Raw genomic sequence first — 141,520 nt, forward strand, 5'->3', positions numbered from 1 at the left:
TGGTCCTCCTATTTTAAAATTCGGAATTTTAGTCCATTTATTTTAGTTTTTTGAGGATTTTGGTCCCCTTGCAAATCTGAAGGCAATTTTTAATAAAATGAAACTCAAATTGATGACATGTTCAACATAAATCTTAAATAAAGTTAGTTTTTTTGAACAGTTCCTTGTTGAAATGACACTAACACATCATCAATGTGAGCGTTATTTCATTTAAAATTGCTTTCGAATTTGCAGGGGGACCAAAATCCTCAAAAAACTAAAATATAGGGACTAAAATTCCGGATTTTAAAATAGAGGGACCAAAACACAAAAAAACGGATAATAGGGGGACCAAAATTGCAATTAAGCCAAATTTTAATTAAATACATTAATATTTTACATATAATTTTTACTATATTATGGTAGATTTTTGGTGCTTTAATTTGACTTACTTTAAATTAATAGGACAAAATTTAGATACAATTCTTTAGGTGTTGTTCTTACTATTTTCTAACAAAAATATGACAAATATAAATTTTCTCTTCCACATAATTTTTTCATATTTTGCTTCTTAAAGAATTATATCTAAGTTTTATTTAAATTAATATTATTAACTTTTTTTTGTATAAAAGATAATAAAGAAAGAAAAAAAAAACAAAACTAAAGTAATTGAATGAAACTAAAAAAAAATCCAAAAAAAAGTATATTATTTTAGTTCAATTAATTTAGATAGGATTTTGAACCATGCTTACTTAACTTTTTTTTTTGAGAAAATCTGAGAACTCATGTATTACCTTTTGACCAAATATTTATTGCGTTACCAAATTTATAATAGGAAAATTAAATATTAAACAAATAAATAGAAGAATGTGGCAGTGACACTAACAAAGACAGCAATAACATAAAGAGTTGAAAACCCAAAGAAAAATCAAATCAATTACATTCATTCACACACCATTTTCATTTTTCAAAAACTCAAATTTCTTCTCTTATTTTTATTTTTTTTTAATATTTAGAAATTAGGAATTGAAAAATGGATCCTCCAACAAAGAGTTGGAGCATCCATACCCGACCCGAAATAACATCCCAATACGAAATCCTCGAACACATCGGATCCGGATCCTACGCCGACGTCTACCGTGGCCGGCGAATCTCCGACGGGAGAATCGTAGCCCTTAAAGAAGTTCACGATCATCAATCAGCATCGAGAGAAATCGACGCTTTGCGGATTCTTCGGGGCTCCGAAAACGTTGTGTTCATGCATGAATTCTTCTGGCGAGAAGATGAAGATGCTGTGATCGTTCTCGAGTTTCTGAAGACCGATCTCGCTACTGTGATTAAGGAGGCTGGTAGTGAAGGTCTTGCTGTTGGAGAGGTTAAAGGGTGGATGGTGCAGATTCTTAGTGGGGTTCATGCTTGTCATCGGAATATGATCGTGCATAGAGACTTGAAGCCGGAGAATTTTTTGATTTCGGATGATGGGGTTCTCAAGTTGGCAGATTTTGGACAGGTTTTGTGGATAAAGTTTTGATTTTTTTGAATTTTACTTCATTTTTGGTTTTGGATTTTTATGAGTGTGTTTGTTTGCTTGATTGTTACTTTGAATCACTGTATTGATATTTTTTTTGTTTGCAATTTGATTGTGTAATGTGATATGGATTGATCATGGATTATTGCAAGTTTGTAGAATTAGCTTAAAGTTGCAATTTTATGGAGGATGTGTGTGAACACTTTGGTCCTGAGAGTGCGCTCTTCTAAGTCTCGGCTTCGAATTCTGTTAGGTGCTAACAATTCTTCTGTTAGGTCCTGCGAGTCCATACATAGTTGTTTTGCCCTGGCTTTAAATAGGACCCCAGCAAATAGACAGTGGAATTGGTCCCTGTGAATTAGTTGGCGGATATCAAGTTTTCAAAAAAATCGTGAATGAATTTTTGAATTAGTTTAATGTTGCAATTTTAATGAATCATTGGATTGGCTATGTTTTAATTTGAATACTTTTTCAGGCAAGGATACTTTTGGAGTCTGGATTTGATGCATCAAATAGTGAAAGTTCATCCCAATATGCTCGTGATGCTATTCCCTTATCAGAAAATTCAAACCGGACTGGATTTGAAAATCAAGAGGAGGAGGAAAGAATCAGTCATGAGGAATATTTTAGAGTATTAGATGAGCTGAAAATTAAGAGTCATACATATGATACTGATGATAAGGACACAAACACGTACGACGGTAACAACTCGTGCCTGGCAACATGCACGATTAGCAATGAGGACGATGATGATGTTTGGAAGAATTCTTTGCCATATGAAGCAGATGAAGAAGGAGGATATGAAGAGCTTGGTTTTCTCACATCATGTGTTGGAACAAGATGGTTTAAGGCTCCGGAACTACTTTATGGATCGACTAGTTATGGTTTAGAGGTTGATCTTTGGTCATTAGGATGTGTTTTTGCTGAGTTGTTTACATTGAAGCCTTTGTTTCCTGGAACAGGTGATATAGATCAGATTAGTAGAATCATTAGTGTTTTGGGTAATCTCAATGAGGAAGCTTGGAATGGTTGTTCTAAACTTCCTGATTATGGAAGAATTTCTTTTACTAAGGTGGAAAACCCTATTGGTCTTGAAGCATGCATGCCGAATCGTTTGCATGATGAAGTTTCCTTGGTGAAAAAGTTGGTTTGTTATGATCCAGCTAGGAGAGCCACTGCGGCGGAGTTACTTCATGACAAGTACTTCTCTCAGTTGTGATTCCTTTATCAGAAATGGAAAAGACTGAGATGATTTAATTTTGGCTTCAGAGAAGTTTTATTTGTTTATTGTTCTTAAAGAGAAATTTTATTTGTTTCTTGTTCTTAAAAATTCAAAAGGTTGTGTTTTTTCGGTCTATAAGATGAGGACTAAAAGATACTTAGATTAAAACCAAATTATGTCAATTTTATAGGGATGTAAAATTTTGTTATTAATATCTGTACCATAAATATGAATTTAAGGGGGCATCATTCATGGAATCAAATTTGCTAGTATTTGTGTTATTCGAATGGCTTTTTAAATTTTGAGAGTTGTTCAAGTGGTGATTTATTTGATTGACTTGTGAAATCTTTGGTTGAATTTTTTTATTTATTTTATGATGTTACAATAGACGTAGAACGTAGAACTTTGAAGTGTTGTCTATTGCAAACGTGATGCAACTCAACTTTATTGGAATGATAAGAGATTCTCACGACCAATGCAATGTTCCCCAAACATACTTATAGATAAAGGTTTAGATGAGATGAACCGAGTTGGGGACAATGCTCAAAACACTCTTATAAAGATCTTCATATATTACCTGTCAATAAGATTCTCACCCCAACAGGATTCAAACTCAATTTTTTGTAGAATATGAGCTGAATTCTTATTTCAACCGACCTTCATTGGCTGACGTTTTTCTATTTATGTTCCGAACAGTTGGAATGGAAAAAGAGACCAAGCAATTGCATTACTAACTGATATATAAATAGTTAGTTAGAATTAGGGGTGATCGTATCCGAACCAATCCAAAAGAAAAACCGCAAATCGAACCAATCCAAACCGAAAACCGCAAAAACCGCGTTTGGTTTGGATGGTTTTGGATGATTTTTGGGCCAAACCGCACAGTTTGGTTTGGTTTGCGGTTTTCATTTCACAAAACCGAACCAAACCGAACCAAACCGCATATTTAACTAAACTTTTGAATTTCTATAATTAATTTATTATATTTTCAATCCAATTGCAATATTGTACACTCACGTCACGTGACTCACTATTCCTTCATCCTTCCTTCCTATTCAACATTTCAACTTCATTCTCTGATTTCTCTCTCACTCATTATAGAGAATGATTTGGTGTATATGTAGTACTGATAATATTTAGTCCTGAAGTTGTAATGTTGTATTAATATTTAGAACTGAAGTTATTTGATATTTGTATATGTAGTATGTAGTTTATTAGTTAGTATGTAGTTTATTAGTATATATGAAAATCTGTATATAGTATGTAGTATGAATAACTGAAGTTATATTAGTAATTTAGTATGTAGTATATGTAAAGTACATAGTATGGTACTGTAAAATACATGATACACTTATATGGTAGTAATTTTGGTGTAATTAGTTTGAAAAACTTTTTTTTAATGGTACTATAATATATGTAATTTATGTATGGAATAATGAATTATTTTCCTTTTTTTATTTCAGTACATTTTTATTTTATGGTGTAAACCGCAACCCACCGAACCGAACCTAACCGCATTAGTTTGGTTTGGTTTGGTTTGGATGACTTCTTAAAAATTAACCAAACCAAACCGAACCGCATGCATTTTTATCTCGCGGTTAGGATGACTTTTATGCTCAAAACCGAACCAAACCGCACCGCGAACACCTCTAGTTAGAATAACCAAAAATTCAAGCAGGTCTTTCTCATTTGTAATCTTGAGGGACCACCAGTTCACTAAATAATGTGGTTAATAGAAAACAGTATATTGGATACTCAACCAAATTCATACAAAAACTTGTTTTATTGAGATTTTGAAAACAAAATGCAAGCAATTATAGTACTAGACAAAATCTATATTACATATTAGATACAGATACAGCATGTTGACAAATATTATGGGAAGTAGATTTCCCCAATTAATTTTCTCGTTGTACAGATTTCTCTATCCATGGACGTGCACATGGAATCACTGAACCTAAACATGAGATGCTGGTATCAAAATACTAAGCCTATTTGTATTAATGTTACACTAAAACAATACATGGTTACACCCTTGAGTTTCTCCTTGCACTATTAAGGTAGACAAGATGGATGAAACACAATATGCTCATAGCCGAAACTATGTGATAGCCCCCAAATTATGCAAAATTACTGCAGTGAATGGATATTTGTAAGATTTAGTTTTGGGGAAGAAGTGCTATCTCAATTTCTTGAAGTGATTTCCCTTTGGTTTCTACCACATTTCCTTTTACAAAAATTACTGCCATGATGCAGAAGGTAGCAAACATTGAGTAAAGCAGTTGTGGACCAAGTGTCTCCAGTAAACGCAAAAACAGTAACCCGACAAAGAAATTAACGACCTGTACAAGATTGCAATGAATTTTAGAAGTCTTCATTTTCTTAATTCAGCCATAGTAAAGTTCAGGAACAATATAACAATTTATCAAACTCGGGTAAACTAAATGGTGTGCAGACGATGTAACTTTAATTAATTTGTAATAGAACATGACATAAATTATAAACAAGCAGAAGAAAAATACCCAATTTACAGACATACAGAATGCCATGGCTTTGGCTCTGATTCGACTGGGAAATATTTCTGTTAGGAGTAGACCTGGAACTGGGCCAGCTCCAAGAGCAAATGTAAAGACAAACCTGCATGAAAGAAGAAGAAATGTCAGTGTTCATTTTCTGGCAGTGTCGGCCCAAAATAACTGCATACAACCCTAGCCAAAAGGTGACTGGTTCAAGTTTTTTTTAACAGTGTGGCTGTTCCAAGTGACATCAATGATTATTATTGTTTTCTTATCAAAGACATTCTCAATAATTCTCTTTACAAAAGATCATACACTAGTGACCTTATATCGATAATAAAAGCAACTTATCTCCAGCTAAGAAAATGTCATGTCACTATTTCTAGAAATATTTATTTAGTTATACTAATAATTTTCACCACAGATGTATCTATCAAGAATCAAGATCAGTATTCATACTTACATTAACATGCCACCAACAGATAGGTAGAGAGCTCCAGTGTTTGGTAAAAATGAACTTGCTCCTGTGACTTGAAAGATCATTGATATCGCCTATTCGGTATATATATAAATATATTAAAATTCTGATTAAAGACCACCGGGCTAATCTTTTTTATATATAATAACAAGATAAGATAATTAAAACATCATAATGCAACAAAGGAAATTTTCCACAGTTTTGCAATGTTGTGTGCTTGCATTGGTTCACAGACCAAACGATATTTCTCCTCTTCGTTACTTTTGATTGTAATTATAATTATAATTTACTTTTTTCCTTCATTATTATTTAGATATAATTTTTTACGATAGTTTAATTGTTACTCTTTTGTTCCTAATCTTGAGGAATTCCCATTAGGGGTCAGAGTTTAGTCAGGGCTTAAAATAGGATAACATGTCCCAGAGTCCCATATTGTGATGTGTGTGATAATCACCCTTAATATGATGATATGCTACAAGAAAAAAAATATAATATAACATTATGCATAATTTACCATGCCAAAGAAACTCCAAAAGAGTAGAACCTTCCTTCCAAGTTTATCCATCAAAATCGTCGAAATGATAGATCCTGAGATAAACAGGAAAAAAATTAGCATTTGAGAATACAACTTAATTCTATTAGAATGAAAATGAAACTGTACCTATCAAATTAGCAATTCCTATGGACACATTTGCAATATCCGATGGCACTCCAGCACTTTTAAAAACAGTTGAAGAGAAATAAAACACAGCATTTATACCAGATAGCTGTTGTAAAGCAAATAGGGTTGATCCAATAAAAACAACTGCAAAACGAACTCGTGAATAAAAAATGACTTTTGGATACCTAAAGAAACCAGTGACATGCTAACAACAATGACACAACTATTCTAGAGATAGGCATAAAAAATTATATACCTTTAGAATGATGACCATGAAGCAATTCAGAGAACTTCACCGTATCAGTATCGTCTGCTCTATCTACCTTGGATAACTGGGACATTGCAAATTTTGCTTCGGATACACCCAGAAGCCTTTCAAATTCAGCTTCTGCTTCAGCAGTTCTTCCTTGCTATATGAAAAAAGAGAGAAATGATCGAGGACAGTCAAAGGGATGATAGATCGAAGCGATGCAGGGTGAACATTTGTCTTACTAATTAATAAAAACCAAGAACTATTGCAAATCATGCCAGAGATGGTGGTAGAAAGAGACTTGGAGAATATGTTAACAGTTATAACTATTCCTCGAGTCTCCTATTAATAAGGGAAATGAGGATATGATAGAAGCCTTCAAGAACTATAAACACAATCTGAATATTCCTCATTAGTCATTACTTTTGATGACTGATCATAGGACTAAATATGGTGAGATTAAAAGAAGTGGGTGGGACTGGGGAGAGGGGAAATAATAAAATAAGCAAATAAAGAGTGTAGGATAACTATTTGCATTTGACTTCACTTCCTTTTGATTTATAACCTCATCTTCAAAAAATCAGCATGGGTTAGTTAAATATGCAACATAAAAACCCATACTTGTCCTTTAGGCTTTTTTATCTTCTAGATTATTTGATCATTACACTAGATTACTAGATAACGAAGCTTGCACTTAATTGTAAATGTAAAAAAAAGAAACATAGAGCACTTCAACAAAGTAACAGCTTGATTTAACATAGAGATTTCAACTTTCAAGTGATTCAAACAAATATAGGAGCAAGAAGTTATAAATATAATAATAAAAAGAGATGATGTCTAATATGAAATAGTATTAGGTGTCAACCTTGTATAACCAATGTGGACTTTCTGCACAGAAGACCATAGCCAGAGCAAGTATAGCTGCAGGTATGGTAGATACCCAAAAACAAACCCGCCACCTGAATTAACAAATTCAGGACATGTTTTAGAAAAGATGAAATATAAATATCAGATAATATGAATTTAAGGTTTATATCATACCATCCAGAAATTTCTTTAACGGGGACTCCAATAAATAACGAGCCCAATATACCAATGCATGTGGCAATCTGGATGAGGGCCCCGTAGGTACCACGCACAAAAGCAGGAGAAACCTGTCACTCAATATAGCAATCACATGAATAACCACTATATTTTTATCCTTGCCAATAAAACAGAAGCAACCATTTACATACCTCTGTTATATACAGAGCAGCAACAGCAGGGCCCAAGCCCAAGCCAGTCCCAACAATTAGCCTTCCTACAAGCATGCCAAACAAGTTGTTTGTTGCTGCACTGAATGTTCAGAATATCGAATAAGAAAGTTAGACCTGAGAACTTATACTTGAAATCAGAGGTAAAAACTGCCACTGACCAAGCTGAAATACATACAGGGGATCAGATGTTTCGGTAAAGCGATTTGAAAAACATACTAACTCTATTATACTATACATATACTAACTTTTGTAAGGATATCTATGATTTTGAAACTCATAAAACAGGTGATTTTCTCTGTTGTTAATCTATTATATATTTAAAATATATGAAAGATGAAAACATATGTTCTTTTCAAAAGCTAGCAAGGTAACAAACAAATATCATAATAGGAGAAGAGTCCCTAGGGAAACCATAAGATGGCAAATTGGCAATGAGGTGCAAGAGGGATGGGAGAAAGAAGTAAAAAGATTTTATCCATTATAGAACACATGAATAACATATTTTGTGCTTCCACAGTAGCCAAGAGATCAACAGTAAAACTTGAAAATTGACGAATAAAAAATGAGTACAAGCACATATTAACCTTACCAGTTCTGTTGATCACAAGGATAATAGATATATATACACATATTAGCTATACTATTAACTATTGTAGCATGAAATTGACAAGGACATACTTGTTTTATCAATAAAAAGAACCTCAAAGACTAATACTTCCTTGCAAAGGTACAGAAATCAATCCCAAATGCAAGGGGGGCAAGAAAAATTGGAATGAAAATTCTCATTTATTCCTCACAAAAATAGAATGAATCAAAAAACATATATTGAATATAAAAAGTATAACCTCATTGAAGCACCAATTATCATTGGCAAAGCACACAACTGGAAAGCCCTGCGTCGCCCCACCCCATCAGCAATCCAGCCACTCAATAAACATCCAAACAGGGCACCACCAAGACATATGCTCACCACCAGGCCTTCATTTGAAATCAACCCCAAAAAAATCTAATTATAAAAAAATCATTTATAACATGACATCAAATTAAGCATAGGTTTTGGAATCTTCTTTTTCACCTTCTGCCAAGGTATTTCCATGGAATCCAAGATCCAAAGAAATGCTCTCAAGTGGTTCATTAACTACGCTGTAGAACACAAAAATTCAAAGGATTAAAAGTGAACTCTTTGATGGATTCCCAATTAAAGCAAGAAAACCAAGAGAGGGGAATAGAGAAATAGAAACTAAGGAAGCACAAACCTGAGATGGTATCCAAATAGTAATGAAGAAATGGTTGCCACAAGTACATGTGGTAAAGAACGCTTCCAGGAAGGATTTGATGTTTCCTTACCCATACAGTTGTCTAAAAGATCTATCAGGCATATAAAACAGCATGGTTAGTAGTTACCATGATAGAAGAACTTATAAAAAATATGCATTACGTCACTAAAATAACATGTTTTCAATTATCCTTTTCAGCACTGCAGTGCAGTTGATTGCAAACAATCAATAATAAGGACAGCTGGACAAGAGCAATAACATATAAATGAGAATAGGAAAACCAGATCACTTTCAAGATTTAGATGATTTACTTTTCTTCTGAGTAATAAAATGTTGAAAGGATTATGCTGGAAAGGTAGCAATTATTTCACAGATAGGGTACTTCCTTGAGGAGGTATTCAGGTTAGATGCAATATTTCACAACAGATAGGAACTAGTTAATAGTGTCACATAACCTGAATTATATTTGTAAATGTTCATCGAAGAGATACCTGAGCTTGCTTCCACGTCTTCTTCCATATTTGAATTATCTTTTGAAGGAGTGCGTTTGTACATAAAGGAATTTTCACGGTAATGCCCCCACATGTCAAAATTTCACCTGACAGCTTCCCAAAACACCTTGACTGAAAAGATTCAGTTTCTCTGTGTGTGTAAATAAAAAAAACATATAACTAATAGGTTCATGAAAGCACAGCAAAGTGAAAAAAATCAAAGTTTAATACATCAAAGTCTTGCAAGACACCAAAAATGTTGTGTGTATCCTCTAGGAAGTCAAGTTAAAAAAACAACTTGAGCTCCAAAATATATATCTATCTTTAAGAACCAAGATACATTTTGAGATCGTTATCGTAATCAAATACAGTTATCCCTAGGGGTGGGAGGGTAGCTCAACTGGCTTGAAACAGTTGAGTTAAGGGTTAAAAGGAGTTGGAGGTCCAGGGTTCATATCCTGGCAAGGGTGTAAAATATATACCAACAATTAACCAGTAACAATTTGCCATTAAAAAAAAAATACAGTTATCCCTCAGCATTTCAAGAAATCGTCTCCCAATTCTGGAGGCAAGTCTGTTTATATAGTATATATCGTAAAATGAAGAAAACTTGGCATGCTTACTTTCTAAAAACATTTTCAGTTTTTATTTTCGAAAATCCGTGTTCATGTTAATTTACCAACAAAGAGATGGAAGACTCGTATAATAAACAATTGTGACAGAGATTACAGAATGCAAGCCAAAAGGAATGTATTTTTAGAAACGATGTTGTCACTTGTCAATTTCAATATTTTTAAAATGTTAGATCTATTTTCAGAAATCGTAAAACAAATTATGCGGGCAATACTTGATCTACATTCTCTTGTGCTAATTAGTCAAAGTGAAAATGAAAATAGGAAACATGGAAGGAAGTGGGGCATTAAAATCTTAAAGAACCATGTTCTATCCAAACTCGAAGCTCAATATCACTCAAGCAAGTACTACACACACAAAATAATCATCTAATAACAGCTACTCTTCCCGCTAAAATCACGATACCTCGAGTGTTTTATTATTTCTTCGTTTCTTTTGTTTATACAGCTATTCGGTGCAGTAACAGCTAGGCATCAGAGCCAAAGGAGCTCTAAAAATACTCTCATCCTAATCCTACATACATACACATAAATTCCTTCTACCAAAGCAAAACTAGCTACAGATGTTTCAAGCACTCCAAAAACCGAAATGCCAGCACCAACAACCTATAAACTATAGTACTACTACTTCACAATTTCAATATCATCAGAATCAGATTCCAACAAAGTTCACAACTCATAGAATTTTCAAATCACTGTATCATAAGCTCAATCCTACTAATCTACACAAAATCACCAAAAACGAGTCACAGATTCACAGTAACGCTAGAAACACTTCTATTCTACAAATCAATCGATTCAAGCATCACAAACAATATCAAAATATATATAAAACAACAATTCAGATTTCTACTACTCTACAGAACAAACTGCAGAAATTTCTCTATTGATAATCGATACTACAAAACTACAAGTACATACAAGTTCCTCTGTTTTCCAATGAAAAACGTAAATTAAACTGAATCTATGAAAACTTGTTCAACAAAGCAGAAAAAAGAAAACGAAGTGAATCGAAATCAAATAAACATAGAAATGAAAAAGAAACGGCAAAACAGTATATACGATTACGCACCAATGAACAGAGAGCTCCGATCTATCGCAGAGCTCTCTTTTTTCTCAGATGAGAGAGAGAGAGAGAGAGAGAGAGAGAGAGAGAAATCTCAGAGTTAGTTTGGGTTTTGTTTTGAAAAACGGTGGGGAAATGGAAACGGTAACCGCTAAACGGCGGAGAAACAGAAGAGAAAGTGCTATCGTGCGCGGGGTGTTGCTGGAATTTGAAGGAAACAGAAAAAAAGAAGAATCTGGTACGATAAATCAGTGATGGTTGTTGATTTGACGAGAAAAGGAAAGAACGTAAGCTATAATTGCATTCGTGCTTAAGTAACAGTATTAGTTACGTGATTTTTATTTTTTAATTAAATAAAATACGTAAACGATAAATAACCAAATTTAAATAAATTAAGGAATTATACTCTTAACAAATTACTTAAATATATAGTATTTCCATTAAATCTAACTATAGTCTATATTATAAAGAGTATTATATTTGATAAAAATGGAGGGTGGTACACGGTTTTTTAATAGAGGCTAAGATTATGACACATGTATGTTTTCTTCTGGCATGTGTTCTGGGGATGGTAAGGTCTTAAAATGTGTTAGTTTTCTATTGGTGAAGGTGGGACCACTGCTTGATCAATGGTCTCCATTTCGAATCTAGATTTGAATGTTGTTTTATTGTGTTTTTTTTACTACTTATTATTAATTTTATTTATTAAAATATATAGTAGATATGTAATAAGTTTGTGAATTGATATATTTCTAAGAATCATAAGATGTAAGATGGTAAGAGTACATATACTATCATATTTTTAATATAAAAGAAATAGATACATGTATGTAATTAAAAAAAAATGTGCTTTTATTCAAACAGACAGGATATTTAGAGAATATTTAAAAAATAAGTTTAGTGAGGTTAAAAATGCTGAAAAATAAAAACTAAAAACATAAAAAGATTTTGATGAATTGGAAAAACTTTGATTTTTTATTGTCAAAAGCATTCAAACTTTTCATTTTAGATAATGCATATCTTTAATAATTAGATGACTTGAAAGTATTTATGAATCTCTTTACTAAAAGAATAGATTTTGTTTGAAGAGCATGAGCATTAATGTCATTTGATTGGACATAGAGAATCCACAAATACAACTATAAATTTAATAAAATAAACTCACTCTAGAAATAGATATCTAGGGCTCTATTTATTTTTTTTTCGCATCTACTTATACACCTCTCAAGAATGAAAGTATTATTCCATATTTTGTAAAACCATAACCAGAAATAGAAAGAATTGTGAATATAGTGGTGGAGCGTGGTTTCCTGAACACTACAGTAATGAGGCACTGAGGATTGAAGGTTGTGATTATGATAGCATGGTTAGCATTCTAACGCCTAAGTCAATTTAGGGCTCAAGATAATAATAGTGAAAATGAAGATTAGAGATTGTGTACCTAAAAATCCCGTGTGAAAGTATTTATACCTTAGGCATGATAGAGCAGATTGGATAAATGAGACTCGTGTTATTGGGAATTTGGTTGACGTTGAACGGTGGGCCTTGGGCCCTTAGCCAGCACGGAACAGTTGCCCCTAAGACTCATCGAACACTCGGGAGAGGTTTTTTAGTAGTCGTGGACGACCCTTGAGAATGGTTGTTCAGGTGTCAGCGGACATGCGATGCCTTAGTTTTGCCAAAGAGTAAGTGGAACATGGGCATTAAATGCAGTCCCATGATTGAAACGTTTCACCATTTTTCTCTTGACTTGTGAGTATGTATTGAATAGTTAAAGCTTAAAAATGAAAAAGTAAATATCAACACAAAAATAATTCATTCTTCCGAGAGAAGAAATTTATCAAGCATTGCATATAATCTACTTCTCACAAACTTAAACTTATCGACCAGTTATACTCAACCTACAATACTCGTCAATGTGTATCAACCAAAATACCCAATGTATTATCCTAGCGGCGATCTCTTAACCAACCTCAACAACACAGAAGATAGCAGTGTCATTCGCATCAACAATTTCTCAACCGATACAAACAACACATAGGCATTAAGCACAGAGACCCCAAATGAATGTCAACTCTAAATTTATCTATAGATTCTAGAAACTAACAGATAATCTTCCTAGGTAAGGATTCGAGCAATATATGTCTATAGCAAACCAAACCTCAAGCACATAGCAAAAATCTAAGATAACAATCGACAAGATTTGTAAAGAAAATTCAATATAACGCCATGGGCGAAAAATATACATCAGTTTAAAGTAAATACATACACAAAACCCAACTAAGAGAGAATACACAAAGAGAAAGAGAAATGAACCAAAAATCTTCCGGTTTGTCAACGCCGATTGATGATCAATCCATTCCAGATCTTTTGTATGCAAGCTTCGAAGTTGTTTTCTAAGCTCTCTCTACCCAAAAAAATGAAGGTTTGATGGATTAGGATAAAAAAATCCAAAACATAACCTAGAAAAATGTGTTTTGACCCTTTTAACGTATTTTTGGTATGTCAGATTTGTCGGGCAAGTATGGATTCGCCGGGCGAACTACACCAGTAGCAACAGCAAAAAATTCTACATTGTTTCAGCCATACTTGAGAACCGTAACTCCAATTTGCACCCGTTTCGAAACATTGGAAAGTTTATTCAATGCTCTATCTAACAATGAATAAATATCAACCAAATTTATGATTTTTTATTCTTTGATTTTGAGCTTTATTTGTTGATGAGTTGCTCAAAATCGCGCGTTTGAAGCCGTGTCTTCGACATTTAATTGCTCATGCTCCAAATACTCATCAATACCTATAAATTGAATGGAAAACTATCAAATGGTACACAAATACATAAAAACTCGATGAAATACAATAGTATACGTATTTATGTAATATACACTAAAATGCGTACAAGTTGAGGAAAATTAGTAGATAAGTGCACCAAAACTATAAACCAAAATAACTACAAAAATGCACTTATCAGCGGCGCACATTTATGCTATGATGTCGGGATCACTGCCACCTCTGATATCCTCTAATGTGGGGGATTGTACCTTTTTGGCAACCATGATTAAAGACTATTGAGGCTAGAGATGGAGGTTTTAGTGAGCATAAGTACGATGATGATAATGGATGATGTGTAACCTAGGTTAGTTTTACCGATGCCCCGCGGTGGGCGCCACTATACTTGTTAAAAAGTATAAAATGCGTAGCACCCTTATGTTGGTAAGGGTGGCCAGAGGCCTTAGTGATTTTTTGTGAGTTATGTATTGCTCACGTTAATGAGGAACCCTATTTGATGGTGTTTTATTTATGGAGAGAGCAAACTCACCTGAGGTGATAAGCTTTGTATTCTCAGTGTATTTGGTGTACGTAATGAGTTGTCCTTCCTCATTCCGTAAGCGAGGTATTTATAGAGGCTTATGAGTCTAGGTTTAAAGGACTTCTAAGAAGTGATAACCACTCCACCTTAACTATGGGAGTTGTTGACTTCCTACTTCTTAAAGAAACATGAGCATGACTTTGTGCATACATTTATGGACTATGTAAGCGTCATTATCCACATTTCCCCTTAGGGAAAACCCCTTGCCACGTAAGGGTTATACTTCATGCAATGCGTTAGGGGAGAACTTATAGTAAGGGCAAGTCATATCACTATAACAATCTTGATCACCACAAGCTGATCAACATAATTTGATAATCAATCATATCCATTTGATCATTGTATCATATGATATTCAGACTTTATCTTATTCATTTTTTTATTTAGATTAATTAAATAATCAACATATTTGGCCACATATAAATTAGATATATTAATTGTTTGATAAATTACAAAATTAAAATTCTCTTATTCTCTTATAAATAGGATTTATTTATTTGATAGGGAAAATACCCTCTTTGTCTCGTAACTTTACCTCGGGGTCCATTCTGGTCCCTTAACTTTTAAAAATTTCAAATCATTCCCTTAAGTCTTAAATATGAAGTACGTTTATCCTTTCGTCTTTCTCCGTCAGTGAGGATTCAAAATGAGTGTATATGTGGCATGGATGTCTTACGTGGCATTTACATGTTATATCCTTAACATTTGTGAACAAAGCCCTCATTCAGAAGTGAATTTCTTAACTTTTGTGAAGAAATACCTCGTGCAATGAGAGAACCTTGAAGAAAACAACATCGTGCAGTGAAGAACATTGAAGGCGGACATTTGAAAGCATCATTGCAAATAGGTTAAAAACTTGATGATATGTACCGGTTTTGATTAGGATGTCTGGTGAACACATATTTGAGGTTCATCATGTAGAAAATCCTATAGATAAATTTGTTATGTATTTAAAGGAAGGTGTGTGCTCTTGTAGAATTAGGAACAGACTGAACTGCCCTGTGTTCATACATTGTCTAGCATTAAAAGTAAGAACTTCAAGGTTGAGGATTACATCCCTGTTTATTATAGGAAGTCAATGTAAATTAAGGTATATTCATCTGTCATTTATCTTGTGAATGAATCCAAGAAGTCAACTTCACGTGCTAAGAGGCCAAGTAAGTTGGGTGTTAGGAGGCCATCAACTCTTTTTGTTCCCCCTGGACCAACTACAAGACTAAGTTCTGCCAAGAATGTGATTGGTCCAACTACAAGGAGGACAACACCAACAAAGAGGACAACACCCGAGAAAAAACTTAGAACTATTTAGGATGTCATTTTGAATTAGTTATCATTCTGTGTAATGGTCTTAACTAATATTTGGAACCATCTATTGTCTGCTTGTATTATGCTTATGCATGTCATTTTGAATTGATGTCATTTTGGGCCCGTTTGTTTTAGCTTTTTTTTAAAAATGATTTTTATAGTGTTATCAAATTTTGTGAAAATTTTTTTTACAAAGAAACTTTTTATAAAAGCTTCAAATGAAAAATTTGTTTGAATAATTATTCTTAAAATGTGATTTTAGGTACTTCATCTATTTATGGGGAAAAAATTTGGATATTAAAATTTCAAAAAATCACTTAATTTTGAAGCTATTTAAAATAGATTTTCTTAAAAATCATTTTTGAAATACAACTTTTTGAAAAAATTATGATTTTGACTAAGTTTTGGTCTTCAATTATGTATGTTTATGTTATAGGATGTCAAATTAAGTGTTTTATTTTAGAAAAAATGAATATAAAAAAACTTATAAAATTTTGAAAAACGATTTTAGAAAATCTATTTTCAAAAATACAAAGAAAAAATCTATTTTTTTAAAGCTGAAACAAACTGGCCCTTTGTGTACCAGATATGAAAGTCATTTTGAACAAGTTTATGCTAATGGTAATTATGTGTTATGTTGAAACTCTCTTAATTAGAAGTTTATGTGTAATGTATGACAATGTTTGTGTTGCAATTATATGTTGCAATGAACAATTGAACTAATAAAATTAAACCCGTTTAATTGAACAATTGAACAATGTTACAACAATCAACTGAAATTAACAAAAGTTCTCATTTCAATACAACTTAAACATTCAACATGAACAAAATCAGAACTTCAACTTTACAATATAACTTAAACATTTCAATTCATCATGAACAAAATCACAATTGTTGCACCTAAAATAACAAACATATCCAATATTTTTCCAACTTCAGAATCTTGTTTATCTCCTTCCTTAATTCTTCATTTTCAATTTAACTTTTTCAATCTGCATTGTTACATCATCCAATTTCTTTGATAACTTTTTTAATCTAGACATTATAATTTGCCCATTGTCAACTTGAACTTCCCCATAAAACCATTCAAAAAACCCACACCCAGGTTACCTTGTTTCCTGCATTTTACGATAGAGTACTCAAACTGTAACAATAAAGATAAAAAGCTTCAAATTGTAACAATGGAGATAAAAAGCTTGTACATATCACAAACTTATCTTAAAATGAGAAAAACCCCAAAAATGTTTTTCATAGCTCTTTGTCGTTGAAGACCTACAAAGAATAGTTGTATCTCCACTCTGACAACTCGATTTCCATGGAAGATTGGAGCTCGTGAACACACTAGAGTTCATACTTTCTTGGCTTATTTGTTTCATGGGGGACGAAGCATAACCTGATTTCATGGAGGATGAGCCCTAGTCTTCAATTTTTGGAAATTAAATCACCTTTTTGGAAGCATAATCTGATTTCATGGAGGATGAGCCCTAGTTCTCAAACGATTTGGAAGACATTTTGGTGAAATACACAAAGGAAGAAGAAAGAGACAAGCCACGCCATCTATCACGTCTGCAAATTCAAACATCTGTTTGCAGTAAATGGACGGAGGGAAAATGCTAATTGTTAAGAAAACATAAAAACAAGAAAGGCAAGAATAAATCTCAACCATTCATTATCACCACCGCCCCATGATTCCTATTAAAAAAGAAATTAAATTAAAAATAAATTAAAAATTTCCCTATAATATAGTGACATGTGTTCATTCTTGCATTTCTTCTCCAATTTCCTTCGTACTAAATAACATTACTCATGGACGGAAAGGACCTACGTATTCCGTTTTTAAGACTTAAGGGATCAGAATGAAACCCGAGATAAAGTTACGGAAGAAAAAGAATATTTTTCCTATTTTATATAATATTAATAATATTATTTGTAAATTATAAAAATAACAATTAATATTTGAGTACACGGGTGTGTAGGGTTTATAAACATCCTCGCCGGGATCGAAAAAACCAACCTGGTGGATCACAATTCAGAAATCAATCACCGATATTCCAGATTCTTCTTCTCCTTCTCCAGCCATGGGTTCTTCCAGGGACAGCGACCAGTCTCCACCTCACCACCACCAACCTCTTTTGAGCAGCCTCGTCGTCCGTCCCTCCCTCGCCGAGAATTCCCCCGGCGGTGCTCATTCCAACGATTACGAGCCCGGTGAACTCCGCCGTGATCCTCCTCCACCTCCTTACTCCCGCTCTGATCGATATTCTGATGATCCTGGTTTGTAATTCGTTCCCTCTCTCTGTTTATTCTCGCAGTTATCGGATTAGGTTTTTCAATTTTGAATTTAGGAATTTCGGATTTTTGAATTATAAACTGGATTTGTTTGTTTTCTGCAATGAAATTGCACATTGATATTGATTTGGATATTAGAGAGTACAGATTGGGAACTGTTGCATGTTATTTAGTTTATAGATTTATTGTTTTGAGTTTTGGGGTATGAAGTATTAGATTTTTTTTTTTTGCTTGTGGCATTTAAAACATGTGAGCAATGTTTATTATTTTCTTTTTGTTGGATATAATTAACATTGGATTTGATTGAACTTTCAACTTGACTAATTGCTAACACTCATAGTTCAGGAAGATATGTTATTGGGTATTTTAATGTTTTTTTTTTGTTTGTGTGTGTGTGTAAACTAGTATTGAATTTGGTTGAAATATCAACTTGACTACTGCTAACACGAATAGTTCTTGGTCATACATTGATGACAACAAATTGTTGTTGTGAAAATTTAAGTGAATTTTCTATCCGTTGTTGTTGTGAAAATTGAAATATAGTCCATGACATGGTTTTTAATATTTAAATAGGTGAAAGCATGATTTTAGGTTGAATTGGGTGGTTGAATTTGTTGTATTCGGTTTATTAGGGATTAGGTTAAAATTCACATTTATTTTTTATGATAATGCTAATGGGTGGAGTTGCTTTCAAATTGTATCCCTCTATGATGGGAGCTTAATGACGCCATGGTGCCTTTTTTTAAAGACTTTTTTTAGTACATTGTGTGTATTTTGTCCGCCATGTTGTCTATTCATTACACGCCTAGCGCACATATGGATGCTCTAATGAATAACAGTCATGATGTCTTATTTTGAAATTTTTTTTGAAACACACTGTGTGTATGAATGTCCGTTTTATTTGGCCTGTTGTCTATTCATTACATGCCTGCCAGGCATATGGATGCTCTAATGATTAACCGTCACAGGGCCTTTTTTTAAAAAACTTTCTTGACTGACATTGTGCGTATGGATGTCGGTTTTGTAAGGCCTGCTGTCTAATCATTACCTGCATACCACAGATATGGATGCTCTAACGATTATGGAGTGTCAACAGTGAGTAAAATTTGCATTTGTGTGTTACAGCTCTGATGTTGCCTCAGGTTTTGGGCTTTGAGGAAGGCATGTTGCTTTGAACTCAGCATTGGATCATGATGTTGGAATGTTTTTTCATTTTAAAGGGTCAATAAGTGTGTTGGATGATGGAAGTTTTCCATTCTGCATGAACTCGTGGGTGGGTTTTGCGGCACAATATCTGCTGCATGGGTTCACATTTTGCAGAGCCCTGAGTATATGTTTGGTTTTTGGGTGTTTGTGAAGGTAAAGACAGAGTCAACTTTAATGGAATATGGGATACAATTTGAAGTTTTCCATACATGGTATTGCATGGGCAACGTGGTAGAACATCAACGTGGTTACTGGATTTGTAGAGGACAGACAATGACAGTTACCAATCGTTTTTGGTGAATAACCTTAAGTTAGAACTAATTTTTGGTTGGTATATCTAGGTTCTGCTGCAGGAAGTGTGTGGGTGGGTGTGTTCGTAGTTTACTACCTTGCAGAAGCTGACCTGACATTTTGGAAAGATAATATTTACCGAGGAAAAAAGTTCATTGTGTCGTTCGTTGGTTATATATGGTTTTTTTTGTTATTCAACTTCTGGTTATTTCAATTCCTGCTACATGTATGTGGTTTACTTTTGGAATATTCCTTGTAATGATTGTTTTGGCTGGTGATTGTCATTTTACTTTCTGTGGATTTTTCTTTGGTTGGTTAGTTATAGTGATGATCAGATGGTTGTTTATTTACAACATGGAAGACCGCTTTATGAGCATTTTATGAGTAGAATGCGAGTTTAGGAGATTTCTTTATCACGTGGCTGTGTATCATCTGTCGAATCCTTAAAGTTTTTACATATTGATGATGCATTAACCGGGAGCATTGATAATTTGATGTGGTACAGAAAAGAGATGCATATCTTCTAAAAATGAACTGATGCACGTCTTCTCCATTTCTGAATTCTTTCTCGTGTTGTTTTGAAGTTATTTGTGGATATAGTTTATTCCAGGAGATATGAGAGTTGGTTGCTGGGATCATATCATGGCTTCATTGGTTTTTTTTGCCTGGGCCGTTCTAATTCATGAATTATGTCACTTAAATTGACTCTTGGCTACCATGGCAGACTAACAACAGTGGTCCCAGAAGGATTCCAACAACTTTTTGATGGGGGTATTTTATTAAACTTCAGGATTCTGTTGCACTTTGGGGATGGTTGTTGCTGGTTTCCCTGTGGTGTACATTCTGGTTCTGGGATCTGGAGTTAGATTGGGTGAAATGAAATGACATTGGTCTATTGTTTATCTCGTTCAAATTATCTTTTTGTAGAAGTTAGCTCTTACTCTTGACTCCGAAACATGAATATGGATATGATATATCAGATGCTTATGTTAAGTGGTTTGTGTAATTAACTATATCAGAGTCTGGTATATCATTCGGACATAGAAAGAATTGCGGTCAAGGCTATACTGGTGGTAATTTTTTTGTTTGTGGAAAACCGTACTCATAAAGCCTATTTTTATTATGGTAATATTCCCTGTGCGGTGGTAACATTTCTTTGAAATTTCAAACTGATTATATGGAAGTTGCATGATCAGAATGTTTTGGGCATTTTGTAGATTGAAAATGATAAATTTACCCTCACAATGTCTTTGTTTTCCAGGATATAGATTTCGTGCAGGTTCTTCATCTCCTGTTCACCGTAGAGATGCTGATCATCGCTTCACTTCTGACTATAATCACTTGTCACGAAACCGTGGATATGGTGGTGGGAGAGATCCTGGCAGATTTCGAGACCCTCCACACCCGTATGCTCGAGGTAGAGTAGGAGGCAGGCCATTTGGTAGAGCTTTTGATGGACCTCGCTTTGGCCATGGCCACGGCCATGGTCATGGTCATGGTCATGCAAGAGGGGAAGGCCATGGTAGAAACAATCCCAATGTGCGTCCTAGGGAGGGAGATTGGATGTGTCCCGACTCATTGTAAGCGCTACTTTCCAGATTTTCCTTTTCATTGGATGGCCTATTACAGATACCAATCTTCTAATTTGCTCTGTAGTTTTGAAATATAGGATTCTAGTTGTTATGCATCTAAAGTCTAAAACGCAGTGGCATCATTATATCTTACCAATTTTGCTTTACTTTCTTGCAGATGTGGTAATCTTAATTTTGCAAGGCGAGACTTTTGTAACAACTGTAAGAGGCCTCGACCTGCTGTTGCTGGAAGTCCTCCTAGGAGGGGTTCTCCACCACTTCACGCACCTCCTAGACGCTATCCTGGGCCTCCAATTGATCGTTCCCCGGAAAGGCCTATGAATGGCTACAGATCTCCTCCTCGTCTGATGGGAAGGGATGGCCCTAGAGAGTATGGATCGGCTGCTCCTCTGCCACCCCTCCGACATGAAGGTAGGTTTCCAGAACCCAATGTGCATAGAGAGCGTATGGATTACATGGATGACGCCTACAGCAGGGGGAGAAATAAGTTTGATAGGCCTCCTCCATTGGACTGGGATAATAGAGATCGTGGTAGAGACGGTTTCTCCAATGAAAGGAAAGGATTCGAGAGAAGGCCACTGTCCCCGAGAAGGCCACTGTCACCAAGAAGGCCACTGTCACCTCATGCACCTCTTTTGCCGTCAATTCCTCCCCATCGCGGCGGCGGCGATCGGTGGACTCGGGATGTGAGAGAAAGAAGCCGTTCTCCCATGAGAGGTGGCCCACCAGCAAAAGACTATCGCAGGGATAATGTCATGAACCGTGTTGGAGGAAGAGATGATAGGCGTGGTGGTCCGGGACGTGACAGACTTGGAGGAATGTATTAGCTGCAGATTATTGAATGGATGTATTTTGTGATGTAATTTTTAGATTCATTATAGATATTGAGGTTTGTCTAGAGTTTGAGAGGTTAGTTTCTGAATCTCCATATTATGGAGCTAACCCATCGGAAAACATTTTGATAGTATTGAAATGCATGGTACATCGGTTTGTTTCACATCTCTTCTAAAGTGTTTTTTACTCCAAAACCTCTTTAAAGCGATTTTTGGATTGAAAAGTAACCAATAAATGGAGTGAAGTTTATTAAGATAAATGATGTTTTGTTATTTGGATGATTTATCTTTGACATTTGAGTTGGGTAGCTTAATTTGAAATTCCTACTACAAAACTGGCTTAAAACGTAATTTCGGTTGCTTATAAGTAAATGTTCACACACTCTGTAACATCAAGAATTATTTTGTGCGTGGATATATTAGTCAAGACTTGTTTATTTTTATTTATTGAATCATTAATGTAAATAGTTTAGATATATTGGTTACTTAAAATTGAATTATCTTTAAAAATAATATAAGGAGTATTATTTTAAAAATTTTATTTGGATTTAATTTAATTTTATAAAATTGATTTGTAAGGTGAAAATAATATTTTATAAAAACATTGTAGGAATATCATTTTAAAAATTTAAGTTGAATCAAATTCAACTTTACAATTTTAAGGTAAAAATCGTTACTACTTAAAAACATATATTTATCATATAATAATTAAAAAGTAATGCAATGAAATATATTTTTTCTTATTTCATTGAACATTTTTTATTTTAAAATGGGTGTAGAGTAAATTTTTTAATTTTTTTTTAATTTCGTAATTAGACTTTAACGACAGCGTAATTTTAAATGGTTGAATTTGGTTGAGTTGAGATAGACAACATATATGTTAAAATGAAAATTTTGGGAGATAGAAGCATAGTGACTCATCAAATTTTTTAACAAAATTATGAAGTCAAAATAAGTATCAGATGAATAGAGAAGAAACACTTTGTTTTTAATTTACAAGAATTATGTGGATATATAAAATTGTGCAAATAATAAGAGAATTAAACTTATGGGTCCTATCAAGAAGTTATAACAAAAAATGATTGAACAAAGACTAATAAAAAAAACTTAAATGATTGAGAATCAATTTGATTCTATGTCTAGGATGTTGACCATGAAAATGATTTATCTACTATGATTTTTGATGAAATAGTATTTGATGGAATAAGAAGACTTGCACTTAATTTTTATTAATTTGGAAAAGAGTGTGTAGAGAGCTTTTGTTGAAAATCCTAGAGAAAAAATAGTTAGAATTACATATGCTCGAAATACGACATTGACTAGTATGCAGACACATGAGAGAGATTGACGATTTTCCTAATAAAATAGGATTGCACCAAGGTTCAACCTTAAGTCTCTATCTTTGTACTTTAATTTTAGATGTACTCACGAAACATATCCAAGTACTCACGACATATCAAAGTACTCACGAAACACATCCAAGAAAGCACTGAGATATATAATATTTGCAGAAAATAATCATATTTAGAGAGTCGATTTAAATGAGAGGCTGAAGACAAGTCTTAGAAACACATGATTTTCGCTTAAGTAGAAGCAAGACAGAGTAAAGGAAATGTAAGTTCAGCAAAAAGGAGAAGTGTTTCTAACCTAGATGTGAAAGTTTGAGATCATATAAGCCACATTTTTTTAAATATCTTGAGTTTGTAATACAAAACAATGGAGAAATAGAATGAGTTGTAAATTATCAAATTTAAGTTGGGTGTCTGAAATGGAAGAGTGTCTCCGAATTGTATGTGACACAAAAATACTGCTCAAGGCAAAGGTAAAATTTTATCGGACATTGGTAACATTTGTGATGTTGTATGGGATACAATGTTGTGCAATTAATAATCAAAACGGGAATAAAATAAATGTAACAAACATGAGGATGTTGTGTTGAATGTGTGGTAAAATTAGACATAATAAAATTATAAATGACAATATTAAAGAGAATGTTTTGAAAACACGTTTAATAGAAAAGATGATAGAAAATAAACTTAAATGATTTGAACAAGAGAATACATGTAGATTTTATTATAAAGACAATATATCATATTGAAATGAGTTAAACAACTAAGATAGAGATAGAAGTTGAATTAGAAAAGTTATAAGAAAAAAATATTATGAAATTTTTTGAGATTAACAAATTAGATAAAAATAATCTTAAATAGAATATTATGATAAAATTTGATCAATAACTCCACTTAATATGGTAAAGTTTGGTTATTGTATTATTCAATTTCACTCCTTCAATGACTTGAAATATATTGGACAAAGTTTGAATGATTTTACCATTTGATAACTTTGATGACTTTGTTTCCATCTCTTTCTAAATAAAAAATTATCTCTCATTAAAATAATTTATTTTAATCACTCGTAGACCTATCAATTATACAAAATCATTAAATAATATTATAACTTTAGAGTGAAAAAAATATAGGACTAAATATGTTTAAAGTTCCTCTAAAGTTAAGTATTTTTATTTTTTGTCCCTCTAAAAAATTTTGTTAAAGAATCGTTCCTCTAATATTAGGAATTTTAACTTTTAATTCCTTTTGCAACTTAACGACGATTTTAACAACTTAGCGACTGAATTAACGATGATTTGCTACTTAATAATTGAATTAACGGCGATTTTAGCAAGAAGAACAAAAAATTAAAATTTCTAACTTTAGAGATACGATTCTTTAACAATTTTTTTTAAAAGAACAAAAAATAAAAATATACAATTTTAGAAGAGCTTTAAACATATTTAACCCAAAAAATATATTTTTGCTGGTTTTTCTTCTAGTCAATGGAATTTATTTATAGAAATAATAAAAATTAATTTAGCTTTTTTTTTTTAAATTTATTTTCATTTTAGATTCATTACTAATATAATGCACTTAATAGAGGTGAAATTTATTTGAATTCTACTCAAATATGAAAGAAAAATAATATAGCAATTAAATTGGTTTAGATCGTTTTTTTTTCTTTTTGGTAATTGTTTACCGAAATTTCGTGAATCAACAAATTGTAGCTTCAAGAATGAGAATTCCAATTTAGATATATGATAGTTTGCATATTTTAGAAGTATAACAATTATTTTAAAAATGTAAAAAAATATTTAATAATAATAATAATACGGATCATGCAAAAAAAACACATTTGAATTAGATAATTCAAACATAATAGTCAATATTTTTATGTAATCTATAAATTGTTTCCATAAGCTATTTTCATAACCTCTTTCACACCCTCACAATAAACTTTTATCAATAGCACACAATAAACTGGTTGAGGACCTAATGTTAGGCCAAAACCTCTTAGGTGTATTTACATTCATTCTCTTTAACTTTGATGGATTTGTTGTTGCTTGGGTCAATAGCTACTGAGCAAGACACATGTTGAATGTGTTTAGTCCTCACCAACTTCCCAACAACATTTCCGCGCGACTTAACTTCAAAGACAAGCGTCGTCGTAACGTTACCCGTGTCCATCAAGCTAGCTAAGCTTGCGCCAGCGCCGTACAGTGGAACCTTGCTTCCTTGTATATCGACAGACACTGTCCTGCGACTGTTTCGCTGTTGATGATATTTCTTCAACTGCAGCAACATGGAATTTAACAATAATAAGAATGAATGGCGTCATTGTCAGATATCAGAAGCAAAAAATTTATAATATTTCGTTTTCCAAAAGTGCTTATTGAGAAATTTATTCGAACTTGCTCTATATCAATGAGTAGTGGATGGCGTTAGAATACTTACTTCACCAGTTGCAACTGTGACCTCAGAATACATAAGATTCACTGACTTGGAGCTGACGTGAATGCCGAAAAAAGATGCAGGGTTATGCACTGTCATTCTCATTGAACAATTCACTGTCAACATCTTAGTTGGAACTCCAGTAACGTCCGAACCTTCTCCGAAATAGAAGTTATGTACTGTCAAACTCTGTAAGAAGTAATTTTAAGTTACTAGGTAAGTTTACCAATAACATATAACACGGAGATGAATATGAAATCACAACGCCCTCGTGAAGTAACTTATGCAAGTTTTGCTCAAACTCCATATATTACCGTGTTACTAGTCTACTAACAATATCAGTCTACACTACTAAGTACATGTTTGGATTGACGGTGAATTTGTCAAAATCACAATGACAACGTGATCTTGTTGAAGCTACAAGGAGTTACTTACACGGTGTTTCAGCCAAACTCACCACCAATCCAAGCATAAACTAAAAACAGAATGATGACACGAAATCTATACTTAATAGGCAACATCAGTAAATCCATTTTGATGAATCATAACGTCTTATAGTATGAACTTAACTATTAAGTTCAGTCACACAAATCATTGAAATCACATAGCATATGATCATATATTTTTCTAACTCAAACATCATCCTCGATCCAAGAGAAACTATCAACCAATCATAATTATAATTTGATTGTGAAGCAAGTAACTATATTCGACTATGAAACACAGACACCAGAAACACGACACAGCACCAGTAAAAATTTGAAAAAATGAATAATTTAAACATAAGCACATTCGACACTGACGTTGACACACATTTTTTAGAGGTGTCAGTATTACGGAGATATCCGTTATACGTAAGGAAGATCATTATACCTTGACACTGAGTTGAGGTTTATAATGCAAGCTAGCAGCCCAAATGATGAAACAAAAGACACCAAAAACCAACAGAACCCCAACAATAGCAATGAAGAATTGAAACCTCCTTGAAACTCCATTCCTCTCATGATAAAAATCACCATCTTCTTCTTCTATAACCTTAGATTGAATCCACCCTTTATCATCATTACCTTTCCTATTCCCTTTCTTACCGAAAGAAGAGTTATACCCACCAGAGATTCTACTCGAAGAAGAAGCTCTTGAATGGTTAACATAGGATTGATGTGAAGGTGAATCCATGGGACTTGGTTGCATAGTTGAAGATTTGTCACCGTCATGAGAGTCTCTAGAAGGACTCTGAACATAATAAACGGCTCGTTTTGTTGATGTAGGTGATGATGGGTCGAAACTTGCGACATCAGAATCAGTTTTTGCGTGCATATTGAAAATGAATCAGATGAAAAAACAAACTTTGCAGGATGGAGGGTTTAGTGGTACCCAGATGAGAAAGGTTTGAGCTTTTGGTTTGAATTTTTGTGGGTGGGGGTGGAAATTGGGTATCTGAGAGAGAAAATGATGAATTTGAAGAAAAGGTTTAAAACCCCTTATGAGGGTTTGGGATTAGGGTTTTGAAGGATGGAGAATTTAGGGTTGGGATGAGAAAAGATTGTGAATTTTGGGGGAAATGTGATGAATGAATGTATAGGTTGGGAAAGAAGGAAGAGTTATGAATTGGGACGGTGTGAAGCTTTGAAGTGAGAGTTAAGTGTTAGAGACAACAATCCACTATTATAGCTTTTGTCCTAATAGTCATTTTTAAATTGTAAAAAAAAAAGAGGTGTTTTTATCCAAAGTATATCATTTTATAGGCAAAATTAAATGATATGCTATCAATTATATTTTCTATAATTAATGGTTAATAAAAATAGTTTTATAGTTTTTATTTATTTTAAGAAAAAAGATAAAATAAAAATCAAATTCTAAATTTATATATTTTAATAAATTTAATTTAATTTATAATTTATCGTTGAATAGAAGAAGTAAAAATATATTATACGTTAAATACTTTTTTTTTTGTCTCTTATCAATTATCATTACCTCGAGATCCACTTTGGTTTTTTATTTTTAAAAAATACTAATTTGATCATTTATCTATTGAAAGAGTGTCATATCAATCTTTTTCGTCCTATTCTAAAAAACAATGTTTATTATTGCATGTGTGGCATTTGAGGTGACATTTGTTCATCACCATCTTCGTCTTTACTGCGTCTTCATTGCGTTTTTACTCAGAACTGAACCCTAAATCAAATTATGGCTCAAATTACATTGATTATCATCGCCATTGCAGATTGAAGTGAGTTCTACAAACTATGAGTTATTTGCATTGTTTTTCCTTAGGGAAAACGAAGAGTTTTGGAAGTTTTGATTCGATTCGAAGGTTTACACAAGTTCGAATATGCGATGGAAACCTTATTGTCGTTGTTGAGACACTGTTGTTATTCACAGGGCAAAAACAGTTTGCAATTATGGAAAACCATTTTTAGATTGTCCATATTTTAAGGAAAACTTTCATGGTAAATCTTCTTTATAGAAAAATTATGGGCTCTAATTAGTCTGGGTGTGGCTTCTTTGATTGGTTCTATGAAGAAGTTGAAGATGAGAAAGACAAACTTATGATGAAGCAAAAACATAGGTTTGAAAAGTTAACAAAAAAAATGATGAAGTATGGGGGTTGAAGAACTATGGCTCGTAAATCAGGAACAAGAGCAAGAGTTGTTTGAACTAGAAATGACTATGAAAAACTCGATGAAATGATTTTTTTTTAAAAGATTATGTTTTTTCTTGTTTTATGTGTATAATATTCATGATGTTGTAATTTTGAAAGATTTGTTGGAACTTGAGAATGCTTGTATCAATTTCACTATTTATACCTAGGGGTGGCAATGAAATCCATTAGAGTAAAATCCATCCAATCCATCCACTAAATTATCCATCCAATCCATCCATTATAAAAAAGAATAGTTAATGGATTGAATCCAATCCATCCATTTAAAGTTATGGATGAATCCAATCCATCCAACAAAGTTTAAAAATCCATTGGATTATCTAATGTTTTATTTTAAAACTAATTGATACTTTTTATAGTTAAATAAAAGATATGTATTTTTGTCAAAAAAAGTTAATTAATTTTTTTTTAAATTCATAAATCTCTCTCTAATATATATAACCTCTCAGTTAAAATTAAAATAGTAGGAAACATGTTCACTACTTTTTGTTTTGTTGGATTCCTTATAAGAAGATGAATGAGCAACAAAACCAAATCTTATTTTAAAGAGAAATGAGTTATATTATATGGTGCTGGTTCAGTATTTTAACATAATAACATCACAATTCATTTTTAAGAAACCATCATAATTTATATATATATATATATATATATATATATATATATATATATATATATATATATATATATATATATATATATATATATATATTTATATATATATATATATATATATATATATATATATATATATGTTGAATTTTGTTACTTCTACAAAATATCTTTGATCTTAGCCACCTTATCATGTGTTTTGCAAAATATAAAATCTGAAGATATCAAATATGTCTTTTTTATTTTATTTTTTATAATTTCATGCAATAGAATTTTAAGTTTAAAATATTTAAATCAATACCAAAACACAAATCAGTGTAATTACTTAAAACATGGACCCCGATAAACTCAACTAGCAAATATTTTTAAGTTTCTTATAACAAATCTCTTTTTATTTGCAAACGAAATAAAAATATATTTAATACTCCCTTATTCAAGATTTTCAAGATATTTTAATTTAATCAATACAGTACAATTTAAAGTTTAAGTATTAAATGTGTGAGACCTTGATTCAATTTAAACTGTGAGCAGTGGCCAGTGGGGCAGAAAAAAAGATTTTATCAATCCATGTTTTAGAAATTAAAGAAGGTGCATTGTAAAATTAATAAAAAGTGTATTGAAAGATTAATTTAAAAAAATATGCAGTTAAGAAAAAACTATTTTAAAGAAATTTAAAAAAAACAGATTTTCTAAAATTTATAAAATAATTAAAATATTTTAATTAGTTTAGTGGATGGATGGATATCCATCCATTAAAAAGATGTTAATGGATGAATTGGACTGGATTTTATACTAATGGATGAATTGGATTGGATTTTTTAAAGGTTATGTTAGTGGATTGTTAATGGATTATTGGATTGTTTTGGTCCATCCATTAACAATCCAATCCATATCCATCCAATCCATCCATTTTGCCACCCCTATTTATACCTAGTTGAATTACCATACAAGTTTTACTTAAATATACCAGTTTTACAATAGGTGATTTACTTGAATGTATCCGTTTTAGTTTAATGTATCAATGACATTATGTACATATTAAATTATATTAGTAAAGGTCATTTTGTACTAGTTTTCAAAAATGTATCAGTTGAATTATACCAATGTATCATTATGAAATATTACGCCAGAATTTTGAATGTACCAATTTTCATCATCTTGAATTGTTACAATTGTAAGTGTTAACTTGAATGTATCAATTTTAAGATGTTTATCCGTATGCAGACATTACACCAAAACTTGAATTTGTTAGCATATAACAGATATTATCCCAAAACTTTGAATATACACCATGTTAATAATCAACAGACATAAAACTTTCTTCATATTACATTATAGGCTCTAACAGGCTTTATACCAAAATACCTTGTTCATATAGGCATACAAAAGAACAAAATAAAATTTTATTCAGAACACAACATAAAACATTCAACAGACAAAATATAAATAAACCTTGTTCAGAATACAACATAAAATATTCAATAGACAATACATAACTAAATTAAATGATCTTTCTTGTGTGGAGTGGTTCTCTTTATTGGAATAGACCTCACTCCTCAGGTAACACTAGATGATGATGCCTTAACACATAGTAACTTCTTTGGCCTTCCATGATTTGATTGAGATTTCTAACAAACTTGACTTGCTTGAGTTGTGGTATTAAGAATGGGCTTCGAAAATGGGCTAAGAGACTGATTTTAGATCCAAAATATAAAAGCCTTAGTTTTGGATTAGTCATGGAAGATTAGTTGCAAGACTCGGTCATTCTTGTGGAGTGATATCAGAATATCAGAATTGCTATGGACAATGATAATAGAGGTATAGGCTAGTTTGGAAACGGTTTCTCTTGTAAGCTGTGTAGAGGGATTTGTGCGACTATTCTTAATTGTCACCAAGTTAGCACTCATTTAGATATGAACAAGGCAAAAAAGCAACATCATTTTCTTTGGCCGGAGGCTTATTCTTGGCAGATTGCAAACGATGGACGGAACGGCAAGATGGCAGATTCAGTTTGCTTTGTCATATGTCAGATTCAGTTTGCCAAACCATCTCGTATTGGCTGCATTTAAATTCAATAGAGCTTATTGATTCTATAGAAGTCATATGTTCAATTCAATTGTTCCTCCCTAAGTAGTTCTCTAAGTCGCTCTCTCTTCAAATTGGTTAGGTGCTATAACAAAGGTCCTCGTGCCCATTATCTACTATAACAAATGTTCCTCCCTAACTTACACTGTATTTTTTTATATCAAAATTTATTGTAGATTTAAAAGTTAAACTATATAGAATATATATCTATAAATGTTAATATTCATTAAAAAAGTCATTTGATTTGATATGTTACAAAGAAGAACTAAACCAACATTTTATTAGATTTTAGGTTTAATTGCAACATTGGTCGACCAAAGTTGCAATGAAGTCTAGATTTTATTAAAATTTTGTAAAACGTTAATAATTTTTATATCCTAATGATATATCAAATAATCAAGATAATTGGAAAAACAATATATATCCATAGAATTGGGGGCATCAGTTCTCCAAGGTGATATTAACATCAATGAAATTCAGATGCAAATTACCCATTTACACAATTTCAGATTCATCATATGCCCAATTCTTCTGATAACAATTAAAAAAACCATAAAAATTGATTAAGGAAATGGCTCAGAAAAAGAATGGGTATGAGAAAATTATCAGCACTAAGAAATCAGAGTGGTGCATGACTATCTCTATAATTCATCATAGCCAACAAAACATATAAGATTTGCAACCATAATGTTAGAATTAAAAACATGAATGAATATTGTCTCAGACATCCAAGGAAGGATAAAAACAGCATTAGCTCTCAAGCCTGGCGAAGGCGAAAGCTCTTGGTCGGCCACTGCGAATGTATTGAGAAACAAGCCTTCTATTTTATCATCATAGACAATATACAGAAACATCAACAACACTAACAAACAACATACAGAAGCATAAAATGAACAAAAAGGACTCAGAAAACAGTATTGTCGGCAAGATCAAAAAATGACCAAATTACGACGAACGAGACCTATAAAAGGAATCATCACCGTCCTTTTTTTTGTTACAGATATCATGTATAGAACAACAAAACAAATACTACAAAATCATTAAACGAATAATACAGAAGCTAAAATCTAAATGAGAGAGTAAAAATGCAAACTTTGAAGAGGGATTGGAAAACCCTAGAATCCAATTGAAGAACAAATTAGTTTACGATGAGGATTAGTTTTGCGGCTATGAGATGTGTGATTGAGAAGGTGAGAGTTAGGGTTATAAAGAAGTTTGTTTTGGTGATCGGGTTGAGATTGGGCCAGAAGTTAAGGGTTTTTTATATTGGGCTTAATAAACATTTTAATACTAACTTTATTTGACTGTATAAGAAATAAATGTTTGATTTTTATAAATAAAAAATTTAGTTTTATTTGATTAATATATTTTTTAATTTAATAGTTTAATTAGTAAAATTTTAGGAGATTTACTTTTAAATTAAGTAGACCCCTATTAAATATATTATATGCATAAAAAGTTTATAATTAATTTTTTTATTTTTTATAAATTTAAATTTGAAATTGTAATTAAACTTGAAAACTAGGTTGCTCACAAAGTCTACATGAAAACCTCAATAACAAATATTACACGTAAAGATGTGCAAATAAGTGAGTCCATTCGAGGAAATGTGATTCCGGACTCTACCATATTTTTCACTGTTAAATCTGATCGATAAAAAGTCGGCATGAGGCGCCGTATTTCACAGAGACGATTTTAACTGCTGAAATTATATAAAGCACAATTTGTGTCTTTTCATGTATTCTCTCTTTCACACACTCAAAATATTTTCTCACTCGTTCACTAACTTAAGTGTTGAAATGTTAATCTTGTAGATTTATCCCGCTTTACCGTACCGTAAGTTCACTTCATTGCATCAATATTTTATTTTATTTAGTCTCCACCTATCTGTGGTTCCAAAAAAACACCATGTCTTTACTACGAATGCAAATCACATGTCTTATCTCTTTCAAAGCACTAATATTTTTCTCATACATATCTCTCTCAAAGCACTAATCTTTTTCTCATACATATCGCTGATCCAATTCTCACAATCATGGCACCATCAACAGTCATTCACACGGCCGCCACACGCAATGCCACCACCATGACCGTTACTTGTCGACATTGCTTAACCACATAAGGTTTCCCCTAGATTAGTAGGTTGGAATCTACATTGAGTGTAGTTTCTAAAAGTAAAGTGCTCCCTCGTTGATCCCCTCCATGTTGCCTCTAACATTGAGGACACCAAACTCCGCCTCATGGTTTTGGAGGAAGAAGCGGGAGCCACGCGTCACCAGATGACCATCATCATCATCATCATCATTCGCCATCACAGCAATCTCGTATGAAGGATCAACACGGCGCCGAAGCACAAGTTTGTAATTGAAAGAGCAACTCGTTCTTAAGACGAATCCTCGATAGCATGATCCCTAGATCTCTTAAAAAAATCTATGAAGGTGGAGATTTATGACAGAACTAAGGATCCAAATGAACACATTGAGCATATAGATATCGTGCTTGGCTATTATCACACTCAGGGAGCTGTAAAATGCATGTTGTTCATGTAAACCCTTAAGGGAGTCGCCGTGATGTGGTTCAAGCCCCCCAAGATGAAAACATAAGGTTCTAGAATGGGTTATGCGACTCTTTCACTGTCTAATTCACAACATGAAAATCGAAACCCACCACCATAGTTATGCTCAACAAAATCCAACTGAAAAGGAAAGAAACCCAACTGAAATACTGTGATCCAACTAAAAAGGAAAGAAACCCAAAAGAAATACACTGATCGATTCATAAAAAGAGGAATATGAATTCTATTAATAAGATGCACATCATGTTGCATATTAAAATGCCAAAAATTTAAAGTCATTTTAGCTTGAAAGGAAAGTGGTCTAGAGCATTGAGATTATAAGTAAAGAAACGGTTAAGAGATACAATCAGTTCGGTGGCAGAAATTAGTTTGACCTTGAATGAGTAATATGAAGAAACAAGTTATTTGTTAACAATATTCATAACTTAATTATTGAGGTTCAACAGAAAGTTACAACAAATCAACAAACATTACACAAGATTCTCTCTTTAGCAAATTTTCAAAATTCTTGAAATTTGATTGCAAAAGGTTAAAAGAATACACAATAGGTAAGTCAAATATACTGTATGACTAATGAGGATTCTATTAAAATAAATTTTTCATAGCAAAATCATGCAACTTCTGCAGCTAACTTGTTCAACTCTTCTATCCTGTAGTCAATTCCATTAGTCCTTATTATATACAAGGTGAAGATGCTGATATCAAAGAAATATAAATTAGCGCACGCAATCAGCCACGTCTGTAGAAGGTCCGAATTTCAATGAAGATTTTGATTTTTTGAAAATCTAAATACCGGATTTGAAATCCGGACCTTCTGTGTCTGGTTGCATGCAGGCATGGGTGTATATTCAAAATGTCTTAGAATATGTAATCATAAATTTACAATAATCTCCTCAATTAATCCATCTAAAACCATGTTTTCTACTTCATTAACAACTTGTTCAACTTCATCACAAGAAAATCCATGCTTCCAACCATAGTTCCATATTCCATTTATCATTCTACTGTTGCACTTCATATCTCTCTCCAACATTGCACAGATATTATCCAAAAGAAGTTTAGTCTCAGAATCTTCACTATAAGATGTCAGATTCTCAATTGCATTGTAAACTTCTTCAACCAAGCTTCCGAAAGAGATTTGCAATCTTGAATTCCCTACACAAGTTAGCAATAAGGGGTGAACTACTTGTGATGATGACTCTTGAAGGCTTTTTCTCTCGGCGAGTTCGTTTGCGCAGTCCAAATAGAGTCTGCTATTGGTTATTCCTTTACTTTCGATTTTCGTTAGGATCTTAGGATAACCAAGTCCAACATCAAGATTGAAAAGCCCCTTTGCATGGTCAATGAATGATTTACTTGTGAGAAGAAAATATTTCAGCTCAGAAGTGTTTTTGTCTAGCATAAAATCGGTTTCACCGATACTGGTGGTGTCATGAGGCTCCTCGGCATGGATGGCATCATTTTCATCTTCGCAACTTGGCATCAAAACGTTGTCACCTAAAGAATTCTGGCCCTCAGAAATATCTGTAAAAGGATGAAATAAGTCACATAATCCAAACCATCTTATTCTTCATCGGTTTGGTTTGGTTTTCAAAAAGAAAATGTTGCAAAAGCTGAACCAAACCGGCAAATATTTTCCTCCAAAAGTTAAACCAAACCAACCCGTCACACTCCCATGTGCGCCACTAATCGTCTAAAAAGTAGAACTAGTGATAGTTTGAGAAACTTACCTTTAGTCTTATTCGAAAAGGTGTCTACTTCATGCTCCATGACGAGATCTTCTGTTATTGTAGTAATTATTTTAATCTCAGCACAATCTTCTTTACAAGAAACATTGATATTCATTCCGTCTTCTTGCCTTAATTGTTCATCCTGTGCACAAGAATAATGAATTGAAACTCATCTAATAAGGATTACTAAGCTAAACTCTTCAATACACGATAGTTCAAATTTCCAAACTTACTACATACCATAGAGACAGAAAAAATGACAGTGGTAAAACTTACGAGTGGTTTAGCTGCTTCGGGCAAGTCGATAGATCTTTGCTTCTTCATCGGACTCTTTTTCAAATCCTTTGAACTATTAACCTTTTGTGTCTTTGGTTTAGCGATGGTGGTATTTGAATTTGAAGAAGTGCTCTTTCTAGACGGAGTCTCGTTCTTGTCAATTCTCGACACACTTCGCGGCTTCCTCAACTTTTCACTACTAGACCTGATTTCTCCTTGATCTTGAGCTTTTGTTACAGCTTTAGCTTTTGAAACTTCCTTCTCTAGTGGCTTTCTGCTACTTGTAATGTTCTTTACCTTAGTTTTTTCGTCGACTGTTTCACTTGCCTGTAATCTTTGACTAGCTTTTTGAACCTTCTTGTTTTCGACCGGTTTGATTTCTTTCACATCAATTTCGAAAACCTCTTTGACGCGCTTCGGTCTTTCCTCTCTGATAACCCTTTTGGAAAGATTTTCTTCCATGTCTTTTCTCATGTTGGTAGTTGAACCTTCCATTGGATTGAAGGTTTTTGAAGGAGCTCCTTTGGCTTTTAGATTTCTAAAAGACAACTCTTCTTGAGGAACCGGCTCATAAGTTTCTACGAATTCTTCATACGAAGCACGTCGAGGTTTCATGAGTACAATCGGTGGTAACTCACCAAACTCATTGTATTGAAGATCATTCGAATGATTGACATGATTGTGAAGCTTGTGCTCTCTAATAGGACTATTCTTCAACAATCCATTGAAATGAGTGGTTTCAAGAATTTCCCTCAGTGTTTTTTGTCTTTCTGGATTAATCTTCTCGACTACCGAACTATGCTTTCTTATCTTCGGTGTGTCAATCTCGAAAACCGGTCTCTTTTGATTCACAATCTTTTGATTCTCCGTTTGTTTTTGCATAACCGATGGAAATGTTCTTGAAGGGACTTGTTCTAATCCCATCAACTTTGCAACGAGATTGGTACTTTTCTCCCGTTTGGGAAAATTTGGCGACGACGAAGAATCAGAAAGTTTGTCATACCAAACAACAGAAGATTGACTCGAGCTTGTAGAAGGAAACGCCGCTGAAGCAGAATCCAATCCTTCAGAAGCGCTTGTGCTTTGGAATAGATTTTGTCTAACCAAACTCTCCTTAATAACTTTCTTAAGCTCCTCTCTACAACTACTCGAAGAACCATAAGCCGAATTGTACTCAACAAATTGATTAGAATGCGTCATCCTAATTCTATCATTCACCTTTGCATCAATCCTACTCCTTTCACGTTCCTCCTCTTGTTTTTTCTTCGAACGAGCAATACTACTCGACGCATCTTGAACCTTCCGAAGCATCTCTAAAGACTCTTGCAAATCAAGAGCGCCTTTTAACAAATCCTTCGCAATATCTTCCGATTTTGCATCGTACCTTAGACCACTAGACCACGACTTAATCATTTTGTTCAATTTCTCCGCGCCTCTAGACACCTCCACAAGCTGCAAAGAAGATGAATCAAATTCTCTTCCGCTCGAACCTCTCGACAACACCTTCTCTACTTTAACTTCTTTGTTCGTCTCCAAATTTTCGACCGTCTTCCGGCTCTTTGTCTTGTCCTTCATTTTGTGAGAACTTGACCTATATCTTCTTATAGTTCCACACTCAACAACTCCTTTTGGATCATCACATGTCACAAATGGCTTATACATGACTAAGTCTCCTTAAGGATATTTTCTGTCACAGAAATTTCATCAAATTACTCAGATGCTAAAATTATTATAAACAACAAAAACAAAAACAAAAATTGTTATTAAAAAAATTTTAAAATCACATTAGAGAAAATAGAATACTTACATGAACTTGTCCTTTTGGATCTTAGAGTTTGTCTACATTAGATAAAAAAACAATACATGTCTGTCCCACTGAAACACAACCATTAAACTAATCAGTTTCTAACAAAAACAACACAATAATCCTATCTAGAAACAAACAAACAAAAAGTCTAAATCATTACCTCTAAAAAAATTTATTTTTTTAACATTTTGTTTATGTTTCCAATTAGATTCTTGAAGCATGAATAGAAAGAGTAGAAGATCTAACTCTAAACTCATAATTTTGTTACTCTTCCTTAAAATTAATGAAACAAAACACAAAATCACATAAAAATAATTAAAATACAAAATCATATAAAAATAAGCCATAATTCATGGTTGCAAAAAACAAGACTTACCATGAATGACCAACATGAGAAATTCATGACAAAAATCATAAAAATTTAGTCTTTATGATGAATAAGTGAAAACCCATGAAGGTTTTGAGGAGTTTCATCAATGGGGGTGAGATAGAAGAGATTCAGATCCAAATGGGGGTGTAGAAAAAAAGGGGGTGCATTGACTTTTGTGATAAAAATTGCAACTTGAAGAAGAAGAAAAGCTTGAAAAAAAAAACAACAAGAGATGGTGTTGAATGATTGTTTATGATGAGACAATGAAATCTTTGAAGGATTATGGGTATGGAAAACAGAAAAAAAATTGGGTTTGGTCGTACAAATGTTGTTGATTTGCAGAGTGATAAAGGAACAAAAGGTGTTTCAAAAAACACAAGAGTGAGGAAGGAAGGAACAGTGTCACAAAGTGGAAAATGGCTCCACGCAACTTCACATGATGATGAAAGCAAAAATAATAAATTTGGAACTTTCTTTCTTCTTTCATCCAAGTTATCATGACATTATTTTTTAAAATTAATTAGCTTAAAAAGGGTGGGTTTTTTATGAGTCACTTTTGTTGAAATAAATAATATTAACATTAATTGGTGAGAGTGGAATTAATGGCAAATAATTTAATCAAGATTTCAGGTTAGAGATGGAATAATTTAGCGGTGGTTAGGAATAACAAGCGGACATGTTGATTCCGTTTAGACTCTTTTTCTAAACATATAACAAAGCTTTTATCAAGTTTAACTTAATGCCTATAAGTCTTTACAAGTAAACCTTTGAGTCTGTAAGTCGCTTTCATTATCAGACCTACTTGGTTAGATCTGAACCGGTTGTAAAGGCCAAACCAGTCAATAAAATTATTATGGATACTAGAAATCCCTGTCTTTCTGCTTAGCCAATGTCAAAGAGCTTTAGCAAAATTGCACTGAGAAAACAGGTGGGAAACTGTCTTCGTAGCAGAGTTGCATAAGTAGTAAACTGGCGTTAAAGAGATACCTCTAGACACGATCATTGTGTCAGTCGAAATCTTGTCATGCATCACAATGTTTTATGTCATTAATGCACACATGACTATGTGTAATAACTGCATGCATATAACTTAATGATATTAATCCATACACATAAATCTATGTCATTTGATCCACATTGAGTTGGAAATGATTACACATACCTCAATCTCAAAAACATTAGTTCTCTGAGATTTTTGAATTATCATTGATTTGTGTTAATTATATGGTTTCACTTCAGGTTGATCGTAATCTCCTTGATCTTCCCCATAAGAGAATTTAAATATTTTTAAGTAATCAATTAAGGAATACTTCTTTGCTTTATTCTCTTATCTTACTTGATTCACTACTAATTGAGAATGATTGTTGACTTGAAAATATGGAACTCTTATTGCCTAAGCTATGTGTATACTTGATGTTGGAGCGATATGCTTTGTCTGACTCTTGTTCCTCTTGGACCTCGGGAGTGAATTTTTCTAAATTCAACATCATATCATATTTTAGGACTTGATTGAATGTGATTAACAAGTCCTTAAAGTGAAATTCCTCACCTTGAATTTTGATCAATATGCCATCCACATAGGTGAAGAAACTTACAAAAGGTCTTTATGAATTAAAGAAAGAAACTTACCAATAAGCGAAGAAGCACGCAAGAGAAAAATGGAGTAGGAAATTATTCTAAAATGGAATTATGAAGAAACAAAAACTATATCATGTATTAACAATCTCTCTCTCTCTCTCTCTCTCTCTCTCTCTCTCTCTCTCCCACTCTCTCTCTCTCACACACACTCTCTCTCTAAGAAGCAAACTAGAAACTAAAGACGTAGGGAATAGAAAATGAAAAAAAAAATAACATGGTGCGATTACACCTTTTTATATGAACTTCTAACTAATCATGGAAGCCTAAATGTTTTATGATCCAACAGTTCACAACCAAAGATCTAAGAGGATGAAACAGATAATATGCAGGCAAACACATCAATAAAGAGAATCTCATTCCCTAATAAAACCAACATTGCATTTATTGTTTCCATAAAGTAATCAACCAGATCTCAACCTATGTTACCTAATATGAATACTAAGGTTTGAGTTTTTGACAAATTTCAAAGTAAAATGACTCTTCGCAAGAATGAATACAAACTCTTTCCGTCAAATCTCACTGAGAAAAATAGTTATGAGTGTGGTTTAGAGAAGAATGACTCCACAAGAATTATATAGAACCTCAAAACAAAGTTATCACCCGACTCTATCGACAAAACTTAAGGGGCAATTATTTTGTACTAGGCCAATGCCTTATTTGCTTGGGCAACCCAAATCCTATAAGAAGGAGTCTAGAGAATTGACACTCCTTAAAGGCGTATATTAGGACCATAGTTATGCGACCCTCTACCAATTACATGATTCAATGACACTTGTCTTACGTGACAATGACAATAAAGAATATTTTAAGGCTTATAGACCGAGGAACTATAACTACCAAGCACAACAAATTAAATAAACTCAAGTACATATTATTCTAAGCCATAAATCTCACATTTACGATTATCCATCATTTGATTGTTGTAATATTTACAAAACTGACATCATAAGGATTATTATCATCTTTACTACCACTTAAAGATAATGATTGTTTCAAGCTAAGTCACGTGTTATAAATCATTACTATTTAACCTTTAGGTTACCCTATCGCAAAAAAAAAAACTTTAAGTTATCTTTATTAAAAAAAAATATTTTTGTATAAAAGAAGAATTAATAGTTAAGGAGAAGTAAGAGAGACAAATTCAAAAATTCAGTTATTTACCGTACATGCTTAACTAGTTTTAAATATATAAATTGTTCTACTTAGGATCAGTAATTATGACTTAATAATTAGTTAATTATTGACATACATAAAGATTTGGCTTCATTACATGACACCTAATAGCATACTACGTAATTTGAATAAAATATCTATATAATATAGTTGTTGATATGATTATTAAATGAAAGGATGTAATGATGCATGGCCCAGAAATATTTGCCTTTATTTTATGTCATTCAAAGGATTTAGTAGTATTATTTTTTGTCATAGCTTGCAAGAAAAAGAAACAGGCTTGTGACATATGGCTCCCCACCTAATGGATTTTTATTAGTGCATTGTGTAATTTAAATTTTGTATTTAAATCATGGAAATGGTTGAATGCATATTAGAAAAATAAAATAGTAGAAAATGTTTTTTTAACAGAATAAAATAAAAATATTTGGTATAATAAAAATAACCACGAATGGACCATTTAAATGAGTACCTAAAAATGTAAATGAAGGGGTAATTACTTATAGTAAATGTTTATGTATTAAATAAGAGTTGAAAGTGTTTATATTGAATTAATGATGTAGTATTAAATTTGAATGAAACATAAATCCACCGACAGATTTTTGTTGAAAAATATGAGACCTTATGCTTTTTGGGAAAAATATAGATTATTTGTTATATTTCAAATTATTTTTATATTATATTTAATGTCAAATTAGTATACTGAGTATCTTAATTACTTATCAACATTTTCAATCATTCTCCTAAAATATTATTATTGAAGTTGCAACGAATAATTACTACTACAAAAAACACATTTAACGTTGGACACGAAATGTATTTGACATCAATTACGAAAACGATGTAACGTATGTCGGTATGAAAAGCTATCATTTATTACTTTGGTTATTAAACGCTAAAGGGTAAAGTTAACTGCGCGTGGGTTTAATTCCCAACATCAGCATTTTTATTATTTTTAGAACAGGATGAAGAACTACAACAACACGAACAACATTAATGGAGAACAACAACAAGAACAAAATCAATAAGAACAAGAATAACATCAAATTATGCGTAAGAAGGAGCTGAAGAAATATCTAAGAAGGAAAAAAAAAATTTGAAAACAAAGATGTAATCGTTCAACAACTCAAAGTAGCTAGTATACTAGAAGATCTTTCCAACTTCTAAGATAAGAAACGTGGAGAATTAAAGAAGCAATAATTAGAAGGAAACTTGACATGCGTGAAATCTTTTGACTTATAGACTTTCAAAGATTAGAGAAGAGGAAGAATCAAAGGAATCAATATAAAAGCGAAATAACTTCATCCAGAGAAATCAAAGAAGAGGAAGAAAGAGAAATCAAAGAAGAGGAAGAATCAAAATGAGTACTTCTGTTGAAACTTTATCCAAAAAAATCAAAGAAGAAGTCTAAGTCATGAAAGAAACAAAACAGAAATTGAGTACTTCATCCAATGTTGAGAGAACAGAGGCTCATGTGGATGTAGAGGTCCAATTTGTTGAAAGAGCCCATGCTACTGAACCTTTGAGACCAAGGAGAGTTCTCAAGAAGAGGAGATCAAGAAGAGGAAAGGTGAAAAAGCCAGTCATCATCGATTCTGATGATGATGAAGCAGATTATATTTGGTCAAACTTTCTGTCATTCAGATGATTTAGATATAATTAATAAAAAAATGACCTTTTTATAATTTTACTTAATGAAAGTTTTATTCTATGGTTTCTTATCTATCAGCTTAAGGTTACAACTAATTTAGGGCTTTATTATATGGTTTCAAGGAATTCAAGAAATCCTTTCTCATACACACTAATTTATCAACTTTCATCCTATACTAAATATGAATAAAACCAAAACAAAAATAAAAGAAATGCTTCATACATGAAAATTATAATTTACAGTAAATTATCTTGGAGAGGTCCAAGTCTTTCCCATATTCATTAATTTTTGAGGCAGTTTGTACGTTAACCATTCAAAACACCAAAATCTAAATCTAAAACAACCTCAAAGTAATGTTTCTCAACAACAACATACAAGAACAACAACATGGAGAACAACAACAAGAACAATAAAAACAACAATAATGGAGAACAACAACAAGAACAACAATAATGAAGAACAACAATAATGGAGAACAAGAACAACAAGGAAAACAATACTGATATAACAAAAATTGTTACAGACACGAGTTATTATAATATCTTTAATGATTATTTTTTAAATTTATTATTAATAAGCATTTTATAAAGTTATTTCATGTTTATGCCATTCATATATAATCTGTTCCAATAGTAAAATATTAATATGCATTATATTAATTATTATTTGATACTTTATTGTAATCAAATATTAGTGGGTGATATGGTATCTCTTTTAAACTTTTTTAAAATGTTACCTACTTTGCCATGTAAATTTTCTAAAAGTAATCCTCATTCAATAACATTCTCTTAAAACAAGAGAATACTAGGAATAGCAGGTAGAATAGATAATAATATTCAATGTAGTACCTCAGATATAAATTCTCTCACTTAATATATTATTCATTTGGCATAGACTTTTCTCAAGTGTTTAAATCTCAACAAAAACTATTCGAGATAACACTTTACAATTATAATAAGAATGTATTTAGATATTTTTAAAATTCATAAACTATTTGGTTAATCTTTAATTAAAATTCTTGTTGTTTGGTTGCTCAATGGCTTGACGAGACATTATGCTTCTGATTCACCCAAGAGAAATCAAACAACCAATTCATTATTCACTCACACAATTTGGGGTAGAAATAGGCCAGACAAATAAAAAAGGTCTACAAGTTAATCTACTCCATATAAGTTCGGGTCAGATCACACATTTTTAAAATAGAAAAGGTTTAGGTTTTTTATAAGTCTATTTAGTTAAAAAGACTAGACATCAAGACCTAAAATTAAAGGCAAAATTAGTAAACACACTTTGTGATTTTTTGAATAAAATAAAGGACAAAATTTTTAGAAAAAATTATGGACAAAATTAGTAGAAACATGATCTAAAATTAGTAAAAATAGCGTGTAAAATTTTTGTTCAGGCCTTAAAATTTCTAGCTCCGCCACTAATAATAATTATAAATAATAATAATAAAATAAACTATTTTTAAGTATTAAATTTAATTTGAAACTTTAACTATTTTTAATCAAACACATTTAAAAATATACAATTAATTTGATGCGACATGTTGGAAAATAATATTTTCCCTTTTGCTTTATATACCTCAAAGGTGTAACAAAAAATAACACCTCTAAAACATTATTTTCCTTTTGCTTTATATGTCTGAAAAGCCAAAAATTAAAAATAAAAGTTTATAGCACCAAAATTTGTTTCCCTAAAGTCACAATCAAGAATGAATTCCAAGTTTCATTATTTTAACCATTTATTTGTATTATACATCTGTCAGTTAGTACTCAAAATAGGTTAAATTTTTTAATGCAAGTCACAGGAGTCATGTTGCAGAACACTGAGATTGGTGTCTGTAATAAATAATGTAACAGAATCCTCACCAGTTTTTTTTCCTTGTTTGGTTCTTAATTTTGAATCTACGTCGGTGTTGATATTTCAAATTTGAAAATGTGGTTCAATTCTGACTTCAAATTTACTCCTAAGAAATACCAACTTGGATATGATGGATATAGCACATAGTAGAAATTGATATTTATAATCTTATTAATCAAATAATTGTATAGAGATATTGATCCCAACCCACAACATTCATTTATCATCCATTTTTTATTCTTTAAAAATGAAATTATGTTTATTATTTTATATTATTTTATTAGACAAAAAAATATATTATTAAATTAATTTTCTGTTATACTTGAGTTAAATATAAATTGATCAATTTGTAGTTATGGTCACACAAATGCAATAAGTATCATTTTCAAATTAATTGTTTTTGCCAATATATAAACTCAATCACAGTCTACCATATATAAATCAATATGTGTGAGTTAAAAATATGATTCTCACCATAATTCACTCCATCTTCTTTTTTGTTCACTTGTTGACTTGAGTGTTAGAATGTTAACATTTTAGGTTAATTCTCACTAGTTACATAAGAGATCTGCACCACCGCATCAATAATCTACCTCATCAATTCATCGACAATTATGGTTCCGTAACAGAATAGCAACACCATATATAGAAATTGACTTTTGATTACTACAAATTTCTACAATTAGATCTCTTTTAATTTAAACCGTGATTGTTGTAATAATCACATTAAGATGGAAATACCAACTTCTGACTTCGTTTCTAAAAGTACCTTGGTATCTTCTAATTCAAGATCACCTATGACCTTCTTGGTGGATGCGATCAGTGGAGATCATCTTAAGAAGAAAGAATATCCACCACAAAGTTCTCTCAAATCAATGTCGCAAATTGAGAGGCGAAAAAGCGACAAATCTATATCTTAGGGTTCCAAAACCATAAGAAGGTGTATGTAATTTCTAACACAAAACTTCCGCTTATCATCGACACTACCATAGTTAATCATTATGTCTCATGGATCCTCATTGATGACAAACGTTCGTACGATTTGATATACCTCAGAATCTTCACGAAACTAGGCTTAAGCAAACAAAATCTGAGGCCATGCAAAGGCTAGAGTCTCCTAACATTCAAGGATTCCTCTACTCACCCATGTTGACGTATAGATCTATGGGTTTCCTTGGGAGAAGAGAGAAATAAGAGAACCATGAAATTTTGCTTTTTTATGATTCCTTGTGGAAGAATTTACAACGACATTCTCATAACTTGAAAATGAAGTATCATAATGATTCGAGCAAACCAATTGTACTCACATTCGACTTACGCGGGGCATGACTGATACATGAAACGACATTGAAGAATCTACTATCAACAGTCATCGTCAATGAGAAGAGAAGGAAAGAGGCTGGTGAAACAACCAACTTAGTCAATTTCAATGTACACGAAGACGGAAACATGCAGAATGACAAACTTTACCCCTTTACCGAAATTAAGATGAAGGCCTTATTTCAAAATAATATTAAAATATATATATATATATATTAACATTTCAAAATAACAAAGTCCTAATATGATATTAATCAAATTTGTTACTATAAAGAATAATATAAATTATCTTATGTCACAACAATAATCTAAGAAATCTTTTGAATGTCCCGCCTGATGAACAAATATTGCTTCATAAAGTCAAAATTTGCAATTAAAGTCACAAGTTTCATTTAATTGCAAGTGAGTAGATTACACAATAAAACAAAAATGACATGGTAATTACTATTGGTTAGGCCTATTAACATTAAATGGTGATTAAATTAAATACGTTTTTTTATTGCTCTACACTGTTAACTTCTCCTCATGAACTCGCTATAATCTAATTCAAAAGTTCAAGTTCCATCTTACTCTCTAGTGATCAACTAAATTCAGTGAAAACATAAAATAGGAAAAGAAAAATCTTAAATATCTTATAATAAATAGCATAACAACCAAAATGATTTCTTGAATTTTATCCTATAGTACAGACAGGTCACAATATATTTCCAATTCTAGATATCAACCCTTTTCTTTTGTCACATTCTTCTTCTACTAAATAACAACATGACAAAGCCAATTTCTTTAAAAAATCACTATCATCAAGTCACTATCTCCAGAATTTGAATTTGAATTGAATTTAGAGAAATAAATATTTAAATAAATTTGCATGTGGCATGCAGTTTTGACAAATGTCATATGGACATAGCACATTAAATGTACTCATAAATTATAACATTTATTTTTAATCAATTTCCAAATAATAATAATAATATATGAATCCGGCAAATGTAATATAATGTATATATCAAAATCAGAATATTTTTAAAACTCTTGGATTTGAAGGATTCAACAGAGATACTCCAACATATATAGTCCCAGACACTTTGTGACAATAATAATAAAAATTGAAACAGCAAACAGTTGATGATTATTGTATTTTTGTGATCATTGGTTTGGCTGTAGAATGACATATTTTGTTATTTTGTGTCCAATTGGTCATAATATATATAGTCAAAATTATAGTACTTGTGCAGATTTTTGTTTTTTTGCACTATTTATGTGTGAAAATGTTTTACCACAACTTCTAATATGGACAATTTGATCTATAGTATTCAATATAGTGTTGATGTTTGTTTTCTTTACACTATTTATACATAGACATGTTTTATCCCAATTTCTAATATCATATGGACCACTTTTACGATTATTACTTGGGTTGGAGTGTCCTAAATTTGAAAAAAAAAAAATCATTTTTGAATAAATTGTTTTTTTTTAATGAAATCAGATTGGTTCTAAGAAAATTGGTTTATAATTTATGAACCCTTTTAAATAGATAAAAAATAATCACATGAATTGTTATCGTGTTTGATACAGACACATGTGGATATCAGACAAATATTTATTTAAAGGTGTCAATGTTATAGAAGAAAAAGTTTTTGTTATTTTGAGAGAAAACTTTATTGTTTATTGTAGTCCTCTTAAGTTTAAAAGATTAATTTCTGTAGTTGTGTATAAAAAAAATTATTTTTATAGTCCGTACGGTAAAAATTAGTAGTGGTTATGGTAACTCGTTAATTTTGAAAATAAATTGTTAAAATTTAAAAGTGGTATTTTTGGGATATTGTAGAGATATAAACATTGCTCCTTTTTTTGGGGGTGTATGGGGGGGGGGGGGGTTTGGTTAATAATTTGCTAAAATACTGGAAAAATTGGCCCAAGTTCAATAAATTAAAGCCAAATATTAAAAGCTTGAAGCCTTTTTGACAGCCAAAAAAGCCAAACAATAATACTAGTAGTTTAATACTCAATTTTTTGGGTGGTGCTAATAGTTAGGCCACAATAAAATATTAGAATAAGATTGTTTGTTTAATTAGATTCTTATGAAACCATCATTTTAATAATTGGAGAAAAAAATTGATCAAAATTCTTTTTGAAAAAATTAAAAACAATAGGATCAAGATAATTATAAACAAATCCTTCTAATTATAGTGAGCTATTTTTGTGGCTATCCGAAAATTAATCCAAATTTCATTTGAAACTTACAAAAGAAACAATAACCATTAAAAAAATAGTTAAGCATATTCCCCTTTTTTTTCACCTTTCAACTAACTAATTGTTCTTCTTTTTCTTCCAAAATCAGTTTCAAAATTTTGTACAAAGGAATGGTAGAAAAATAAGAGATAATAACAACTACTATAGTTAGAAAAAATGTAACAATTTTTTCCTATCATCCACTCATTCATAAAACAAACCTAACAAATTTTTTCCTATCATCAAAACCATCCCAAAAATTCATTTTACATTATGATTTTTTTGTGTCACATTCATTAAGATTACATTAGATTGAGTTAACTTCAACAACAAGAAACAACATAACACACAATTTGCTATTAAGTCATAAGATCAAAATTTGTTTAATATTCAAATTTTTTTCTTAACCCTTTGTTTTTTTTATATAAAAAAAACAAAGGTGGAAATTAAAACAAGGTTGTTTTTAATTAACAATGGTTAGGGCTTTTTATCATCAAAGCAGCATGCAGAAATCAAAGTCTTTTCATTTTAGAAAAATGTTTGAAATTCCTGGAAAACATATTCAAGGTTTCTTTGATAGGGATCATGATGAAGGAGATCATCAACATCATCATGATCATAAAGTTTATTCAAAAAGCTTTGAATCAAGATATACAACTGATAATTCATGTGAAGTTCATCCTATTGGATTTTCTTTCAACAATGATCATGTTCATTCAGATGCGCCAAAAATGCCTCCTAAGCCACCAACCGGTATATAACAATATTTTTCTCCTAAATTTTTTTTATGTGTATCAGGGTTTGTTTGACGTCCAACCTAGCAATATCGGTTTCTGCCAGTTGAACTAGAATTTGCGGACTTTTTGATGAGTTTTTCGTTTTTAGTCCTTGTAAAGATATTTTACATTTTGGCCTTTTTTTTTCTTCTTTTTTTTTTAGAAGCTGAGTTGATGAAGGAAAGATTTGCTAAGTTGCTTCTAGGAGAAGACATGTCTGGTGCTGGAAATGGTGTTTCATCAGCATTGGCTTTGTCGAATGCCATAACGAATCTCGCTGGTATATTTAAATTTTTTACCTTTGAGATTGTTTCGGTTAGGATTCGAACTAATGTTCTTATGAACGACTCGTTTGTTTTCTTCGTGATGTTATGTAGCATCGGTTTTTGGAGAACAGTCGAAGTTGGAACCGATGTCGCATGATAGGAAAGTTAGGTGGAGAAAAGAAATTGAATGGCTTTTATCTGTGACTGATCACATTGTTGAATTTGCTCCATCACAACAGTTGGCTAAGGATGGATCAACAATGGAGGTAAAATTTTAGAGACTAGAAAATTTTATGTATGTTTGTTGTATGGATCCGGCTCCCGTGCTATCGGAGATTCCTAGCATTCACGTAATTGGGATATCGGTGGTCGTTTGATTTAAGATCGGTATTTTTGAACTATAAAATATAAGTTCAAATATGTATATTTTGCACGGTCAAATCTTGATAGAACGATCATTGATACCTTGACTGCGTGAATGCGTGAATGTTGGATCCTCTGTTCATAGAAAATGCGAATTTGAATATCATCGTGAATCAGACTCGTAGAATACAATTATGATGTACGTCTTTATATTTTAAAAAAGGAGTTATACTATGGATCCGTCGCTAAAGATAGTTAACATATGACATTATGTAGATTATGACGACTCGACAAAGAAGCGATCTACTCATGAACATTCCCGCTTTGCGCAAGCTCGACGCAATGCTCATTGTAAGTAATTATATTTTGGCAAACAACTTAATTTAGATAAGTGCTAATGCCTGAAGAAAATCTTAAATAAGCCGATCCAAACATGCTCTTTTCTGAATCACTATTAATTGACAATGTGATTATAGGACATTTTGGACAACTTTAGAGATCAAAATGAGTTCTGGTATGTCTCTAAAAACGACGAAGACGCTGAAGGTAACGCTGTCACGCAAAGAAAGAGCGACAAATGGTGGCTACCGATTGTTAAAGTTCCGCCGACAGGTTTATCAGACGTAGCTGTGAAATGGATACAATTCCAGAAAGACAATGTTAACCAAGTCCTCAAAGCAGCCATGGCGATAAATGCTCAAGTTCTATCCGAAATGGAAATACCCGATAACTACATCGAATCTCTCCCTAAGGTAATATAATCAAGCTCCTGTCTAGATTCGGCTTATTTGAACTTATATACTGACGCAAACAATTGCGAGCAGTGACAATATTTGAATTTTTTCTTCGTGTTTTTGTCAGAACGGTAGAGAAAGTCTCGGCGAATCAATCTACAAGAGCATAACTGTCGAATACTTTGATCCGGGACAATTCTTATCGACAATGGACATGTCCACTGAACACAAAGTTCTAGACCTCAAGAATAGGATTGAAGCTTCCATAGTTATATGGAAAAGGAAGATGAACAAAGACGGAAAATCTTCATGGAGTTCGGGGATAAGCATGGAGAAGAGAGAACTCTTCGAGGAGAGAGCAGAAACAATATTGCTCATGATCAAACAACAGTTTCCGGGACTTCCACAATCTTCACTTGATATCAGTAAAATCCAATACAACAAGGTGATATAACAAATCGCTTTTCGTTAAACTCACTTCTTACGAAAATTAACTATATAAAATCAAATTTCGTCAACGCAGAACCAAACACAGACTAATAGATATAGGAATGATTCATAGGGCAGGTCGCTTGATTTGGCAACAACGTCTCGTCTGCCCTATGGATCATAGTATATTTAAACATAAGTTATATTCTAGAACGTTAAGTTTGAATAATAGAAAGTTACTTAAGTCGCTCTCCGGTCAGAGACGTAAGCACAATTAGCCGAACTTCGTGATCAAATTTTGTTTCTTCTTTTTTTCGTATATGTTTTCGTTTGAACAAGAGTAATTGTTTTAACATTTTACTAATGAAATTTGAATTCTTCTGAAATGATCACAGGATGTGGGACAAGCCATTCTAGAGAGCTATTCAAGAGTAATAGAAAGCTTGGCTTATACGGTTTTATCAAGGATCGATGATGTCTTATACGTAGATTCAATGACAAAGAATCCGTCATTGGCGTCATCCGGACGAACATTCTCATTGGATTCTTTGCCCGTGTCTGAACAAACATCTCCAAACTCCGAGGATGGACCGAGAAGCTTGAATTCTTCAGACACGCCGCCATCAATGACTCTCTCAGACTTCATGGGATGGAATTCAAACAAAATCGGAAGTGATGTGAAAAGGACTAACTCTACGGGCGACTTAGAAGACTTGAAAGAAAAAGACGAAAAGGCTTTGACTAAATCTCCGAGAGTCGGAACACCAAAGAAAAACTACTACCTGGATAAGCTCGAGTATTTGAATGCTATAAGAAGTCCTATCGCGCGACATTAATATCGGTTAACGGAAAAAAAGAGAAGGGTCGAATTTTAACACGGATTATAAAAGTTCAATGTAAATGCAAACATAAAGATTGAGGGTTTGGTTATGAAGTTAGTAGAAACTCTTGTGTACATTTCTTCTTAGCTTGTACATTATGTAAATCATACTTTAATTAGGTTATTGTAATTTCTGTACTTGTTGTAAATTCTTTTATTTCTTCAAAATAGTGGAAGATTCATATAGTACTTATGCTAAACATCAATGTTATAAATTTAAAATTTCGCCGCGAGATTTGTAACGTCTGGTAAAAAATTGTTGCATTCAGAGTTCGAACTTTCAAAGTGCTTTAACATACTGATATTTTATTAATCGTATTTGATTCACAAATCATACAATTAACACTAGACTTCAACATGAAAATGATAAGCAATTAAACTCAAATTTCTCAATGCGTATGTTTCGTGCGCCTAATGAGCCATAAAATATCGCTTCCGTGCAACGATCTTCTATGACGCGGCCCGACCTTTGGAGTAGCCTACAGAAATAGTTAAGCCATTAAATTTACAAATCCAAGACTAGGAAAGTGAGACAATTCAGAAGAAAAACTCACTTGGAAATGAAATGTAGGATTTGATACTTTCGCTAACACTTTCAAACCGTCGCGAACAGGCATCACTAGTATAGTTTTTAAAATGGAAAAAGTTAGAAGAACATAACATTAATGTCATTTTGATAAGAACATGAAATGTTATGTATGTTACCAAAAGCCAAATTGTTGTGCTTGTTATTTGTAGCAGTGGCTGGCTTCAAATTCTCTTGTGATTTTTCAAGGATAGGAGCTGATCATGAAAAGCAATTAAATTATAATTGATTTTTCATAAATAAAAAAGTTGTATTTATATCAAAAGATTATATGAAAAATATTACATGATGATAAATATCTTGTATGGAATCTTGGCAATTTCTCCCTCCATTGCATATTTGAGATTGAAAGTTTATCAGCATATTGCTCACATGAGAAAAGTCTCTGCCAAAAAACTTCATCAGTACGAACACCGAACACTGACACATGTCAAACATCTATTAGACTGAACACTGACATATGTCGAACACTGACTACACGTTTAATCTGAAATAAGTTGATATTAAGTGATTAATAATATACTAACTTGTTTGAGGCATTGAATTTTTATCTCAGCATCAGAGAATGAATTTGTGTGAGAAATAAGTCCTTCTAGATTAGAAGAAACATTTCCAAGATGATCAACCACAGTCACCATAGCTCTACATATGTATTCTTTTGTGTTTTCCATAACACTGCAATTCAATGTACACATTCCAATATGTCACGGATCAAAATATCCAAATACTAACAAACAAAAACAAATTTACTTTTACACTAAAGTTACAAAGTGCAATATATAAATAAAGATGGTAAAAATAAGTGAGTTTTTCCGCTAAGCTATTTCACAAAATAACTTAAATAAATTTAAATACAAGGTATGTAATTAAGTTTAAAATTAATATTTATAAAACTAAAATATCTGAATTAAATTAAAACGATTATTATTAATATTATTTTTCCTATTATACGTTTAAATATTTATTATTCTGTCTCCTTTTAATTATATAAATTTATCTTTCTCATAATATTAATGAAAGACAATTTTGTAAAAATTTTCATAATTTTTTATTTTCATATAACAATCATTATTTTTTTTTAATACGTGTGAAAAGTTCAAAACGACTTATAATAAAATGAAATGAAGCCGGTAAGTTTAAATTACTCACTCTTTTTTCTTTTCACTTTCTAAGAATGTTGTTTCACAGTAATCAGCAGCATAATGAAGCTGAGACCTCAATTCTCTTAGCTCCTAAAATTAACCAAATTATAAAAACTTCATTCAAAATGAAAAAAAAAAAAAACTTTATAATATCATAAGCACAACAAAATAGATTTATACAAACCTGAAGAGATTTCAGAAAGTGCATGTTTTCTTCTTCTTCATGTTCACCTTCAGAAAGAGACTTCAACTTCACATCCATGTCACTAATTCAGATGAAAACTATCAACAAAGTTTCAAGTTATGAAGAATAAAAGTAAGGATAAGATAACAAGATTCTTCAAGACTTGTGAATTTATGTCATGGTTTTGTGTGTAGCTTATAAAGTGAATAATGAAAGAAACAAAAACTCAATTAAGTGACAATTCATAACAAAACATGTTGGAAAAATGACAAAATACAAGTTTATAGTCCGTGACATTTTGTTCTTCTTTTATTTGTTTTTTTATATTAAAAAAGTATGGTAATGAGTGACAGAAATAACAGGTCAGAAAGTATAGTACTAGCATTACATGTTATGAAAGTGATAGTAATAATTAAAATTGTGATTTGGAACTATTGATTGAGATTAACATCTGAAATTCTATTGATAATGACAAGATTGTGTTGTGTTTAATCTAAATACTATTTTAATATATGTTGTAAAAACAGAATTATTAATTAAGTTACTTCATTTTTTGAATGGTCCTGGTTAGTTAGGTGTGAATGGATTGGAATTTAGAAGATTTTGTTTATAATTTATGCAAGTTTGATTTATAATACTTAACTATTTGATTATAGTAGAAACGGGGCGCAATAACACAGTTGAGGGTGCAGACCTAAAACTTTGGCGTGTTTCGCAAAAAATAAAAACGGTGCGGGCTCGCATACATTATATCTTTTAAGTTTAAAAATACAAAAAATTATGTTAATATTTGCGTATCTAAGAGCCCGAAAAAAATAGGACGGGGCGGACACGTTAGACCGTGCGGACCAAAAATGTATATAATAGTTTATAAATTATTTGAAACTAATTAAAATAAAATGTTGAAAGTAAATTATAGATAAACACTTGATTAAGATTGTTGGAATAATTTATTAAATTTACTTTTAATTAGGTTCTATGATCAAACATGTAGCTGCACATGCAAATGTTTTGTTTCAAGTGATATGCAAGCACATTTGTAAAGGATGATGCCTCACATAGAAGAAATGAAAATGTGCATGTAGTGTTTCATCTAAGTAAATGTTGATTTTGAAGGGTATGATAATTAATCAAGAATATTAAGTATATGAAAAAAATTTGGCTGGTGAGGATGAAAGAAAGAAATGGAAAGTTATAGACGTGCTTGTTTCTCACTACATTGACCAGTATTCACAAAATTAGCAATGCATGTGCAATGCTTGGAATTGCTATACTTAAAATCAACTCAAAGGCTATACGATCACTTTTTCTTTTATTTAGATCTAATGATTTATACATTTAATATTTAACATGGCTTGAATATGGTAATGTTATATATATATATATATATATATATATATATATATATATATATATATATATATATATATATATATATATATATATATATATATATATATATATATATATATATATATATATATATATATATATATATGATGAAATGATAAGCACAGTTTAGATGTGGTGAACTGAATATTCGATACGAAGATATATAAAGTGGACTTATAAGATTAGCACTCAAACTTTTAAGATAGTAAAAAAATTAAGACTAGAGTGAGTTATGAAAAAGCAAAGAGAGGAATGGAACACAAAGAATGGAGAAAAATCATAGAATACCACAAAAATCATACAAGTCACGAGCACTTATAATTTAAAGTGACATGATTCATGTAGCACCCCGATATCCGCTACACGCATCAATCGTGTCGGCCAATCGAGCATGTCACCAGCTTAATCAATACTCCCCCTAGGTCCGTTTACCGGCTGCCCAGAAAATATTATTTTTGCCTCCCGCAGGAATCGAACCACGTACCTAGGGGATAACCACGTACCACCGTTAGATTAATCTAAAGAATAAGAACTGCACATCCTCATGTAACACTCTGGATCGGCCCTCGAATGATTTTTTCAAAACGGTAATTTTTACAATTTTACCGTAGAAGCTCCATATTTATTAATTTGTTATATTTATATGTATAAAATTCACACGTTTAAATAATATTATATTAAATTAATTTATTTGAATATATTTCCATGATTTTATGTGTGTGAATTTAATAATTAAATCTAAATACATTTTAATACTAATTTATTAACAATATTTCAAAAAAATAAGTTAGTCTAATAAATATATATTTAATATATGTAAATCATAAAATTATAAGGCATAATAGTCAGGTGGTTATCTATTTTGCCAAACAATTTGGAGACAGTGGTTCAAAACCTAAGATTAAAGATTAAAATTATAGAAACATAAAATGAAATAATTAAAATTTAAAATTATTTGAAATTAAAATATGCAAAGCCACTATGATATTTAAAAAATAATTTTTTTAAAAAAATTAATTAAAATTATGTAATTTTTGTGAGTGGCTAAAATCTGCTTTCACTCTTATAAAAATAATCAAAAATTTTGGTAAATACTAAACACTAATTTCTATTTGATAAATTTTTTTTCAAGAGGCAAAATTTATTAAAAAATCAGCATAAGGTATGCTGTAGAAAACATTACAGTGTCTGAAATCCAAGGGGAAAAGAGAACCAAATTATACATATCCACACCGAATATAATTCAATGTCAGTCCACTATATCACCCTTAAGGCAGAAACCCCCTAAACAATACAATGATAAAAAATCGAACTGAGGTTCCATGATATGGCAAGGTAAATGGCCTCAAACCATAGATTAATTTTTTGTGGGGGCAGAGAAACAACACCAACACCCCAGAATCTACCAAAAGATATCGCTGCGGAAAGTATCCTCAACCGGAAAACAACTTGACGACGGAACAATCAAATTGCACATAAACGCGCGAGAAGTCACTAACTGCAACCAAGAAATTCTATCCTAGCTTGGGGATTGACATAAGCAGAGATAGAAAGAATGCTTGAACATCAACGCCGCCGAGAATGAGAAGAACGATGCAGCTGAAGCGCCTCAGCAGCAAATATGCACCTGGAAAAAAAACCAAAAGGCTAGTGGCCTATCCAAGTATGATTCTTGGGTTCAAGAACCATTAGGATTGATTGCAAATTGTTGCTTTGTGTTTGATACTCAACCAGTTCCAGAATAGTCTTTGAATATCTTCAAATAATTGCTCAGCAGATGTGGCCTTGTTCTTGAAGATTATATTGTTGCGAGCTTTCCAGATACTCTAAATGCAAGCGAACCATATTACTCTAACTCTTGTAACAACTTTACTGCCTCCATCCAGAATAGCTCCAAATTGCTCAAAGTGATCCCAACAGCCTTTAGGGAGCACCGCCAGCAGCCTAAACCACCTCATGACATAGTCCCATACACATGCAAAATAAGGATACTCAAAGAACAAATGTGAGGCCGATTCATCCTGACCGCAACCACCTACACACTGGTGGTTATCCTGATTTATAATGCCTCTTCTTAGTAGGTTGTCTCTAGTTGGGAGTCTATTATGAAATAGCCTCCACACTAGGCATGATACTTTTGAGGGTATTGATTTATGCCGCACGACGGACCAGGACCTAGACGATACTATCGTATCTTCCGCTCTCAGCAACTTATACATTTCCTTCACTGAATATACTTATGACTATTCACGGTCTCCTATATCTATGAGACAAATATCCCTCCACCATAACGAGTTATTGACATCGCTCATTCTATTGACTCCACAATTTCCACCGTATCTATCATTCAAAATTTTATACCATAACCCCGTTCTTTCCTTCCTAATTTTCCACACCCACTTGCCTAGTAAAGCTAAGTTGAAAACTCTCAAATTTTTTATGCCCACCACACCCTCCTCTAATGGTCTACAAACTTTATCCCATTTGACCCAACTAACTTTTCTCACCTCTTCACTGCCCCCCAAAGAAAGTGTTTAAATAAAGATTCGAGTTCAGCGAGGATACCTGAAGAAGCTTTGAAGATGGATAAGAAATAAATTGGGATGGATGATGTTAAGTGCCAAATTGTAGTTATTTTGTGTATGTAAATAGTGGCACTTATCAATGCTTTTTGTTAATACCGTTTGAATAATTCCCCGTTTTTGTGTAATTACGTTTACTTTACAAATACTTGTATTTTCATACACTTTTATACCGTTTGATAGTTTTGTTGTATTTTTGTAGGTATTCTTGCGTTTTCGGAGCCTTGAGGAATAAAGTGTCGAAGACACGGCTGCGAGAGCCTTGAGGAAATAATTCTGCTGTTCTGGTGCAGGGCGCTTCGCGCGCTGTAGGGCGCGTCGCGCCCTCTTTGAGTTTGAAGAGCTTAGTCTGGCAGAAGTTAGGGCGCGTCGCGCGCTAGGGCGGTTTGGTAAATTTATATAGGGCGCGTCGCACCGAAGTAGGGCGCGTCGCGCCCACTGCGAAACTCAGTTTTGTATAAATAGTTAATAACAGATTTTTTAGGTTTTTTATCACCTCTTCTTGACAAGTTGAGCTCTGATCCTTTTTTGGTAGTTTAGAGGCTTAGGAAACACCATTGGGTGCGACGTCATGTGGATTGATCATGGATCTGACTCGATTTCATTGTACCGGTGAGATCTTTCCGGTTCATCTTCTCTCTTCCCTTTGTTTCATTCCAATGGTGGGTGTTGTATGTATGTTTCTACTCTTATTGTATGTATATTTGTGGATCTTGGGATCGTTTATATATTCGCTTTACAAATCATCATTGTTGTTGTTCTTGATCTTTTTGCTTAAATGCTCTGGATTTGTGTTGTTGCAGACATGGACACCATAGATCTTGATTAGGAATGATAACTGTTAGTTTCTGGGTTGCAGACATGGATTCAGGACTAACAATCATAGTGGGTATCGAGTCTAATGCCTCCGTGTTGTTTGTGTCGGTGGAGAAATCGCTGATGTGAATAGTACGATTGAGCTTTCGTCGGTGTTGCAGACATGGGCACCGATGTGGCATCTCGAGTGATGCCCGGTGATGTTGATGCGTATTGTGAGTGTAGAGCGATAGATCTTCAGATTTAAGTATTCGACGGGTAGAACGAAATGCAATTCCATAACTATTTCTCTTAGACTATTGAGATTGTTTATCTGCTTTTATTTACTTTTCCCGCATTTACTTTCCGCACCCAATTCATGAAACTTAGAACACGAGATAGTCGAACGGCAGTTCTTCTCACCGATCTCTGTGGACACGATAATTCCCGGATAAATACTTCCAAATCTTTTGTTGCTTGCCGCTTTACCGCTCCAACAGATGACAAGACATATTTTAACATTACCACTCTACCTCCAATCAAAAGGTGTTTGTGCTTCCAGCTGGACAGTCTTGATTTCACAACCTCCAACACTGGTTGCCCAGTCTTCTTCGATCTTGGATTGGCTCCAATGGTAATCCCCAAGTATACAAATGGTAACGAGCCCACCTTACAGTTTAAGGATTTCGCTGCTTCTCGGAGCCAGTACGGGCAGACGTTAACACCAAAAATACAGTTTTTCTGAAAGTTGACTTTCAGCCCCGGCATCAATTCAAATAGTAACAGGTTTGCCTTTATGCTTCTAATATTTCCCCACTTCTTTCCTCCAACAATTAGTGGGTCGTCAGCATACTGGAGGTGTGTAATATTTTCCTTTCCTTTTTCAAATTTGAAACCTGAATAATTTCCATGCTCGACTGCTCTATTCATGAGAAGGTTAAAGCCTTCTGCAACCAATAGGAATAAGAACGAAGACAAATGGTTTACTTGCCTCAATCCTCTCCCTGCCTTGAATTCTTTTGTCGGGCTTCCGTTTACCAACACTGAAATCATTGAGGTTTTCAGGCATTCTAAAATCCACCTCCTCCATCTCTCGTGGAAGCCCATTCTAACCATCATGACTTCTAAAAAATTCCAATCAACAGACTCGTATGCCTTTTCAAAATCCACCTTAAATAGAATCGCTTCTTTTTTCTTTCGTCTTGCTTCGTCCACAACTTCATTTGCGATTAATATACCATCCAGAATTTGTCTCCTTGTTATGAAGGCAATTTAAGTATCTGATATGATTGATCCCATCACTTTTCTCAATTTGTTTGCTAGCACCTTAGCAATTACCTTGTACATACACCCGATCAGAGAAATAGGCCTAAAGTCGTCCAATTTTGAAGGGTTCCGCTTCTTCGGGATTAACACGTTGAAAGACGAGTTTGCCCCTCTAACCATCCTCCCATGTCTATGGAAATTTTCCAAAACTCTAATAAAGTCTCCTTTGATCTCGATCCAAAATTCCTTAACAAAGCCTAAGCTCACACAATCGGGACCTGGGCTTTTTGAACTGTCGCAATCCCACACAGCTCATTGTATTTCTTCTTTTGTTAATTCTTTGACAAGTTCCTCCTTCTCTGTCTCGGTAATTTGTTTGAAGTTTAAATTTACATCTATACTTCCAATATTCCTTGCCGAATATTTTTATAATTAATACATTTTTATTCCTATTAAATGATAAATAATATTGGTAACTAAATACAAATAACTTTTTGATAAAACAAGTAGTTGGATACCTAGTATCTTTGCAAATTAATTAAAAAATTTGATTTATTTTAAAATAAAATAATTTAAAAAATGACATTAATAATCTTATTTGATTGGATGAAGATCTTGATACTCAATTAAATTCAACGATACCAGAGTATTCACCTAATTTTTTTTCTATTTATGATTATGTATGAATATGGATAAAATTAAACATTAATTAGTTATGAAATAAATGTGATTATTAAATTTTGATTTGCTTATAAAAACATAAATGTGATTATTAAATTTTGATTTGCTTATAAATTTTGATGAGAATAGTTTGGAGACACAAAAGAATTTATATGTAATAGATAAAAATACAACAAAAACTATTTAACCATTATCAATTGAAAAAACTTGAATTATTCTTTTACAAGGACTATATTTAAGATAAGTACTACGAGAAAAGGGGATATGAACTGACCTTTATTTTACACTGTCAACCAATGACAACTATATATCTTATTAAATCAGTCTATAAATTTTTAACTACTGATATAATTTAGTACTTCAAAATAATCTGATTGGATGTCTACGCTATCATTAAACTCTGTCTTATATCAAACCAATGATTTTCATGTGTATCATTTTTCGAGCGTCGTTTTTCACACATTAATGTGTATGTGGTCGGTAAGTCAAACATTCATTTTCACACACCCCAAGTCACTTGGGAAACCCCCCACGAAACCATCTCTAAAACGGGTCTTCTTGTTTATCTCCACTTTCTTCCTCTGATTCATTCCCCATGCATCTATAAACTCATCTCCTTTTCTTTTCCGTTGATCCAAAAAAACAACAATCTTTTGATCTCTTAGATGGCATCTGTTAAGGTTGATTTTGAGGTTGGAAATGATGGGGTTGCTGTTATCACCATGTGTAATCCACCTGTTAATGCTCTAGCACTTCCAAGTGAGTTTACTTTCATCAATTCTTCACACTTTTTTGTAAATTATAGTTTTTTTTTTTTTAATTCTTCTTGATTTACCTATGTGAAATTTTCATGTTTTTGTTGTTTGGTTTGATTAGTTATTAGAGCGTTGAAATACAAATTCGATGAAGCGGCAAGGAGGAATGATGTAAAAGCTATAGTTTTGACTGGTAATTTTTCTTTGGATTCATTACATGTTTATGTTTATGTTCATGATGATGATGGAATGAATCACCAATACCATTTGATTTGATTGTTAAAGTAAGAAAATTTGTAATTGTTTTATTCTCTCCTTCCTTGAATTCAGGTAAAGGTGGCAGATTTTCTGGTGGGTTTGACATTGGTGTTATGCAGAAAGTTCACCAAACTGGTAAGTTGGAAGGGATATTAGGATAAGGGTATGTTTGGTTCTCAAGGGAAAAAAATTGATTTTGGTTAAAAGTGATTTATGTTTGGATAATTTTATGCAAAATTGAGTTGAACAGTAAATTTCAATGTAAAAATCATATTTAAACTCAAAACCTAAAAATTATAGCTTCAAGCAGAATCAATTCTGGAGGTAGACACCTCAAAATCATTTCAAAATTAATTCTACACTTCTAAAATTGTTTTCGCCTCTTCCAAAAGCTAAACTAAACATACACTTTTTTGAGTTTTGTGGAACTGTTTGAGAGAGCTTATGGAAACAGCTTATGACATGTTTATTAGTTGTTTTGTTTTGAGCTTATTCCCACAAGCTTTCCATGATAGCTTGTGAAAACATGTTACAGCTTTTGTGAAAACAATTTGACTTTATTTTATCTGTTATAGAAATAGCTGATAGTAAGTGCTTATTGAAACATTGTGCTTGATAGATACAAAGTTTAGCTGAATTATGGATTATGAGTCTTGATATGTGCTGTTTTTTATTCTTGGTAGGTGATATTACACTTGTTCCTGATGTATCTGTGGAGCTAGTTGTCAACTCAATTGAAGGTTATAACTATTCTTTAACTTTCCTTGATGTGTTTCCTTTAGAATGACTGTGGCATGTTTCAACGTTGTCGTTGTTTAATAATATTGAATTTTTTTTTTATAATTATAGATTCGAAGAAGCCTATCGTTGCAGCAGTAGAGGGACTTGCTCTTGGAGGTGGATTAGAATTGGCCATGGTTAGTTTTTTTTTCTTTTTGTTGAGAGCACATGCTTTTCATCCAAATGAGAATTGTTCTGCAAGTGTCTTCATTATTGCAAGGAGGGAATGTTTAGGGAGCACCTGTTTGTTATGTAACGCTTTGTCATTGTACAGGGATGTCATGCACGTGTTGCTACTCCGAGAGCTCAACTGGGCCTGCCAGAGCTGACACTTGGTGTTATTCCCGGATTCGGAGGTAATCAAAATTTACATGCTGTGTGTTTGGTAATCTAGGCTAGGACTAGGAGTAAGAAACTTTTCATCTTTTTGTATCACTCGTTGAAATGTTGACAAAAATTGTTGACTTATAAGGTACACAGCGTCTTCCAAGGCTTGTTGGGACGTCTAAAGCAGTTGAAATGATGCTGGTAAGATGCTACAAACCATTTATTTCCAGTGGATTATCATACACATACACGTGAGTTTCTTTGTTATTTCTTTTCGCCTTTGTGGTGCAATAAAGATATTTTAAACTTGCGTTTCTCACAGACATCTAAACCAATCACGTCGGAAGAAGGGCAGAAACTAGGACTTATTGATGCTATTGTATCTTCTGAGGAGTTACTAAAGGTAGCTAGGCTGTGGGCTCTTGAAATTGCCGAAAAGCGCAAACCTTGGGTTCGTTCACTTCATAGGACAGACAAACTTGGTTCCGACGCACGCGAGGTGTTGGCAAATGCCAGACAACGTGTCAAGAAGACTGCTCCACATTTGCCTCAGCAACAAGCTTGCGTAGATGTGATTGAACATGGGATACTTCACGGAGGTTACAGTGGAGTTTTAAAGGTATTGTTAGTTCTTTATGATTGTTTTCCAAATAGGGACTTATTTAAAAATCTTCAAATAGTTTAGGGACCTATAGAGTAATTAAACCTTAGCATTGCAAGTTTCTTACTACCTATTTCTTGTAACTTACGATCAAATTAATTGCAGGAAGCTGAAGTATTCAAGAAACTAGTCCTGTCTGAAACCGCCAAAGGTTTAATTCATGTCTTCTTCGCTCGGAACACAATATCGAAGGTACGCAATGCTAGATATGACCTTTTATAATCATAGTTATTATTGTTGTAACATTTGTTAAAGAAAACAACATTGTTTGTCTAGTTCTCAGTTAACAAAGGTATAATGGTATTCATAGTATTTGAGCGCAAGTTACATTCCAATGACTGAAAAACCAAAATTCCATATGGTTTAGTACATTAGTGTTTAAAATGGATTGTCTCATCTTTTCACTAATGAATGTGATAAAGTAACCGTTGTGAGTTTACTCTGGTCTATAGTAGAAAAGATGGTGGAAAATAAACTTCGGTAGTTTGGTAGAGAGAAGACCTATAGATTTTGTGGTAAGGAGAGTATATCAGATGGAGAGGAGTCAAACAGATAGAGGTAGAGGAAGACCTAGAAAAACTATAAGAGAAGTTATTAAGAAAGATCTCGAGATTAACGATTTGGATACAAGTATGGTCCTGAATAGAATATTATGGAGTAAGTTGATCCATGTAGCCAATCTCACTTAGTGGGATAAGACTTGATTGTTATTGTCACTGACTTTCTCCTTTGGCAGGTTCCTGGCGTAACTGATATTGGACTTAAGCCTAGAAATGTGAGAAAAGCTGCTGTTATTGGGGGAGGTCTAATGGGTTCTGGCATTGCTACCGCACTTATACTAGGCAACATTCGAGTTGTGCTCAAGGAAGTCAATTCAGAATATCTTCAGAAGGGATTAAAAACGATAGAAGGTGATATTTTCATTCATGTCACGTGTCTATAGTAGGAATAATTAGATACATAAGTCTAATTTATAATTGATCAGTGTTACATATAAGTTATGGTCAAGTTGCTGAGAATTACTTGCTTTTACGAAAAATTTATTCTTTTCTTTTGATTTTTTCTCAATTCTTCTAAACCAGACTCATCCTTATTTTGTGCGACTTTATGCTATAACAACTTGTTAAGTATGATTTTGTTTACTTTTGTATGATAGCAAATATCCGCAGCTTGGTAACAAGAAAAAAGCTAACTCAACAGAAGGCAGAGGGAGCTCTCTCATTGCTTAAAGGTGTTCTTGATTACACAGAATTTAAAGATGTGGACATGGTCATTGAGGTTTGTTTCCCGAAGTCTTTTTGTTTAACTTGGCAAATAGTTAGCACCGTATCGAATGTTGAAATTTTAATTCTTTAAAAAAATTGTCGAAGTATTTATGTTATACACTTTTTCTCTTAGTCGTTTTTTGTTGGCTCGTTGTAAGTAGCACCGACATTTCAGATTGAACTCTGAGTCTGGTGTCGGACAGCAACATGTGTGATATCATTTAAATATTTCACTTTCTCAAATTGTTACTATGTGTCAGTTTCAGTGTCGTGTCTGGTGATTGTGTTTGTATATGAATGTGGGACATATGTAACATTTATTTGTTGATAATGTTTGAAGCTAATTTGTACTAGTAATGTTCTCTTTTTGCAGGCTGTAATTGAAAAAATTAGTCTTAAACAAGAAATATTTAGCGATCTTGAGAAGATATGTCCCCCACATTGCATTTTGGCTTCAAACACATCTACAATTGACCTCAACGTTATTGGTGAAAAGATAAGCTCTCAAGACCGTGTTATCGGTGCTCACTTTTTCAGGTTATTATTTCACTCATTACTCTTGTTTCCTTTTCTTTTTGAAAATGGTCAACGGATGCTTTCTGATATTGCTTCTTGATTTGCAGTCCTGCTCACATTATGCCTCTTTTGGAGATTGTTCGGACAAATAAAACTTCTGCTCAAGTTATTCTTGATCTGATCGCAGTTGGTAAAGTCATACAAAAGTCTCCTGTTGTGGTCGGTAACTGCACTGGCTTCGCCGTGAACAGAACGTTCTTCCCATATGCACAAGGTGCCCATTTATTGGTCCACTTAGGTGTCGATCCTTTCAGAATCGACAAATTGATAACCAATTTTGGCCTTCCCATGGGTCCTCTCCAGTAATTTCCTTCTCTTATTGTTTCTGTATTTTCATGACACTGTCAATTGAAATGTTAACCTCTCCCCTACACTCTCAATATAAACACTCAAGATTTAATAAAACAAACTGTAGAGAATTGAATATTTGGTAAAATGCTTGAGTTCCTAATGCACTCAAGTAATTTGATTATATACACACTAGAGAGTAAATACAAGATAAGATTTTCAAGGATGTTGCTAGTTCCTAGATGCATGTATGTAATTTTCTAGGCATAGACTCCTAGGTACATGTATTGACTCCTAAATACAAATTTATAATTCCAATATTTTATAATTCCAACACTCCCCCTCAAGCTGGTGAATGGATATCAATCATTCCCAGCTTGCAAGTCAATTGATTGAAACGATCAGGTGGCAAGCCTTTTGTTAACACATCTGCTAGTTGATGCCTAGAAGGAATGTAGGATGTAGCTATTAAACCACTGTCTAGTTTTTCCTTGATGAAATGGCGGTCAATCTCAATGTGTTTGGTCCTGTCATGCTGAACAGGATTATGAGCAATACTGATTGTTGACTTGTTGTCACAGAACAACTTCATAGGCCCTTCACATTGTATTTTCAGATCATTTAGAATGATCCTCATCCAAAGTAACTCACAAATTCCTTGAGCCAAAGCTCGAAATTCTGCCTCAGCGCTTGATCGAGCCACTACATTTTGTTTCTTACTTCTCCATGTGACAAGGTTCCCACACAAGAGGGTGCAAAAACCCGAAGTGGATCTTCTATCACTAATTGATCCTGCATAGTCAGCATCGGTGTAGGCTTCTATAGTTAAACTTCCACCTCTTTTGAACAATAGTCCTCTTCCTGGAGTAGCCTTGAGGTATTGCAAGATGCGATCAACAGATTGTAAGTGTCGCATTCTCGGGTCATGCATAAATTGACTCACTACACTGACTGCATAAGCCAAGTCAGGCCTAGTGTGTGCCAGGTAAATCAACTTCCCTACCAACCTCTGATATTGGACTCTGTCAACTTTGGCACTTTCTTCTTCAAGGCTCAACTTGTGGTTTTGCTCTATGGGAACACTTGAAGGTTTGCATCCTAGTTTCCCAGTTTCCTGCAAGAGATCGAGTATATACTTCCTTTGAGATATGAAAATGCCTTGGTTTGAGTAAGCAACCTCAATTCCCAAAAAATACTTGAGTTGTCCAAGGTCCTTCATCTCGAATTCTGCCGATAGTTTTTCCTTTAGCAATTGTTTCTCTGCCTGATCATCTCCTGTAATAATAATATCATCAACATAAACAAGAAGGATAGTCAGTTTTCCTTCATGCGAGTGCTTAAAGAAAAGAGTGTGATCTCCTTGACTCTGCTTGTAGCCTAAGTACACCATTGCTTTTGTGAATCTTCCAAACCATGCTCTAGGAGATTGTTTTAGCCCATATAAGGCTTTCCTCAATCGACACACCTTGTTGGATCCACATGAAAGGCCAAATCCCGGCGGGATTTCCATGTACACCTCTTCTTCTAAGTTTCCATGCAAGAATGCATTTTTGACATCAAATTGTTGTAATTCCCATCCATAGTGAGCAGCAAGAGATAATAAGATTCGAACAGTGTTCATTTTCGCAACTGGAGCAAAGGTTTCCTCATAATCTATGCCATATGTTTGTGTGTATCCTTTTGCTACTAGTCTGGCTTTGTAACGATCAAGAGTACCATCTGATTTGTGTTTGACTGTATAGATCCACCTGCAACCAACGGGTTTCTTGCCTTCCCGTCTATCAACAATCTCCCAAGTTCCATTTTTTTCAAGAGCTTTCATTTCCTCATCCATGGCTTGGACCCAATTTCTATCTTTCAATGCCTCTTGAACAGATGATGGGATGACCACAGAGTCAACTGCAGAAATAAAACTTTGATGCTGCAAGGAAAGATTTTTAGTGGAGACAAATTGAGATATAGGGTATTTGGCACATGACCTTTTCCCTTTCCTTAAAGCAATAGGCAAATCATCTGTATTAGTGTCGCAAGTGTCAGAGCTATGGGAATCACTAATAGGATTATGAGTTTCAACACTTACCTCCGGTTCTGGCAATTGGAGTTGTGTTTGGAGCAGGTCGGGCTTACTTCTTCTTTGATACACCAAGGTTGGCTCACCAGCCTTAGTTTTTGTTGGTATGGAAGATGATGGTTCCTGCAAAATAGACGACAAAGGAGGGACAAAAATAGAAGCAGGCGACTCAGATTCTGTATTTGGAGAAGCAGGATCAATAATAGGAGGATCAGTAATAGGACTTGACACAGGATTCACAGCCGACTCGGGAGACTCAATTGTAGGACCGGTAATAGGACTTATGAGAGTAGTCATGGGCAACTCTGGTAGGACTAAAAATTCGGAATCAGATTCTACATTCTGAATACTCTCCCCCTGAAGCTGAGGACGAGAGAAGTAGGCTAAATTCTCATGAAACGTGACATCTTTAGAGACAAAGTACTTACGACTAGGAGGATGATAGCATTTGTATCCTCTCTTGTTTGGGGGATAGCCAACAAAGATGCATCTGGCTGCACGGGGGTCCAACTTACTTCGGTGTTGTTTATGGATATGGACAAAGGCAACACAACCAAATACTCGAGACTCGAGACTCTGCAAAATAGAAACAGAAGGAAACCGTGAAGTCATAAACTGAACAGGACTGACATTACCTAACATGCGAGATGGAACTCGATTAATCAAGTAGGTAGCTGTCAAAACGGCTTCTCCCCAATATGAATTGGGAACTGCCATTTGGAAGAGAATGGCTCGAGCAACTTCAAGTAAATGACGATTCTTTCTTTCTGCAACACCATTTTGTTGTGGGGTGTCGACACATGTAAATTCATGAACTATTCCCCGTTGACTGGTAAAATTTGAAAGGATGTGATTGGCATACTCTTTGCCATTGTCAGAGCGGATTCTTTTAATCCCCTTGCCAAATTGTGTTTGTACCATATTTAAAAAACTAATAAACAATTCCGGTGTTTCTGATTTATCCTTCATCAAGAAAATCCAAGTTGCTCGAGTACAATCATCAATAAATGATACAAACCATTTAGCACCTGAAATATTAGAAATAGGTGCTGGTCCCCATACATCAGAATGTATGAGATCAAAAGGTTCAACACTTCTATTGGAACTAGGAGTAAAAGAGACACGATGATGTTTAGCTAACTCACAAACGTCACATTTAAAAGACTCAACTGAATGATGTAAAAATAAAGAAGGAAACATAGACTTAACTAAAGAGAATGGTGGATGACCAAGACGTTTGTGCTGAAGCCAAATTTGTGCGGCGGAATGAGAAGAGGACACCGAAGACTCAGTCTGCAAGTAGGAAGCCAACACCTTCGAACAATTTGGTTCATTAGATAGGTAGTACAACCCTCCCTTTTCCTTAGCAACTCCAATTGTCTTCCCCGTGGTAAGATCCTGAAAAACACAATAAGAAGTGAAAAATATTACTTTACAGTTCTGATCACGGGTGAGTTTACGAACAGATATTAGGTTGAGAGAGAGTGTGGGAACATGTAGCACATCCTGTAATTGAAGTGAAGGTTGCAAGTTAACACTCCCAGAGCCATCAATACGAGCATAAGAACCATTAGCAACCGTAACATAACGGTTCTTCTCAGAGGAGGTGTAAGATGAAATCCAACTGGGATTGAATGTCATATGGTCGGTGGCACCAGAGTCCAAAATCCAAGCATTCTTAGGGATTTTATCGCAAACACTAAAGGATTGAGAGCATACGCTCAAGCCGGTCGTCGGTCGAGAACAACTACCAAAAGGCTTACTGACAGAGTCAAGTATAACCTTTAAATGATTCACCTCATCCTCGGTGAATGATAAAGAGTAATCAGCATAATTTTTTTTAGCCATTAGAAGCAAGCTAAAAATAAAAAATAACAAGATGAAATATTCCTCAAGAGGGGCCTACAAGACAGCAATGAAGGGTTGACAGATGAAAGAAATAAAGAGGGGTTTGAGTGAGGTGTTTCGGACAGTGTAACAAGGCTGCAATGAAAGGTAACAAGGCTGCAATGAAGGCAGCAAAAAAATTGCAATGAAGGGTAACAAGGCTGCAATGAAGGCGGAAAAATTGTCACGATGAAGGTGACTTAGGATTTACCGAAATGAAGACGGCTAGGGTTTATGCGGAAGCAAGTCTCTCAAGATCGAGAGCTCTGATACCATGTAGAGAATTGAATATTTGGTAAAATGCTTGAGTTCCTAATGCACTCAAGTAATTTGATTATATACACACTAGAGAGTAAATACAAGATAAGATTTTCAAGGATGTTGCTAGTTCCTAGATGCATGTATGTAATTTTCTAGGCATAGACTCCTAGGTACATGTATTGACTCCTAAATACAAATTTATAATTCCAATATTTTATAATTCCAACACAAACTTTTGATGGCTTGCAGGCTTCAGGACCTGGCCGGCTACGGAGTTGCTGTAGCAGTTGGAAAAGAATTTGCTGGTGCATTTCCTGACCGCACATTCAAAAGTCCACTGGTTGATCTTTTGATCAAAAGCGGGCGAAACGGTAACACTTGATCATTACCCTTTAAACATAAAAATCTGCTTTTTTTTGTGCTGAAGGCATTAGTCGTGTAAGTAACTAATGCTTTCTGTCTTTGGCTATAACTTTTATCCTATCAGGAAAAAATAATGGGAAAGGATACTACATTTATGAAAAGGGTAGCAAACCAAAACCCGACCCTTCCGTACTACCAATCATCGAGGAGTCTAAAAGAATTTGCAATATTGCTCCCAATGGAAAGGTGCTTCTATTTTGTAGTGTCACATATAGTTACTATTTGGATTGACGTATTTCACTTTGTGCTTGCTTATTTACTGGCGTAAGCATTTATGAGACTGTTTTGAAGAAGTTATTGAAACAACTTATGAATGGTTATTTCAATAACTTATGCATACGCACTTATATGATAAGCGCTTATACTATAAACGGTTAGTTAAGTTGCTTATCTTAAAAAGGGTCATAAACTATCGATATGAACATTTCATTGAAACTTACATTGTTGTCTTTTGATGCGATGTTTTGATCAGCGAGGCAAGTAAAACTCATAGTTGTGTTGCTTTTGCAGCCAGTATCTGTCTCTGACCGAGAGATTGTGGAGATGGTACTCTTTCCAATAGTGAACGAGGCTTGTCGCGTTTTAGAAGAAGGAGTTGTTATCCGAGCATCTGACCTCGACATTGCATCTATTCTTGGAATGAGCTTCCCAAGTTATCGGTAGGTTCCACTTCCCTTCTTTTAACAATTAAGGACAATCTTTAGAATAATTTTGAGTATTCAATGATTAACTTGCGTCTCTTGCATTCAATTTTTTTGTGGCAGTGGCGGCATTGTTTTCTGGGCTGATCTGGTTGGGGCTAAGCATATATATAGCAGCCTAAAGAAATGGACACAATTATATGGTAGCTTTTATAAACCATCAAGGTATTTGGAAGAAAGAGCAACAAAAGGCATTCCTTTGGTAAGTCTAAATTTTTCTTAATCTCCGTTGTGCATGAAATCATCTCTTAAAACAAAGATGTGTCTGAAGGGATTTGATTACCACCGACATTTTACGAACGTAGTACACATATACATGTCATTGATTAATGATAAGCAAGAGCATGTTTGACATTGATTTTTGTATTGTTTGCAGAGTGCACCTGCTTTATCTAATCCGACGACGAAGGCGCGTCTGTGAGAATGTGAGAAGGAGATTATCTTACAAAGTTTTTCTCAAGTTGGATGTTCTAAGATATAGGGAATTTAGCTCATAAGTTTAATTAATAAATAAAATTATATTTCCTTATATTATATATTCCCACACTAATAAATGTTTTTTTTTTCCTTTCAAAAAGTGTGCTCTTAAGAGTTTGACTTACCATTCCAAAAACTAGTTTGTTGCAAGTCAATTTTTGTCTGCTATGGCCCCTTGCTCCTTCAGGGTGTGTTTGTTTTAGATGAAGTAGAAAAGAGAGATGTTTGGTTTGGTGAGGAATAGGGGAGAGAGAATGAAATTGTGTGGATCCCATTACTTTTTCTAATCATCCCACAAATGAGAAGAAAAAGGAGAAAGAAACAATTATTTGAGTTATTCCATACTTGCCATTGCATCTTTTTAATGAAGTCAAATATATAATATTTTATATATTTTTATACCAAGAATAATTTTGTCTTTTCAAAATTTGTCTTTTCAAAATTTTACTCACTTCTTTCTTTTCTATTTCTCTGGTAACAAATAATCTTATAAATCATCTTTATTTCTTATCTATTTCTCTTTTCTCATACACTCTCTCATTTATTTCTCTCTTTTCCCTTTCTCTTTACAATCAAACACACACTTAATGTGCCTTTTTGACTATTCTAAACAATAAAAAAATTTTTTTTGATAAGGACGTGTAATAGGTTTTTTACTCGCTTAGTAACATTTTATAAAGAAAAGCTAATATTTCACCCTTATTTAAACAATTTAAATTTGTGTTTTTCTGAAATATATTATATGGAAAAATGTAAAAAATGATTTTAATTCGTTGTTTATGAAAAAAAATAGAGAAAATAAATTTGATGCAATTTATATTTAATTTTATTTTAAAAAATATATATTTTTAGAATAAAATAGTTAAATGAAACAAAGTTAATACTTTTTTCTATATAATTTGTAATAATAAAAGGGTGTTTCTTTCTTATATACATGATGGGATTACATGGACATCTTTAAAGTTGGCGTGTCATGGTGTCCGACATGTACGACACGTGTTGAAAAAGTTAGATAAGTGTCGAAAAAGTTAGATAAATGTTCTTAATTTTTTTTTATTTCGATATTCTTTAAATCGGTATCCGGCACTTGTATGACATGCATACAACACTTGGCAAACTATCCTTAAATCGGTGTCTGGCACTTGTATGACATGCATACAACATTTACCAAACTATCTTTGATTGCAGAGTAGGAAGGCTTAACAAATTAGAAAAACTCAAGAGAAAGATTGTAATTGAAAAGAGAAAAAATTCCTGGTTGATGTTTGTAATTTGCTGTTATGGATGGTGTTTGCAGTTGTGGTTAAGTTAGTGTAGTTGTTATGCAATCCATGTCAAATTTAATTGTAATTCAATAAGTTTGTTATGAATGAAATGTTAAGTTTCAGATGTAATTTTAAATTAAATTTCTTATTAATGAAATGTTAAGTTCTGTTATCCATTTACAATAAAAGTTCCCGTTGTAATGTTGAGTACCATGTTGAAAGTAGAATCGTTGCAATTTAGATTAACAAAAGGAAAAGGAAACATCGGTGCATAAGTATTTTAGAAGCACAATTGATGCATATGTCTGATACAAGCACACTTAGTGCATAATTCTGTTACAAAATTTCAAAAAATTAACCTTATATATAATTAGTGTTGCACAACGAGTTTATCAAGAACGATTTTCGACTCAAAAACATCGCTTAATTCAAATCATGGGTAATTATTAAAGATCCGTTTCTGAACAAATTTAAATACTGTTTAGAGAAATTCAATTTACACGGATTTCGAGTTAATTAAAAGAGATATCTTTTATTATTAAATTATCCAATGTTAATAAATTTTAAAGAGAATTTTTAAAATTTTATTATTATAGGATCAAATTTGTCAATTCGATTTTATCCACTCAATCATATGATAATTATATATTTTAAATATTAAAAAAAAAGAACTTTTCTAAGCCCAAATTTTTGAGCTTAAAGGTTAGACTAAGTTGTTGGACAGTTGGGCCGGTGCTGATTGAGATAAATATTCTTACTAATTTTCTTGATAGTGAGATTATACTCTCTCTGTATCTCTCTCACGCGAAACCCTAGCGCTAACGCCTCCACCATAACGGTTCTACGTTCCTTTGCAAGGTAGTACATGATTTGGATTCAGTTTTAGTTTTCAATTTTCAGGTTATTCACTCTATTCTTCTTTCAACAGGATCAGTAATAATGGAAAGAGTTGTAACTAGAACTCAGAGGCTTAAATCCTTGAACAATTGCAGCAGCAACAGTTACAACGATGATTCAAACTCTTCAAGGGTGTTGCTCAATCAAGACCTGATGCTTCCTATACTTAGTTTGCTTCCTCTCAACTGTTTGCTCAATTTTGCAAGGTATGTTTGCAAACCATGGGCAACTACTATTCGCACCTCCCATTTTGCTCTAGCGTGCCTACAACTTACTAAACCTGGTCTTTACGTTGAAGATTACGACTCTCCAACAAGTTCTTATTACTTGGATATCAAAAGTTATGTGAATGGTCACTTTGAATTTGAAAGGATTAGTTTGGGAACACCTTCAAAACTCGGAAAGATTGTATCTAGTTATAATGGCATATTGCTGATGCTTGATTGGGATTGGCTTTCACCACAAGCTTTCCTCGTCAACCCCCTCATCAAGTCTTGCCTTAAACTTCCTCCTCCACCCTTTTCACTAGAACGCATATACCCTCCAGCTCAATTTACTATAGTTTGTGCTCCTCACACTGCCAAATTCAAGGTGTTCTTTATAGACATCCTAGAGGTTTCAGGTGCTCTTTATTATGTTTTCTATGTGCTAAGAATTGGAATAGATAACTCATGGAAAGAGATAGATAGAAAAGAAGCTCCTATAGCATGGAAGACTATTTGGCAACCACTTTATGATGGAGGCAATTATCTTTATTGGATATCTGCACAGCATGAAGTAACTGTGTTGGATGTTGACAATGAAATTACTATTGGAAAATTTCCACTCCCCCCTTTGCATCCAGATTCTTTTTTCCATTCAGTATTCTTATGGAGAGGAAATCAGATTTCTTGCATAGTCAGTATTATTCCGAATAAAAGATATCAAATCTATATATTGGATTTTGATTCTGGAAAATGGTCTCTTTATCATGAAATGGGACCGTTTGATTTTGTGGCTGCTTGTGGCCTAGAGTTTTTTATTAAGGTTCTTCTATTTCTTTATTGGATCCACGATGAAATCATCTTTCGAGTATCTAGAACTTCATCGATAGAAGAAAATTTGCCTATAGGTGGCAGGTACACCATGCATTTTAGTTACAATGTCAAGACTAGACAAGTGACAAAGATTGAGGACATTGCTATATTCAATCACGAGGTGTGGCTTCACACCAACAGCCTATTTTCATTGCCAAGTACTCCGACATAGTTTGGTTTCGTATAGTATATCTAGTGGTAAACTGTTTCTATTTAGTTATGTAGTTTGGCAGTGGCCAAACAAATGAATTTTTAAGATGTTCATTTACGAAAAGGGTAGCAAACCAAAACCCGACCCTTCCGTACTACCATTCATCGAGGAGTCTAAAAGAATTTGCAATATTTCTCCCAATGGAAAGGTGCTTCTATTTTGTAGTGTCACATATAGTTCCTATTTAGATTGACTTATTTCATTCTGTGCTTACATTTTTGCCTTTTGATGCAATGTTGTGTTGCTTTTGCAGCCAGTATCTGTCTCTACTAAGAGATTGTGGAGATGGTACTCTTTCCAATAGTGAACGAGGCTTGTCGTGTTTTAGAAGAAGGAGTTGTTATCCGAGCATCTGACCTCGACATTGCATCTATTCTTGGAATGAGCTTCCTGAGTTATCGGTAGGTTCCACTTCCCTTCTTTTATCGATATAGGACAATCTTTAGAATAATTTTGAGTATTCAATGATTAACTTGCGTCTCTTGCATTCAATTTTTTGTGGCAGTGGTGGCATTGTTTTCTGGGCTGATCTGGTTGGGGCTAAGCATATATATAGCAGCCTAAAGAAATGGACACAATTGTATGGTAATTTTTATAAACGTGAGTAAAAAATTTTCTTAATCTCTTTGTGCATGAAATCATCTCTTAAAACAAAGATGTGTCTGAAGGGATTCGAACACCGCCGACCGACACTTTACGAGCACACACATACATGTCATTGATTAATGAATGATCAGCAAGAGCATGTTTGACATTGTTTTTTGTATTGTTTGCAGAGTGCACCTGCTTCATCTAATCCAACGACGAAGGCGCGTCTGTGAGAATGTGAGAAGGAGATTATCTTACAAAGTTTTTCTCAAGTTGGATGTTCTAAGATATAGGGAATTTAGCTCATGAGTTTTCTTCTTTTCAAGTTTAATTAATAAATAAAATTATATTTCCTTATATTATATATATTCCCACACTTAACAGGAAAATAAATATTTTTCTTTTCTTTCAAAAATTGTGCTCTTAGAGTTTGACTTACTATTCCAAAAACTAGTTTGTTGCAAGTCAATTTTTGTCTGCTATGGCCCCTTGCTCCATCAATGTGCCTTTTTGGCTGTTCTAAACCCAAACAAAAGCGTTTTTGATAAGGACGTAACAGGTTTTCTACTCACTTAGTAACAATTTATATATAAAACTTAATATTTCACCCTTATTTAAAAAATTTAAATTTGTGTTTTTCTGAAATATTTTATATAAAAAAATGTAAAAAAAGTGTTAAAAGGAAAATAATTAAATCCTTATTGTGAGTGGATTTTCAATTCAAGAAATAAAATATATTATTAAAATCTTGAAAATATAAGACAATCCAACATGCAGATTTCAGTACAATTTTTTCTTATAAGCAACATTTATTAACGAGTACTCGACCCAATACAAAAGAAAAAAAAATCTTAATCAATGTTAAGAAATATAAAGGATTGGTTAAGAAATATAAAGGAGAATGCATCCAATTGTAAAGTGTTGTGAAGTTGCTTCCTTTGTTTCCAATTTCAGTACATACATCATAGAGGAGATAAAAATTCTAAATATAATAAAATTAATGAGACAAAAAGATTAGATAGATGGTTCAAAACCAAAAACTTATGATGATTGCTTCTCCATCTGCACCTATTTAAAAGTCAAAAATATTTCTGGAATTTAGAAATGCACTTCTTTTCACTCTATGATAACATTAAATTTATGCGTGAGTCGCACTCTCATTTTATTAAAAAAATAATCCGAAACTTTCGGATATATATATATATATATATATATATATATATATATATATATATATATATATATATATATATATATATATATATATATATATATATATATATATATATATACTTCTGAATGGTACAAACCCTCTTCTCTTCATTTCCTTTTGTATTGACTATTAATCTCTCACCAAGAAATCATTTAATAATTTTGTTTTAAAAAAAAATTAATTAATTAATTAGGTTCAAACATTTTGATGTTATAACTGAATCTAATCAAATATCAAATCTATTTTTACTCTCAGCCAAACAAACACAGATCTCTTTCCTCTCAAAATTATGAATTCCAATATATTATGACTCAACTAATCTCTAGTTTCGTTACATGAAACTTTTTCTCCGAAAATTGTGTGCTAAGTACAAAAGAAGCAAAAGAAGAGAGATTTTATAACCTACAAAAGTATACTTCCAAATGTAGTCCAGAAATTATATTTTCGAATATTTATTTTTAACAAAATGAGAATGTAGTTCATTTATGCAAATATTTAGTGTGAATAGGGTGCATCTAGAAATGTATTTCCGAATTCGTATGGCGTCATGGAGTGTGGCTCCTACATGTAGGGCACCCCCAAACCTAGTTACCCAGGTAATTTTTTTTCCAAAAGATAGTTTTTTAGGTAATTTTTTTTAAACTTTGCCTATTTTATTTTTTTTCTTTTTAACCTTCTATTTAAAATAAATATCTTATATAAACAAATGTGCGTATTAAACCAGAACCCGTGCGTATGCACGGGTTGGTTACTGATTTATTTTGCTGGCTGCTTTTTCAAGCTCCACGATGGACTTATATACGTCCCCTTTATATTTATCAAAACCTTGTTTTCAAAATTCTTTTGTTTTCCTTTTGACCAATGATTAAACCTTCGGAATGAGGCCTACTCTTATTAAATTTCAATTCTTTTTGAATTTGTCTGTTGTAAATCAGCCAAAATTGTTGATCTTGACGAACAACAACTAAAAACCCAAAATCTCATTTTTAAGAACCTAGAGGTTAAATGGGCCCCCTTGTGTACAAGGGAGATCATTTTGAAGGGTTTCCCACTTGTTTTGTACTTTCATTAGGATAAAATAAGTAGTGGGTGGCGACTCTCCATTTAAACGTAAATTTTTAAGCAGATTTTTACAACGTGAGGTAACACTAGATTCATGATGTGTTGGAGAGTAAACTGTTGAAAATGGAGAAAGTTCACACCAATGAGAATGAGGCAGACATGATGACAAAACCTCTAACAAAAGAGAAGATAGAATTTTGCAAACAAGTTGATGGATTGACGACAACCCCAAACTAATCAATGTCATTCCCCTATGGCTGGAGGGGGAGAAATGTGGGGGTCCAACCATTGCCACGTGGCCAACAAACATTTGACAAAATAGAAGGTTGCATGTGATGACAAGTAGTAAGGTGTATGATATACACATGGTGTAGTGCATGTCTTGCAAAGAACACTAGTTATGGTGCGTGCTTTGCAAAGAACATCTGCTTCTCCTACAAATATTATCATTGGCAAGCATTCAAATCACAAGACACAAACAAGAAGCAAGAGAGAAAGAGAGCCTTGCTCAAGAGAGAGAATCAAGACCGTCTCAATTTTTTGGAGGCCCTGTGTAAATTTGCCGCAGTTTAATCATAAAAAAATAGAGGCTTTATGTACTCACGATTTAACCTACCATCTATTTTATGAGGCCATATTTAACTATAGTTTAACCCTAAAGAATTTGAGGCCCTGTGCGGTTGTCCGCTTTGCACGCCCTCAAAGACAGTCTTGGAGAGAATTGTTCCTCATAGAGAGTTTCTTTGTGAGAGAACAAATGAGCCAATTTGTGAGAGTGTTTCTTGTAAATTGAGAAATACATTGTAGTGAGTTTCTTAAGGGTAAAGTTGTTGTATTCCCATTATCATTATAGTGGAAGTTTAAGAGACCCAAGGGTCCCGTGGTTTTTTCTTTCTCATATTGAGAAGGTTTTTCACGCTAAAATATTCTCGTGTCTTTAAGCTTATGTTTCACGTTTTTTCCAATGCCTATTTTTCATTTCACAGAGGAGGAAATTATGGAGGTTGTTTCCCAACAATATTCATGACAACATATTGTTATTCATGTTTACTTTATTTACACCTAAAGATTAATTGAACAATGCACGACTTTATTGTTATTTTTTTAAATTCATGACATTTTGTTGTTGTTCATGCTTCTGTTATTTACACGTAAAGACTAAATTCAACATTGCATGACTTGTTATATATCTTTTTGAATGCATTACATTTTTAATTTCTATATATTCTAAGCTTTAACTGGTTAGGACTTATTTGCCGTTTTTTAAATCACTTTTAAAAGTAAGTACTTTTTATATATTTAGTTAGAAAAATTAATTTTGGAATAATTTTCAATTATTGTGAGGCAATTACATCTTTCTTAAAATTGTTTTGCGAAGTATAATTGACAAAACCTCTTTTTTTTCTTTTCTTTCTATAGCTTATATATATATATATATATATATATATATATATATATATATATATATATATATATATATATATATATATATATATATATATATATATATATATATATATATATATATATATATATATATAGAGAGAGAGAGAGAGAGAGAATGCGTCATGCACTGACAGTGTAAGATTATATTCCTGCAAGCTTACCACCAAACCATGTTTGTCTTGTTGATTTTAATTGCCAAGTACTTCTTCTATACTAATTCAGTATACTAATTTTATTGACATGCTTGTTTCAGTTAATCGCCAAGTATACTAATTCAGTAAACTACCTATATATGTTAATAAAACAAAAACGTTAATAAACTACCTATATATACCTATATATGTATAAAATGTTTTCAAAAAACCTGGGCAATAAAAATGTTAAAAATGTTTATTAAAATGTTATATTAAAAATGTTTATTAAAATGTTAAAAATGTTTATTATTAAAATTTTTTTTATTAAAATATTAAAATCATTATTTAAAATTAATAATATATAATGTTTATATAAAATAGCTGTACATATTAAATACATTTAAACATGATTATAAAAAAAGTTAATTAAAAACGTTAATTAAATATTTTATAAAAAACGTTAATTAAAATACTTTTAAACATTAATAAATATATAGATTTAAAATATTTAAAAACGTTAATAAATATATAGATTTAAAATATTTTATTAAAAACGTTAATAAATATTTTATTAAAAACGTTAATAAATTTATTATAAATATTTAAAATATTTTATTAAAAACGTTAATAAATTTTTTAAATATTTCTGCTAAATATTTTTAAAAAATTTATAAATATTTCTGCTAAAAAAATTTAAATATTTTTAATAAAAACGTAAATAAAAACGTTAATAAATATATATATATATAGATTTAATTAAAAAAAATTTTAAATTTTTAACATTTTATAAATTTTATAACATTTTATAAATTTTATAACATTTTATAAATTTTATAAATTTTTAACATATTATAACATTTTATAAATTTTTAACGTTTTATTTATATAATTATATAAAATTATTTAAAAAGACGTTTTAATTAACATTTATATATTAAAAAAAGTTAACTAAAAAAACGTAATTATTGAAAAAATTTAATTAAAAAAAACGTAATTATAAAAAAAAGTTAATTAAAAACGTTAATTAAATATTTTATAAAAAAAACATTAATTAAAATACATTTATATATGTACAGCTTTTTTAAATTATATATTATTGAAAAATAATAGAGTATTAATATATAGAACTGATTTGTAATTATAAACAACAAAACAAGCATGGTTTGGTGGTAAGCTTGCAGCAATGTATCATTAATGTCTTATATATATATTAAAACGGATACGAAAATTATGTATCATTAATATATATATATTAATACTAAAATTATTATTATTATTATTTTTGTTTACCAAGGCTCAAAGAGAAATGGATACGAACAAACCAATAAAACATTAATCTTAGTTTATCATAGTTTCAATTCAAAAAATATGTGCTGATTGAGATAAATATTCTTACTAATTTTCTTGATAGTGAGATTATACTCTCTCTGTATCTCTCTCACGCGAAACCCTAGCGCTACCGCCTCCACCATCACGGTTCTACGTTCCTTTGCAAGGTACATGATTTGGATTCAGTTTTAGTTTTCAATTTTCAGGTTATTCACTCTATTCTTCTTTCAAATTGATTTCTATTCTACTTTTTGTTGGTGACAGTGTTGGAGTGTTATTCACTCACTCTCTTCTTTCAAATTAATTGATTTTGTTGTGTGTAGGGTAGTCATTCCATAGGCATTGGTTCGGTTATTCGCTCACAAGTTTTCTTTACGTAAACTGAAAGATCTAACATCTTAATTTTTTAATCATTTTTAAGGATGCAGATGAGTTATCCTATGAATAATAATTTTGTTTAAAGCTAGCTGTTTCAACATGGAATATTGCATAATTTGATATATGATTGTAAGCAGGATCAGTAATAATGGAAAGAGTTGTAACTAGAAGTCAGAGGCTTAAATCCTTAAACAAGTGCAGCAGCAGTTACAACGATGATTCAAACTCCAATTCAAAAATTAGTTCAAAGATACTCAAATCCTTAAACAAGTGCAGTAGTTACCATGATGATTCAGACTCTTCAAAGGTCTTGCTCAATCAAGACATGATGCTTCCTATACTTAGTTTGCTTCCTCTCAACTGTTTGCTCAATTCTGTAAGTTATGTTTGCAAACCATGGGCAACTACTATTCGCACCTCCCATTTTGCTCAAGCGTGCCTACAACTTACTAAACCTGGTCTTTACGTTGAAGATTATGGTTCTCCAACCAGTTCTTATTACTTGGATATCAAAAGTTATGTGAATGGTCACTTTGAATTTGAAAGGATTAGTTTGGGAACACCTTCAAAAGTCGGAACCATTATATGTAGTTATAATGGCATTTTGCTGATGCTTGATTGGGATTTGTTTTCTTCACAACCACCACAAGCTTTCCTCGTGAACCCCCTCATCAAGTCTTTGCTTAAACTTCCTCCTCTACCCTATTCACTAGAACGCCCATACCCTTCAGCTCAATTTGCTATAGTTTCTGCTCCTCACACTGCCAAATTCAAGTTGTTCTTTATAGACATCCTAGAGGTTTCAGGTGCTCTTTATTATGTTTTCTATGTACTAAGAATTGGAATAGATATCTCATGGAAAGAGATAGATAGAAAAGAAGCTCCTATAGCATGGAATACTATTTGGAAACCACTTTATGATGGATCCAATTATCTTTATTGGATATCTGCACATCATCAAGTAACTGTGTTTGATGTTGACAAGGAAATTACGATTCTTATGGAGAGGAAATCAGATTTCTTGCATTGTCAGTATTGTTGAGAATAAAAGATATAAAATCTATATATTGGATTTTGATTCTGGAAAATGGTCTCTTTATCATGAAATGGGACCGTTTGATTATGTGGCTGCTTGCGGCCAAGAGTTTTTTGTTAAGTTTCTTCTATTTCGTTGTTGGATCCACGATGAAATCATCTTTCGAGTATCTAGATGTTCAACGAGAGAAGAAAATTTGGCTATAGGTGGCAGGTACACTATGCATTTTAGTTACAATGTCAAGACTAGACGAGTGACAAAGATTGAGGACATTGCTATGTTCAATAACGAGGTGTGGCTTCACACCAACAGCCTATTTTCATTGCCAAGTACTCCGACATAGTTTGGTTTCTTCGGATAGTATATCTAGTGGTAAACTTTATATTTATCTGGGTTGGCACAACAAGTGTTTATGTTTCTATTTAGTTATGTAGTTTGGCAGTGGCCAAACAAATGATGAATTTACGAAAAGGGTAGCAAACCAAAACCTGACCCTTCGGCACTACCAATCATTGAGGAGTCTAAAAGAATTTGCAATATTGCTCCCAACGGAAAGGTGCTTCTATTCTGTAGTGTCGCATCTAGTTCCTATTTAGATTGACATATTTCATTCTGTGCTTACGTTTTTGCCTTTTGATGCGATGTTTTGATCAGCAAAACTCATAGTTGTGTTGCTTTTGCAGCCCGTATCTGTCTCGTGTCTTAGAAGAAGGAGTTGTTATTCGAGCATCTGACCTCAACATTGCATCTATTCTTGGAGTTATCGGTAGGTTCCACTTCCCTTCTTTTAATGATTAAGGATGATCCTTTAGAAATAAAAAGCAATAATTAACTTGCGTCTATTGCATTCAATTTTTTGTGGCAGTGGCGGCATTGTTTTCTGGGCTGATCTGGTTGGGGCTAAGCATATATATAGCAGCCTAAAGAAATGGACACAATTATATGGTAGCTTTTACAAGCCATCAAGGTATTTGGAAGAAAGAGCAACAAAAGGCATTCCTTTGGTAAGTCTAAATTTTTCTTAATCTCCGTTGTGCATGAAATCATCTCTTAAAACAAAGATGTGTCTGAAGGGATTCGAACACCGCCGACCGACACTTTATGAACACACACATATACATGTCATTGAATAATGAATGATCAGCAAGAGCATGTTTGACATTGTTTTTTTGTATTGTTTGCAGAGTGCACCTGCTTCATCTAATCCAACGACGAAGGCGCGTCTGTGAGAATATGAGAAGGAAATGATCTTACAAAGTTTTTCTCAAGTTGGATGTTCTAAGATATAGGGAATTTAGCTCATAATGTTTTTTTCCTTCCAAGTTTAATTAATAAATAGAATTATATTTCCTTTTATTATATATTCCCACACTTAACAGGAAAATAAATGTTTTTTTTTTCTTTCAAAAAGTGTGCTCTTAGAGTTTGACTAACCATTCCAAAAACTAGTTTGTTGCAAGTCAATTTTTGTCTTCTATGGCCCTTTGCTCCATGAATGTGCCGTTTTGGCTGTTCTAAACAAAAAAAAAACACCTTTTGATAAGGACGAAACAGGTTTTTTACTCACTTAGTAATAAATTTATAAACAAAAGTTAATATTTTACAAATTTGATGCAATTTATTTAATTTTATTTTGAAAAAAAATGTATTTTTAGAATAAAATAGTTAAATGAAACAAAGTGAAAATTTTTTTCTTTATAATTTGTAATAAGAGAAGTGTGTTTTTTTTCTTATACATCATTATGGAGGGAGCAATGAGTAACAAGACATAATAACAGTTGAGTGTCAATTCTAAAGTTTTTTCTCTTGTGAAAACTGAGGTTAAGTTAAACTGAACTAGTAGAAAAGTGATCCAAGGAAAATAATTAAATCCAGAGTGGATTTTCAATTCAAGCAAAAAATATATAATTAAAATCTTGAAAATAAAGAAGTATTAATTAATTAGGTTGAAGCATTTTTTATGTTATAATTCAGTCTAATCTCTCAAAATTATGAATTCTAATACATTGTAGCTCAACTAATCTCCTCTAGGTTTATTACATGAAAATTTCTCTCCGAAAATTGTGTGCTATTCTTTCATTGTCTTTAAAGTATCCTTACCAAAAAAACAGAGAGTTTATATTTTTTGATTTAATCCAAAAATATATTTCTGGATTTTTATTTATAAAATGAGAATGAGGTTCATTTATGCATATATTTGATGTGAATAGAATGCGTCCAAAAATATATTTCTAAATTCGTAAGAAACATTTTAGGATTTGTATTTTTCTAAATTCGTAACATTTTAGGATTTCCTCTTCGTGCTTCTCCAGTACATATGTGGGAGAAGCAATCCCCAAACTTATAATGATCATCAGGCCAAACCAAACTATAAAATTGCATAAGAACAGTGGCATAAAAATCCAATTTTATAAAAATTCAGTACTTATTTTGGTTTTGAATAAAAATAATTTCTATGAAAACAGTAGCATAAGAAATCAATTTTATCATATCTAATAGCTAAAGATAACATTTCTAATCTATGTAGATGGTTACCATGATATGCATTTTAAAGAATGTAATTTTGAATTTTCATTCAAAGTTGGAGGAAGTAATGAACAATAAGCTTAAGATACAGGAAATAAGGATAAAACCCTTAGTTAGAAAACCCGAAATACATTCTAAATAACAACTACGAGAGATTGAAAGCAATATTAAAAATTATAATTTATAAAATTAAAACTCAGCAATTTACAAGTGTCGCAATTAAGCAATGTTGAAGCTGGAAAAAAATAAAATTAGATATATTTATGAATGGCCAAAGTAGAATAAGAAAATTGATGGAAGAAAAAATTGATCCTCCATGGATTAATGGTGAGGCCTGAATGCTTAACAGACCTTCACAGAGGAGAAATGGAGAAAATGACTAATGCAATGTTTTTTTAATTACATTACAGAGAAGTTAGATTCTTCTTTCAAGGGTAACTCTGCAAATTCTTCTAAGTTAGATTCCTTTCATACATCTTTTTCCATATTCAGCTTAGTTTCACCATTTTCAGCTGCAGTATCACCAGGGACCACAGGTGTTGAAGTTGTGGCCGTAGGTGGAACTACAGGTTTGGCATCACCATTGCTAGTGGCTTCTTGTTGATGTACTGTCTCAGTACTGGTGTTTCCAATTCCACTGTTGATTGGATCCTTTTGACCCTCTAATTCACTTCTAGCCAATGAAGAACACTTTGTCTCTGAAATAGTGAATAAAAAAATAAGCAAGTTTTGATTTTTAACAGGGTAATGCGAAAATATGAGGAATATACAAAAATGTTACCATTTATTTCTCCCATAGTGATAACTCTATTGAGAAAATCTCTAAATTGTGTTAATACAACTCTTTCTTGTTCAGCATAGACCTCTGTCACTCCTTGTCCACTAGGAAATTGCGAAGATGTGTTGCAAGCTTGGGTCGTTGCCCCAATGGGAGAGGCGGTTGTCATGAACATTGTATCTTGCTCGTCGCACATCAAGGCTAAAGTCCCGGGAGACATTGGTCTCCCTTTTGAGACGTCAGCACCATCTGAACAGGAATTACCTGGACTGATTTTATCTGTTTGATTTGCACTCGAACAATCATCTTCCATAGCTTTCTCAATATCAACTTCTTTTTGACTTGGTAGTTGCTCTTGAGTTGAAGAAGCAAGGCATGTTTGTGTCTCATCTTCTGTACGCTTTTCCACTAAATTTTTCTGGTCTGATCAAATTAAAACAAAACAAAATCAATGGTAGTGAAAAAGGTATCTCATCCTGATGTGATATTTTAACTAGTGAGCATGTTTAAAAAAGCAGGGAAAGTATGGAAAAGTGACAAGTACAAAGGAAAAAACTTTCAAGGTTAATATCAGCTACTCATACAAAGAAAGAATGGAAGAAAAAACGACGGGCCTTTAAAGAGCAATTACACAATTGATGATTGGCGGTGTTAAAATGTCAATGTACCTGCAAGTGTTTTTGCAGCTTGTCCAGATAGTAGCACCAGAACTGAACATAGCTCTTTGAGGTGGTGTGGTTGTACAATGTCTGCTAAAAGAGACCTTTAAAAATAATCAAGTAAGCAACCAAGTTAATTAAATTTACCTTGATTTTGTATATATAACCAAAACCAATATTACCTGTACTTTAATTTTGATGGACTCTGACCTAATGTTGCATTTGCAACACGACCACTTGAGACGGGTGATAATGATGATGAGGGTGCTGAGTTTTTGACATGGTTTACCTGACAAACATTAAAAACATTTTGTTATGATAGTGTACTTAAAGTCGAGTAACAAAAGGTGCTCATGAGTTTGATAGCATTCACCATATTACGTAGCTAGCAAATATGAATGACTTAAATCATTATGGTATTAAAGCTAAAAGGCTGGCTTCAGACTTATGTGACTAAAAATTGCCATGTCGACAAATTTGAATGGTAACCAATACCTATGTTTAAATAAACCCCTGTATCAGTACGCCTTGTGCAATGATCAAGTTTTACCTGTTGTCCCGGCTTGCCAATTGATGGATCCTTGTTTGCAGGCCATAAGAAGAGTTCCTGGCCTTTTCGTTTCTTTGATACTGGAGGTGATGAATAGCCGTAGGAACCAATAGCTCCAGTTATAGCAGCATTTGCCGCTTGCTGAATATACGTGTTGTTATTATGATCTCCATGACACAAAGCCTGTCTCTCTTCACTTCCCTCAAAGTTCTTGCAGTCCATGCATTTACAGTTCTCAGAACAAAGAATGTTGGCTTGGAAGCATTCACAGTACTTCTTAAGGCAGCCAGATTTTTTACAATGGCAACCCTTGTTATGTTTTACTAATATTACACCTTCTCCAGCCTCCACCTACATTTGTTTTCAAATTGCAATAGTCGACAAACAAAATTTAGTATACAATAGATAAAAAAAATTTGTTTGATAAATTTTCTAATAAATGCGACATTGCCAAGTCTAAAATCTGTAATTTGTCATTTAACTAGACCATATACAGAAGCATTTGTAAGGTAGTTTAATAATAAGATACAGGCATATAAAAAAACTAAACCAGGATAAGTCCAACTTCATGTGAAAAAACATTACAACTTATTTCTAGTTCTATTTTAACACTATTGTCTTCCTATCCAATTTTTTTTAAATAAAATCAAACATAAAGAAGTAAATAAAAATCAAAATGAAGTAGTTTCGTCAAGTTATACTTTAACACTGTTGTATTACAGGGAAATAATTTCGAGACATTAAGAAAAAGAATAATCGATCGAAGGTATGACCTGAGAATAATAGAATCAATATATTGAAGGGAATGGACCAATAGCAGCCAATAATACACAGTAAGAATGTTTGATATCAACAAAAAATTTATCTAGAAAATTATTTTTCAGCTGTAACTCGGAAGCAGAAGGTGTAATTCCATAATTATCAATTATGGAATGGAGGCACACCTAATCGAATATGAAGCTTTCTACTATTGGAAAAAAATCACATGGAAAAAAGGAGTTCATATCATATCCACAAAAATTCCTTTAGTTTTGCATTACATCCCCAGTGAAAAGGAAGAAATATCAGAGATAATAGAACAAAGTCTTGCATTATCAGCACAGAACAAATCGTGTTATACAATACCACCTGCAACAAAAAGTTAAACCTACTTACCCTGCTATCGCGTGCTCCCTGAGGGCTGCTCGCAATTTTCGGCCTAAATGCATTTGGATTGCGCTCTAAAGTAGCTTCAACAGCCTCTCGTCTAGCAGCTTCATTATCAACATTGTTGAAACAATTTACACAGTTGCATCCGTCACAGTATATTCCCGACGCAAAACATTCACAATATCTGCACAAAACATTTTGAAAGTCAACTTCACGTAGCATTGTATAATTATGGCAGCCAGAAAGCTGTAGCGAAAAACGACCTCTGCCAAAGGAGAGATTAAACAATTGAAGATGGTAAGTTTTGACCAAGGGAAAAACAGTTTTCAAGATAATTCAGATAAAATTGGGCCTAACTATGGCCATGGGAAACCAATGACTATACATTAAAACTACCTGTGTGCACTACATAATTTTTTTGATGAAGTCTACCCCAATTTTGTTTCCTGGTCAGCTGAGCCATTTATTTCATGTTCCCAACTATTTCTATTTTTCTTGCAAATTCATCAGTGTTCAATATTGTTGAATCAGAAAGATAATCCCCTTCCCACAAACAAAAAAAAGTGGGTAGTCGTGTCAAAGCAGGCAACTGAGAGCCACAGCTGCCTACACAAGCTCATCCCAAGTATTTTTCTATACCCTATGTTCAAAAAAAAAGAAACATACACACTTGCAGAGAGAAATCGAGAGTTTTTCTTACAGCTTTAAGCATTTAGAGTGTTTACAATTGCACTGCTTTTGCTTCTTTGGAGTACCTTCTTTCATTTCAAAGTTAGGTCTTGATCTTGGTTTGGGAGATTCTGGTTTCCTGAAAAATTAAAGGTTAGTTAATAGAAGACCAATAACAGTTGCTTGAGCTTTTACATGTACACATTTGCAAAATGTCGCAGTCAAAGTGGATATCTTCGTGGCAATTTACTCACAAAAAAAAATACATCAGCTCAAGCTTGTCAAAAACATAAAGACAGGTACAGAGATCTTATATGGCATTCATAGCTATCAATGTCTAACAGATTCAAAACGTCAAAATCATGTACCATAAGGAAATGCCTACTTCACTTGAAGCAGTAACTCTCTTGATCTACCTTTCATCTATCTATAACTTCTATTGATCTTTCTCTCGCATGTCCAAACAATATTACGCATAAACTTACCATATTTTAAACAATTGGCGTCACTCGCTAGAAATTTGTCTTGAATACATTTAATCGTAATCTTATACTTTCTTATCTATGTAAAATTTATCCTATGCTCTTGTTGACCCTTTATTGCAAACATTCAAGAATCATAATCATAATATCACTAGTCTAATGCATGTATAATTCTCCTTTTAGCTTGAAAGGCACTTTTCTATCACAAATGAAATAACAAAAGCCTTTTCCATTTCATTCCCTCAGTAGAATTCTATAATTCACATCTCCCTCTATTTCACCATCTAAAAATAAAAATGAACTATATTTTCCTCCACTTTTTCCTTCAATTACGTAGTGACCCGAATGATGACTTTTACTTATGAAAAGTGCTGTGATGCTTTCATTTGTTTTTCCGAAATTTTAAATACAACGATTTTGACTTATACGTAACGTTGTATCCAATCATATCATATGTCGTATCCATTGTACAGACAACATATCAGCTATTCTATACCATATATACACATGTAAGAGTAAACTCAACGACCCAGATTCCCTGTAGTCGGAATTCCTTCCGATCACTGCAGTCAATCAATCTGAGTCGTTGAATAGCGATTAGGAAGCTCACATTGTGACTTTAGCAAACCGGGAATCTCACGCGTCTGATCTAGGTCAATAGTTGAGATCACTAACTTGATTCCGGTTACCGCTTACCGCTAATTATCTCGTTTCCTAAACTCTAAACACTTATTAATCATAACCCAAACATGAATGGAAACTAGTCATATTACAGCTAAGAAGCTCATAAAATGTGTATGCAATTAAAACATGCATTCTAATTTCTTAAGTTCCTACTTATAATCAGTTAAATATAATAAAAAGTGTCGGTGTCAGTTTCGGACACCGACACTCACACACATTCACACGGACACGTTTTTTCAGAGGTGTCGGTGCTAAGTAATCTATAATATTAATCAAACTAAAGCATATTTAAACTCCCGCCATCTTATATCCCACATGAAGAACACAATACATTGCAACATCCCAAGAATGAAAAAAATTACACTTTTCCAAAGAACAAAAAAAAAAATCGAAAATTGAAATCAACCAAACAACTGAAAAATGAAATTTGAAACAAGATCAAATTTTCATCAAAATTCAAAACAGTGAATCATTTCAAACAAACTCACCCAACCCTCACAGAAGCGTGAAGTCCCATCGGCGGCAAAGGCAAACTCCCCGCCGGTTTCTGCACCGTCACAGTCGTTGTTGTCTGCAGCTGAGGTGGCTTCGACTGTTCCATCACAACATTGAAATCTAGCTGTCTCGCTGGCTTCTTCGCCGGAGCATCCAACCACGCCGTCGCAGCCGCCGCCGGTGAAGCAGCCACAACAAACTCCGAAACCAACGGAACATTCTTCCGACCACAATCTCCTCCTTCACCTTCCTCCATATTAAACGACAGAATCACAATCGAAACGCAGAATTTCAAATTCAAATTCAAATTGAAACCCAAAACGAACACCGATTACGATTTTTCTCTCAAATTTTTTTTCAAAAATTTAAATTTCGATGAGGCTCAGAGTGTGAACAAATTCGGACACGGATTTCGAAGCTGGGAAAATTTGAATTTCGAATAAAAAATTAAATTTTTTGAAAATTCAAAAAAATTAAATTTTGGATCCAAAATTGGTGATACAATGAGATACTGAGAGAGTGGAGTTTTAGAGAGAGAAAGTGAATTGCGGAGAGAGAGAAAAAAGAAAGGGCTGCAGAAGAAGAAGAAGAAGAAGAAAGAATACACAGTCCTCCTCCCCCTCTTGGTTTTGAAATTTCAAGTTTTTGCTTTCAGTATTGGACGGTTGGATTTGGTGTTTGTGGATTTAGAGAGATGAATGGACGGTTATGATTGATGGAAAGGTTGTTTGGATGATTGAATTAAAAATATGATTTTTATTACCAAATTGAAAAGTTGTTTGTTTATTTTGTTGACATATCTACTTGGTGGATCCATATGACCCGGTTGGTTTCATATGATAATAGGCCCATTTGGTTTAGTTCTAACCTAGGCTTTCTTTTCTTGTATTAAGGTCTACTTAAGTGTGTTGCGGGTCAGGATCTTCTCCATTTTTCTCTCTCTCCATTTTCTCCATTATTATAATTTTGTGTGTAAATAGCACGTATTTTCATGACATGTGACATTTATTTCACATTTATTTAATTTTATTTATTCAAAACTATAGTAATGGAGTCTTCCATTTCTTTTAAGAAATGGAGAGGATCTCAACCCGTGTGTTGCTCTCAAAGTATTAAGGTCTTACAAACATATTGACTTATTAACTTCAAATAATGTTTGACTTTTTGAGTTGTCATCTGTTAAATCGATTGATAGTTGTCATTATTAAAACCAAATGACGACCATACATGCACATCACATAGATCCACATTTAATCTCTTTTTGATGATGACAACACGTCTTTCAAAAAAGTGGTAAAACAAAAAAAAAATAGATAGAAAGAAAGATCATAATGATTATCTCTCCCTCACATATAAAGAGACTATACTCTACTCCGCATGACAGTATACTTATCATTCTTTGTAATTATCAAAAAAATGGAGAAAAAAATAAAAAACATATAGAATCCAAAAATAAATAGCTCATATAAAAAGGATGAGTTACTTGATGAAACATAAGCACGTCGAAATACACTTAAGCTTAATATAAGACCATACTTCTCTCGAGGAATAATAGCATTCAACTTTGAGATATATTTTTTTCGCGAAAGTCTTTTGCTGACATTCCTTTTTTGATTTTCAACCTCATTTTTCTTAAAAACTTTATTTTCAACAGATAGTTAGTAGAAAAATAAATAATAACGAAGACAAGTCTTTAAATTTGTAAATCGGTGTGACTTTAAGTTGTCAGCTGCGTAATATGCATTTAAGGACTTTGATAACCAAATCCTCATTTTAAAAAACTTTATCCAGAGTTCTCATATAATTCATAACGTGAATAAAATATTTTTTCATTTCCTGAATGTTTTCCTTGTGTGTTATTCTAAATATTTCATAATCATAGATCAATGTGTTTATTCTAATATTTTTTGCCTCTGTTATACCTTTTTGGGTAAGTTGAAAATTGTCCCACTTTTCTTTAGGAGTATCGTAATGAAAAGCACGCAAAAACTCTTTTCGACAAAATTTGAACTTTCTCCAATTTTAGAAAATGAGGATGGTATATTGGGAACACTAAAATTCACCTGGACATGTTCCAATTATATAAAGATTATTATAATTAAAAATCCTAAAATTAAATTTTGGTTTTGTTAATTTGAGTTATTTGATTTTGATAATCTTAAATATTAGTTATATAATCAATACATTAATATTTTATATATATATATATATATATATATATATATATATATATATATATATATATATATATATATATATATATATATATATATATATATATATATATGAAAAATTTCCGGAATATGGACGGGTTTTAGGTTTGGAACTGGTTATGGGTATGAAAAAGTTGACCATTTTTATTTTAAGAAATTGTTTCCACTACAAGGATGAAGAGGGCCAAGAATAACCGAACCCGTTTGAAAAAATATTGTTGGATCACGATTTTAACAAGTTTGCCACCGAAGAAATTACCGGGTCGAGTCGCGGATCAGTACGCTTTCTTTAAGACGTTTCGCGGTACTGCCCAAATTATGCAAAGCAGCTCTTAATAACCACGACGCCTCCAGGATAAAACAGCCCAGTTCTATACTATACGATTACTACTTGCACCGTAGATAATCGGTCTAGAAATACACCCTCAGATGGTACTAAGACCATTCAATATGGTATACATACCATCTTAGTATCTCGTATAACAACCAGTCGTAGTAATTTCTTTAGATCAATCATACTATGTGGAGAAGATCTTAAAGAAATATAAATACTTTGATTGTAAACCTGTGTGCACACCATATGATCCAAGTGTGAAATTGTTTAAGAACACTTGTGAAAGTGTAAGACAACCAGAGTATGCGAGCATCACTGGCAGCCTTAGATATGCCACTGATTGTATTAGACCCGACATTGTGTATGTCGTAAGATTGTTATGCATATTTACGAGTAGACCGAGTAACGAGCACTGACAAGCTATTGAGCGAGTCATGAGGTACCTTAAAAGGACCATAGATCTCGGCCTACATTATCAGAAATTTCCTGTTGTACTTGAAGGATACAGTGATGCAGATTGGAATACCTTGTCAGGTGATTCCAAAGCTACTAGTGGCTATGTATTCAACATAGTTGGAGGAGTTGTATCTTGGAAATTTAAGAAACAGACTATCCTGGCTCAGTCCACGATGGAGTCTGAAATGATAGCATTAGCAAATTCTAGTGAAGAAGCAAGTTGGTTAAGATGCTTGCTAGCTGAGATTCCCTTATGGGAAAAACCAATGCCAGTTGTGTTGATCCACTGTTATAGTACCGCGGCTATTGCAAAAATTGAGAACCGTTATTATAATGGTAAAAGACGTTAAATAAGAAGAAAGCAGAACGCCTTTAGAGATTGTATCTCTAAAGGAGCTGTAAGAGTGGATCATGTACGCACTAATGAAAACTTAGCAGATCCTTTGACGAAAGGATTAGCTAGAGAGAAAGCCCATAATACATCCAAAAAGATGGGACTAATGCCTATACAGAAATGAGTTGCTCATGATGGTAACCCGACCTAAATGACTGGAGATCCCAAGAAATAGGTTCAATGGGTGATAACAAGTTGTGAGTAATATGAGGCGATCATGCTAGAGTAAATAAAATAAACATGAATCCTGAAGTAATAAGAGGATGAGATAATAGAAACTCTTAATGAGATCAATACTCTATATGAGGGAGTACCTAGGCTACAGGAGTATTCTTGATAGACTCACCTATGTGATTGTGGAACTGAGGTCGGTTCCTATGGAGTTTCGAGGCAGAATTCCTAGAGCCTTCACTAAACCGGGATACACGTGCAGGGCCATTAAAAGCACGGGCTATTAAGAATACACCTTAAGAAAAGGTTGTGTGCGGGTCTGATGTCTGAGATAGAGTTCAAGACAATAGTGTCACTCTTGTTGAATCGGAATCCTACTTGCTACGCAAAGGTTTAAGTCGTAGACACCTTTGCTTATGCACAATCTTAGAAACGTTTGGCGTTACTTCTGAAACACTTTTTTAAATTCAAGTGGGGGATTGTTGGAACATTATGAATATATTCCAATATAGGGAGATGAATTGAAAAAGTTAAAGTCCCACATTGATGAATTGAAAAAGTTAAAGTCCCACATTGTATGTTAATTGAAAAAACTCCTTAGTCCCACATTGCTTAGATTAGAAATCTTGGCTAGTTTACTTCATTATATAAGGAAGTCACTTGTTTCATTTCAAAATATACCAAAAACTTATTTTGAGTTTTTCCTTCCTCACTCTCATAACTCCGCGTCTTTCGAATTGTCGAAGCGCCAACTTCTCCCCCTTTCTTTCTACTCGTTGAATTTTCCGAGTACTTTCTTGAATTCTCCTTAGAGAATAATGTTAATTTCTCCTCGTTTGAGTTGAGAAATTATAAGTATGATTTTTTCTTGGATTCTCTTTAGAGAATTATTGAAATTTCTCTTGGTTTGAGAAATTACTACGACTGGTTGTTATACGAGATACTAAGATGGTATGTATACCATATTGAATGGTCTTAGTACCATCTGAGGGTGTATTTCTAGACCGATTATCTACGGTGCAAGTAGTAATCGTATAGTATAGAACTGGGCTGTTTTATCCTGGAGGCGTCGTGGTTATTAAGAGCTGCTTTGCATAATTTGGGCAGTACCGCGAAACGTCTTAAAGAAAGCGTACTGATCCGCGACTCGACCCGGTAATTTCTTCGGTGGCAAACTTGTTAAAATCGTGATCCAACAAATATTAGTAGGTTCGGGTTTGGGGACGGTAAAACATGACCCCGTCCAGCCATGTTGTCAATTCTAATCTACCTAAACATCAGGAATAACTATAAAGTCAAAGTTTGGTAAACACAATTTTTTGTTTATACTTTATATTTCTGTCACAATAAGATGAACAAATAATGGAATTTGAAAAAATATAGGGAAAAAAACTAATCAACTTGAGCAACTCATCATTTTGATGCCATAAGAAGTTATTGACTCCATAATAAGATTAGAAGTAGATAACCTTCTTGGTGGTTGAAGAGATTTGCCACAACCTGAGAATCCACTTCTATTTGTATGAAATTTAATGTACAAGAGCTTAAATATATGAAGAACATCGAACAAAAACCAATTTAAATTCCTTGCAGAATTTGTTAAGCATCTTCCATGATGATCACTTCAGAAATCTCCATCTCCCCTTTTACCAGCTTGCCTAAAAGGATCTGTCAGTAGTCGCCATCAAAGCATGGAAATCAATAAGCTCGGGTGTTACGCGCAATTTGTGGTCACTGGTGGCCGTGGCTAGAACTTTCTTCCATTTCGACATTCCCTTTTCGGTTAACTTGAAATGTGTGGTGCCAAAGATGGTTTCAATAATTTCTCGCACTTCAAACCACAAAAATATCCTCGCAATCATGATATTTAGTATTCTGTCTCTAGTTTTTTTATATGAATGACCTGTGACCTCCCCCAAGTGGAATTTTTGGCTTAAATTCCACATGCACCATCAAACAAGGGCATTGCCTGAAATTGACACTCTGAAAAATGAAGAAAGTATAGTCACTTGGTCAGATAAACACCTTAATTAAGCGCTTATAGCATAAGTGGTCATCATACAAGTGTTTATTCATAAGTTGTTTTTATAACAAAAGATAAAATAAAGTAAAATAAAATTTATATAAACTATAAGCTATTTTTATAAGTTATTCTGAAGAGCTTATGAAAATAAGTTGAAAATAATTTATGGACATATCATAAACTGTTTTGATAAGCTCTTTCAAACAGTTTTGCAAGTGTTTGTGTTAGTAGATAATCTATAATAAATTAACTTATACATAAGAGGTTAACTCACTGGAATGCTTATTAATTTTCCGTCTTGATTAATCAGAACAGGCAAGCTTTTCCTTGCAGCAACTGGGATAGATTTTAACAAAACTAGAGCCTTTTTTGCTGATAAACTGGCATAGTGCAAATATGGAGGAGCTGTTTTCTCCTTCGTCGTTGTGTTTCCATTAGCTGACATAACCTCATATTCTGTGAAGTTTTCCGATAGAGAATACTTGGATAACTCGGCAAGATACAGCCAATCGGATTCAATCATGTGCCGCACTTCAAGAGCTTGATCATAATCAACTAAACCAGAAACCATGTCGGTATCCAGTTTATTGTTCAACTTCCACGTTAGAATGAATCGATCCATGAAGTAACAGGACTTCCCCGGTTGAAGTGATTTGCCAAAAGTGGTCACAACTTCATCTTCGCGCTTTGATGCAGATTCAAAAACGGCTCCAACTTTAGACCTGAAGCGATCGGTTTCCTGTTTCTGCAGTACTCGGATGCTACTGTAGGTTGATTCACTGGTTATGTTTAGCCTTTTAGCTTCATCCAGAACTGATTCATGATTCGCATCCAAAAAGTGGATATCTGATGAATCTAGAACCAAGTGATTTGCACATGATTTTCCATCCTCTATAATCTTCCCCAACTCATTGATAACACAAAACTCTTGTTGTCTGAAAGCGTGCGTCTCGAAAAATTCCATCTTTAAGGGCAAAGCAAAGTCAAAAGAACAGCAAACCAGGACTCTGGACCCTCTAGAACCAGGATCCGGACAAAGGTAACAACCAGCGGCGGTGATCGAGTTCTACAGCATTATCGAGGAAAAAAAGAATAGGAAAAAAATTTAAAATCATTGTTAAAACGCTGATGTGTCAGCAAAAAAGAAAGGTTAAAGAATCAGCATATTCTGAGATAATCTCTTGATTCTCTTCTAGACAATGAAAACATTCGTAGAGTCATGGGCACCGGACACGATACTGACACGGATAATAATTTTAGAAAATGGAAGTTATTAAATATAATCATGTATCGGTGTCGAAAGTTGACGCGTGTCAAACACCCGGCTTTAATCCTAGGTGGCGGTGCTATATAGTTTTCCGACGTATATGCAGCTAAGACAATGTTTGATAAAGATGAATGATGTTGTTAGGACCAAAGCAATGTCACGTAAGGAGATTTACCTTGCACGGAAAAGCACGTATGTAGTCCATTAGCAATTTCAAAGCACTACCTCTTATTTGCCTCTGTCTTTGTGATATAAACTGAAAAAAAATAGAAGTTTGAACATTATTATGATTAGAAGAATATGCAAATACGAATATTCATATGCAACATCAGAAGTACCTGCAAGACCAAGGAAAGAAACTTCATCAAGCATATGTCCTCAATTTTTGAAGGACAAAGAATCTGTAAATCAATAGCGGCGTATCCATGCTGCAAATTTAATCACAATACCAGAATTAGGACGAGAGTGAATTCCATAGAATAGAATGATATAAAAATTGGCAATGAATAGAATAAGTAGTTGAGTGATACTCACACCATTGATAACCACAGCTTGATGTATCAAGCTTTGGCAAACTTGATCGACATATGCACGTGTTTTTCGACATGCAGAAATCACTCTTTGGAGTTCATGCTTGAATGCTACTGAAAATGTAAGAAACTGTCATTTGAACAACTCGGAAAAGAATGTTGGCTAGAAGAACTAAACGATTATTTAAAATACTATTAACGGAATCATAATACTACTCGTCATCACAACTTACAAGATGACATATGATTCAGTGCCATTCGTATTCTATTGCGGGTGAACAACATGCTTTGATTTGTTGGGTCTTCTACCCACTCTTTAGTACCACCTTGACATACCTGCGAAGATAAAGAAAGACGATTAAATTATCAAGTTAATAATCCAATGGGAGAAGAGGGAAAATGAACAATGCATAAATAAATCAGTGATCAATTGTGGATTTCAGAACATAGAAGTTTGTTCAAGTTCTGCTATGTTACAGTGCTATAGTACCGCTATAGCTGCTATTCGACAATACTATATACTAAATAGTGTATCGCGGAATAATTATGATTTGTTCAAATTATGCTATACACTATAGTTGCTATTTGACAACACTAAAATAAATAAATATCTAGTACCAACCTTGTACATATCTTCCTTTGAAAAATCCAGAAGCGGACGCACAAGAAGGATACCTTGATAATTTGCCGGAACTTCACCGTATGAATGTGTTTGCATAGGGAAAATCTGGGAGGTGAAAGGTGTGCCTGCAAGTCCAAGCACACCACTATTTCGAGAAAGCCTTAAAATAAATAACTCGGCCTGCATCATTTCTCAGTAATCATTACATGTCTAACTAACATCTTGAACAAGCTTTCAATTTTGCAATCAACTGACAAGAAAATAAAAATGCAATATTTGGTCATTTCCTACTTTAGGGCCCAAACTATTCCAAAAACTCCTCCACATAACATATGCAACTCATCAAAACTAATATGGAGGAATAAAAAATATAATTTGAACATAACTTATTGCGAATTAAACCTGGTCATCAGCATGATGTGCAATAAGCAACACTCCAATATGTTGTTTGGCACAAACATCATGAAAGACTTGGTACCTAAAGCTCAAAGAAATCAAAATCCGCAATTAGCACACTTTTATAGAAGCTCTTAGCACATACATCTAAGAGCGCGTTTACTTTCATATTTTCATTTTCACTTCAACTAAACATTAGAGAATATAGATCTAATATTTTCTTCACCATTTACTTTTACAATTTCAAAAACAGATCTAGCATGTTCAAAAAAAAAACTTGAAATATTTTCAGAATGTAAACGAGGCCTAATATTTTATTAACACAATGCGTAGATGCAATAACCTCATTTCACGAGCAGCTTCTTGCAATTGACCCTGTTTTGGCTTGCCACTTGGCCAATCACAGTTGACAATCTCACATCTGATTCCTGTATGGAGTGCTTATGTCAACAAAGTTCATAGTTCGAATAAGTTCAAGAACTCAAATCACATTTCCATACTACACCACAATCAAGGACAAAGCAGTCAAATTTAGACCAACCCATTTCAGAAACACGTTTACGAACAACGTTAGCCTCGTCTTTACTCTCCACACGTAGTCCGTGATCAACAATTATCGCCAACAGACCGTCAATGAAACCACTATGGTCAGTGCCAACAGAATTAACACCAGCAGTTTTCCATCCAGCAGTTAACACACAGAGTGCTATACTGTCAGGGCCACCAGAGACACCCAAAGCTAAAAGGAAAAGAAGCACCATAACATCAAAAAGTTAAAAAACAATGCAAAGGAAAAAAAAAAAAAAAAAAGGTTATTTGCATCAGTGGCAAATGGACAATGAACAAATTAAGCACTTATTCAATATGTCATTCTTAGAAATCTAATCCAACCCTTATTCATAAACTATTTATTCAATAAGTGTTGTCTATAAAGCTTTGGATTGGATTTTTAGTTTTTCCATTAGCATAAACACTTACGAGACTATTTGAGAGAGCTTGTAAAAACAGTTTATGACATGCCCATAAGTTGTTTTCAGCTTATTTCTATAAGCTCTCCATGATAGCTGCTAAAAACAGCTTAAAGCTTATAAGGAATCAGTTTGACTTTATTTCATCTTTTGTTATAGAAATATCTTATGCAACAAGCTAAAGAAACATCTTACATAATAAATGTTTGTGATATAAACACTTAATTAAGTTATTTATCCAAACAAGCCAAGAACAACCTATACATATGCCATCAAATATTTTTATATGTGTATCTAAAGCTTGTTGATATAATGCTTATTAAAATATGCCAAAACTACTATTTGTGTTGAAGTGCTTATTTGAGCTTATCTATTGGCATAAACATTTGCGGCCTGTGAGACTATTTGAGAGAGCTTACAGAAACCGTCCATAACTTATATATATGAATACTGTTTGACTCTATTTAATTTTTGTTACATAAATAGCTTATACATAATCACTTATATGATAATTGCTTATGCTATAAGCACTTAATTAAGCTTTTTTATTCAAACAGGCTAGTTAAGTGGGAAAAACATATCTTTTCTCCTTTATTTCTGGTAGAGTAATAATTCTATAAAATCATTACCATCAAAAAGGACTTAATAGCTTGAATTCTAAAAAAAGGGCACACACCAAATTGCACAAATAGCAAAAAAATTGAAACTTTCTGTGGTGAGTGTGAAGTAAGAAGAGTAAGAGAAGAGAAGCAAACCAATTCTGTGATGGGGTTTGATTCCAGCCATGTCCATTCGGTTGGAGAATGCTTGTCTGTAATTGGAGATGTCGATTGAGCATTGTTGGGAAGAGGAAGAACAAACACATGATGATGAAATTGAGGGAGATTTGGGATAATGGCGATGGTGGAGAAGGTAAGAAAAGGGTGAAAGTTTGAAACTTTTTGAAGGGGTTTTGGAGAAAGATGTAAATAGAGAATTTGCAGTGAGTAGTGTTGGTGATGACAGGATCAAGCCTCGCGCCATAACCTCGTTCGGTCTCAAACACAAACCACTTCACTCAACTTTAATTTAGTTTTATGTTTTTTTTTTTTTGTCAAGTAATTCAAATAAGTGAATATTTTATTGTTATTTCCAATGAAAATGTCATATTTTTTTTATTTAAAAATGTGACAAGGGTTTAATGGATATGCACTGACAGTGTAAAACAGTTTTACACTGTCATCCAATAGAAAACAAACAATTTACCATGTCATTAAAAATTTTTAAAGATAAAAGTGTGATGGAATTGGATACATGGTTGTGATTGGTTGACAGTGTAAAACTATTTTACAGCATCACCCCTTTTCTCATGTGACAATACTTAACTAAAGATCTTGATTATTGTTCCATTAGTTTATCACAATTGAAAGATGCAGAGACATTAAACTTAGATACATAGATGCGGATTTAAATTTGTGAATTTCATTTTTTTAATGATGCTTATTATCTACCATTTATAGGAAAAAAAGTTTCCAAAAATATTTTAGAAAATGTAAATAGTAACTTTCTCATCCATTGTATTCATAAGATTACATGATAATTATTTGCTTTAGTAGTTATCTTTACTCTAACAATTACTTATAAGTAAATGAATGTCATCATGTTTTATAGTAAAAGCTTTTACTTATAAGTAAATGAATGTCAACATGTTTTATAAAAGGTTAAGTAAATGAATGTCAACAAGTTTTATAAAAGCTTTCAAGGTTAATATTATGCTTTAATAGATAGACAAAAGATTTTCTAATGTTTGTTTTTAGGAGTGTTCAAAACCAAACCGACCCAATAAAAAAACCGCAAAATCGAATCAAATTAAATCGAAACTGTAAAATATCGCATTTGGTTCGGATGTGTTTGGGTCATTTTTTAACAAACCGCGTGGTTCGGTTTGGTTTGCGATTTGTATTTAACAAACCGAACCAAACCGAACCAACCGCATTATGTTACAACCTCTCAAACTTCGATTAACTTATATCCAACCCAAACTCAAACCTTTTATGCCCTAACCTTACGATTGCAAATGATTTTCTCTTCCTCGCACTTAAGGTTTCAGTTTAAGTTTTCTCAAATCTCTCCTAGCGTATTGCACTTTCTTCTCATCTTCCTTTCTAAATACATATCACATATTCTTTTATAGTCTTTCATCTCTTAAGTTCTTTATTTTTCTTCTTCTTATTTTTATTCTACCGTTCTCTCTTTCAATTACGTTTTTAATATTCATCTTCTTATCTAATCGCATCTCTTTTGCTCTCTCTTTTTCATCTTCTCTAATATTTCATCTCCTCTTTTTTTCTGTTTCGTTATAATATTTTTGATATTATTTTATGCTACTATTTTATCCAAATATGATGAATTTTGTTGTTATTTGAAAACGCGTAAATGACTAAATACAAAGTTATGTTGTCATCAATATGTGTATGTATGGCTCAATAAATTTTTGTAAAAAAAAACCCGAACCAATCGAACCAATCCAAACCGCATTGGTTTGGTTTGGTTCGATTTTATTTCTAAAAGTCAACCGAACCAAACCGAACCGCACACTATTTCTTCTTGCGGTTCGGATGATATTTTACGTCAAAACCGCCCAAACCACACCGCAAACACCCTTACTTGTTTCTATAGATTTGCTCTTGTTTCTCTAGATAAATTATCTCATCCATTTCATCCATAAGATTAAGTAATAATAATTTGATTTAGTATCTATCTTTACTTTAATAGTTGCTTATAAGTAAAGGAATGTCAACATATTATACCAAGTCTTTCAAGGTTAGTATTGTGCTTTGATAGATACACAAAAAGATTTATGATGTCTCCTACTATGATTTTTTTTTTGTTGCAGAAAATTGTCCACCACATGCTTAAGTCAAAAAAGAAAGTTGTCCACCATATACTAAGTCAAAGAAGAAAGTCAGGGATGTTACTTTCAAGTTAAATTTGAAAAATGTGTTTGATAATGTCAATTTGAGTTCTTCATAAGTTATTTGTATCTCTTTATTATATGGAATAAAAATAGAATATCATCTTTCAATCAATTCCAAAATATTTTATCAAGGGGACTCATTATCACCTCACCTTTTCATCACGTGAATGAAGAAACACATTTTTTGTCATCACTGGTGTTGTTAGTAGGGTTTTATGAAACTTAAAAACTTATATTCATCTTTAGTAACATACCACACTTCTCCTTCATTCAATATGTTGATGATGTCCTTCTGTTCATAAAAGCCAATAAATCTCAACTCATAATTATCATTAACATTTTTTTATTGATTTAGTTGTGTTTTATGTCCAAAGAGCAAACTTGCCAAGTTTCAAGCTTTCTTCTTCTCCGGTATTCGTTGGTTGAAAACCAACCAACTTACTATTATCACAACCTATTTGAACAAATATTTTGGATTTCTTATCCTCAAATGCAAAGTTAAATGGAGTGATATAAATTTAAGGGTTAATACCATTTTACCCCCTGCCATATAGGTCTTTTCTGATTTTGCCCCTTGTAAAAATTTTTTTTTGAAAAACAACCTTGTAATTTCAAAATACTAACATTTTAGTCCCTAAAGTCAAAATCCGCAGGAAAATCCAAAAGAAAATCCGTAGGAAACCTGCAGATTTTCCTGCGGATTTTGACTTTAGGGGCTAAAAAGTTAGTATTTTGAAATGACAAGGTTGTTTTTCAAAAAAAAAAATTACAGGGGGCAAAACCAGAAGAGACCTATATGGCAGGGGGTAAAATGGTATTAACCCTAAATTTAATCATTGAGAATATGAAAACCTGCATGATTTATTGGAAAAATTAGCTTCTAAACAAGTCAGGAAGCTGTATGTTTTCATTTATTATTACATGCAAATATATGCATTCCACACATCGTTTGTGATACCTTAGACCGATTGATTTAAAACTTCATCTGAAGGGTATTGACAACACAAACATTACCTAGGTTGCTTAGCAAAAAATCTCTCGGCCAAAGAACACAGGATTCTGAGTGGAAACCAATCAGTCAAAGATGGCTACATTTCTCTTTATCAAAAAACTCGTCTAAGATATGCTTCAAGAAATTGAAAAAATTTGGGTGAGTGTCTTCTCTAAAAGATATTGCCTCACGCTCTACAACTACGGGTTCTACCCCCCCCCCCCCCCCCCAAAATCCATTATCAAAGAGAAGAATGTGCTCAAGGATGTGTTTGATTGGATGTCTACATCCAATTCGTCCTCTTTATGGTTCAACCAATAGACTTGTGTTGACCTTTTTGATATTATTGTCCTGTTTATTCATATATATGATCCTGATCTCAATATGAAATATTTATACTTAACAGTTCCTCCCCACATCAATTACCTGTCCAATGAGCTTATAGAACGTACTATTGTTGAAACCACTTAAACAACAAAATTAAGTTCCAATGCGAATAATAAACGTGTCTTCATTCGATCATATCACATAAGTGGAACTAGGGTGGCAAAAGTGGATCTGCCCTGTTGGTCATGCTCGTTTTTCCCACACTTTTTCGAGAGGCGGACCAAGGTTTTAGGTCCACGCTTTCTAATATATGTGTTCGCCCCCGTTTTTTGCTAGCTTTTATGGGCGCGGGCATTAACATATGTTTTTGTAAATTTTAGGTTAAAAGGTGCAATGTCCGTAGATCCACCCCACCCTCATTTTTTTATGGGGCGAACTAAGGTTTTAAGCATGTACCTTACACAATGCCCGCTACAAATAAGTGGAACCTACACTACAAATAATAGATACTTATGGCTTTTCCATATCACAACCTCACAATCGCGGTATTGTATTTGGAAACTTTGCCTCATAAAAAATATTAAGTGTGTGTTTTGGGTCGCTTGTTACAACTCGATGCATACTCTTTCTTTGATTCACTATTGTAACATGGTCACCACGCCTTTGAGCGCTCAATGTGTCATGGATAATTATTTCTTCCTCTATTGTGTTTGAGATTACACCAACTCTGCGAATCTTGGATTTATAATTAAAAATATTTTCAGTATTCAAGAAAAAAATGTTTGGCTTAAAAATGGATGTTCTGGCCACCATAATAACCTTTTTTTCTGCGGAGATTTGATGGACTTAGAGAAGTGGAAATTCAACCAACTTCCCACATGAACCTGTTCTCATATACTGCCTTTCTCAGTCTGCTATCTCTTTGACAAACTACTTCTTCACTTGCTTTAGTTACTCTTAAACTAGACTTATTGAAGAACATTTCATTAAATTGAACTCCTTCAGTTTCTCCTTCGATGTCACCAATGTTGATGAAAGTTACATTAGAACCCCTACTGACATTGGTTTTGACAAACTTATTCCCAACTCTTTCGGTGCTTGACAATGTGACCTCTCTGACTTTACACTCTCTTTTCAAATGTTCTATAGGCGAAGCTTTGTTCCATCCATCACGATCTCTCGCCAGCCAACAACATGGGTTTAAGTGACACAATTTTCTATACAGACTCATCACACAATATTATCACCCTCGAGACCCTCACTAATAAGTACCATAAATATGTCGTGTGTTGATTCATGACATAAAATACATGTTGCACGATAATTGATTATTCATAGTTATTCACACACTTCGAAAATATAGTCTATATACCGATTTCATAGTTATGTTTGGTGCCTCCTCCTCTAACATTGGTCGTTTGCTTTCCATTTCATCCATCGGTATTTTCTTTTTCAACCAAACAAATTGCAAATAAAATAGTACTAGTAGTAACTAAGTTGTTTCCATTTATTTTTATCAAATGATAAAAATCATTTATATTTTTTTTAGAGAAACTAAATTGAGTATTTAATTAAGTGTTTATGAGTTATCTTTAATCTTTAATATATTAAAACAGAAAACATATTTAGACGCCAACTTTAGACCAAAATCCCGCCTAAACACGTGCATCGCACGAGGTAAAGTACTAGTTAATAAAATTAATTCCCAATTCTCTTTTGTAACAATAAAATAAAAACCTAAATCAAACATGATTCCTATTTCTAAATTTCTAAAATTCTAAAATAACAAGACACAAACCATAAACAAAAGACATAGAAGATTGAACAACTGAATCAGATTGAAACAGAAACAAAGCAAGGAATCAAACATAATCCTAAATTCAATGTAATGTCGTAAATGCTAATGTAGCAACCAACAAAGAAACCGATCCTGTCACTGTCTCTCTTTCTGACTGTGTGTCCATTCCGGCCAACATGGCCGCCACCGCCACCACCACCACCACCACCGCCACCTTCTCCTTCTTCCTCCTCTTCATCGCCCTTTTCAAAACCCTAACCCTAAATCCCTCTTTTCCTCCACCACCACCACCACCTCCAAATTACATCATCGGATTCACCCAATACAAAACCGCCGATCACCACCGTGCTTACCTCGAATCCAACCTCCGATCAAAAGGGTGGCAATGGATCGTGCGGAATAATCCTGCAGCTAAGTTCCCCACCGATTTTGGCCTCGTTTCGGTTCATGAATTGGGGCTTATTGACGAAATTAAGAAATTAGGGTTGGTGAAGTATGTGAGTTTGGATGTGAGCTATAAGAGGGGTTTGTTGAAGCATGGGAGTGATAAAGCTGGTTCCTTTGTTAATGGGAATAAGCGCCCTGGGAAGATCTTCACAAAGATGTCGTTTTGTGATGCAGATGAACATGTAGAAGATTCTATCCATCGCAATGGTTCACTCAAGTGGGGTAGAGATTTGTTGAGCCAGGTCTTTTTTTGTTTTGAGTTTTGTTATTGCTATCTTAGGGAAGCTAAAAAGATTCCAACTTTTTTTGTCAAAATTTTGATTTTGACTTTGATGAATTGAATTTGGTATATATGAAAGCTATGCAATGTTTATGGTGGTAACTAGTAATTGGACTGTCTGAATTTTATTGATTGTTTAAAATGTGCATGGTCTGAGGTGTTTCATTGTAACAGAGATCGCAAGTTACTTCCATGTTTGGGGCGGAAGAACTGTGGACTAGAGGCCACACTGGTGCAAAGGTCAAGATGGCCATATTTGATACTGGCATTCGAGCTGATCACCCTCACTTCCGTAACATCAAGGTAATGCTTGTTTGGTTGATATGATGCTGGGAGTAGTAGTTGATTGATTGTTGATGAATTGAGTGTTGAGGAACTTTGTAGGAGCGTACAAATTGGACCAATGAGGATACATTGAATGACAATCTTGGACATGGGACTTTTGTTGCTGGTGTTGTTGCCGGTATGGATTCCGAGTGCCTTGGTTTTGCACCAGATACAGAGATTTATGCATTTCGTGTGTTTACTGATGCACAGGTAATGCCTGTTGGGTATTATTATTGAAGTATTTCTTTCGAAGGGGGAAATGTGTTGAATTGAACCCTTTCTAATTCCATGGAAACGGCATTAGAGTAATCATTTGCAAGCCCTAATAGGAAAATTTAGATGCATTTTGACCAGATTATAAATGTTAATTAAGTTGCATTTTTTTCCTTCAATTTCTACTGCTTCCGATATTTGTATTCTGCAATACTTGGCAAGATTTTGAGAAGATTTCATTCAGCCTATTGCAGGTGTCATATACCTCTTGGTTCCTTGATGCCTTTAACTATGCAATTGCAACCGATATGGATGTGCTCAATTTAAGTATAGGTGGACCTGATTACTTGGATCACCCATTTGTGGAAAAGGTAAACTTCTTGTGCCTATTTGTTCTAGCTCAGGAATTTGATAGTATCGAGTATTGTAACTTATTTATCTTGAGGTAGAAAACTTCAAAAGGTTATCACTTACAGTATTAAAGATTAAAGACAACAGTTATATTATTTTCTGGAGAATGTATTTCATCTACTTTAGCCATTATATTGCAAAAGCCTTTATATGTTTTTGTTACATGTATGATAATTATTTCCTCCACCAACTATAGAAGTGTGTTTTTATAGTTTTACGACTCAAATTTGTTAACCAGATATGGGAGATAACAGCCAATAACATAATCATGGTTTCTGCAATTGGAAACGATGGACCACTTTATGGAACTTTGAATAATCCAGCAGATCAAAGTGATGTGATTGGTGTTGGTGGTATTGACTATAGTGACCATATAGCCTCCTTTTCCTCACGTGGCATGAGTACATGGGAACTTCCTCACGGGTACCATTTATTTGTCGTCTGTTAGTTTATGATTCCTCTAATATATTTGCGAAATTTGTTTCTTACTCGCTGGTAAATATTTACCCTTGCAGTTATGGCCGTGTGAAACCAGACGTTGTAGCATATGGACGCGACATAATGGGATCAAAGATTAGTTCGGGCTGTAAAAGTTTATCAGGAACCAGTGTTGCAAGTCCTGTAGTTGCTGGTGTTGTATGTTTGCTTGTCAGTGTCATTCCTGAACCTGATCGCAAAAATATCTTAAACCCAGCAAGCATGAAACAAGCATTGGTCGAGGGTGCTGCGAAGCTTGCTGGGCCTAACATGTACGAACAGGGCGCTGGCAGAGTTGATCTGTAGGTTTTTGTATTTAGCGCTCCAATTTGTTTTGTTTTTACTTTTAAACATATCATATTAATATGACAATATCTATTATTATTGAAAATTTTCTTAATCAAATTAGATTCTTAAACCAATCTGCAAGGTTCTTGTACATTTGGAAAATTTTCAAAATTGTCTCTATTTAACCATTCTCTAATCATCATGTTTTCTTGTTTGGTAATGCAATTTTCAGGTTAGAATCATATGAGATTCTTAAGAGCTACAAACCTAGAGCAAGCATTTTTCCCAGTGTTCTTGATTACACGGATTGTCCTTATGCATGGCCCTTTTGTCGTCAGCCACTCTATGCAGGTGCCATGCCTGTCATCTTCAATGCCAGCATTTTAAATGGAATGGGGGTTATTGGCTACGTCGAAAGTCCACCAATATGGCATCCTTTTAAAGAAGTAGGGAATCTTTTAAGCCTTCATTTTACATATTCTGAAGTCATCTGGCCTTGGACTGGTTATTTGGCTATTCATATGCAAATCAAGGAAGAAGGTGCACAATTTTCTGGTAACATTGAAGGTAATGTGACTCTTAGGGTTTCCAGCCCGCCAGCTCAAGGCGAGAAGCACCCTCGAATAAGCACTTGTGTACTTCAATTGAAGTTAAAAGTGGTGCCAACACCGCCACGAGCAAAACGAATTTTGTGGGATCAGTTTCACAATATCAAATACCCCCCAGGTTATATTCCCAGAGATTCTTTGGATGTTCGTAATGACATTCTTGACTGGCATGGGGATCATCTACATACAAATTTTCATATAATGTACAACATGTTACGAGATGCTGGTTACTATATTGAAACACTCGGTTCTCCTCTTACGTGCTTTGATGCTCGACAATATGGAACACTTCTCTTGGTGGATCTTGAAGAAGAGTACTTTGCAGAGGAGATTGAAAAGTTGAGAGACGATGTTATAAATACTGGATTGGGATTAGCTGTCTTTGCTGAGTGGTACAATGTAGATACCATGGTAAAGATGAGATTCTTTGATGATAATACCCGGAGTTGGTGGACCCCTGTCACTGGAGGTGCTAATAATCCTGCACTTAATGATCTTTTAGCTCCATTTGGAATTGCCTTTGGAGATAAGATTCTGAGCGGTGATTTTTCACTTTTCGGTGAGGAGAATCGATACGCATCTGGAACAGACATAGTAAGGTTTCCAAGGGGTGGTTATGTACATAGCTTCCCTTTCTCGGATAGTTCAGAAAGTGGAGCCACTCAGAATGTGTTGCTTACTTCTAGCACCACCAAGGTGTGAGACGACATCTTCTATTTCTTCACTATGGTTAATTATGTTCAGTGGATGGTTAATTATGTTCAGTGGATGGTTAATTATGTTCAGGGGATGGTTAATGAATTGTGAAACCTTATTATACTCATGAAACATCCACTGAAGGTAACTAATCACATATTTGAACGGCGTTAACTATCCAAATTGTTGTTAAATATGTGTCAAAATACCTTCTTTTTTTGTTTTTAAAGTTTTGGCCTCTCTTGGTGAAACAGGCGGATTCTCCGATTCTTGGTCTTACGGTGATGGGGGAAGGTCGCATTGGCGTGTATGGTGACTCCAACTGTTTAGATAGTAGCCATATGGTGACCAACTGTTTTACGCTTCTGAGGAAAATGTTAGATTTTACCAGCGAGAATGTTAGAGATCCAGTGCTTTTCTCTAGTTCAAACAAACAAGACGCTCCCTTGTATGAAGACGACAATCAGTTACCATCTCGCAGAACCGATGTAAATTTTTCATCATATTCAGCTGTTGTGGGGAAGGAATTGTTCTGCAGGACCGACTCAAGGTTCGAAATATGGGGAACCAAGGGCTACAGTTTGCAAGTCCGAGGAAGAAACAGAAGACTGCCTGGTTATCCTGTCATTGATCTGGGTAATGGTTTCAATTCAACCTTTGATACTTCTTACCTTACGCGAAAGGTAAATTTGAGAAGTAAGGATGACTCTCTTGGGAATAGATATTTGGGCCTATTCTATGGAGATGAGGTAAGAAACTGAAACCGTTGTTGAGCTGGTTTTCTAGAAATTTCAGATGCTGCATATTGCTGATTTACCGAACTCTTATCTTTCTTGCAGCCTGATGCACCTATGCTAGTTGGTACTCACTGGCTTATTCCTGCTGTTGTTGCAGTAACTGGTTAGTGACCACTTAACTTTGCCATCCAATTTTTTCGACTAGTATATTTATTGTTAAGATTCCTACCGAGAGATGGCCTGAAAAACGAGGCTATCAGTTAGACTCATTCAAATTTTAAGATGTATATCTATGCTATCACTTTGTTTCATCATTTCTTTCTATTCTGATAGGTATTATAGCATTGAGTTTTTGGCGCATTCGGCAAAAGAGACGTCGAAGAAGGAAAGGATCATCAAGCACTGGTAGATTGACCAATTTATAGTCCAAATCAACATTAATGTAATTATAGATCCTTGCCTCCAAAGAAATCCCCCTGTAGCATTAGCATAGTTACAAATTTGTTGTTTCATCAGCATCACTGTAGGAAGATAGCCAAATAAGTTGCTTTTTTTTTAACCTTACCTATAGAGATGTAACATTTTTGCTGTCATGGATGCTTTTGAAAGGCACAAATTTTCTGATGATGAAATAATGTATTCTCAAAATGGTCATGTTAATTGGTAAATCAAGGTTTGTAAGTGCTAATGAAGTAGTTTATTTGCAGTTAAGAAAATGATGGCAGTAACTGAATTCAGGCAATATAGTTTAGAATAAGTTTGCAAATGAAAATTTAAGTGTGGGATCTGTTAGACTCAACCTCATTTGGTTTGTGTTTGATTTTGTTTTGCTTATGTTCCTCAAGACACTCAAAATGTCTGTTAGGCCAGTGTAACCATTTTGACCACAGCTAGTTGCCATTTCTTTTGGAATTGGTATTAGGTCCAATGACAAGAATAATTCAAGGGGCCATTCCACCGTTCATTATTGGGTGAGGGTGACCAAATTAAAGTCATAACAAAATGGGTGACCAAATTAAAGTTAGAACAAAATTTTAGGGGTTGCTCTTCCTACTCTTTAGTGGTGAATAGCTACCATATAAAAATCTAAAATTGTCTTTTATTAATTTGGAAGTATACTTTTGAATGTATCCTATATATAACCTATTTTTTTTCGTGAGTCATGTATTCATTTTATTATAAAATAGTTCGGAGATACATCTTTGTAAAATTTACGGAAGGTATACTTTCGTAAACACTCTTAAGTAATAAAATTTGATATTTAAAAAAAAAAAATACGGTGGTGTAAATAAACAGTGATACTGATGTAATAAATTTGTAACTAATTAAACCATATAATGAAGTAATATGATTAAAATGCTATATATTAGAATCAATCTAGAATCCATGTACAAACCATGACATTATCCATAATAAATATCATATGTTAGAATCAATCTAGAATCCATAATACTTTTAAAATGACAAAGTACGGACCATTACATTATCCATGATAAATATCATATGTTAGAATCAATCTAGAATCCATAATACCATCAAAATGACAAAGTACAAACCATAACATTATCCATAATAAATGTCATATGTTAGAATCCATAATACTATCAAAATGACAAATTACAAACCATAATATCATTCTTAATACAAATATTATTGAGTATATCTAGCCCCCTATTCCTTCTCTGTCTCATGTACTGCAAAGTCGTTTGTGCCTCGAATAGAATGAAATCTACTGTGGCCCTTCCAAAAGTGCCTTTTGAAAACTCTCTCTCTCTCTCTCTCTCTCTCTCTCTCTCTCTCTCACACACACACACACACACACAATATCCATAATACGACGACATGCAAGTAAAAAATCAATGACATGATCTATCCTAGCATGTCCCTTCTATAATATCTCCTGATGAGTTGACCTAGGTAGATCTCTACGAGCTTTTGGTGTCATGTAAATATGTGTCACTCTAAAATAGTATTGGGTGTAGCCAAATGAACTACTCAATTGGTGGGGATTGTCATACTTCGCGTTTCAGCTAGTACAAGATGATTATAGAAATCATCATGCATCGCATCTACATCTTTGCAGACAATATTTGGAGGAGCAAACATAGATGAATCTCTCTGAACAACCTGTAGATACCCGAACCGGCGCATGATCGCTCAAGCAGATCTGAATACTTCAGGCCTGACCCAATGTTGCGTTAGTAGTAAAAGTAAGTTTTACAATTATCGTATCCACAAAGACCAGTGATTTTAAATACAAGGTAACATATATTTATTATCTTAAGTAAGAAAATAGTTGTGTTTGTTGTGACGCGAAAATGTAAATAATGGAATAAATAACATAAAATAAAGTTGGAGATGTTAGTGTTAAATGTGACAATGCTTGTTAGGAGTGGATTTCATCATTACTTATCTATCATGCACATCCATTTGACTCACACATGCCTAGCAGCATGGTTTGCATATAATGACAGTAGTGAAGTGTCATAAGAGCCTCCTCCAAATCCCTCATGAACGACAACATTGGCATCAAGTGCATCAACATGGACTTGTGGGGCTTCCGAGGAAACAACATGTGGCAAACGGGAGATGAAGTCATGTGGCAGTAATGAAGTGTCATAAGGGCGTCCTCCAAATTTCTCAAGAATGAAGTCATGTGGCAGTAATACATGTAATTTGTCTTTGTTGAACCATATTTGTTAATTGCTTACTCGAAGCACCTTCAGCAATGCAAAATAGTAAATGAGAGAGAAAATCGCATTGTTTTACGGTATGTTTGGATTGGCAGTGAGCGAAATTGATTCTAGCAGAATTGAGTTTGGTAGAATTGATTTTAACAGAATTGAGTTTGGGAGAATTGATTTATGTTTAGATAGATTTACGTAAAAGTGAGTTGAACAATAAATTTTAGTATAAAAATCATCCACAATCAATTCTAAAGGTAGAAGCTACAAATTCTAACTTCAAGTAGAATTAATTATGGAAGCAGAATCAATTCTACTTTTGATAAAACAAACACCTCAAAATCACCCAGAATCAATTCTACACCTCTAAAATTAATTTTAAGTCTAAAGCGTGAGGGGTGTACTAAGATTCCATGATTGGATGGGATATGACCTGAAAATGAGTTTTAAGTGGGCAAAAACTCTTATCTTACAAGTTAATTTTGTAGGGTTGCGGTCGACCATATGTAGCACCGACATTTTAGATTGAAGACATGTTCTTTGTCCAACAGGTGTCATGTTTGATACCCACATGACACCGACACACGTGGTTATGTTAAATTATTCTATTTTTTCAAATTATTTTCTTGTGTCCATGTCATTGTTAATATCAGGTTGTTTGGTGTTCATGTTTGTGTCAATGGTTCATAGTTATTAGTTAGACTCATTCAAATTTTAAGATGTATATCTATGCTATCACTTTGTTTCATTATTTCTTTCTATTCTGACAGGTATTATAGCATTGAGTTTTTGGCGCATTCGGCAAAAGAGACGTCGAAGAAGGAAAGGATCATCAAGCACCGGTAGATTGACCAATTTATAGTCCAGTATCAACATTAATGTAATTATAGATCCTTACCTCCAAAGAAATCCTCCTGTAGCATTAGCATAGTTACAAATTTGTTGTTTCACCAGCATCACTGTAGGAAGATAGCCAAATAAGTTGTTTTTTTTTTTTACCTTATCTATAGAGATGTAACATTTTTGCTGTCATGGATGCTTTTGAAAGGCACAAATTTTCTGATGATGAAATAATGTATTCTCAAATGTTCATGTTAATTGGTAAATCAAGGTTTGTAAGTGCTAATGAAGTAGTTTATTTGCAGTTAAGAAAATGATGGCAGTAACTGTGAATTCAGGCAATATAGTTTAGAATAAGTTTACAAATGAAAGTTTAAGTGTGGGATCTGTAAGACTCAACCTCATTTGGTTTTTGTGTTTGATTTTGTTTTGCTTATGTTCCTCAAGACACTCATAATGTCTGTTAGGCCAGTGTACCCATTTTGACCCCCGCTAGTTGCCATTTCTTTTGGAATTGGTATTAGGTCCAATGACAAGAATAATTCAAGGGGCCATTCCACCGTTCATTATTGGGTGAGGGTGACCAAATTAAAGTCATAACAAAATGGGTGACCAAATTAAAGTTAGAACAAAATTTTAGGGGTTGCTCTTCCTACTCTTTAGTGGTGAATAGCTACCATATAAAAATCTAAAATTGTCTTTTATTAATTTGGAAGTATACTTTTGAATGTATCCTACATATAACCTATTTTTTTTCGTGAGTCATGTATTCATTTTATTATAAAATAATTCGGAGATACATCTTTGTAAAATTTACGGAAGGTATACTTTCGTAAACACTCTTAAGTAATAAAATTTGATATTTAAAAAAAAAATACGGTGGTGTAAATAAACAGTGATACTGATGTAATAAATTTGTAACTAATTAAACCATATAATGAAGTAATATGATTAAAATGCTATATATTAGAATCAATCTAGAATCCATGTACAAACCATGACATTATCCATAATAAATATCATATGTTAGAATCAATCTAGAATCCATAATACTTTTAAAATGACAAAGTACGGACCATTACATTATCCATGATAAATATCATATGTTAGAATCAATCTAGAATCCATAATACCATCAAAATGACAAAGTACAAACCATAACATTATCCATAATAAATGTCATATGTTAGAATCCATAATACTATCAAAATGACAAATTACAAACCATAATATTATTCTTAATACAAATATTATTGAGTATATCTAGCCCCCTATTCCTTCTCTGTCTCATGTACTGCAAAGTCGTTTGTGCCTCGAATAGAATGAAATCTACTATGGCCCTTCCAAAAGTGCCTTTTGAAAACTCACTCTCTCTCTCTCTCTCTCTCTCTCTCTCTCTCTCTCTCTCTCTCTCTCTCTCTCTCACACACACACACACACACACACACACACACACACAATATCCATAATACGACGACATGCAAGTAAAAAATCAATGACATGATCTATCCTAGCATGTCCCTTCTATAATATCTCCTGATGAGTTGACCTAGGTAGATCTCTACGAGCTTTTGGTGTCATGTAAATATGTGTCACTCTAAAATAGTATTGGGTGTAGCCAAATGAACTACTCAATTGGTGGGGAGTTGTCATACTTCGCGTTTCAGCTAGTACAAGATGATTATAGAAATCATCATACATCGCATCTACATCTTTGCAGACAATATTTGGAGGAGCAGACATAGATGAATCTCTCTGAACAACCTGTAGATACCCGAATCGGCGCATGATCGCTCAACCAGATCTGAATACTTCAGGCCTGACCCAATGTTGCGTTAGTAGTAAAAGTAAGTTTTACAATTATCGTATCCACAAAGACCAGTGATTTTAAATACAAGGTAACATATATTTATTATCTTAAGTAAGAAAATAGCTGTGTTTGTTGTGACGCGAAAATGTAAATAATGGAATAAATAACATAAAATAAAGTTGGAGATGTTAGTGTTAATTGTGACAATGCTTGTTAGGAGTGGATTTCATCATTACTTATCTATCATGCACATCCATTTGACTCAGACATGCCTGGCAGCATGGTTTGCATATAATGACAGTAGTGAAGTGTCATAAGAGCCTCCTCCAAATCCCTCATGAACGACAACATTGGCATCAAGTGCATCAACATGGACTTGTGAGGCTTCCGAGGAAACAACATGTGGCAAACGGGAGATGAAGTCATGTGGCAGTAATGAAGTGTCATAAGGGCGTCCTCCAAATTTCTCAAGAATGAAGTCATGTGGCAGTAATACGTGTAATTTGTCTTTGTTGAACCATATTTGTTAATTGCTTACTCGAAGCACCTTCAGCAATGCAAAATAGTAAATGAGAGAGAAAATCTCATTGTTTTACGGTATGTTTGGATTGACGGTGAGCGAAATTGATTCTAGCAGAATTGAGTTTGGTAGAATTGATTTTAACAGAATTGAGTTTGGGAGAATTGATTTATGTTTAGATAGATTTACGTAAAAGTGAGTTGAACAATAAATTTTAGTCTAAAAATCACCCATAATCAATTCTAAAGGTAGAAGCTACAAATTCTAACTTCAAGTAGAATTAATTATGGAAGCAGAATCAATTCTACTTTTGATAAAACAAACACCTCAAAATCACCCAGAATCAATTCTACACCTGTAAAATTAATTTTAAGTCTTTCAAAAGTCAATCCAAACATGCTATTATTCTTCTAACAAGTGAAAAAACTTGTTGCCTAATTAAGTGATCACCCTGACTTTTAGTTTATATTCAGTGCAACATCGACCAAAAATTGATTAAGTGACGCTAAGAGTTGATCTTTCCAACTAATGTTCTCTATAAACACATTGAAAATTCTAATTACATATTTAAAGATAGCATTTTTTTTCCAAGTGGAACTCACGTTAATAATACTTAAAATATTAATTTATTTTCTTTTAAAATTTGAACTAATTTGACTTGCACTCTATTGGACAATGACCATTTCCATCTTTTGTTGTTTCACCAAATGGAATGGATGAATTAATTAGTAGCTGTCTTACTTTTAATGATTCAACGCATGTGACAAATATCCTTTGTGTAGTGTCTGTCCAAAAGCTACAGCTTTTTCATATCTGCCTGTCATTCAATATTCAATATTCTCTTTACAAGCAGCCACACATGCACATGGTATCAGTTAAAGAATCTATAAATTAAAATTACTACTATCTATTAAAAAAAATTATGTTTAAACTTATAAAAAAATTGAATGAACAAATTAACATTTTCTAACAAATTTAATCTGATATAAGTTTGAATATCTTAGTTGGTCAAAATTGGTTTCTAAGATTTATATTTTGAGTATCTAGCAAGTTGCTTTTACTTTACATGAAAAAAAAACTAATAGAAGCATATGCAAGGAACACAGTTGCATTCCAACACACTTCCAAATATAATCTTCTGAGTGCAACTACTCCCTATCTCAATTAGGTAAGAAATCAGAAATTTGTTGTGGAGATAGATTCACTCACAAACAAGTAAAGGTCTAAAGAAAAACTTAGATATCAATATATGAACAAAACCAAGCAAACCTATTTCCAACTACCATCAAATTGACACAAGAGCAACATGGAAAACAAGGTTGATAATGATGCAATACATTTCCAACCTTTAAGATAAATAATGAAAGAATCAACGGTTATTTGTTGTATACCTTGATAAATACAATGAAAATATGTGAAACATTTTTGTGAAAAAATAGTAACAATAATTGGTAAGTCAATCCAAACATGTCAGTCAAGAAAAATTCAACTGTGCCATAGATGAAAATCAAGGGATCTGGGTCGTGTCGTGTGCAGTCAGCTACATTTGGACCGTTCGAAGACCAGACTATCCAAATTCAAGCTTAATATTTTTTTTTGAATCTGAATCGTCCAATAAAAAATGAGCAATCCAGATGTGGCTGAGTGTGTATACACAATCCAAGTCGAAAATCGAGGACAGAGATTTTTTTTTATACAAGATAAAAAATAGTAGCAAACAATTGTGTCAAGGCTCATGAACTTCCACTGAATCCTTGACTGTTCTTCATCTTTCTTAATTCCATTTCTCTTGTTGTCTGGCGGCTTTGGTTTTCGCTGCTTGAGCCAGACGGGTTTAAGCCATATTCACTTGTAGCTGCACTGTACTCGCTGCTTGCGGCATACTCCTGAGTTCCTAATGCCATTTTTCTGAACTTTATCATGTCTTCTTTGTATTGTTGAGTATCATAATCTGAGCTTTCATGAGAACTGTAGACACTGCTGTGTCCAGGTCGTACTCCTTCGTTAAGATCTGCTAGTGACACGTCTCCTTCTAAGGCGCGCACAACCTACAGTTTGTTCCATTATTAGACTCAAAAAATGGAAAGTACGAACTAGGTTAGATATTATAATAGCAGCAAAACGAAATTTACCTGGCTCATCCTTGGTCGACGCTTTGCTGAGTGGCGTGTGCAAGCTGCAGCGCATGCTACCATACGAGTCATCTCACTAGGGTCAAATTCATTCTGAAGCCTTGGATCAATCAGAGAATCTAAATTATTTTCTTCTAAAGCACGCATAAGCAAAGGCCTAGCCTGTGATGACGATGAAAGATGAATATAGTTAGAAAAATTAAACAGAAAACTCTTTATTTAGCCCTCGAGAAAAGAGGAGGATGGTAACGTAAGACTTACCCATTCTACCAAACTATCATCCATGTAAGTCTGATTTTTATCAACCGGTCGACGTCCAGTTAATAGCTCAAGGAGCATGACTCCATAAGAGAAAACATCTGATTTGTCAGTAAGTTTTCCACTCGCTGCATATTCTGGAGCCAGATACCTGTAAGCAAGCAGCAGTTGATAATTCATGAGTTAAATATATCAAAAATGATATTTTGACACAAATTAAACAACCAATTTCAACAACAATTTGATTGGTTAACGCAGTTCTAAAGCACCATATGACACATTTCATGCCCTTTAATGCATTAACTCAATCCACCATAAAAAATAGCAGATTACAAAGTACATTTCATTGCAATATCCAAATTTTGAGAGGAAGGGAATAAATTTATTCATACCCAAAAGTTCCCATCACTCGAGTAGAAACATGAGTGTTGAGATCAGAAGCAATCTTTGCAAGACCAAAATCTGCAACCTGTAAACAGATATTTGACACTAAATTAAAGTAAAATCCACATTTTATATTAACCGATTCATGCGCACAACTTCTTAGAACATTTTAAATGGTGCATCACCACTGCCGCAAGGAAGAAACATAAAAGAACATACCTTTGCTTCAAACTTAAAATCGAGAAGGATATTAGCAGCTTTAATATCACGATGAATGATCTTAGGATGACCTAGACAAACAGAAAATTACAATAATCATTGAGTTTGACAAAAACTAGCTTTGCTGAAAAAATAATAGTCAAAAGTATAGAACATACAATCTTCATGAAGATAAGCAAGTCCTTTTGCAGATCCTAAAGCAATTCGCAGTCTTGTTGCCCAATCCATTGTTGGTCGTCCATTTCCTGCCGTTCAAAAAAAACCATAAGAATTAACAACACTTCTAGAACCATAAGAATAAAGAACACTTCTAGCAAAAGCATTGTGCTACACAAAAGAATGAGATAAAAACAAAATGTACCATGTAAATGGAATTCCAATGTATTGTTGGGAACAAACTCATAAACAAGTAGCCTCTGAAACCCGGTGCTGCAGTATCCAACAAGAGAAACAAGATGTTTATGATGAACACGGCTAATAATCTCAACTTCAGCTTGAAATTCGCGTTCTCCTTGTCCACTTCCAGCTTTTAGCTGCTTAACAGCAACCTCTTTACCATTAGGGAGAATACCTCTATGAACATATCCAAATCCACCTTGTCCAAGGAGGTTAGCATCAGAGAAGCCATCCGTTGCACGTGCCAACTCCTCATACGTAAACGTGCTCTTTGCAGTGCTAAATGCAAGGCCTGGAGACGGAGGTGGAAGTAGTTCACCGCCTGAATAATTTGAGCCGGTACCACCACTGCTGCTCATTAGAGGAGGAGGAGGCGGCGGAGCAACATGAGACGGCGGTCGCGATGGAATCGGAGCAGGAGGTGGTGGTGGCTTCATTGAGGCTACATGATCTGAAGGAGGGTGAGCATTATGTTGCCACTGATTTGGAGGACCACCATAAGGTTCAACTGCAGAATGGAGTGAAGAAATCAGCATCAAATGAACAATTATCACGCACTCTTTTGAATACCAATATCTTTCAACATCACCAAAAACACAAATTTCTTTAAAAAATTAGAGCAAAATTCATTATCTAAGAATGAATTAAAAGTGCATTGGTATTGTCCAATCAATAGAGTAACATAATTCACACTAAACCAATTGCAAGAAATATCTCCTATATTTTTCACAAACCCAAGAAATCCTCCACGCGCGCAACCGAGAAGATGGATCCCTCGAGATTTTATCGAGCACAATGGAGACCTCTCCTAATATAATCTGTTCTATTCGCGAGTATTGTGATTTAAACCCTAACCTCTTGCTTAAAGGATCCAAGTCCCTTCAACTAGGACCAACTCATGTTAATAAAGGCATGCACAAGAATTTTAAAAACTGGAATCTCTCATAGAGACAAAATATCATACACGTGGTGAGTGATCAGATCAAGCAAGAAAACTCACAAAAACTAAATTTTTTACCACCATTTTCAAAATCAGTGTCAAAAAAGTAAGAAAATGAAGAACCCTAGAGTTAGAAAAAGTAAAATTCTCACATTTGGGTGCCTGAGGTGGTGGTTGCTGATGCTGCTGACCATAGTATTCTTCATCGCGTCTTCTCTTTTTCTTCCTACAGCAAATGCAAAGAATACTAAACACCACAAGAATCGCCACCGCGCCCACGGCGATTCCGACGACTACACCCGTACTCAAACTTGACGACGATGAAGGTGGCGACGGCGGAGTTTTGGTGGAAGGCGGTGTAGGGCTTTGATCAGAGCCTCTCGGAGGAGGCGGGGAGCCTCGTGAAGGTGGACTCGGAGGAGTGTTTCCACCTTCAGGAGGTGACGGCGTGGTTGGCGCCGGCGGGGAAGTCGACGGTGCTGCAGGTGTGGGTTGTGGAGTTGAAGGAGTTGCTGGAGGAGGTGCTGAGGGAGTCTTCGGAGGAGGTGGTGATGAAGGAGTCGCCGGCGGAGGTGCTGATGGTGTCGCCGGAGGAGGTGATGAAGGAGTTGCCGGAGGTGGGTTGGAAGGTGGTGGTGCAGAAGGTGTAGCCGGAGGAGGTGCGGCTGGGGTCGACGGAGGAGGTGCCGTGGCGTTTCCCGACGGCGGCGAAGATGGTGCCGGAGCCGTCGACATTGCAGAAAATGTGTTTCTCGCTCAAAAAAGTTAGAGAGAGAGAGAGAGAGAGATAGTTTCTAGAGAGAGAGAGAGAGATGGTTGAAAAAAATAAGAGAAAGAAGAAAGCGTTTTAGAAGTGAAGCTTGAAATTCTGTCTTATGAAGCTGTTTCTGAGTGTTACTCTTTTTCTCTGTGTTCTGTTTTGTGTTGTGTCTGAATGAATCTTTTTTTATTTATTATTTATTTTATATTTAATTTTTTGAAGTATTTACCTAATTGGTTGAGATTAGCCAACCAGAGAGGACAATGCTGGAAAGATGGACCCACACGAATTCACCACGGTCTAATTTATAGTTAATTATTTTTTAAGATTTGGTTTTAAAATCATTTAATTGTTTTATAATATTAAATGAAATGGATTTTTTCTAGTAAAAAAGAATTTATAATTTTCTGCGGTTACCAAGTAAAAGATCATTTGTTACTAAATCAAGTTTTAATAAGGGGAATGTTATTATGACCATTTTTTTTTCATTATGATCATATTTTACTTTTAAGGAAAATAGTATGACCATAATTTTATAATAATTATGTGTTTTTATTCTCTTTTATCCAATCATTTGGTATTTTTTTGGTGTGTTTGAGATATAAATTAAAAATAAGAGCTACAGAAAACATTATAAAAATTTGAGAATATTATTAACAAGCTATTTTTGATATCTGAATTGATAATGCCTTTTTTTTAATATATAGTTTTAGGAAAATATTTAAATCACATTTTTAGTCACTCTTACAGCTTAGCGACAATTTTTAGAACTTAGCAATAAAATTAGCGACGATTTTAGAGACATAGCAACTAAATTAGCGACAATTATAGTATAAGGGATCAAAAGTGAATGAAAAATTAGAAATACCATTCTTCAAAAAAAAAATTTAAAGGAGTAAAAAACGAAATTAAATATATTTAGTAGGACCACAAATGTATTTTATTCAAAAATATATAAATATCCTTAAAAAAAAGTCAATGTCAAACAATATATCAATAAAAATATGTTCAAATAAAAAAATATTATATTCAATTTCTTAGGTGTGATTTATATTTTTTCTTATGAAAACGTGACATATAATTTACTCTTGCATATATGTAATATTCTCCTATTTTTACTCTTTACAGAATATTTAAATATATTTATCATATTTTTATTGAAGAAAAGTATGAACCACACTTATGAAATTATATCTAAATATTCTCCTAAAAAGTATATGTATATTATATAGAAAGTAATATTAGAAGTTTCATATTTGATAAAACAAAGTTAAAATAATTTATATTAAAAAAATATATGTACATTATATAGAAAGTAAAATTAGATATTTCATATTTGATAAAACAAAGTTAAAATAATTAACATTAAAAAATTATATAAGTAAAAGCAATTCAAATAAATGAATGTATATAGTCACATTTAAAAGGAAAAATTAAAAATCTCACAAGTAGATTTAGAAAAAGTTATATCTGATGAAAGAATTAATGTTTTTTTTATTACATAAAAAAATGTTTTAAGTATAAGCACTAACATTGAACAATATTCATTTCCTTTTCAATTCAAATAAAAAAATTGAAAAGAAAAAATATAACCTCTCCATTTTATTTTATTTTATTTTAATAAACAATGATACTATTAAAAAAAGTATAAAGGACACTTTATTAAAAAAACAAACGAAAAATTTCTACAACCCAAAATGAAAGAGAGGTAAGGTATTACAAGTATGAAAATTACAATTGTCAACTTGTTGTGGATTCTTATAAATATAATAAATATATTATTCTTAATTATAATAATTATAAAATAATTAAAATGCAAGATGTACATAATTTTGAATTTCGAGAAAGTCATTCCATCAAATTTAACAAGTCTCTCTATGGGCTTAAATAAACTGGACGCATGTACATGTTATATAATCAGCTCGGTATATATTTACTAGAGGAAAGATATACAAATAACTCCATTTGTCTTTGTATTTTTATAAAAAGATCTAAACAATAATTGTCTATGTGAATGACATAAATATTATTTGAATTCCTAAAGAGCTTCCAAAAAATATAAATTGCTTAAAGAAAGAGTTCGAATTCAAGGACCTACGAAAAACAAATTTATGTCTAAATATACAAATCGAGCATTCGGATAATAGAATATTTGTACAACATGATCCCTTTATACCTCGAGAAAAAGATGAAAAATTACTTGGTCCTGAAATACCATATCTCATTACGATTGGAGCACTGATGCACCTTGCTAACTATACACGTTCTGATATATCATTTGTTGTCAATCTATTAGCAAGATATAATTCTCCGCCTACACGAAGACATTGGAACAGAGTCAGACATATACTTCGTTATCTTAGAGGTACAATGGACAAGGATTTGTTTTATTTCAAATAATCCAAATTCGAATTAACAAGTTATGCATATGCAGGTTAATCGTCGGATTCTTATAATGGTAGATCAAAGAGAGCTTATTTGTTTACACGTGGCGGAACGACTATTCCTTGGATATCTGTGAAACAAACCATATCAACAACTTCATATAATGATGCATAACTTTTGGCACTACATGAGACAACTCGAGAATGCGTTTGTTTCAGATCCCTAATTCAACACGTACGATAAACTTGTGGCTTGACTTTCTGGAAAAATAAATACAACAACCACATGTGAAAATAATATTACATGCATTGTTCAATTAAAAGATGGTTACATTAAAGGAGGTCAAACAAAACACATTTCTCCAAAGTTCTTTTTCACTCATGATCTTCAGAAGAGTGACGATATAAGCATCTAACAAATTCGTTCATATGATAATCTTGGAGGCCTTTTCACAAAGCCACTCCCTAGTGGAACTTTTAAACATCTAATGCAAAAGATTGGTCTTCATCGGCGAAGAGATAGTCCTTCAGCTGAGGGAGAGAAATGAATTTATCAAGAATATTATACTATTCTTTTTTCTTCATTAAATTTTTTAAAGAAAGTTTTAACGAGAAATATTCTTTATGGACATCCAATGGATGTTATAAATGACATTATTATGTATGTCCGTCAATCAGAAAATTTCAGTTCGATTTTCCGTTTGTTACACTTCCTATAAATATGACTTATATTGTATTTGAAATGATACTCAAAATTAAAAAAAATAATAATAATAATAACAAACTACTTTATTCTCTTTTTTTTGTCCTTCATTGATTTGTTTATTTTCATAATAATATATATTTTAATTTTTTCATAAAAGAAATTATATTATAAGACAAAAAGAACATATAATTTAAAAAATATATATTTTTAAAATTTTATGCTAATAAGAGTGGGTGGAAACTTGCAAAGCGGGAATAAATTCCTCATCCTTGTTTTCAGAAGTGCTTTTGAAGAAATTTTGTTCGTCCGTGCAATTTTTTTTTTTATCTTTGAGTTATAAAGGGAAATTTTACGGGCGATCTTTCTTAATAAATACAAATTGACATTTCTATATGAGGACTCACATTTGAGAAAAATGTTCTAAATTTGATTTTAAATTATTTGATTTTGACTAAAGATATAAGTTGTATGTAATGTGTAATTTTAATTTTAATTTAATTTTAAATTATGTGACAAGTATATTTAAATAGGGAAATGTTAACCAGTGTTTTCAAGGCAATGGTTAAGACTTTAAAAATAGTAAATAATATGTGTATTTAATGTATCGAAAATTGAAATGTTAAATTTTCTATAAAATATTTTCCTTTTTAGGAATGTTTAACCATTGCCCTGGTTAGCAAGACCCATTTAAATATTATTTAGCGAATGAAAATAGAAGATAATTAAGTATGTGTAGGAGAAAATTTTGCCCATGTCATATTTTAATTGAAAAATAGTAAAAACACATCTGAAGAATTATATCTAAGTTTTCTCTTATTTTTATTAGTATTTTTTCATAATATTATTAATAATTTTAAAATAATAAAAAATTAATTCTATTTTATAAAAATTATAAATATACATAAAAGAATTTAATTTGAATGTAGTGTATTTTACATATAAAAATATTTTACTATTTAAAATGTCAGATCTTAAATTATGTTCGACTGTTTTTAAATTATATCTAAATTAATAGTAAGTATTAATAATTGTGATGGATTGATTAGATAAAGTTTTTTTGCATAATGACAATGTATAATAATTAAGTTTTTTTTTGACAGAAAATAAATGATATTCATTCAAATCGATAGAGTACATCGTTGCAATACAAATTCAAAATCGCCAAAAACAAAAAGGATGAATCTGCGAACAAATCCACAACATCCATGTTAATAGCATAAAACGGCAAATTGCATATGCCTACAAATATTAATGTATTGACTGTATTGAGATGTCCGAAATATTCATGCTTCCGGATCTGTAGCGTTGACGGCACCAAAGTCATTGATTGAATCTGCACTAGATCGAAACTAATCTTTCAACCTGAAACAAATGAACACCGCACAAAAACGAAAAAACAAAATACCCGCACAAAGACGAGAAATCAAAATACACCACAGAAATATGGGAAATCAAAACAAACGATGACCCACGAAATCACAAAAAAGACAAAAAGAAAAGATGTGAAAATCACTTATTTAAGTAATAGATAAACAAAAACGATTTGGAGGGGTGATTTTGGATCAAAACTGATCCTAAATCACCCCTCTTTGAGAGAGAGGAAGGAAAAAGAAGAAAAGTGACGGCTAATGTCTTTATTGTGCATAATAATTAAGTTCTACCCAATATAATTCTACAATTTTAAATTTCACTTTTTAATTCATTCAAAACTGAAATTAATTGCTTTTCTAAAAATAAATATTATATTTTTGTTTCTCCAATTATCAATATGTTTTAAGTTATTTTTTTTGAAAAAATAGGTATGTACTGACCGTTTAAAATAATTTTATATTGTCAACCAATCATAACTATGTATTCAATTAAATCACTATTTTATTTATAAAAAAAATTGAAAACATGACAGATTAATAATTTTTATTAAATAAAAATATAAAATTATTTTATAATGTCAATGCATATCCATTAAATTATATTTCTTTTCACCTTTTACTTTTATTTTAAATATTATTACTTATCTGTCCGTTTGGTCATTGGTCCATTAATTTATGACGGTAGGTTTTCTTTTCTGTCTTCTTTTCATTTTTGGTATTTTCTTCACTTTTTTTCGTCAACTAAAATTCTTGTTTTATCTATAAGTATTTCATACACCATCTTTTACAGCTTTAATAATTTATCCCTATTAAAAAATTAAATAATTACAATGAATCTAATTTAAAGGGGTTTAATCAATAAAAACTCTCTTATATATATTTTCTGCGGTTACCAAGTAAAAGATCATTTGTTACTAAATCAAGTTTTAATAAGGGGAATGTTATTATGACCATTTTTTTTTCATTATGACCATATTTTACTTTTAAGGAAAATAGTATGACCATAATTTTATAATAATTATGTGTTTTTATTCTCTTTTATCCAATCATTTGGTATTTTTTTTGATGTGTTTGAGAAATAATTTAAAAATAAGAGCTACAGAAAACATTATAAAATATTGAGAATATTATTAACAAGCTATTTTTGATATCTGGACATTGATAATGCCTTTTTTTTAATATATAGTTTTGAGAAAAAATTTCAATCACATACTTAATCTCAACTACAACTTAGTGACGGTTTTTAGAACTTATCAATAAAATTAACATGTTTAAGAGACAATTTATTGGTTAGCGACAATTTTACCGACGATTTTAATATAAAGGAGTGAATGAAAAATTTAGAAATATCATCCGTTAAAAAAAAAAATTAAAAGGAGTAAAAATGAAATTGAAGATATTTAATAGTATCACAAATATATTTTATTCAAAAATATATTAATATTTTAAAAAAAGTCAATGTCAAACAAAATATCAATAAAAATATGATCAAATAAAAAATATTATATACAAATTCTTAGGTGTGATTTATATTTTTTTTCAATGAAAATATGACAATTGTATAATTTACTCCTACTTCTTAAAAAATATTTAAATATATTTATTAAATTTTTATTGAAGACAAATATGAACCACACCTATAGAATTATGAACCACACCTATAAAATTATATATAAGTATTCTCCTAAAATATATGTATGTTATATACAAAATATTATTAGAAATCTCATATTTGATAAAACAAAGTTAAAATAATTATTATTAAAAAAGTATATGTATATTATATAGAAAGTAAGATTAGATATTTTATATTTGATAAAACAAAGTTAAAATAATTAATATTAAAAAATTATATAAGTAAAAGCAATTCAAATAAATGAATGTATATAGTCACATTTAAAAGGAAATTAAAAATCTCATAAGTAGATTTAGAAAAAGTTATATTTGATGAAAGAATTAATGCTTTTTTTTTTATTACATGAAAAAAATGATTTAAGTATAAGCACTAACATTGAACAATATTCATTTTCTTTTCAATTCAAATAAAAAAATTGAAAAGGAAAAATATAACCTCTCCATTTTTATTTTATTTTAATAAACAATGATACTATCCATTTTTATATTATTCCTTCATTAGAAAAATAAAAGGAAAATTTCTACAATCCAAAACAAAAGAGAGGTAGGGTAAGTATGAAAATTACAATTGTCAATAAATTTATAAATGTAGATTCTTATATATATAATAAATATAAAATAAATATATTATTTTTAATTAAATTAATTATAAAAAAATTCAAATACAATATGTACATAATTTTGATTTCAAAAAAGTCATTCCATCAAATTTAACAAGTTTCTCTATGGGCTGTCTGGACACAAGTAATATAATCATCTCGATATATATTTACTAGAGGAAGGATATAAAAATAACTCCATTTGTCTTTGTATTTTTATAAAAAGATCTGAACAAGAATTTGCAATAATAGTTGTCTATGTGAATGACATAAATATTATTGAAATTCCTAAAGAGTTTCCAAAAGCTATAAACCGATTAAAGAAAGAGTTTGAATTCAAAGACCTACCAAAAACAAATTTATGTCTAAATTTACAAATCGAGCATTCGGACAATAAAATATTTGTACGTCATGATCCCTTTATACCTCGAGAAAAAGATGAAAATTTATTTGGTCCTGAAATATTATATCTCATTATGATGGGAGCACTGATGCGCCTTGCTAATTATACATGTCCTGATATATCATTTGTTGTCAATTTATTAGCAAGATATAATTCTTCGCCTACACGAAAACATTGAAACAGAGACAGACATATATTTTGTTATCTTAGAGGTACAATGGACATTGATTTGTTTTATTCCAAAGAATCCAAGTTCGAATTAACAAGTTATGCACATGCAGGTTAATCGTCAGATTCTTATGATGGTAGATCAAAGAGAGGTTATTTGTTTACGCGTGGTGGAACGACTATTTCTTGGATATTTGTGAAATAAACCATATCAACAATTGCATATGATCATGCATAACTTTTGACACTACATAAGACAATTCGAGAATGTGTTTGGTTTAGATCCCTAATTCAAAACGTACGATAGACTTGCGGCTTGACTTCAGGAAAAATAAATACAACAACCATATATGAAAATAGTATTACATGCATTGTTCAATTAAAAGATGATTACATTAAAGGAGATCAAACAAAACACATTTCTCTAGAGTTCTTTTTCACTCACGGTCTTCAGAAGAGTGACAATATAAGCATCCAACAAATTCGTTCATATGATAATCTTGGAAGTCTTTTCACAAAGTCACTCTTTAATATCTAATGCAAAAGATTGGTCATCCACGAAGAAATAGTCCTTCAGCAGAGGGAGAGAAATGAATTTATCTAGAATATTATACTCTTTTTTCTTCATTAAATTTTTTTCACTCAATTTTTTAAGAAAGTTTTAACGAGAAATATTATTTATGGACATCCAATGGATGTTAATATGTTATAAATGACATTATTATGTATGTCCGTCAATCAGAAAATTTCGTTTTAATTTTCTATTTGTTACACATATCCTATAAATATGACTCATTGTATTTGAAAAAATACTCCGAATAAAAAAATATATATAACAAACTCTCTTATTCTCTTTTTTCTTCATTATTTTGTTTATTTTCATAACAATGTATATATTTTAATTTTTTCATAATAGAAATTATATTATAAGACAAAAAGAACATATAATTTAAAATATATATTTTTAAAACTTTATGTTAATAAGAGTGGGCGAAAACTTGCAAAGCAGGATTAAGTTTCTCATCCTTGTTTTCGGAAGTGCTTTTGAAGAAATTTTATTCGTTCGTGCGAGAAAAATTTCTTATTTTTGAGGTTCTAAAGAGAAATCTCACGATCTTTTCAAGAAGATACAACAATTTTAAATTTCACTCTTTAATTCATTCAAAATTGTAATTAATTGTTTTTCTAAAAATAAATATTATATTTTTGTTTATCCACTTATCATTAATATTTATTGCACATTTTAGGTTATTTCTTTGAGAAAGGGATGATGTATTTACCGTGTAAAATAATTTTACACTCTTAATCAATCATAGTCATGTATTCAATTAAATTACTCTTTTATTTTAAAAAAAATATAACAATATGATAAATTTAATTTTTTTTATTAAATAACCATGTAAAACTATTTTACAGTGTTAATTCTTCGTTAAACCATTTTTTTTCTTTTACTTTTATTTTATATATTATAACTTATCTGTCCTTTTGGTCATTGGTCCATTATGACGGTAGATTTTTTTTCCTCTTTCCTTTCCATTTTTTTGCTATTTTCTCCGCTCTTTTTCGTCAACTGAAATTCTTATTGTTTATAAGCATTTAATACACCACCTTTTACAGCTTTAATAATTTAAAGCTACTAAAAAAATGTAAATAATTACAATGAATCTAATTTTTAAAGGTTTAATCAATAAAAAATCTCATATATTTTTTTGAAAAACTACAAATGAAGATTTTTTTTTACCGTGTTTAGGTGCTCGAGGCACGTTTTTATCAACAAACGAGTCAAAATATTCAAATACAGTATTGTTTTAAGAAACTGTATTGATTTTGGGAAAAAAGAGAAAGAAATAATAATAAATTATATGTTAAATAAATGTGATTTGATTTGGTTTTGTACGCGTTAATGGAGGAAGAGTGAATTATTTGACTTTGAGTTTCTATAGATTTATTAAAGTCTACCAAATTGGTATTTCCATTTTCCGTTACTACGTGAAGAATAAGACAAATTGGCCTGCATGTGACAGTTGTGGACTCAAATATTATAAATTAAAATTTAATTTAATAAAGAAAAATTCCCTTTAAAATAATATTTGTAACGACAAAAACAAAAAACTAGATGAGTTGGTTGGCTATACAATTCAACCGTTAAGCTCACACTTGACTACAAAAAGGAGTTTGTAGTCAAGTGTATTTTCTAATAAATTGGTAACTACTGAATTTGAATTTAAGGAATCTTCATATGCTTGATTTCGATTTTGTACAATATTGTTAAATTTTTTAAATAAGAGCTTTGCTATCTATTATAATTTTATCCAATTTAAAATATTAGTCTCTATACTTGCATATAAAGAATATTCATATGTTTTTAATTGGTATTGATATTTTATTTATTAAAAAATATTAATTTATTAATAATCTATGTAGCTGTAGTCCATGGGTGTGATTTTTCTTTTAAACATGCATCAACCCATTCACTAACATAAGGTTTTAATGCTTGATAGTTTTTTCGATGAATATCAATTTAATTAAATATTTTGTTTTTATTAAGTAAAGATTGACATAGAGGTATTTGACGCAAGGATAAACTTACTTTGTAAAAAAATTCAAGTTAAAGATACGTCAATACACTTAGTATTTTACATGGTTTGAAAGAAAATAAATTCAAAATAGACAACAAGCAGTGGGAGAATCTATATTTGAAAGTTTCTAATCCAAATATTTTTTACTAAGAATATTCTTACAAGTGCTCTTGATACATTGTTGGCCAATAAACTTTAGGAGAAACTTAAAGAGTTATATTTGGAACATGGTATCTAAAATTCTTTTTTGTTGAGTGAGTCGTTTCATAACTCATTATGAATGAAAATGTGAATTTATTTTATCATCTAAGTACCTTTAAAAATATTGTCTCGAAATTAAAAATTATTGGAGTCAAAATTGACGATGAAGATAAAGTGTTGAGACTCATATGGTGTCTTTTATCTTCCTATGAACATACTAAACATACTTAAATATATTGGAAGAAAATTTTAAGCTTTGAATAAGTTGTCACTAAAACCATTTTTGAAGAAAGATGAGTAAAGATTGAAGATAAAACTTCATCTAACTCAGTGTTGGTAGTTGAAGGTGGGTCATATGTAAAAAAAAAAACAAAGAAATGACTATGAGATGTTGGCAATGTGAAAATTCTAGACTTTTAAAATTTAAGTGTCGTGATAGAGCAAAGTTATAAAGGACTCGAAGTCAAACGTTAGCAATGCCTACCTTGCTATAGTAGAAGATGATATTTTAGAAACGGATAGTTGTGCTTTCATGGAATTTCTGGTGTCATGGAAAATGGTGAACTTATGCTAGAGGATTAGCCCATGAGAATTGATTGACAATTATGTAAGAAGTAATGTGAGATTATGTTGGCTGAAGAGCTTTCTCCAACATGGAAGTTATGTCATAAACTTTTAATTTGGTTTTAGATAATTAAATTTATTTGAGTGGTATAGCTTCAAGTGAAGTATAATATTCCCATAAAGTATGATAGTGTTATTGAACTACAATCCTCAATAAAGACAATGTAAAAATACTCTGAGTGGTGTAGTTTCAAGAAGAGTATGATAGTTTTTTTTTAAAAATATAATTGTCTATGTAGACAACGAAAACAAATGTATCATTTTCAATTAAAATGGAAATTATTGGTGTTGGTTGAAAATATACGTGATGACAAAGTCTTATATCGCCTAGTATTGTAAAGAAAAAAAGGGGTCAAATATCTTTTGAATTTTCTTTAAGGGTGTGTTTGGTTCGGGATAGATGGAGGGGAGGGGAGGGGAGGGAATATTTCTAACTAAATGTGTTTGGTTCAAATTTTATGAGGGAAGGGGAGGGGAGCAAAACCTCTCTAAAACACACTTTTTGCGTCCCCCAAATCGGGGGGATTTGGAGGGGAGAGGAGGGAATCTGAATATTGATATTTAAAAACTTATTATAATTACTATAATATCCTTAGTTTTATTTTAATATTTCAAAATTATTCATTTTCTTTTGTATTACTGCTCTCTTTTGTTTGATTTTTCTCGATTGCTTCTATCAACTTATTATAATTATTCTCCACCTTCAAATTATTTTAAAATTTTAGTCCTTAATATAAATCATACATTGTACCTTTTTGATTTTTTTTTATAACTCTTTTATGTTTATTTGCATTTTTTTCTTATTTTGTTATGTATCATATCATATTTTTTTTATATCAAATTTTAAATCTTTCATTTTAATTTATTTATTTATTTTATTAAAACATTTAAACCATTTATATTTAATAATAAATTATTTTATGTATTTGATGTGTTAAATAATTCATTACGATTTAAAAGTTGTTATCAACATATAGATTAATTTGTTTTTGAACATTTTATTCGAATTAAGTGAACTCAATTTTTTAACATTATGTAGTAAATTATAACTTTTTAGCCACTCAATATTAGAAATTTTACTAACAAAAAAGTATGTATAAATTTTTCACATTTGAATATCATACTGTATTACTTATATAAGATAATAAGAATAAATATGTAAATTATTAATAAAACTCCTCCCCTCCCCTCCTGAACCAAACATACTTTTAATTAAAATCTCTCCCTTCCCATCCCCTCCCCTCGTTTGAACCAAACACCTATCTAATTAAAAAAATTCCCTCACCTCCCCTCCCCTTCCCTCCCCTCCATTAAAATCCCTCCCCTCCCCTCCCCCTCATTTGAACCAAATAGACCCTAAGTTCTCTTGGTTATTTTCTCTTCTTCATCTATATTTTTATGTATGTTATTAGGGTATATTATTTCTCATTGTTGTAAGTTGTTAATGGGGGGTTTTAGTACCATTGAATTTTTGGGAAGTTGGATTTCCCATGTACCCTTATTAAACATACATACGAAAAGTTTCTATTTCTCATGTGAAATCTTCAATACCCGTTGTTTAACTCTAGTGTAATAGTTTAGTTCATAAAACATGCTTATGGATAACAAATCTTGATTGAGCTATTGAACATACGTGTAGAAGGAACTCACAACATCAAATATTTTAACTTTTGAAGTCTTATCATACCTACATTACAAACCTTACAAGTCATATTGCCATCAAAGAGAACTACTCTACCTTCTTAAATCTTCAAAACTTCAAATTATTTTTTTTTAAAGGGGACAACTTCTCTACCCATCACAAAAAGTTTGGTAGTGTACCTTTAACCAATTATAAAATAGTACAATTGTTTGTTGTTTTCAAGATATTTTACATTGAATGTAACTTTACCCAACTTTTTAAATTGGATAAATAAGAATCCACCTTTTTTAAATACATGCGATAAGAGCATCCTTAGTATATAATCCAGCTCACCTTAGTCTCCAAACTCTAATTATGAGTACAAATTAGAATTTTTGGGATTACTCAATGATAAAATAAAACATAAGTTCTAAGAACGTGTGATTTTAAGTAAATTACACACTTATAAAATATATTTATAAGATATATATAATATATATAATATATTTATCCCTTTAAAACTCACTTTATATGTGAGAGATATCTCTTGCATTAGTGGGGAAAATTTCTTTTTCATATAATTTAGGACTGAAGAAGTAGTTAATAAAGTTTAATTAAAGTTGATTTTTTCTATAAAAAAATTGGTTTAAATTCTAACCAAATAATTTTTTGTCAAAATTTATTTAGTATGGTAAGACAAAACAATTTATGATACTTGAAAAGATAAAATGACAGTTGTGTTAGGAAATATTTTTCCTTTACAAGTTATAAGTGCCAGTTTGACACTCAGATGAAGATTTTCTAAAACGACAAATGAATAGATTAATTAAGGATACAAATTAAGTTAACCGTAATGGTTTCTTTGACAATGATTGTGTTAGAGTGGAGAATTATTATTAATTAGATAAATTAGATATTAAATAAATTTAGTATTTAATATTAGTTAGTCTTTATTTTAAGTGTTGTTGAATTGGGCTCTCTTAATGTTTGGGCTTTTATTTCACTGTCCATTAGGAGTACTATATATGTAGTGTCTTTGACACATTCTAGGGATCAATGAAAAATCAAAGTTATCTTTTATCTTTTATTTTAAGTCATTTTTATTGTTCTTCCCCTTTCTTAGTTTAAACCCTAGTTTAGAACCTTGGTAGGATTAACTTCCTATCAATTGGTGCTTTCATCCATGTACTCAAATTCTCCTATGGATTATCCTTATCACACACCTTCATTTCCATACTACTCCACCATAGACACCACTCCTACCACACCATCCTTTCCATCTTTTCCATGGGAGCTTTTTACACCTTATTACACTCATGGTTCATCATCCCCAAAATTGTATTTGAATCACGGATATTCACCGCATCATCATTCACATCTTCAGCAGCACCACTACAACACTTGCACCCATATGGGTAGTTGCTACCCAGAAGCTACGTATCACTTTCACTGTTCAGACACTACCTATCATACTCGCATTAGAAGAGATTTTGCAAAACATTTCCATGTCTCTCACCCAAGTTTCAAGAAATCAACCAAACAAACTCCAAAACCGCCATTGAAAGACAATAAATCAGTTTCTAATCACAAACCACAACCGCGATTGTTCAACCGAAGCAAGAGCATGGGCGGTGGAAGATCCAACAACAGCGGAAACATCCATGGAATCCCTAAATTCCGAAACAGAGTTTCTGTCGATAGAGAATCCCTTTTCGTTAAAGGTGGATTCTTATCCGATTGGAACCCTTCCTTCTCCAACCAAAATTTGGGTAGCAAAGGTATTTTCAATCGCACTACTGATGATGATGATAGTGTTTCGTCTTTTGATTATCTCACAGAGAAAGTAGCGTTTCTTCTCGGAACTTCGAACGGGTTTTTATCACTTAATGATGTGGAGAGTACTGTTGTGGTACATGAGACGCATGAATCGGTTAAAGCTGAAGCAATCGATGAATTAACAAAGTCGAAGAATGTGCAAGAGAATTCTGAAGGGGAGTGGCCTGTGATTGATGCACATCCTATTCATGCTATGAAGTTTTCTGTCTCCCCTTTTGTGCGTGTTCCTGTTCAGTGTAAGGTTGCTTCCGATCTTCCTAAGCTTGTGGAAGGTCTCAAACATCTTGCTAAGTCTGATCCTATGGTTGTCTGTACGATTGAGGAGTCCGGAGAACACATTGTTGCTGCTGCCAGAGAGCTTCATCTTGAGATCTGTTTGAAGGACGTGCAGGATGATTTCATGGGTGGAGCTGAAATTATCAAACAGATGTTTGAACCAACTCACCATCTGTTTGATGAAACACCGGAACGAGACACTGCCAGAGTCTTGGCCGCAGAGGTGTTGCGCATCATCGCCATGACCTACTATCCAGGTCCCTTCAACGACGACAAGTTTCATGTGGATGTCGATTTTTTGGTCCCTCCGAAATCACCGGATTTCAATCTTGACTATGCCAATAGCGTCATGCCTCCACCAGCTCCTACCACGGTTGAGAATCTATTTTATAACATGGCTTCAAGGAAGAAGACACTACAAAATTCTTCGGATGATTACTCAAAGATAGTAGACGTTGTCAGTCGGTTTGCGATTCATCACACTAATGTCAGTTTCTCTTGCAGAAAGCACGGAGCTGTTAAAGCAGATGTTCACACCATGGCCACATCTTCAAGGCTCGATTCCATCAGAACAGTTTATGGGGTCTCAGCTGCTCGCAATCTGGTTGAAGTTAAAGCTTCAGACGATGATCCGTCTTCTTCAGTTTTTGAGCTGAATGGTTATGTGTCTAATGCTAACTATGCCGCCAAGAAAATCACTATGGTGCTTTTCATAAATGATAGACTGGTTGAGTGGTCTGCAATGAAACTAGCTATAGAAATTGTTTATACAGCGACACTACCTAAATCATATAAGCCTTTTATATATATTTCAATTGTTTTACCACCTGAGAATATTGATGTCAATGAAAATCCTCCACCACCACCAGAGCCACCGGACCGGCAGTGTTGCGTCATGGCAAATGAATCGTGGTTGTCAAACTGGTTTTGCTTGCATATGTGGTATCGTCACGACAACAACTCTGCAGTTTCGTCACGTATGTCGGTGTCGGCTTCCTTTTCGGTGATGGAATGGCCACCTGACAAAGCTTTTTGTTGGCCACGGGAATCGTGGAGAATGTGGTGTTATGGTATTTATATTTTACAGTGGAATCAAATGGCTTTGAAGATGAATCGAAACATTTTCTTTAGCAATATGAAGCCTCTGACGATCTCTTCGATCTTAAAATGTTTATGCTCACAACAAGGTAAAAGACAATGGCGCATGACATCAGATGTTGAAGAAGTAGCAGGTAAATCATATGACTACATTATAGTTGGAGGAGGAACACGTGGTTGTCCATTAGCTGCTACATCATCACATAACTTCTCTGTGCTACTCATAGAAAGAGGTGGTTCACCATATGGAAATCCCTTGGTGATTGATAGAAGATACTATGGTTTTCCATTGATTCAAAATGACAACCACCATATGACCGTAGCACAACGATTCACCTCGCAAGACGGTGTTGGCAATGTACGAGGAAGAGTTCTCGGTGGATCATCGGCTATAAATGGTGGATTTTATAGTAGAGCAAGTGATGAGTTTGTTGAGAAAGTTGGTTGGGATAAGATGTTAGTTAAAGAAGCTTGCAAATGGGTTGAATCGAAAGTTGTTTTTCCTCCGTATTTCCTCACACCGTGGCAATCTGTTGCTGAGTTTAGTCTTCTTGAAACTGGAATTTTACCTTACAATGGTTATATTTTGGAGCATATCAAAGGAACTAAGATTTATGGGAGGGTGTTTGATGAATATGAACTGAAGGTCCAACTTGAACATATTTTTGACAGAACTGCAGTGATATTGGATGCTGCAAGTACTGAGACACCATGTGCTGTTACAAAATGTATCTTCATTGGTGGGGCACTGGCTGCAAGGAGAATTACACATATTTTGTGTTTGTGTAGCAAGAGTAATACATTTGGTCATTGTTTACATAATGCTCATGGTCATGTTACTTTAATTAGAAGTATACTTTATCAAAAGGTGGATAATGATATACTGGTTTTCTCCCACCACAAATCAATAATGTGATGTACTTCACAAGGTGGAATACATATCTCAAGAAACAAAGTCTACTATGTTATTTGTTTTGGGAGTAATTTTAGAACCTTGAGGACAAGGTTCAAGTGAACCCGTCGGCAATGTTAGAGTGGAGAATTATTATTAATTAGATAAATTAGATATTAAATAAATTTAGTATTTAATATTAGTTAGTCTTTATTTTAAGTGTTGTTGAATTGGGCTCTCTTAATGTTTGGGCTTTTATTTCACTGTCCATTAGGAGTACTATATATGTAGTGTCTTTGACACATTCTAGGGATCAATGAAAAATCAAAGTTATCTTTTATCTTTTATTTTAAGTCATTTTTATTGTTCTTCCCCTTTCTTAGTTTAAACCCTAGTTTAGAACCTTGGTAGGATTAACTTCCTATCAGATTGTATGATGCAAGTTGCAAGAAAAATAGGCTTCTAGAATGAAGAGGCACAACATTTATCTCACAAAAATTTATCATACTATATAAAAAAGACATTTAAGAAAAGACAGATACCATCAATGAATGAATGAGTTGTTACAGAATGGAATAAAAACATATTCAAATCAAAATTTATGCAGGCTTATGAATTTTGAGATTTCATAATTAATGTTTGACTAAGAAAATCTTTTCATTGTCATTCTGCTTCTATAACAGCATTAATAATGCCAGATCTAGCTAATCATTTAACTATAAGAAATGGTCTACGCGTTAAGTAATTAATTTGGCTTAAATATTAAGGTTCTCACTTTTAATACTGTATTGTATTTGTGAAAATGTCAAAATCACCTATAAAAAAGAATAAAAGAGTAATATATTAATGATTTTAATTTTTATAAAAAAGTTAGATTCAAATTAAGTTGAATCTCTGTAAAAGTTTTAGTTATTTATGAAAGGTTGTGAACACTCTAATTGAATCAATGTTTTGAAATTCATTTTATTTACTACTTAATTAAATATACAAATTAATCTTTTGAATAAATAGAGCGGATAAAAAAAAGAAAACCGGTTATATTTTCAATACTAAAAATAAATAGAAGTTTTGAAGTTTAATTCAATACTAAAAATATTAAATATCCGTCAAAGATGAAACAGTTTGGGAATACCTCCACCAACTCCTCTGCCATCTCCATTGCAGATTTCACCATCATCAAGGCTTTTAACGTCAATATCCGTCCTCCTCGCGCCCCGAACATCAGGGAGATTTTATGGAGTCCTCCTGTTTTGGGCTGGCTTAAATGAAATTGTGACGGTTCGTTCAACCCGATTTCTAAGGCTGCTGGGTGTGGTGAGATTTTTCAGAACCACTCGGGTCATTTCATCCTTGCATTTGCTGAGAATAATACTGCTAAGTCGTCGGTGTTTGCAGAATTTTTTGCGGTTATCAAAGCTATCGAAATAGCGATTTCTCATGGTTAGAGGAAGTTATGGATTGAAAACGATTGCATTAGGGTAGTGAACGCTTTCTCCAATCCGATTTTGGTTCCTTTGCAGCTTATTCATAGGTGGAATAAAAGTTTCAACCAGACAATTACTACTAACGTTATTATTCACATTCATAGGGAGGGTAACTCTTGTGCTGATTTTTTTGGCTAATTTAGCACTCAACACAGATTCCTCCGTCTTTTTTAACTCCATCGTGATTTTGTAAAAAATAAATTAGGTATACCTTTTTTTTAGGTTTGATGGCTTTTGATGGGGTTAACTTAGCTCCCCTCTTTTTGTGTTTTGATTGAATTCTGTTCTTCTTTTTCAATATATGAGCAGTATTAAAAAAAAAAAAACATTGCAAGAGAGTTAAAGAAATTAGTATGTCGTCAACTATAATTTTTTCAATTCCAAAGATTAAATTATCTACCTATGATATCCCATAACCCATTCATAATAAATAAAAATTAAAATGGATATAGTTTTCGAATACATCAGCTTCTTTTTATCATAAGTTCGTTATTAAATGGATATAGTCTCTGGCCTTTATATCTTATATAGATACTAGTATTTCATTTTGGCAATAGTTTATAATGGATCAAAATGCAGAACAAAAATGAACAAATTGATAAATTGGATGTTGTCAAAATAAATAAATAAATTGAAAACATGTATGGACAAATATTAATTTTTTTTATGTTTATATGTTATTTCGAATTACTGACTAAAAAGTTAAAAGTTCTTCTTGAATTCGGAGATGTAACTTCGGACACATCATTATCAAATAAAATAAGCGTAAATTGTTGAGCTCTACTCAATATGCTAAATTTTAATTCGGATATGCATATTTAGGGCCGGGTCCCGACTTTTTAGAGGTCCAGGGCAAAAAAAAAATGAACTCCTAATAAAAATTGACTTTTTACTCGACTTTGAAATGAAAAAGAATCTCGAAGACAAGATCAAAAATATGAAAAGGAATTTCAATACGGATAAGAAGATCATCGGCAAATCATTAAAGAATTCAAAATCACAATATCATTAATTGAATTAAGAATAAAAATATTTTAAGGACCTTAGTTGCTCTAATTTCTAGGCAACAAACATTATCTTAAAGAAATGAAAATAGTGTTTTCTCTTACTTCAGTTGCGAAAAACCAAGTCATATGACTAAGAAATATAGGAGTAAGCATAAACAACGTCTTGATCCTAATAAATAAGTTTACCTGACTAGTAAGAAATTTATTTTTATGATCATAAAAATAATAAATCAAAGCATAAATAAATAATAGTGAATTTGATTTCATCATAAAAATTTAATAATAAATAAGATAAGTGTGTCATAAACTTTTAAATATTTAATTATAACATATAAATAATTTCTAAAATTTATACTAAAATAAATTAAAATAAAATTATAAGGGTTATAATAAATAATTGAAAATAAAATTTGATTAAAAATCTCAATTCTAATTGATTGTATAAGAAAAGTTATAATTAAAATTTGAGAACCTATGTTATTAGGTTACCTCCATTTTTATTTATTGAAATGTAATGAAATATCCTCCATTTTTATTTACTGAAATGTAATGAAATATTGAATTGTAATATATAATAAAAATTAAAAATACGGTAGGAATAGGGTTTGAACTGGTGACCATAAGCAATCAAAGCAAAGGATCACAAACACCAAACTGATTATTAATTTCAATGATAAATATATAGTTTATTACTTCAGTACTATAATTTTTAATATACATCTCTTAAATTGAGGTCTCCATTTTCTTGAGGCCTTGGATTGTGGGCCTGTTTTTCCTGGCCCAGGGTCAACTCTGTGCATATTCGATGTGTTTTAGGGTTTGTTTGTAGATGCATATCCGAATTAATCATTATTTTTAAATTAAGAAAAGTTTTCGGAGATACATCTTCGAACGCGTTCAATGTACATAAAAACGCGTCAGGGATAGCCATGCCATAGATATGTTGCCGATGTGTCACAATATCATGTGAAGAGAGGGCATAGAGTCTGGGCTATTTGAGAGAGGTGACAATGATACGATTGCCCTATCACGTTCCATTCTTACTGAGGCACGAAATGCCTTGGATTACTGGCGGAAGAGGAGGAATCAGAGATTTAGGATTAGGCCTACGCAATAGGTTGTTCATTTTTTGATGTTTTATTAGTACTTTTCATATTTTGAGAACTATGTTTATAATATTTTGCAATGGTTTTTTAGTTAATGCATTGCCTTATTTTGAGATGTTAATTTTTGAATCAGATTATGGATAATGACATTATTAGTCGAATTAAAATAATTTCAAATTTAAAAAAAATACAAATTTGAATAATGTTTTTGTCTAAGTTGCATGCACGGAAGTTTTTCAAAAATGCATATTCGAAATGAAAGTTTTCCGAGATGCATCCTTAAATTCATCTTTAAAATATTCGAAGATGAATTTTCAAATTAAATTTTAACAAAATAACTTATGATATGTTTGGAGATATACCCCTAAAAATATTTGTAGGCTTAAAAGGCGTGACCCATTCCATAGGAAAAGAAATTGCCAATATTCTATTGTACTAGTACTTTTCTTATGTCATTTTTGTGCGTGTTGTCTAAATTGAAACCCAACAACAATATAAGGTGGGTGTATGAAAAGTCAGAAATGTCACATGCATACCATTCTCTTACTTTATCCTTTGATAGCCACACACACCACATGGTGGGTATCAAACTCTCAATTATATTACATTTGTTTCCCACTTTTTCTCATAATTTGTGCCGTAACATTCGTTTCATTTTGACTATATGGTGGACCAAATATATTATATCCTCCTCTCACCAACTTTCTCTCAATATTCTTTTGGTGCTCAATGTCTATTACTTTTGTAATCTAGTTTAAATATCTTAGCTTCTTCCTAATTTAGGAGTATAGTTTGGTTTGAGGTAAAAATGGACTATTCGACCCGTGTCAAATCGACCAAATAGTTAGGGTTTTCGATTTTACCATATCGAACTAAAAATTATATTTTAAAAATTGTCTATGTTATAAATGCTATTATTATGGATGTTTATCAATTTGGAAATTTTATGTTGATTTTTTATTTATTACATATATCTTATATAGGCATGACAAATAAACTCGCTCCCGCTAAGCCCTGGCCACCCCTGCCCCGAAATTAACAGAGAAATCCTAATTTAAACGGTGCGAGGCGAGACAAATTCGGTTTTTATTAACGGGGGCAGGGTCGGGGGATGCTAGTACCCTCTCTCCGCACCCATCCCCGCCCCGTACCCGCTAACTAAATTTAATTTATTTTTATTAATTTTACTACCCATTTACACTTTTTA

The 141,520-nt window shown here is 32.8% G+C and overlaps 13 protein-coding genes and 4 non-coding genes across 31 annotated transcripts; 6 read left to right on the forward strand and 11 right to left on the reverse strand.

Moving 5' to 3' along the window:
- The first annotated feature begins 880 nt into the window (after window positions 1-880).
- LOC131636687 (cyclin-dependent kinase F-1-like) lies at window positions 881-3,070 on the forward strand. Its single transcript, XM_058907307.1, has 2 exons — window positions 881-1,489; window positions 1,983-3,070. Exons 1-2 carry the CDS (start codon window positions 1,013-1,015, stop codon window positions 2,724-2,726), a joined length of 1,221 nt encoding a protein of 406 aa, XP_058763290.1. The 5' UTR covers window positions 881-1,012; the 3' UTR covers window positions 2,727-3,070.
- Window positions 3,071-4,594: 1,524 nt separating this feature from the next.
- Window positions 4,595-11,668, reverse strand: LOC131636681 (probable plastidic glucose transporter 2). Of its 2 annotated transcripts, none has more exons than XM_058907299.1 (14): window positions 11,363-11,666; window positions 9,659-9,809; window positions 9,147-9,258; window positions 8,966-9,033; window positions 8,736-8,868; window positions 7,870-7,969; window positions 7,676-7,788; window positions 7,500-7,593; window positions 6,641-6,794; window positions 6,385-6,528; window positions 6,238-6,311; window positions 5,709-5,797; window positions 5,252-5,366; window positions 4,595-5,071 (listed from the first exon to the last, which is right to left on the reverse strand). In XM_058907299.1, the coding sequence occupies exons 2-14, from the start codon at window positions 9,750-9,752 to the stop codon at window positions 4,889-4,891; spliced, it is 1,473 nt and encodes a 490-aa protein (XP_058763282.1). In that variant the 5' UTR covers window positions 9,753-9,809; window positions 11,363-11,666; the 3' UTR covers window positions 4,595-4,888. The 2 variants fall into 2 exon arrangements, with proteins under 2 accessions (XP_058763282.1, XP_058763283.1); XM_058907300.1 differs by having other exon boundaries at window positions 4,928-5,071; window positions 5,269-5,366; window positions 11,363-11,668.
- A 6,326-nt stretch (window positions 11,669-17,994) lies between these two features.
- LOC131636677 (uncharacterized) lies at window positions 17,995-22,406 on the forward strand. Of its 4 annotated transcripts, none has more exons than XM_058907288.1 (3): window positions 17,995-18,305; window positions 21,079-21,397; window positions 21,567-22,406. In XM_058907288.1, exons 1-3 carry the CDS (start codon window positions 18,110-18,112, stop codon window positions 22,234-22,236), a joined length of 1,185 nt encoding a protein of 394 aa, XP_058763271.1. In that variant the 5' UTR covers window positions 17,995-18,109; the 3' UTR covers window positions 22,237-22,406. The 4 variants fall into 4 exon arrangements, with proteins under 4 accessions (XP_058763271.1, XP_058763272.1, XP_058763274.1 ...); XM_058907289.1 differs by having other exon boundaries at window positions 18,168-18,305; window positions 19,446-21,397; XM_058907291.1 differs by having other exon boundaries at window positions 18,174-18,305; window positions 19,463-21,397.
- Window positions 22,407-25,429: 3,023 nt separating this feature from the next.
- On the reverse strand, window positions 25,430-27,667 carry LOC131636647 (uncharacterized). The gene is made up of 3 exons (XM_058907255.1): window positions 26,898-27,667; window positions 26,028-26,213; window positions 25,430-25,865 (listed from the first exon to the last, which is right to left on the reverse strand). Exons 1-3 carry the CDS (start codon window positions 27,339-27,341, stop codon window positions 25,587-25,589), a joined length of 909 nt encoding a protein of 302 aa, XP_058763238.1. The 5' UTR covers window positions 27,342-27,667; the 3' UTR covers window positions 25,430-25,586.
- Window positions 27,668-31,816: 4,149 nt separating this feature from the next.
- LOC131636692 (small nucleolar RNA Z101) lies at window positions 31,817-31,910 on the reverse strand. The gene has a single exon (XR_009294140.1). It is a non-coding gene; the product is annotated as a small nucleolar RNA Z101 (small nucleolar RNA).
- A 45-nt stretch (window positions 31,911-31,955) lies between these two features.
- LOC131636690 (small nucleolar RNA Z221/R21b) lies at window positions 31,956-32,043 on the reverse strand. Its single transcript, XR_009294138.1, has one exon. It is a non-coding gene; the product is annotated as a small nucleolar RNA Z221/R21b (small nucleolar RNA).
- Window positions 32,044-32,099: 56 nt separating this feature from the next.
- Window positions 32,100-32,223, reverse strand: LOC131636688 (small nucleolar RNA SNORD14). The gene has a single exon (XR_009294136.1). It is a non-coding gene; the product is annotated as a small nucleolar RNA SNORD14 (small nucleolar RNA).
- Window positions 32,224-32,283: 60 nt separating this feature from the next.
- On the reverse strand, window positions 32,284-32,368 carry LOC131636691 (small nucleolar RNA Z43). Its single transcript, XR_009294139.1, has one exon. It is a non-coding gene; the product is annotated as a small nucleolar RNA Z43 (small nucleolar RNA).
- Window positions 32,369-34,525: 2,157 nt separating this feature from the next.
- Window positions 34,526-38,655, reverse strand: LOC131636648 (uncharacterized). 2 transcript variants are annotated; one of them, XM_058907257.1, is made up of 6 exons: window positions 38,148-38,655; window positions 37,932-38,044; window positions 37,772-37,839; window positions 35,965-37,651; window positions 35,689-35,830; window positions 34,526-35,482 (listed from the first exon to the last, which is right to left on the reverse strand). In XM_058907257.1, the coding sequence occupies exons 4-6, from the start codon at window positions 37,624-37,626 to the stop codon at window positions 34,830-34,832; spliced, it is 2,457 nt and encodes an 818-aa protein (XP_058763240.1). In that variant the 5' UTR covers window positions 37,627-37,651; window positions 37,772-37,839; window positions 37,932-38,044; window positions 38,148-38,655; the 3' UTR covers window positions 34,526-34,829. The 2 variants fall into 2 exon arrangements, with proteins under 2 accessions (XP_058763240.1, XP_058763239.1); XM_058907256.1 differs by lacking the exon at window positions 37,932-38,044 and having other exon boundaries at window positions 38,148-38,654.
- Window positions 38,656-48,108: 9,453 nt separating this feature from the next.
- Window positions 48,109-51,677, forward strand: LOC131636663 (rho guanine nucleotide exchange factor 8-like). The gene is made up of 7 exons (XM_058907276.1): window positions 48,109-48,771; window positions 48,958-49,074; window positions 49,172-49,326; window positions 49,700-49,774; window positions 49,900-50,175; window positions 50,285-50,602; window positions 50,982-51,677. Exons 1-7 carry the CDS (start codon window positions 48,492-48,494, stop codon window positions 51,420-51,422), a joined length of 1,662 nt encoding a protein of 553 aa, XP_058763259.1. The 5' UTR covers window positions 48,109-48,491; the 3' UTR covers window positions 51,423-51,677.
- Window positions 51,678-51,710: 33 nt separating this feature from the next.
- LOC131636664 (probable protein ABIL5) lies at window positions 51,711-53,620 on the reverse strand. Its single transcript, XM_058907277.1, has 7 exons — window positions 53,379-53,620; window positions 53,202-53,284; window positions 52,580-52,727; window positions 52,338-52,437; window positions 52,172-52,249; window positions 52,021-52,085; window positions 51,711-51,945 (listed from the first exon to the last, which is right to left on the reverse strand). The coding sequence occupies exons 1-7, from the start codon at window positions 53,454-53,456 to the stop codon at window positions 51,856-51,858; spliced, it is 642 nt and encodes a 213-aa protein (XP_058763260.1). The 5' UTR covers window positions 53,457-53,620; the 3' UTR covers window positions 51,711-51,855.
- A 6,908-nt stretch (window positions 53,621-60,528) lies between these two features.
- Window positions 60,529-75,223, forward strand: LOC131636678 (peroxisomal fatty acid beta-oxidation multifunctional protein AIM1-like). Of its 3 annotated transcripts, none has more exons than XM_058907295.1 (18): window positions 60,529-60,853; window positions 60,971-61,042; window positions 61,180-61,242; window positions 61,791-61,847; window positions 61,957-62,024; window positions 62,162-62,243; window positions 62,360-62,415; window positions 62,537-62,833; window positions 62,981-63,067; window positions 63,612-63,786; window positions 64,032-64,153; window positions 64,514-64,677; window positions 64,764-65,018; window positions 69,473-69,594; window positions 69,711-69,832; window positions 70,157-70,305; window positions 74,779-74,873; window positions 75,050-75,223. In XM_058907295.1, the coding sequence occupies exons 1-18, from the start codon at window positions 60,760-60,762 to the stop codon at window positions 75,067-75,069; spliced, it is 2,100 nt and encodes a 699-aa protein (XP_058763278.1). In that variant the 5' UTR covers window positions 60,529-60,759; the 3' UTR covers window positions 75,070-75,223. The 3 variants fall into 3 exon arrangements, with proteins under 3 accessions (XP_058763278.1, XP_058763277.1, XP_058763276.1); XM_058907294.1 differs by lacking the exon at window positions 74,779-74,873 and adding an exon at window positions 70,411-70,549 and having other exon boundaries at window positions 60,531-60,853; XM_058907293.1 differs by lacking the exons at window positions 74,779-74,873; window positions 75,050-75,223 and adding exons at window positions 70,411-70,549; window positions 70,724-71,166 and having other exon boundaries at window positions 60,532-60,853.
- Window positions 72,798-83,195, forward strand: LOC131636679 (uncharacterized). 4 transcript variants are annotated; one of them, XM_058907297.1, is made up of 5 exons: window positions 72,798-72,947; window positions 73,018-74,183; window positions 74,527-74,674; window positions 82,325-82,463; window positions 82,644-83,194. In XM_058907297.1, exons 2-3 carry the CDS (start codon window positions 73,029-73,031, stop codon window positions 74,575-74,577), a joined length of 1,206 nt encoding a protein of 401 aa, XP_058763280.1. In that variant the 5' UTR covers window positions 72,798-72,947; window positions 73,018-73,028; the 3' UTR covers window positions 74,578-74,674; window positions 82,325-82,463; window positions 82,644-83,194. The 4 variants fall into 4 exon arrangements, 2 of the variants coding, with proteins under 2 accessions (XP_058763280.1, XP_058763279.1); XM_058907296.1 differs by having other exon boundaries at window positions 73,018-74,421; window positions 82,644-83,193; XR_009294134.1 differs by lacking the exons at window positions 72,798-72,947; window positions 73,018-74,183; window positions 74,527-74,674 and adding exons at window positions 80,060-80,212; window positions 80,561-82,015; window positions 82,143-82,225.
- Window positions 83,196-84,040: 845 nt separating this feature from the next.
- LOC131636660 (protein tesmin/TSO1-like CXC 5) lies at window positions 84,041-90,077 on the reverse strand. 3 transcript variants are annotated; one of them, XM_058907271.1, is made up of 8 exons: window positions 89,445-90,077; window positions 87,822-87,929; window positions 87,101-87,305; window positions 85,973-86,323; window positions 85,605-85,711; window positions 85,432-85,526; window positions 84,767-85,186; window positions 84,041-84,683 (listed from the first exon to the last, which is right to left on the reverse strand). In XM_058907271.1, the coding sequence occupies exons 1-8, from the start codon at window positions 89,705-89,707 to the stop codon at window positions 84,454-84,456; spliced, it is 1,779 nt and encodes a 592-aa protein (XP_058763254.1). In that variant the 5' UTR covers window positions 89,708-90,077; the 3' UTR covers window positions 84,041-84,453. The 3 variants fall into 3 exon arrangements, with proteins under 3 accessions (XP_058763254.1, XP_058763252.1, XP_058763253.1); XM_058907269.1 differs by having other exon boundaries at window positions 84,043-84,683; window positions 87,128-87,305; window positions 89,445-90,076; XM_058907270.1 differs by having other exon boundaries at window positions 84,043-84,683; window positions 87,128-87,305; window positions 87,822-87,921; window positions 89,445-89,579.
- A 3,943-nt stretch (window positions 90,078-94,020) lies between these two features.
- On the reverse strand, window positions 94,021-99,891 carry LOC131636662 (uncharacterized). Of its 2 annotated transcripts, none has more exons than XM_058907275.1 (11): window positions 99,581-99,891; window positions 98,399-98,596; window positions 98,201-98,285; window positions 97,864-97,939; window positions 97,462-97,641; window positions 97,073-97,175; window positions 96,844-96,950; window positions 96,648-96,737; window positions 96,485-96,565; window positions 95,317-96,108; window positions 94,021-95,002 (listed from the first exon to the last, which is right to left on the reverse strand). In XM_058907275.1, the coding sequence occupies exons 1-11, from the start codon at window positions 99,846-99,848 to the stop codon at window positions 94,910-94,912; spliced, it is 2,073 nt and encodes a 690-aa protein (XP_058763258.1). In that variant the 5' UTR covers window positions 99,849-99,891; the 3' UTR covers window positions 94,021-94,909. The 2 variants fall into 2 exon arrangements, with proteins under 2 accessions (XP_058763258.1, XP_058763257.1); XM_058907274.1 differs by having other exon boundaries at window positions 96,844-96,953.
- A 4,977-nt stretch (window positions 99,892-104,868) lies between these two features.
- Window positions 104,869-110,069, forward strand: LOC131636684 (subtilisin-like protease SBT6.1). 2 transcript variants are annotated; one of them, XM_058907302.1, is made up of 10 exons: window positions 104,869-105,586; window positions 105,799-105,927; window positions 106,009-106,161; window positions 106,419-106,535; window positions 106,814-106,998; window positions 107,091-107,354; window positions 107,573-108,644; window positions 108,899-109,393; window positions 109,484-109,544; window positions 109,715-110,069. In XM_058907302.1, exons 1-10 carry the CDS (start codon window positions 105,074-105,076, stop codon window positions 109,804-109,806), a joined length of 3,081 nt encoding a protein of 1,026 aa, XP_058763285.1. In that variant the 5' UTR covers window positions 104,869-105,073; the 3' UTR covers window positions 109,807-110,069. The 2 variants fall into 2 exon arrangements, with proteins under 2 accessions (XP_058763285.1, XP_058763286.1); XM_058907303.1 differs by lacking the exon at window positions 104,869-105,586 and having other exon boundaries at window positions 106,409-106,535.
- Window positions 110,070-116,596: 6,527 nt separating this feature from the next.
- Window positions 116,597-120,482, reverse strand: LOC131636653 (proline-rich receptor-like protein kinase PERK1). The gene is made up of 8 exons (XM_058907261.1): window positions 119,717-120,482; window positions 118,590-119,132; window positions 118,387-118,473; window positions 118,229-118,299; window positions 118,018-118,094; window positions 117,629-117,776; window positions 117,368-117,529; window positions 116,597-117,283 (listed from the first exon to the last, which is right to left on the reverse strand). The coding sequence occupies exons 1-8, from the start codon at window positions 120,297-120,299 to the stop codon at window positions 116,969-116,971; spliced, it is 1,986 nt and encodes a 661-aa protein (XP_058763244.1). The 5' UTR covers window positions 120,300-120,482; the 3' UTR covers window positions 116,597-116,968.
- Window positions 120,483-141,520: the final 21,038 nt, after the last annotated feature.

This window comes from Vicia villosa, unplaced genomic scaffold (genome assembly GCF_029867415.1).
Source record: "Vicia villosa cultivar HV-30 ecotype Madison, WI unplaced genomic scaffold, Vvil1.0 ctg.001801F_1_1, whole genome shotgun sequence".
Classification (NCBI taxonomy): Eukaryota; Viridiplantae; Streptophyta; class Magnoliopsida; order Fabales; family Fabaceae; genus Vicia; species Vicia villosa.

Bases quoted from the DNA above. Each gene is read 5' to 3' on its own strand.
- LOC131636679 (XM_058907297.1), top strand. From the start codon at position 73,029: ATGGAAAGAGTTGTAACTAGAACTCAGAGGCTTAAATCCTTGAACAAT. The intron at 74,184-74,526 runs GTGTGGCTTCAC...TTGCTTTTGCAG, and splicing joins TTGCTATATTCAATCACGAG to CCAGTATCTGTCTCTACTAA.
- LOC131636663 (XM_058907276.1), top strand. From the start codon at position 48,492: ATGGTTAGGGCTTTTTATCATCAAAGCAGCATGCAGAAATCAAAGTCT. The intron at 48,772-48,957 runs GTATATAACAAT...TTTTTTTTTTAG, and splicing joins GCCTCCTAAGCCACCAACCG to AAGCTGAGTTGATGAAGGAA. The intron at 49,075-49,171 runs GTATATTTAAAT...GATGTTATGTAG, and splicing joins TGCCATAACGAATCTCGCTG to CATCGGTTTTTGGAGAACAG.
- LOC131636648 (XM_058907257.1), bottom strand. From the start codon at position 37,626: ATGTATAAGCCATTTGTGACATGTGATGATCCAAAAGGAGTTGTTGAG. The intron at 35,831-35,964 runs GTAAGTTTTACC...TCTTGTGCACAG, and splicing joins CCGAAGCAGCTAAACCACTC to GATGAACAATTAAGGCAAGA. The intron at 35,483-35,688 runs GTAAGTTTCTCA...ATCCTTTTACAG, and splicing joins CTTTTCGAATAAGACTAAAG to ATATTTCTGAGGGCCAGAAT.
- LOC131636681 (XM_058907299.1), bottom strand. From the start codon at position 9,752: ATGTGGGGGCATTACCGTGAAAATTCCTTTATGTACAAACGCACTCCT. The intron at 9,034-9,146 runs GTTTGTGCTTCC...TGTGTTCTACAG, and splicing joins CTATTTGGATACCATCTCAG to CGTAGTTAATGAACCACTTG. The intron at 7,594-7,675 runs GTATGATATAAA...TTGTTAATTCAG, and splicing joins GTTAAAGAAATTTCTGGATG to GTGGCGGGTTTGTTTTTGGG.
- LOC131636662 (XM_058907274.1), bottom strand. From the start codon at position 99,848: ATGGCGCGAGGCTTGATCCTGTCATCACCAACACTACTCACTGCAAAT. The intron at 97,176-97,461 runs GTTGGTACTAGA...TTATCTTCGCAG, and splicing joins CAAAGGAAGATATGTACAAG to GTATGTCAAGGTGGTACTAA. The intron at 96,109-96,484 runs GTAAATCTCCTT...ATAATGCTGTAG, and splicing joins TACGTGCTTTTCCGTGCAAG to AACTCGATCACCGCCGCTGG.
- LOC131636684 (XM_058907302.1), top strand. From the start codon at position 105,074: ATGGCCGCCACCGCCACCACCACCACCACCACCGCCACCTTCTCCTTC. The intron at 106,999-107,090 runs GTACCATTTATT...TTACCCTTGCAG, and splicing joins ACATGGGAACTTCCTCACGG to TTATGGCCGTGTGAAACCAG. The intron at 109,545-109,714 runs GTTAGTGACCAC...CTATTCTGATAG, and splicing joins TGCTGTTGTTGCAGTAACTG to GTATTATAGCATTGAGTTTT.
- LOC131636664 (XM_058907277.1), bottom strand. From the start codon at position 53,456: ATGGATGTGAAGTTGAAGTCTCTTTCTGAAGGTGAACATGAAGAAGAA. The intron at 52,728-53,201 runs GTGAGTAATTTA...ATTGAATTGCAG, and splicing joins GAAAGTGAAAAGAAAAAAGA to TGTTATGGAAAACACAAAAG. The intron at 52,438-52,579 runs GTTAGTATATTA...GTTTTTTGGCAG, and splicing joins AAATTCAATGCCTCAAACAA to AGACTTTTCTCATGTGAGCA.
- LOC131636647 (XM_058907255.1), bottom strand. From the start codon at position 27,341: ATGCACGCAAAAACTGATTCTGATGTCGCAAGTTTCGACCCATCATCA. The intron at 26,214-26,897 runs GTATAATGATCT...TACTTCTTACAG, and splicing joins AACCTCAACTCAGTGTCAAG to AGTTTGACAGTACATAACTT. The intron at 25,866-26,027 runs GTAAGTATTCTA...ATGTTGCTGCAG, and splicing joins TCACAGTTGCAACTGGTGAA to TTGAAGAAATATCATCAACA.
- LOC131636677 (XM_058907288.1), top strand. From the start codon at position 18,110: ATGGGTTCTTCCAGGGACAGCGACCAGTCTCCACCTCACCACCACCAA. The intron at 18,306-21,078 runs GTTTGTAATTCG...TTTGTTTTCCAG, and splicing joins TCGATATTCTGATGATCCTG to GATATAGATTTCGTGCAGGT. The intron at 21,398-21,566 runs GTAAGCGCTACT...ACTTTCTTGCAG, and splicing joins TGGATGTGTCCCGACTCATT to ATGTGGTAATCTTAATTTTG.
- LOC131636678 (XM_058907294.1), top strand. From the start codon at position 60,760: ATGGCATCTGTTAAGGTTGATTTTGAGGTTGGAAATGATGGGGTTGCT. The intron at 61,243-61,790 runs GTAAGTTGGAAG...TATTCTTGGTAG, and splicing joins GCAGAAAGTTCACCAAACTG to GTGATATTACACTTGTTCCT. The intron at 64,154-64,513 runs GTTTGTTTCCCG...CTCTTTTTGCAG, and splicing joins ATGTGGACATGGTCATTGAG to GCTGTAATTGAAAAAATTAG.
- LOC131636653 (XM_058907261.1), bottom strand. From the start codon at position 120,299: ATGTCGACGGCTCCGGCACCATCTTCGCCGCCGTCGGGAAACGCCACG. The intron at 118,300-118,386 runs GTATGTTCTATA...CTGTTTGTCTAG, and splicing joins TGCTTATCTTCATGAAGATT to GTCATCCTAAGATCATTCAT. The intron at 117,777-118,017 runs GTATGAATAAAT...GCTTGCTTACAG, and splicing joins CGAGTGATGGGAACTTTTGG to GTATCTGGCTCCAGAATATG.
- LOC131636687 (XM_058907307.1), top strand. From the start codon at position 1,013: ATGGATCCTCCAACAAAGAGTTGGAGCATCCATACCCGACCCGAAATA. The intron at 1,490-1,982 runs GTTTTGTGGATA...ATACTTTTTCAG, and splicing joins AGTTGGCAGATTTTGGACAG to GCAAGGATACTTTTGGAGTC.
- LOC131636660 (XM_058907271.1), bottom strand. From the start codon at position 89,707: ATGGAGGAAGGTGAAGGAGGAGATTGTGGTCGGAAGAATGTTCCGTTG. The intron at 85,527-85,604 runs GTAATATTGGTT...TTATTTTTAAAG, and splicing joins CCATCAAAATTAAAGTACAG to GTCTCTTTTAGCAGACATTG. The intron at 84,684-84,766 runs GTAACATTTTTG...TCACTATTTCAG, and splicing joins CACTATGGGAGAAATAAATG to AGACAAAGTGTTCTTCATTG.